The sequence below is a fragment of the Balaenoptera acutorostrata genome, chromosome 1 (genome assembly GCF_949987535.1).
Source record: "Balaenoptera acutorostrata chromosome 1, mBalAcu1.1, whole genome shotgun sequence".
Lineage (NCBI taxonomy): Eukaryota > Metazoa > Chordata > Mammalia > Artiodactyla > Balaenopteridae > Balaenoptera > Balaenoptera acutorostrata.
This window is the reverse complement of record NC_080064.1, coordinates 39304306-39419747: the sequence shown is the minus strand read 5'-3', so window position 1 is coordinate 39419747 and position 115442 is coordinate 39304306. Positions and strand designations below refer to the sequence as shown.

General features: G+C 44.2%; 3 protein-coding genes and 1 long non-coding RNA gene across 17 annotated transcripts in view; 3 read left to right on the top strand and 1 right to left on the bottom strand.

Moving 5' to 3' along the window:
- Positions 1-9212: 9212 nt before the first annotated feature.
- On the top strand, positions 9213-64219 carry STIL (STIL centriolar assembly protein). 4 transcript variants are annotated; one of them, XM_057531408.1, is made up of 17 exons: positions 9219-9459; positions 11543-11629; positions 15407-15514; positions 17511-17623; positions 17943-18130; positions 19085-19332; positions 21889-21972; positions 23663-23749; positions 29770-29920; positions 32790-32899; positions 38568-38682; positions 39826-40794; positions 46368-46533; positions 47769-48000; positions 52350-52563; positions 54164-54414; positions 62714-64219. In XM_057531408.1, the coding sequence occupies exons 2-17, from the start codon at positions 11586-11588 to the stop codon at positions 63501-63503; spliced, it is 3870 nt and encodes a 1289-aa protein (XP_057387391.1). In that variant the 5' UTR covers positions 9219-9459; positions 11543-11585; the 3' UTR covers positions 63504-64219. The 4 variants fall into 4 exon arrangements, with proteins under 4 accessions (XP_057387401.1, XP_057387404.1, XP_057387391.1 ...); XM_007164497.2 differs by having other exon boundaries at positions 9220-9459; positions 52353-52563; XM_057531418.1 differs by lacking the exons at positions 38568-38682; positions 39826-40794; positions 46368-46533; ... (2 more) ...; positions 54164-54414; positions 62714-64219 and adding an exon at positions 36015-36125 and having other exon boundaries at positions 9213-9459.
- A 15761-nt stretch (positions 64220-79980) lies between these two features.
- On the top strand, positions 79981-95324 carry TAL1 (TAL bHLH transcription factor 1, erythroid differentiation factor). 10 transcript variants are annotated; one of them, XR_009006241.1, is made up of 7 exons: positions 79981-80791; positions 82054-82232; positions 82515-82677; positions 86117-86554; positions 87875-87969; positions 91682-92356; positions 94918-95324. XR_009006241.1 is itself a non-coding variant. In XM_057535443.1 (6 exons), exons 4-6 carry the CDS (start codon positions 86118-86120, stop codon positions 92134-92136), a joined length of 987 nt encoding a protein of 328 aa, XP_057391426.1. In that variant the 5' UTR covers positions 79981-80791; positions 82054-82224; positions 82515-82677; position 86117; the 3' UTR covers positions 92137-95324. The 10 variants fall into 10 exon arrangements, 5 of the variants coding, with proteins under 5 accessions (XP_057391426.1, XP_057391403.1, XP_057391421.1 ...); XR_009006240.1 differs by having other exon boundaries at positions 94727-95324; XR_009006236.1 differs by having other exon boundaries at positions 92653-95324.
- A 13247-nt stretch (positions 95325-108571) lies between these two features.
- LOC103000104 (uncharacterized) overlaps positions 108572-115442 on the bottom strand; it is a 12876-nt gene continuing 6005 nt past the window's right edge. The window contains exons 2-3 of the long non-coding RNA XR_449508.1: positions 111827-112156; positions 108572-108755 (exon numbers count right to left, since the gene is read on the bottom strand). This is a non-coding gene — a long non-coding RNA (uncharacterized LOC103000104). The remainder of the gene's footprint in view (positions 108756-111826; positions 112157-115442) is intronic.
- PDZK1IP1 (PDZK1 interacting protein 1) overlaps positions 112830-115442 on the top strand; it is a 6016-nt gene continuing 3403 nt past the window's right edge. Inside the window, exons 1-2 of one of the 2 annotated variants that reach the window (XM_007164498.2) lie at positions 112830-112937; positions 113142-113317. In XM_007164498.2, the coding sequence (XP_007164560.1) occupies positions 113251-113317 (67 nt within the window). In that variant the 5' untranslated portion in view covers positions 112830-112937; positions 113142-113250. Of the gene's footprint in view, positions 112938-113127; positions 113318-115442 lie in introns of both variants that reach the window. The other variant, XM_007164499.2, reaches the window with a different exon arrangement.

The following is a 115442-nucleotide window of genomic DNA, read 5'->3' as shown; positions in this document are numbered from 1 at the left end:
GCAGTGGAGTACTTGAGCACGTGAGCAGGCAGGCAGTACAGATGCTGGTGGTCTGAGTTGGATATATATTTTTTTAATTTATTTATTTTTGTTTATTTATGGCTATGTTGGGTCTTCGTTTCTGTGCGAGGGCCCTCCCCAGTTGCGGCAAGCGGGGGCCACTCTTCATCACGGTGCGCGGGCCTCTCACTATCGTGGCCTCTCCCGTTGCGGAGCACAGGCTCCAGACGCGCAGGCTCAGTAATTGTGGCTCACGGGCCCAGTCGCTCCGCGGCATGTGGGATCCTCCCAGAGCAAGGCTCGAACCCACGTCCCCTGCATTGGCAGGCAGACTCCCAACTACTGCGCCACCAGGGAAGCCCCCTGAGTTGGATATTTGGAACTGAGGTATCAGAGCTTGTGAGTTTCTGCTGATGCTGAGATCCAGGGTGAGCCCATGGGAGTGGAAGAGTGAAGCAGACGCACACCCTGTTATTAGAACTGAGAGGCCAGGGTGTTCAATTTATTATCCAAGTAGAAGTTTAAGTGAGATAGTATTGGCGTGAAGAGAGAGACTACAAGAGAGAAACTAAGTTGTTGAGGGCAGAGTGCCAGGAAGGGATACAAACAGGAGAGGAGGATAGTGGTACAGCCTTCTGTCTGGCTACCACCACTCTCCTTTTCCCTGTACTACCCCTTTCCTCTTCCCTCACAGTATTTTCAGCCTCTTCCCCATCTTTTCCCCCAACTCCTCCACTCTTTTTTTTTTTTAATTTATTTAATTTATTTATTTTTGGCTGTGTTGGGTCTTCTTTGCTGTGCGCAGGCTTTCTCTAGTTGCGGTGAGCGGGGGCTACTCTTCGTTGTGGTGCGTCGGCTTCTCATTGCGGTGGCTTCTCTTGTTGCGGAGCACGGGCTCTAGGCGTGTGGGTTTCAGCAGCTGCGGCTCGCGGGCTCTAGAGCGCAGGCTCGGTAGCTGTTGCGCATGGGCTTAGTTGCTCTGCGGCACGTGGGATCTTCCCAGACCAGAGCTCGAACCCGTGCCCCCTGCATTGGCAGGCAGATTCTTAACCACTGCGCCACCAGGGAAGCCCTCCACTCTTTTTTATTTTACTTATTTCCATTCCCCCTCCCCTTCTTTTCCCATTTCTAACTTCCTCCCCTTCTCCCCATCTACTTCTCTTTTCCTTTTCTCCTCCCCACCCTCTTTCTTTGCCCCTCTAATCCCTTCTCCCTTCAGTTCCTGCTTTCTTCCTTTCCACACTTCTACCTTTCCCTTCCCATCATGGAAGAAGGAGTGGAATATCTCTGATTATCATAGCTAGATAAGTCTTATTATTAATAACTTATTATTCATATAACTTGAAAATAGTCCCTTTTTTGCTTGTTTATGACACCTGTCATAGCTACTATCTTATCAATTTAGTGACATAGGTGTTACTATTATACTCATTTTGCAGATGAAGCCAAAGCCAAAAGTTGTCTGAAGACAGCCAGCCAGTAAGCAGCAGGAGCTGGAATTCAGCTTGTTGTTGTTGTTGCTATAGAGTTGGCATTATCTCGTTTAAAAAGCAGAGCACATCAAGGTTGAAAGGAACTGTAGAGTTCATAAGTCCAAAGTCTTCATGTTACCAAAGGGTAACAGGTAAGAAAGTTAAGTTCCTGATCCAAGATCTCTTCCCACTTAGTACGACAAATAATTAGAACTCAGGGAGGATTAACAGGCAGGGGCATCTGACTAAGAGCAGGGAGACCTATGTTTAAGTCCCTATGCTACCAATAAGTCGCTGTAACCTTAAGAAACTCCTGTGAATCTCGGAACTTCAGTTTTTCATCTTTCAACTAGGAAATGGAGAGAAGGGTAAAATGAAAGCCTTGGTGTAGATGACCTCAAACCATCCTACTGTGTTTAGTTTTTTGATGAGAAGAGGGACAGTTATCCAATTGCTGCTACTATGCCTCTTGAGGGCATGTCCGTGGTAGCTAGCATAGGGATCTGCAAATTTTTTCTGAAAAGAGCCAGATAATAAATATTTTACGTTTTGTGGGCCATACCATCTCTGTTCAGCTACACAACTTTGCCATTATAGTAAAAAGCAGCTTCAGACAATACATAAACAAATGAACGTGATAATGTTCCAAAAAACTTTTTTTTATGGACACTGAAATTTGAATTTCATATAATTTGCACATGTCTCAAAATGTCATTCTTTCTTTCATTTTTTTCATCCATTTAAAAATGCAAAACCCATTGTTAGCTTGTAAATCTATACCAAAACACGTGCCCACAGGCGATAGTTGCTGCCCCCTGGCCTAGCAGAATGCCTGGTGTTAGAAGTCCAATCCAAGCTCAGAGGAACGCTCCAAATCCTCCACCTACCAGGGAGGAGGACCTAGGACATGTCAGCTGAAAGTAAGAATGACTGGTCATATTATAAAGAGGTAGTAGGAGTACAAAAAAAAGGCCATATTGAAGCAAATGTGCCTCTTTTCCATTGTGCATGTTCTCTTAAGTGACTTTTCTGTATCTCTTATGGCATAATTGCCAGAGTTGAAAGATGTTAAGGGGATGGGGGTCTGTGGAAAAGGGTCTAGGAAGCTATTCTTTGGCTTTTAGTGAAAGCCTTGTGCCCTTTTCACATGAGTTAGGAGAGAAACAAAAAGATAGTCTTTCTGGCTCCCATGATAGAGTCCACCAGTATTATTGATTGCACATAGGAGTCTGGGTTCAAAACTTCATTGTATACTTAGAGCAATGTGTAGTGACTTTTCTCTCTTTGACTCCCTGGAGAACTTGACTACAGTAGGCTAAGTCCTAAGTATCCTGCACCTTGCCCATCTCCTGCCAACCATGCTAGGCAACTGAGGAAAATACTAAAGAAGAAAGATATAAAAAAAAGTGAAACCTAGATACCCACATCCGCCAAGGGTTTTCCAGGAAGTCATTTCCAGGAAGAACAAGACTAGGCCAAAAGGACAGTTTATTATTTGTTGGCTCTTTGGGCCTATTCTGGTTATCTGTTCCTACGCAGCAAACCTTAGCGGATTAAAACAACAAGGAATGCTTGGCATGGGAACACCACCCCCAGCCCAAACGGCACACACATTTGGTGACCAGAGGTGTTCAGTATGAGTAGTGCTGTGGGTAGAGAGAGGAGACACATGGAAGTCTTTTTCCAAGACACCTGTTTACCACACCAGGCAGTCCCATGGAGCCAAGCCAAGGAGGCTAGGATCCGTAAACGACACGGTGCTACTCTGATGCTCGAACATTTAACCCGCCTGCTGGTCTAGAGTGAAAGGTCTAACTCTTAGCACCTTGGTCCTCATTTGTCCCCAAAGAATTCATTTTGCCTTAGCCTTATATCAGGGCTCCTACTCCTTGGAGGTGGCAGAGAAGCAATGAGTTCCACCTAGATGCAAACAATCAGACCCTCAATAAGAAAATGTCTCAATAAGAATATATTGAGTAAATGGCTGTCACCTGTAAATGGTAGAGGGCCATTTCCTACCTAAATCCATAGATTGAATCCATAGATTACATAAATTTGATTAATATCTATTGAATATCCACTATGTGCCAAGGATTTCACTTATATTACTTAGTTTTTGGATGATATTCAAACTTTTAAATAATCAGTACAGTCAGAATATTTATAGAGATTTCTGTGCTGGGGATTTGCTGTGCCAGGCATCAATCCTCTAATTGTGGGGTCTTGAGGAGGTCCTAGGTATCCCAGGAGAGGGGAAGAGGGCATTCAGAGTTCTCAGGGGAGAAGCTATATCCAACTCATATGGAAATAATTCACTTTTAACCACCAACACAATATTACCAGTTGTCTGTTGGCTAAACATCAAGCCTGCCTTATAAAATGCTCGTAATGCTATGAAGTTAGTACTGTCATTTTGCAGATTGAAAAAGAGAGCCAGGAAGTGGAAGTACTTTGTTCAAGGCCACAGAGGCAGTAGATAGCAAAGTCAAACTCAAACTTAGCATGTATAGCTTCAAAATATGCATTCTTTCTATACATTACTGACCCTTTATGAGATAAAAAGTTCCATACTCACAAAATCCCTTCAAAGTAAGTTCTGTTACAGATGAGAAGACTGATCTCAGAAAGATGTATAACAAGAGCTATCCTCAAAACCCACTCCTACCCATATGAGTTTATTTATCAAGTACGTTAGGTCTTTGGGGCATATATTCAGTGTATGCATACTGTTCCCAGAGTATAGCTATGTTCCTAGTGAACTCTTGAGGGTCTTGAGAAGTAGGGCCTTGTCACCATTTATGTCCTATTTATCATAATTGTCCTTTAGATATCTGTTCCCATACTTTCATTTTCCCACTCTTGACCACACCTGTTTGCTGGTATGTGCTGTTCATTTTTCAGGATTCAGCTCAGATTTTACTTCCTCCAGGAAGCTCTCTCTAAATTCCCAAGACTGGGTTAGGTGCCCCTCTTTTGTGTTTCTACACCCACTACCACCACCACCACACTTACTCTGTTCCTTGTTTACTTCTGGCCTCACACTGTGGTGTATTGTGTATCTCCATACTAGATTTAGAGCTCCTTGAAGGAAGAGACTATGTCTGATTACTCTTTGTACAACATAATGTGTTACTGTTACAACGTGATTTGCTCTCTTAAGGGAACTCCTGGGTTCTTGGAAGATTCAGAATATATAACTTGGTTGCTGCCACTCAAGTTCTATCTACAATGGTCTTTGGCAAGTACTTCCTTGTAATTCCAGAAATACCTTTCTTGAGTATACCTAGGAACTGGTTTCTAGGATCAGTCTGGGCGATGGAGCAAAGATAGGGCATGTGGGTGGCACAAGTGGGTGGGTGGCAGGCCATATGCTTTGCGTTCAGGACTTCATAGCCATCTGTTATATTGTGATCTATTTCCTGGAGGGATGCTTGGCCCATTACACAGCCTGATGCTTAATGGAGGTTCTAAGATGAAGATTCACGTTATTCAGATTTGCACGGTTATTGCTGTAATGCTTTATCAAAGGAGCTTTTATCAAAGATTCCGAGAGCATTGGTTAAAAGAAACATGGTCTTTTAAAAGCTGATGTGCCAAATCTGGCAACAGACAATATGCCTACCCTCCCGGCAGTGACTGTCAGCTGAGCTCAGTCCATACTGCAGAATGGCAGCCTGACCAGTGAAGGGAGATTGTCTTTGGCAGGTCTTACAGTGTTTTTGCCTGTTAACTTTGCAAGCCTAGGTAGTTTGGTTATGCCTACAGTGTCTTTGTCTGCAAAATCAGGATGATGGTAAAAAAAAAAATCAGTGTGGCCAATACTTACAGAGAATTTACCGATGTGTGTTATTTGCTCATTCTAGGCTTTATTCCAAACAATCCAAGCTCAAAAAATAAGTAAAATAAGTCAACATGACTTGACACATAAATTGTTATTATTACCTCTCCCAAGAGGTTTGAGTCTCAAAGGAATTGTGCATAAATTAACAGATTAACAGTCCCCCTTAAAAATATGATGTTCCTTAAAAGCAAAGCTGTAGTTGTTTTGGAAAAGCAGCAGTCCAGCTTAGCTCAGAAGTGTAAATAGAGAAAGGGAAAGTTGGGTGTTTGGAGAAATTTAGTAAATAAGGGCAGAACCGGTAGCTGATTCCAACTTCCCTGTTCCTGGTGAAAACAATAGCACTTGAATTCCCACGACTAGCCTATTAGCAGGCACATCAGGGTTTATAACACTGAACATTTACCAGTTCTAATCATAAAGAGCATGTCACGTGGTCAGGGACTGAAAGGGAATAAGGAAAAATGAAAACAATTGATATGTTAGAATGTAGAATTTTGGATTAATTTTTCCCTTTACATTTTTTTTCTTTGTAGCATCGTTTATGCGACAAATTCATACATTTTTTTAGAAGTATGACATACTGGAAATGGTTCTCTGTGAAGCAAATTAAAGTGCTTAGAAATTTGAAAAATAATACCGGTAGCTTTTCTCTGTAGGGGCCAATAGCCATAGCAATTCCATGGTGTCCTGAAATGACATAAATATATATAAGCAAGGATCAAAGAATAGCACAGTATATATTCAGTCTATTTAAACTGGACTATAATCTAACAATAATTCATATTTGCTTTGGATAATTACCTCTTATTACCCGCCCCCCCCATAAAATTGTGCCTTCCTTGTTCTTTGCTTGTCATGTCCTTCCAATTCCCCATGCCATCTAGCACAAAGTTTAATGTGTGGTAGATCCTTGGTAGAACATTTGTAGATTTTATTTCACTAAGCTTATTCTCTAATTTAACAAATCATTCCCTTAATCTCTATGTATATACAGCAATGTGTTGCTCATTTATTAACACTGTCAGTTGTCAGTATACCTGGACTAATAATATATGGGCAGCCTTTTAATTGACTTTCACACTTACTATGAATTAACTCTTTTATGATAATGTACAATATACAAACGAGGAAAATCAATCTTAGAGAGTTTAAATGGCAGAATTGGGGCCAGATGCCCAAAGCCAATGCTTGTTACATCATACCATATTTCAAAACAAAATTTTTAATACCTAAGGAATAAGCCCTTTGGACTCCTCCAGGTTGTCCTAAATATGAGGCTGAGTCATTCCAATCCAAAAATGAAGTCAGTAATTACTTTTCATTCAATTCAAAAAATATCTACTCCATCCATAGCATTTAATGTATATCCTGCTTAGAAGTCCAGTGGTAACAAAATGGTTAACTGAAGTCTTTTTGAGTTATTATTAAGCAAAAAAGAAGGCATTTATCTTATTTTATTGCTGTTCAAAAAATTAGCATATACTTCAACTCTCCTCTTGCCCCCTCCTTTCTTTTTTTTTAAACAGAGTTTATTTTTAAGAACAGTTTTAGACTAACAGGAAAATTGAGAATATAGTAGAGTCTCCTCATACCCACCCCCCCGCCACCCAGTTTCCCCTATTATTAACATCTTATATTTAGTATGGTACATTGTTACAATTAACTATCCAATATTGGTCACTGTTATTAAGATCCATAGTTTATTTACATTTTCTTAGTTTTTAACCCAGTCTTATTTTTCTGTTCCATGATACCCCATTACATTTAGTTATCTCTTTAGGCTCCTCTTAGCTAGTTTCTCAGACTCTCCTTGTTTTGATAACCTTTACAGTTTTGAGAAGTACAGTTCAGATACTTAATAGGATTCACCACTGTTGGAATTTGTCTGATGTTTTTCTCAGGATAAGTCTGGGTTTATAGATTATTTGGAAGGAAGACCACAGAGGTAAAGTGCCATTTTCATCACAGCATATCAAGTATACATACTATTGGCCTTGATCACCTGGCTGAAATACTGATGGTCAGGTTTCTCCACTGTAAAGTTACTCTTTTCCCCACTCCTTTACATACTGTACACCTTGGAAAGATGTCAACATGCCCAGCCTACACCTAAGGAGTAGAGAGTTGTGTGTTATGCTTGCCCCTTCCTTTTTGTCTAATTCATATCATCTTACATTTCTCTTTCAGATATTTTAAAGTAGTTCTTAGAAGAAAACATAAATCATGAGGGGCCCACACAAAGTTTTTTTCTTTTACATCCTAAATTCACTCTGTAATCAAATTCTATTGAGTTTACCTTCAAAATATACACAGAATCTAACAACCTCTCACCACCTCCATTGTGGTTCAAGCCATCAATCTCTCCCTTACGTTATTGCAGCAACCTTCTAACTGGTCTCCTTGCTCTGCCTTTGCTCCCTACAGTTTATTCTCTATGTGGCAATCATAGTAATACTTTTAAAACCTAAAATCAGATCTTGTCATTCTCCTATTTAAAATCTTCCATTGGCTTCCAGTCTAACTGAAGAGTGCAGGTGAGTCCTTATAATGCCTTATTTGATCTACCAACACCTCCTCCCTCTTCAGCTGTTGATATTCTTCTAACCCACTTTGCTCAGCACATGCTGGCCTCCTGCTCTTCCTTGAAGATGCCAGGAAACTCTCACCCCAGGGCCTTTGCACTTAATGTAAAGCATTGCAGCCATCAAAGTCTGCCACCTGTATCTCTAGAAAGGACATGACAATTAGCTGCGCAGAGTACACTTGGCTGACAGCCTCTTCTTATGGTCTTCTGGATCTGCCTTAATTTTGTGCTTGCTCTTTATGGGAAGCTCCAGGCAATGACTGAGCACAGCAAGGGTTCTAGTCATTTCTGCCTAATGTGGGACTCCTCCAATGGGCAATCTTTGCTCCAGAGTTCCCCACTGGGTCAGCCAACTTTGTCAGACGTGCATCACTGGCTGAGGCTCTTCCTGTTCTCACACCGGAGCTGAGGAACTCACCAGCATTTCTCTTAAAATGTGTGCCCTAGATTCTAGGAATTTTTCCAGGAAAGCAGAGAATGACACTCTATGGAGCATATATTTCTTGGCTAGTTTGATACATTTTTCAGGATAGTGTTTTCACTCTGTCAAAAGGGTGGATGCATATTCAGAACCAGACAGCCTACAAATGCAGCGCAGACTTCAAGACACTCCCATATTGCTCAAGAAACTAACAAAAGTCTAGAGAAACGTAAGTGACATTTGACATTTCGAATCTGGACTCTGCACTAACTAGCTGTGTGATCCCTTGTTGAATAGGGATAGTAATACCTACGTTGACTGTTAGGACAATCGAATATGATAATGGAGGAGAAGGCTCAATTACCAACAATACTTGTGGAGATAACTATAAATCATCACACTAATACTAATAACATATGCTATATATATATAATACCAATACTATATATAATACCAATACCATACATAATACCAGTTTTCGTTGTGGAGATAAGTATAAATGGCTTATAAATTTGTCACGTTCTTTTCTGCTCAAACAAGAAGGAATTAAATTTTTTTTATGTTATTGAGAGGAGAGGCCGATTCTTAGGAAAGAAACTGGAAGAAATCTAACTTCCCCTCTCTTTTTGTCCAATCAAGGGATTTGGTACGCTTCTAGTCGCCGAGTGAGAACCAGGGCAACGAGCACTTCCGGTTTCCTCTGCTGTCCTCTCATCCGCCAGGCTAGGCTTTCCACTGCGCGTGCGCAAAGCCCGCCCCACCCCGGAACTTAACCGTTGACGAAATTGAAGTGTTTAAATCCTCCGGAACCTAATCCTGGAGCGCGGGTGGCGCCCTCGTTTCTGCACGGAGGCTTGGGATTGGTCGGTATGGCACCGGTGCGGGGCGCTGATTGGCTGGAGCGCCAAGGTGTCGCGGCGACCGTGCGTGACGCCTTCGGCACCTCCCTTGCTCCCTGACGGGTTGGGCTTCTGACCAGTTAGCAGGCGTGGCGCGGACTTCGGTTTCGCGAGCTTCTGTTTGCCGCCCTGGTTCCCGCGACCTCAACGTCCCAGAGGCGGGGCGGAGTCGGCGGAGGCGCTTTTTGGGGCCGACCTCTGTTCCGGCCCAACAAACAAACCTGGACTCGGCGGAGGTTGCGGTGAGTGGGGCTATGTGCTTCGGTTCCCCTGAGGAGCGGCAGCAGGACGGGGGAAAGGAGGGTGGGCAACACTCAGGGCCCAGTGGTGGGTTCAGGCCTCCAGGAGCCTGGACTAATGAAGTGAAGGGAAGCTAGTAGGAGAAATAAATTAAGCGGACCATGAATTCCTTGGGAATCGTTTGTACGTAGGTGTGTGAACGAGGTTTGCAATCGATAACGTGCCGTTTCAAGTTTTTACTGTGAAAATTTATTGACTAAAGCCATGTGTGCTCGGACAGCTACATAGTAAGGAATCAGTTAACGTTTGAAGTTCGTGGTCTACTGGAAGTAATGTATAAACAGCAAAGCGTGAAAATGCTGTGTATGTGAACACAGGCGTTAGTAACACCACCATGGTGCCTAGGAAATGGTTTCACAGAGGAGTTGACATTCGGATTGGATTGTGAAGGATGATGGGGGTTTACCAGGGCTTTCCAAGTAAAGGGGACAGCCGGTGTGCAAAGATACTAGGAAACTGCAAGTAGTTCACTTTGATTGTGTTGTTGGAGGAGTAAATAGGGGTTAAGTTTGGAATAATAGGGTGGGGCCAGATTTTGAAGGTCCTTTTTTCTGTACATAGAGAAGAGCCATCAACTCTTCAAGCAGAATAACTTGATCAGATTTATATAGAAATAATCCTTCTAGCAGCACTGTGGGGACATTTCAGTAAATCTGGTGAGAGCTGATGAAGTCAGGAACTGAGGTAGCAGAGATGGAAAGACAGAATTTACATCGGGGAAGAGAGAGGAAGGAAGAGGTAAGGATGACTTGATGGTTTCTATTATCCAGGGAGAATATGTTTTGCTAGGTATAGGTGTTATGTTTCACTAGCTTTAATTGCTTGTGTGTTACTGTCAGAATAAACTGTCTCGTGTGTTTTTCTAAAATGAGAAGTAGGTCAACATTATCTTTTTACCCTAATGCATAAAGGAAGAGCAGACAGATACGGAGTTTTAAGACTCTTTTGTTTAATGAAGAAAAACGGCACTTTATTACTTCCTAGAGTTACAACTATCAATCTGAATATTGTTATCCATGACAACCAAGTAGCATAGAAGGACTTTAGAGTTTAAAACATGCGTTGCCTGGAAGCTGCGTGAAGTCCAGATACCTCTAACAGGGACTTTTTATCAACCTTACAAGGGCACTTTCAATAGGATTTTGTTCTTATAAATATTTCCAGCTTCTGACTTTAACTGAAAAATTCTTCTAAATGACTTCTGCACCAGCATGAATAACTCTCTCCTTCCTTATCTTGCTTTACACAATTCATTTTTGCTAGAATTGAAGTAGAAGGTACAGGGCCTAAAGATTAACTCTAAGATTTAGTAAAAAGACATAGCAAATAATGAACTGTAAAGAAAGGACTTTGAGGTTTGTATTTTGCTTAGGTAATATTTAGATTTAGATATCCAGTGGGCAGTTAGAAATATGGGCTTGAAACTCAAAAGAGAGGTGGAAGCTGAAAGTTTGTTATATACAGATAGGTGTGGAAACAATTGAGAGTGGATGAGATTACCCAGAGAGGGTATGTGGAGCCAAAGAAACACCGCTGACTTGGCACTGATACAAGTTAGTTTGTGGGTATGCAGCATTTGCCTCCCATCTCCACAAGACTGAAGATTCGTTGACTTTATTATAGACCTGATAAACATCTGGCCCAAATTGTTCCTATTTGCTTCTTTGTGGTTTTCTGAATATTATGAGGCTTTTGGTCAAAACCTCATGCCCAAAATACTGCTGCCCTACCCAGCTCACTAAATTCATACAAGGATCTTGGGGCAGTATCTGTACTTTCCTTAATGAATAGATATATTGGTGGGTTTTGCTGCCTAGAATAAATATTAACATTAATTATACTGAATACTGTAAAGTATGAAAATGATCAGAATCCACAAGCACTTTATCTTATTAATTATGGATGAAGACACTTCACATAAGTAACCTAACTTTGTCTATTATTTTGTTAATATGTGGTTAAATCATGTTTCCTTTTATTTTTTGTTTTTGTCACTCATTAATAACATTCTTTTTACTTCTTTAGGATCCTGAGCATGTGAAATTGAGTAAATCATTCACTAACTATCATGGAGCCTACGTATCCTCTCACAGGGACCCAGATGAGTACCAGGTATAGAAATATTTTTACAAAATGTTTTTTTTCACAGCTGCTCATATAACTTGGGTTGGAATAGAGGGGAAAAAGTAATCTTTAGAACCAGGAAAATCTGGGTCAATATCCCAGCTCTACCACTTATTAAGTGGGTGACTGTGATCAAGTTATTTAACTTCTCTAAGCTTCAGTTTCCTCATCTGTAAATTGGGGACAGTAATCTCTAACAGAAGATAATTGTGAAGGGTTAAATAAGGTTACTAAACTAAAGGGTCTGGGACATAGTAGGCAGTCAGTAAATATTAGTCTCATTTCCTCCTTCCCTTATTTTAGTTTCACAGAGGGTCTTTTTATTGATGAAAAATAGTACCTGAACTTTTGAGGCTAAAGATCACATACATATTTATTTACATCCTAGACAAATGGGAAAGTGGTTGAGTTCCTTCCTTCTTCTAAACCCTAATTCCTTGATGGGAAAAATTTCACATTGGATGTATCAAGTTTCCTACATGTCCCTAAGCCTTTGCCCACTCAAGTGGTGTAGGAAGGAGGGGCTTGCCACCTGTCTCCTGATTTTCTCAATCTGTCACTACTGTGAGGACCAGGCAAATTGGCTTGTGTTATTTGGCTCTTTGGATCATTTATTGTTCTTTTTTCCCCCAGAGAAGAACAATTAATGCTGACGTGTGAATTTTTTTCTTCTAAACTAGAGTTGCATCCATGAGTTACCTTTATTTTCTGTATTATTTTTCTTTGTGCCAGATGTTCTTGATGAAGACAATGGGAAACATGACCCAAAGAGGCTGTCATATTCCTTTTGCTTAATTTTGGCCCTTCTGTTCTGTCCTGTTGCTACCTCTTATTCTTTGAAAATTCGTCAACCTCTGTTCTTCTCTTTAATTTTATTATTGGGTCAAATCCATTCCTTACATTCTAGGGAAGATAATATACTCGTGTGATTTAAACTGATTATTCCTGGTATATTCAACTCTAGTTTTTTAATTCATTTATTGAACTCTGGTTTTCAGTAATCTGTGGGCTTCAGGGCAGCAGTTTTGAATTATTTTAGGTTACAGACCCCTTTGAATATCTGATAGCCATGAATCTCATTCCCTATAAGGAAAAATACTTTTATGCATACATGCAACATTTTGCACCCAATTTCAGGGCGTTTGTGTCTCTCTTGCCTCTAAAGTCTACCTGTATACCTTAGATTAAGAAAAAGACTAATAACGGCATTTATTGAAATCTTGCTCTGCCAGGTTTTGTGCTGAGCACTTTGCATACATTATTTTTATTTAATCCTCACAACAAACCCATGAGGAGTAGGTACTATTATTATCCCCCTCTTTTTTTTTTTAAATGAGGAAGCTAGCATAGAGAGATTAACCAATCCAAAATTATATAGTTGGTAAATGGTATAGCCAGTATTTAAACCTGGAATGATTTCTACTCTGTACTGCAAGGAAGTAAACCTGAAGTAGTGTAGGTTGGGCTTTAAAGGTACAATGGACTACTTAGAGCAAAAAGAAATAGCTAACATTGAGCACTTACAATAAGCCAGGAATTTTTCTAAGCATTTTACGTATATTGACTCATATTCAATATAACTCTACCAGGAGATACTGATGTTATTCTGTTTAACAGCTGAGGAAACTGAGGCACGGAGACATTAAATAACTTGATCAAGGTCACACAGCCAGCAAATTTTGAAGCCAGGTTTCAGACCTAGGCAGTTGATTTCCAGGCTTTGCTTTTAACCCTTATGTCATAGTGCCTCTCACCAATTGGTAAATAATAAATATATTAGATATAGAGACACAGATAACTTGACAGTTGGTCACTTACTACCTTTGTGACCTTGAACAAATTTCTTAATTTCAGACTGTGTCCTCATTTCAAAAAAGGGAGATTAAAAATCCTTATAGATATTATGAGCTCAAATTATATTATGAGACAAAGATTTGAAAGCAAATAGCTAAGAATGTGGTGGATAAAGCACTACATCATTCAGTTTCTAGTAGTATAAGCTTTGAAATCAGCCACAGTTAGATTCAAATTCCAGCTCTGCCTCTTAGTTGCTGTATCAAGTTATAAAAGTTACAGTTTGTTATCTATAAAGTGGACAATAAAGTGTTTCTGGAACAGTTTTAGTGAGAAATATTGTATATGTAAAGTGCCCAGTAGGATGCCTGGTACATAGTAAGTGATCAGTAAATGGACTAATATATATATATTTTTTTACTGCAATTGACTTTTAAAAAAAAAATATTTATTTATTTATTTATTTGGCTGTGCCGGGTCTGAGTTGCAGCACGCGGGATCCTCCGCTGCAGTGCATGGGCTTCTGTCTAGTTGTGGCCCGAGCGCTCATTAGTTGAGGGTACGGGAGCTTAGTTGCCCCGAGGCATGTGAGATCCCCGACCCAGAGATCGAACCTGCATCCCCTGCATCAGAAGGCGGATTCTTAACCACTAGACCACTTGGAAAGTCCCTGGTGCTAATATTTTAGTTGAGAAGTTTTATCAGATGAAACATGAAAGTAAGATCTAGAACAAGATATTCTTAGTGCATGATATGATAAATATTTTTTCAGTTCAACTATTTCATAATCTACTACCATGCAAATGCACTTCTGTAAGTAGCTCACTGTCAGAGCTTTCTTGCTTTAGTTACATGTGATTAAAAACTCTGTGATGATATCCTATATGATTTAACATTGAAACCTTACTTTACATTGCTTGTGTGATCTTTGTGGAGGAATTATTAATGATGTCCTTTTGATGCTTCATTAATTAAATTTATGTGTGGGACTTCCCTGTCCATCCAGTGGTTGAGACTCCACACTTCCACTGCAGGGGGCACAGGTTCGATCCCTTGTGCCTGATGCCACGTGGCACTGCCAAAAAAACCCAAAAAATACACAGAACAATAACATAAAAAACTTACGTGATAGGGCCCAAGATACCAAATTTGAAAACCCTGAGAAGTTTTTGTGCTTTTCATAATTTTTTAAGTATTATCTAGAAATCATGTAGAAATCAGTTCAGGGCTTCCCTGGTGGCGCAGTGGGTGAGAATCCGCCTGCCAGTGCAGGGGATGTGGGTTCGAACCCTGGGCCGGGAAGATCCCACATGCCACGGAGCAACAAAGCCCGTGCACCACAACTACTGAGCCTGCGCTCTAGAGCCTACGAGCCACAGCGACTGAGCCCACATGCCACAACTACTGAAGCCCGCGTGCCTAGAGCCCGTGTTCCGCAACAAGAGAAGCCACCGCAATGAGAAGCCCGTGCACTGCAACAAAGAGCAGCCCCTGCTCGCTGCAACTAGAGAAAGCCTGCGCACAGCAACGAAGACCCAACACAGCCAAAAATAAATAAATAAATAAATAAAATTTTTTTAAAAACAGTCTTTAGAAATCAGTTCAGAAGGATGGATATTATTTTAAATTTAAATGTAAATTCATGGTTTATATTCATTTTTCAGTTACTTAAAGAAGATTTTATAGAATTGATATTCCCAGTTCTTTTTAAAAAGACTCACATGTATATAAATATATATATGGATAGGATAAAAGGACAGAAAGTCATACCTAAATTTTGAGTGCTTATTCTCTTGATAGTAGAGTTACAAGCGATTTTTCTTTCCTTTTTACTTTTTAAAAATATTTTTCAAGTCTTCTAAAATTACAAAAGTAATCTGAAAACCCTATCATTTACAGTTAAACTGTTTCTTATAAAATTTCTACTGTTTTTCATTGTGCTTTGATTTTTAAAAAAAAATTTTTTTTAAGGTTTTCTTCAAGCAGGATGGTGCCTTTCTATTTTCCTCCATCAAAATGTGCGCTTTGGAACCCAGTGCCAATTGGAGATTATATCTACTTACATCTCAATTACCACAGGTATAAAACGTTTCTCTTTCCAAATCAAACCAGTTTAAACAGGAGTCAAAAGAATATGTAAGGCAATGATTACAGTGATCCATTTTTCTTTTTTAAACTTTTCCATTCAGGAGCTCCCCTCATACAAAGTATTCTTTCTGCTGCTTCTTAAATCTGTTCCTTGTGCTTTTGAGAAGTAATCTTAATTTCACAGTTAAAATATTCTGCAAATCTAAAGTTCTAAGTATTATAGGAATTCAAAAGAGACAAAATATAATAAAAACTGAATTTTTCGTCATGCTTCCGCATGGTGTCTTTGAAGAACACTGAGAAGATTGATTTTGAGTTGAATAGCCCATTTTAGAAGGAACATAAAATATTTCGGTATGGCCAGGATCGTGAAAGACATAGAAGCTTAGTCTTCAAGTAATAGAAAATAGAGATCCACTGAGATTTTATATATAAGAGAGTTACTTGCTAAAAGCAGAGTTCTAAGAAGGATAGATCATAGTGGGGAGACCCTAGAGTCAGCCTAATGCGAAATGATTTTCTATAATCCAAGGAATGTAGATTTATTCTGTAGTGGTTTAAGGTGGTATAACTGGAGTCAGACTTCCTGGAGGGTCAAATCCTGATTTTACCCTTTCTTATTTAAGTGACCTCAGTAAAGTAGCCAAGGATCAGTTTCCTTATTTATAAAATGGGGATATGACACTTATTTCATAGCACTCTTGTAAGGATTAAATGAGACAGGCTGTAAAGCAGCAGTTGGCACAGTGCCTGGGCATAGGAGGTAGTCAATAAATGCTAGCTCTTATAAGGGTTTAGAGCAGTGTAGCAGTGTGGAGACCAAGAGGAAAGAATGAAACAAGGTGTTTTGAAGAAATGTATAGCATTTGATGATCAACTGAATAGAGGAACTAAAGGAAAATTACAAGTCAAAAAGTATTTAAGGGCCTCCCTCATGGTGCAGTGGTTAAGAATCTGCCTGCCAATGCAGGGGACACAGGTTCAAGCCCTGGTCCAGGAAGATCCCACATGCCACGGAGCAGCTACGCCCGTGTGCCACAACTACTGAGCCTTCGTGCCACATCTACTGAGCCTGTGTGCCTAGAGCCCGTGCTCGGCAACAAGAGAGGGCACCGCAACGAGAAGCCCACACTCCTCAACGAAGAGTAGCCCCCGCTCACCACAACTAGAGAAAGCCCACGTGCAGCAACGAAGACCCAATATAGCCAAAAATAAATTAAAAAAAAAAAAAGTATTTAAGTTCTCAGAGAAGGATGGTATCATTGACAAAAACAGAGAGTGTCTTGTGGAAGTTTAAATATTTGTCAGACTTGTTCATTCTTTTCTATGTGTCTGTTAACCGATATTTTCTATTGCCATCTTTCTCTGCTGCATTTTGAGTAATTTCTTTTATTCTTCAGCTCTTCTAATTTTCTCTTGAGTTGTGCTTAGTTGCCATCTAATCTGTTCATTTAGGTTTGTAAATGTGGGAGTATACTATATATGTGAAAGATTATTTATAATATATACACACAGTTTATGGAATAATAAATTTGTCTGGTCTTTTTTGATAGTATCTTGTTCCTTACTCATATTTTAGAGTCCCTTTTATATTTCTTTAAACATGTGAATTGTATTTATATTCTGTATTCAATAATGCTAGTATCTGAAGTCCATAGATCATATGTAAACAAACGGATGTGACTATTTCAATCAAACTTTGTTTACAAAAACAGGAGGGCTCATAGGTTCTTGATCCTAAAATTCATAAAATTAAGAATTTTATGAATGCCTGGAGAACAACTATAACTTCAGTGTCTGCTTATTGCAATTCTGCTTTCCAGGCAGTCCTCCTTACCCGCTGCCTTTGACCCTAGGATTTCCCAACAGTGATCTTTCTATACATTTTAAAAGATGTGTATTATATTTTAGGCAACATTTCATGGCAGGAAGGTTTTTTAGGCTATCAGATCCACCACATTTGTAAAAGACTTTTGTTATTTTTTAGAAATCCAAAGCTTGTGGTAACTGAAAAGACCATCCGACTTGCTTGTCGTCATGCTAAGCAGAATAAAGAAAACTTGCCATGCTTTTTACTTGGTTCTCTCACAGTAGATGAAGGTAATATACTTTGAAAAATTATTTTTATGAGTATAATAGATTTTATGTTTACTGTTTCAGTCAATTACTGTAATGTACTTTGGCTAATTTTCTTTACTGTATACCAACGTTATGAAGATGAGTAAAAGTTGACACTACTCATCATAGACTTTACAGTTTGGTCAGGTGGATAAATATATATGTAAGTCATTCTTTTTAAATGAAAGTTTAGTGTACTCTTAGTATGAACAAAATGCTTTCCTGTAATCTAGGCTTGCTTGGTTAATTTCACATTTCATAATTGGCGTGCTATATAATAACTGCTATTTTTGTTCTTCAGATGAAGAAAGTGTGACATTGACAATAGATCGTTTTGATCCTGGTCGAGAGGTACCTGAATGCTTAGAAAGAACCCCTACTGCTTCTCTTCCTGGGGACTTTGTGATCCCATGCAAAATTCATACTCAAGGACTTTGTTCAAGAGAAATAATAGTGCACAATGCAGATGACTTCAATTTAGCTTTTAAGGTGAGATTTGTTGATAATATGATTATTCCTTATTCAACACAAGAATCAAACTATGTGTACTGTGTTATATTTTAATAAACCCATATTTAATAGGTATTCATTTAATTTCTGACTAAATGATGTTGACCTAAAATGCAATTAGATATGGCTTCTGAGGACAGAAATCCTAGGTAGGTAATATGGGTAGCATTCCAGAAGAGGAAGCAACATGACCAAGATAGCAAAGTGCAAGATGTGCTCAGGGTAACATTGAGGGTGGAGATTTTTGCTGGATTTGTGGGCAGTCAGACTTGAGTATTAGTTTGTTTAGATCATAGAGAGCCTTGTCTGCCAGGCTACGGAATTTGAACTTTATCTAATGGGCCATGTTTTTCATTGAAAATTTCTGAAAAGAGGAAATACTGTTAAATCAGGGATGGTTAATGTGATAGGGAGGGCTGACCGAAGTCAGAATAGTTAGGCCATTGCAGTAGTCAGATGTGTATTAGAGGGGGGTGTATTAGCCTATAGCAGAGTGGTGGCAGTGAGACCGGAAAGGACACAGTCTGCATGAGCAACTACAGAGGAAGAACTAACTTGACAATCTGGGGTAATAAGAAAAGAATCAGAGAGGAATGGACCTTAGATTCTCTGAGACTGAGTCAAAGTTAATTTATGCCCATTTTTAGCCACATAATACATATTTATTGAAAGCGACATTCTCCAGTAAGAGTTTAAAATGCTGCTGAGACATATAGGTTGGAAATATGTGATGGAGCTTGGTTTAGTAAATCTTTTTTGCTTTAATATAATTATTCATGTAACCTTTTGGTCACATGGAAGAAATAAGAGAATTGAAATGTTGCAAATCAGAAATTGTTTAATTTTGTTAATGTAAGATATATGAAACAAAACCTTCAGAGATAAGGACAAATTTCAAAGCTTTAAAATAATTGTATAATATTGATTCCTCAGGCTCTGCAGCATCATGTGTGTAGCAAAGATTCCTTGGATTGTGGTAAACTGCTTTCCCTAAGAGCTCATATCACTTCCAGGGAGAGTTTGGACACTGTGGATTTTGACTTGGATTGGGCAGCAGTAACTCTAGCAAATACCTTTAAATGCACACCTGTGAAGCCCATCCCCATTATTCCAACAGCTCTGGCAAGAAACTTGAGCAGTAATCTGAATATTTCTCAAGTTCAAGGTACCTATAAATATGGGTAAGTAAAAGAGCTATTCATCCAAAATTTTAAATATTTGTCACATTAGTATATTTTCATGTTATTCACATAATATGAAATAATTGTTTGGTCAGTTTACATGCCTGAGATCTGTGGCAGCTAGATAAATAACCAAGGAAGGTAAAAAAATTGTTAATTTTTGCTGAATATAGTTTTCTGATAATGAGCCTAATGGAGGCTGGAGAATTATTTATAATATGCAGGGGTTTTAAAAAAATTAACTTATTTATTAATTAATTTATTTTTTGGCTGTGTTGGGACTTCGTTGCTGTGCGCGGGCTTTCTCTAGTTGCGGTGAGCGGGGGCTACTCTTCATTGCGGTGCGCGGGCTTCACATTGTCGTGGCTTCTCTTGTTGCGGAGCACAGGCTCTAGGCACACAGGCTTCAGTAGTTGTGGCACGTGGGCTCAGTAGTTGTGGCTTGCGGGCTCTAGAGCTCAGGCTCAGTAGTTGTGGTGCACGGGCTTAGTTACTCCGCGGCATGTGGGATCTTCCCGGGCCAGAGCTCGAACCCGTGTCCCTTGCATTGACGGGCAGATTCTTAACCACTGCACCACCAGGGAAGCCCCATAATATGCAGTTTTAATTGTGAATAATGAGCACTGCAGATAAAGGAGATTATTAAATTATAATGTATAATACTCTTGCTTACCAAATTGTCAACCACTTGAGGGTGGAGTTTCCTCACATAGCTGAAGCAGCATCCTCTCTAGCTTCCTATTAACGCTCTTAGATTCTTAGGAAATGTAAGCCAAATTGCTTGCTTTCTGATCCTCAGCAGGGCTGCTTCCCTGAATCCTCATCCACTTTCTTTATCCATTGTCTACTGAGCTAAGTCAGACAATGTAAGCACCAACTGCTTTAAAGTCTAAGCAATTCACTTCTGGCTTCCTTTCCCACTGACTCCACCCTAGTTCCTGTTAGGTCTCTAGAGCTGAAAATGTTTGGCAAGGTAAACTCAACTTCAAGTCTTGTCTACCAAAAATGCCTCTTCAAAAGAGGATAAGAAAAAGGATTTTCTTTTCAGAGGGTCCCTGGAACAGCAAGAAAAGTTCCCACATGCTGATCAGAGCACCTTTCTGGTTGGGGTGGCACAAAAGAAAAAGCGTTGCTATATTCCAAAATCATGGAATGGTCAAAGGTGATAGTGATTAAAAAGTGTTTGAATTAAATTGAACATTTAATTCTCTTGGAGTAATAAAATACTTCTCAATTGGTACATAGAAATTTGTGTTAAAATTAACCAAAAAATTAATTTATTTTCCTTAGTACCTGTGTCCATCCAATGAAGCCTGAATTTACCTTTCTTTGAATTATTCCTTTGTGACCCCTTGGCATGCCAGTAGTAACCCTGGATGTTCAATATTCTATCTAATCACTTATTCCTCTTGCCCCTTTCTACCTAGAATTATTTAATTTATGACGTTTGCCTTTTTCTTTGACCACATTCACTTGTTTACCCTAATATTTATTAGGATCCATTGTGGAATAGTATTGTGTTATACACTGGCATTAAATAGATAAAAAAACCATACTTACTGTCCACTAAGTATATTATCATGTAAACATGATGTGGATAAACGTAATAGGGGTTTATATATAGTGCAGGGAAAGCAGGAAGGTGTGTCCAAATTGCCTGGGAAAATCATGGAAAGCCTAAGCTGGTTTATCAGGTTGTCAAGGCAGAAGAGCTCTCAAAGCAGGTGTAAGGGTCATTGTTGATACATAAATCTTGTGCCAACTCAGGCTTAATCATCTTGTCACATGGCTTGATAAATTCATCATCTTTGTGTTTTAGGGTTATTATAGCAATAAAATGTATCCTCAGTGATACTATTAAGACTTTATATCACAGATGGCATTGTTTTTACTTTTGTGTTTTAAAGCCATAACAGTAAACTCTTGACAGTTGTACTTATCATATTCTTAAAACTTATTGTCAGTAATAAGTATATTATATTAACAAAGTATAAATGTAGTATAATGTCCTTTTAGGGAAAAGTGAGCTTTGGGGTTCTATCACGATGGTTGCAAAATTCTTTGATAGCGGTTGGAGGAATATAGTACATGGAAGATTGAATGTCCCTCACCTAATTCAGCCTCCTTCAGTGAGAAGTCACATCTGTTGCAATCTTGTCAAGTCACCTGCATGCTTGAATACTTCCAGCAACAGGAAATTCATTTCTCCCAGGGAAACCTGTTTGGTTCTGAAATTGTTAGCCTTGATTTTAATACTTTTGATTTTAAAAAGTTGATACTTTTAGAGCATACTTTTTCAAAAGGTATGTAATCTTCAATGACCATTTTAATATATAGAAATTTTAAGATATTAAATCTCTTCCATGTCATCCTCATAATTACTAGAATCTTTTTCTACACTTTGAACTGTTTTCTTTGTGTGCACATGTATGTAAGAGAAATTATTCATTTGAATCCTCTCCTCTGCTTGAAATATACTTCTTCAGCACTCAGATTATCTCTTTTAGGTAAAAGTGCATATTTCCAATTGTTTTTACATGAATGTCTTCTGTTTAGATATCTTACCATGGATGAGACACGCAAATTGTTACTTTTGCTGGAATCTGATCCCAAGGTTTATTCTCTACCATTAGTGGGAATGTAAGTGTTGCATTACTTACGAAAACCTTTTCAGCCATATATGTATTCAAATGTATATTATAAGCATGTGAATCATTTGTACTATGAATATGTCATTAATACTTGGATCACCTTATAAAACCATAAATGCCAATGATGCTTAAGCTTTCTTATTTTAACAGCTGAATCAGTTAAAACAAGATTTTTTTCCAATCTTAGGAAGAATTCCAGTATATAAAACAAAGCTGAATTCTTCTGGTTGAAGTTGAAGCCTTACAGCCCTGTTTCTTTAACCTTATTCACTACCCCTGTCTTTAAGGCACCTTGAAGAACTCAGGAGTCAGGATAACACTGTTTAAAATTCACTGCCAGGCAATTTTGCAGAAATTCTCTTTAGTGTTTATGGCAATCTCTTTTCGAGTTGGTGGTTAATGACATTTAGATAGATTATTCAATCAGAAATTTATATTAATTCAGTATTTATTGAGTGCTTACCCTATACATAGTATTATGTTTTATACTGTGTTGGGATTTAAAGCTCCTCAAGGAATTAATAATTAAAGGTGAGGTGATAAAATATTCAAATATTCCCACATAGAAAGATAAATAATAAGAAAGTATATGATTTACTATGAAATAAACAATTTAGACAGTGAGCACTATTACTGTTTGCAAGAGAGATGATAGGGGACGTTTTCTTAGAGAAGGCAAACTTGAGCTGGACCTTTAAGTGTGTAGATAATAGAAGGGAGGATTGATTGGGAAGGGAACCCATATGTGGGAATGGTATGCGCAGACTTAAAAAATGAGAGTAATGGGAGGGACGGAGATGCAAGAGGGAAGAGATATGGGAACATATGTATATGTATAACTGATTCACTTTGTTATAAAGCAGAAACTAACACACCATTGTAAAGCAATTATACTCCAATAAAGATGTTTAAAAAAAAAAAATGAGAGTACAGAAATGTTCTGTGGACCATGAAATCTCCTTACAGTCCTTTTGCTCTGGTCCTGGTAGTGGCTGTGTGTTATTGCTGCTAAGTGAATATCTATTAAGAGTTTTCTGAGACTTCCCTGGCGGTCCAGTGGGTAAGACCCCGTGCTCCCAATGCAGGGGGCCGGGGTTTGATCCCTGGTCGGGAAGCTAGATTCTGCATGCATGCCACGACTAAGAGTTTGCATGCTGCAACTAAGAGCCAGTGCAGCCAAAATAAATAAATAAATAAATACTTAAAAAAATAATAAAAAAATATTTTAAAAGAAGAGTTTTCTGTTTTTCAGCCTACCTGTATATTTATAGACTTAAATCCTCTCAATAACTTTATGGTTTTAGGCTGTTAACTTCTTTCTCCCCTAATTCAGCCTATTCTTTCTAATGCAGGCTAATTGATTCTAATTGATTTCTGCTTTCACCTCTATTGTTAACCATTTTCTTTCCCACAGTTTTACCATCATTTCAGGTGGAAGAGGACAGAAAGTAGTGCTCTCTCTCTGTATCTGTCTGTGGTTATAGGTATATCTATAGTCTCCCTCTTAATTATCAGCATGGTTTAATGTTCATAGATTTCTTATTTATGAGCCCTTTAATCTGTTCCTGGTGAATGCCAAGAATTTCTGCCACATTACCTTGAGAAGAACATAATCTAAAGGATGTTAAGTACTATTTTGTAAAATGACTATAGTTTTTAATTTCTATTTTTTGTTTTAGCTGGCTGTCTGGAATTATACATATCTATAGTCCTCAGGTGTGGACTTGCTGCTTGCGCTACGTGTTCAGTTCTTCTATTCAAGAAAGGTAAGTGATATTTTTTTCTGTAGGGTTTTATTTTGATCTTTACCTCCATTCATGTTTTACTGGTGTTATTTAAAGTTCATGCAATGCCTTAACCTTTTATAATACTTACAAACCAGAAGGACACACTAAGGAAGTCAAACATTATATTAAACGGGAATAAAACCAGACAAAAAAGGTGACATTGTGCTATACGTGGAAATATGAAGGAATTCACTTGCCTAACGACAGTACTGTAACACAAAAGACATACTTTTTATGAGTGGAAAAAAGACCCTAGGGATCATCTACTCTAGAGTCCTATTTTATAAAAAAGATTAATTTTCATTGAAGTGGCTGAAAATGAGTTTGAATTTGTTTCAAGTGTTTTATTGTTACCCTGTGCTACTGATAGTACCTTAAGAAACACTTGAGATGAAGTTTAATGTTCTTGGAACTAAAGCACAAGCATTGGAACTAATAGGGAAACTTTATTTCTAACCTCAACTCCTCATTTAATTTTGTTTTTTTGTACATGGTACCATTATTTGCCTCTTACTTTCTTCATCTATTAAATGAAAATTCCAGAGTCTGTTTCTGTCTGCTTTGGTGGCTATAATACACTTTTTAAAAAAAACTTTAATCAAAAGGCAGTATAAGTACATGGCAATAAATCAGACATATATAAAGATACATAATTAAGATGTCTCTTCCACCCCATTTCCCCAGACTCTGTCCCCAGAGACAATCACTGTTAAAAGAGTATCTTGTGCTTCCTTCTTGAAATACCAATGCATAGACAAATAACACCCTTCCCTGGTCTGTAAAAGTTAAATCACAAATGGGATCAAACCATTCTCCCTTTTCTCTGTTGCTTTTTTCTTTATATCATTATACCTTGGAAATCATTACTAAATCTTGGCACGTACAGATTTAATACACATATTTTACAACTGAATAGTAAATAATATATACTATATTTTAAAAACTACTCCTTTTGCTTGCGGACAACTTTGTGTATACAACTTTGTGTGTATATACTAGTATATTTGTGGAATAAATTCCTAAAAGTGGTTTTTCTGGGTCAAATAGTATATAATTTTAAATTTTGGTAGATATTGCCAATTTGTGCTTCAAAGACTATCAGTTTATAATCTTTCCAACAGTGTTTGAGAGTGCCTGTTTTCTCTGTCCCCTCACTAACACTGTGGAACAAGTATTTGTTGAGCACCTACTATGTACCAAGCACTATTCGTGATATTGGCAATAAGCAGTAAACAAAATAAAGACCCTGCAGAGATAGGCAGTAAACAGAAAAAATAAGTAAAATAAATAGTATTTTACAAGGTAATGAGTGCTGTGGAGAAAAATAAGCAGGGGAGGTGGATGTTGTGTCTATGGTAGTGGCAGGTAGGGTTGCAGTTTTAAATAGGGCAGTCAGGCAGGCAAAGACTTGAGATAGGGGAGTAAGCCATGTGGCTGTCTGGGGCAGTATCACAGGATGATGGGTACAAAGCTGTGGGTGAAAGATCACCTTGCATCTTCAAGGAACAGCAAGGAAGTAGCGTGGCTGGAGTGGAATGAGGGAAGGGAAAAACAACAGGACCTCAGAGAGGTAACTGGAAGGCCATTATTAGACTTTTTTTTTTTTGGCTGCGTTGGGTCTTTGTTGGGGCGTGTGGGCTTTTTCTAGTTGCGGGGAGCTGGGGCTACTCTTCATTGTGGTGCGTAGGCTTCTCATTGCAGTGGCTTCTCTTGTTGCAGAGCACAGGCTCTAGGTGCGCAGGCTTCAGTAGTTGTGGCTCGCAGGCTCTAGAGTGCAGGCTCAGTAGTTGTAGCGCACGGGCTTAGTTGCTCCACTGCATGTGGGATCTCCCCAGACCAGGGATCGAACCCGTGTCCCCTGCATTGGCAGGCGGATCCTTAACCACTGTGCCACCAGGGATGCCCCCATTATTAGATTTTTGATCTTTGCAAATCTGATGTTTTATAATCTCACCTTCTGGGAATCTCCTAATCATGTCTCTTGCCATTATTCTATTGGGTTGTGTATCTTTTTCACATTGCTTTGTAAGAGCTCTCTTATTCTTTCTCACTCTCTGTATATATACATTTATATAATATGTAAAGTATACAGAGAAGTATATATTTATTAAAATATATGTGTTATATGCTGCAAAGATTTTATATATGTGTATATAAATATGTTATAAAAATGTGCGTGTGTACATATGTATATGTATTTGTATTGGTATAGATATGTGGCAAAATTTTATTTCCCCCAGATTGTCATTTCATTTCACTTTGGTTAATATTTTTTCCCAGACATTTTTTAAAGTCAGATTTATCCATCTTTTTTTTTTCTATTTTGCTTAGAAAGGATTTTTATTGAAATGAAAATCTCTTGTTCTTTCTCTAGAAGCTACAGTTCTACTTTTTACATTTTATTTTAATTATATAATATAGTTAGTTTTATTTGCAATAAAAGAGAAATTAAATATTCATTTTAGCTTATTAGTAAAATTAAGTTTTATTATCAGTGACTGGTCTTGCTTTAATTATTTATTGTTAGTAAATGCTTGGTGAAGTTAGTTTTGAAGTTCTCTCTGTTAATCTGAAGCATTAGGGAATTTCTTTGATACCTGGACTCTTTAATTACTGCCAGCCTTTAACCAGGGAGGCATCAGCACTGCTTGGCATAGCTTAGGTTAGTACTTTACAGCATTCTGATCAGTGGTCTTGTCTGACCCTAGAGAGAGGAATTGAGCAGAATAGACATTCTGCCTCCTAAACCCTCGCTGCTTTGTTTTGTTAATAGTGTAATGTATCCCCAAATTATCTTTCTTTTTTTTTTTTAATAAATTTATTTATTTATTTGTTTGTTTTTATTTTTGGCTGTGTTGGGTCGTCGTTTCTGTGCGCTAGCTTTCTCTAGTTGCGGTGAGCAGGGGTTACTCCTCGTTGCGGTGCGTGGGCTTCTCACTGTGGTCGCTTCTCTTGTTGTGGAACACGGGCTCTAGGCACACAGGCTTCAGTAGTTGTGGCTTGCAGGCTCCAGAACACAGGCTCAGCAGTCGTGGCGCACGGGCTTAGTTGCTCCACGGCATGTGGGATCTTCCCGGGCCAGGGCTCGAACCCATGTCCCTTGCATTGGCAGGCAGACTCCCAACCACTGCGCCACCAGGGAAGCCCCCCAAATTATCTTTCATTCAACATTTTACAAAGTAGAGACAACTACTAGAAGTATTTTTATTTTTTAATTTATTTTTATTATTTTTTATTTTTTTTAAGTATTTTTAAATAGTGGGTTTTGGTGTGTATTTTAAGGACTCTTGATTACTTTACAGATATTTGTTGAGTCATGTAGTGAATAAGAAAATGAATGTTCATTTTATCAGTGTTTATAGTAGTGAAATATTGTGAATAATTTAAATATCCAGTTTTAGAAGTCTAGGTGAATCAATAATAGCACATCTATAAATTGTAATACTGGATAGTCACTAAAAAAGAATAAGGAGGTCTAAGGTATAATATAGAATAGTGACATGGAAAGAAATCCAAGATTGTCAAATAATAAATAGCAAATGCAATTAAGGAAGCAATCCCATTTACCATTGCAACAAAAAGAATAAAATACCTAGGAATAAACCTACCTAAGGAGGTAAAAAACCTGTACTCAGAAAACTGTAAGATACTGATGAAAGAAATCAAAGATGAAACAGATGGAGAGATATATACCATGTTCTTGGACTGGAAGAATCAATATTGTGAAGATGGCTATACTACCCACAGCAATCTACAGATTCAGTACAGTCCCTATCAAATTACCAATGGCATTTTTCACAGAATTAGAACAAAATATTGTACAATTGGTATGGAAACACAAAAGACCCCGAATAGCCAAGGCAATCTTGAGAAAGAAAAACAGAGCTGGAGAAATCAGGCTCCCTGACTTCAGACTATACTACAAAGCTACAGTAATCAAGATAGTATGGTACTGGCACAAAAACAGAAATATAGATCAATGGAACAGGATAGAAAGCCCAGAGATAAACCCACGCACCTATGGTCACTTAATCAATGACAAAGAAGGCAAGAATATATAATGGAGAAAAGACAGTCTTTTCAATAAGTTGTGCTGGGAAAACTGGACAGCTACATGTAAAGGAATGAAATTAGAACACTCCCTAACACCATACACAAAAACAAACTCAAAATGGTTTAAAGACCTAAATGTAAGGACAGACACTATTAAACTGTTAGAGGAAAAAACATAAGCAGAACACTCCTTGACATAAATTGCAGCAAGATCTTTTTTGACCCACCTCCTAGAGTGATGAAAATAAAAACAAAAATAAACAAATGGGACCTAATGAAACTTTAAAGCTTTTGCACAGCAAAGGAAACCGTAAACAAGTTGAAAAGACAACCCTCAGAATGGGAGAAAATATTTGCAAATGAAGCAACTGACAAGGGATTAATCTCCAAAATATACAAACAGCTCATGCAGCTCAGTAACAAAAAAACCCCAAACAATCAGAAAATGGGCAGAAGACCTAAGTAGACCATCTCTCCAAAGAAGACATACAGATGGCCAGGAGGCACATGAATAGATGCTCAACATCACTAGTTATTAGAGAAATGCAAATCACAACTACCATGAGATATCACCTCACACCAGTCAGAATGGCCATCATCAAAAAATCTACAAACAATAAATGCTGGAGACGGTGTGGAGAAAAGGGAACCCTCCTACACTATTGGTGAAAATGTAAATTGGTACAGCCACTGTGGAGAACAGTATGGAGGTTCCTTAAAAAACTAAAAATAGAACTACCATATGACCCAGCAATCCCACTCCTGGGCATATACCTGAAGAAAGCCATAATTCAAAAAGATACATGCACCGCAGTGTTCATTGCAGCAGTATTTACAATAGCCAGGACATGGAAGGAACCTAAATGTCCATCAACAGAGGAATGAATAAAGAAGATATGGTACATATATACAATGGACTATTACTCAGCCATAAAAAGGAACGAAATAGTGCCATTTGCAGAGATGTGGATGGACCTGGAAACTGTTATACAGAGTGAAGTAAGTCAGAAAGAGAAAAACAAATATTGTATAATATCGCTTATATGTGGAATCTAGAAAAATGGTACAGATGAACTTATTCGCAAAGCAGAAATAGAGACACAGTTGTAGAGAACAAACTTGCAGATATCAACGGGGGAAGGAGAGGGTGGGATGAATTGGGAGTTTGGGATTGACATGTGTAAAATAGATAACTAATGAGAACCTACTGTAGAGCACAGGGAATTCTACTCAGTGCTCTGTGGTGACCTAAATGGGTAGGAAATCTAAAAAAGAGGGGATATATGTATATGTATAACTGATTCACTCTGCTGTACAGCAGAAACTAACACAACATTGTAAAGCAACTATACTCCAATAAAAAATAATTTTAAAAAAAAACTATATCACAGACCTGTTGAATATGTGGTTTAGAAACACCAGTAATCACGTTGTGTGCTTTTAATTAAATGTTATTTCTCTTTTCCCTCAAAAAAAAAAAGGAACAAATGCAAATATTGTGTATAGTACCTTGTTTTTGTTAAATTGTACAAAATGTTTGCATATGCCTAGGGGAAAATTCTGGAAGTAAATACGGTAAACTGGAGAGTGGAGTGGGATGGTTTTCATTTTCTATTTTATACATTCCTGTTTTTGTTTGAAGTATTTACAAGGAATATGTATTCCATAATAAATGTATTTTAAAAATTAAAAATTAGTAACATTAAAAAGTAAGCATAGCGAATTCCCTGGTGGTCCAGTGGTTAGGCTCCACACTTCCATTGCAGGGAGCATGGGTTCGATACCTGGTCAGGGAAAAGTAAGCATAAATTTGCCCCTCAATTTTCTTCCAAAAATTGGACTGTTTAGTTAGTCTATTAACTAGATTGAGAGACTCACATAGAATTCTTTGAGTGTACTCTTGTTATTCTCAGTAAATTTTAATTAAATGCCATTTTTTTATCCAGGGTTTTTTCAGAATCTGGAAGTTTCATTATAGTTCTCTATTCTGTGACACATAAGGATCCTGAGTTTTATGAATGCCTCCCTTGTGATGGCAGGTCACCTGACCTTCGATTCCAGCTACTAACTAGTAAGGAAACATTACATCTTTTCAAAGTAAGTGATTTGATTACCTAGCACACTAATGACTATTCAGGGTTGTACTCAAATTATTAGGCTTTATTTATAATCAATCTTACTGAATATTAACTTTATTCATTTATGGTTAATTTTTTTTTGTAAATTTTAGGCCATGCCTCCAGAACCAAATTCTAATGCAGGATCAAACGTTATCTACAGAGTAACTTTCCCATGTTTTCCTAAAACCTTTGAAGACTATATCAAGAATTTAATGTATATGTTGTATCATTTTATGATATTGAGAGTTAATTTGTGATCTTAGTGTTTTCTTTGTCCTGACTGTTAATTTCTAAATGTATGGGTATAACAAATGGTTTCTCATACTTAAAAGTCAGTGTCTATAATATATAACCCAAGGAATCAGGATAGATTAATATGACTGGCAAAAAAATTCATTCGGGTTTTTCTGTAAGATCTTATGGGAAAACCTGAAAGAACTTTTTGGCCAACCCAATACATTTAGGTGATGGTCACAGAAAAAGTAGATCTTTGAAACCATAAGTGTTGTTACGTAAAAACATTCTAAGGCCAAAAATGAACAATAATTCTGCCTTTTTTTTTTTTTTTTTTTTTTTTAACAAAAATATTGACTATCCCGGGCTTCCCTGGTGGCTCATTGGTTAAGAATCCACCTGCCGGGGCTTCCCTGGTGGCGCAGTGGTTGAGAATCTGCCTGCTAATGCAGGAGACACGGGTTCGAGCCCTGGTCTGGGAAGATCCCACATGCCACGGAGCAGCTGGGCCCGTGAGCCACAGCTGCTGAGCCTGCGCGTCTGGAGCCTGTGCCCCGCAACGGGAGGGGCCGCGATAGTGAAAGGCCCGCGCACTGCGATGAAGAGCGGTCCCTGCACCGCGATGAAGAGTGGCCCCCACTTGCCGCAACTAGAGAAAGCCCTCGCACGAACCGAAGACCCAGCACAGCCAAAAATAAATAAATAAATAAATAAATAAATAAATAAAATTAAAAAAAAAAAAAAAAAAAAAAGAATCCACCTGCCAATGCAGGGGACATGGGTTCAAGCCCTGGTCCCAGAAGATCGCACATGCTGCCGAGCAACTAAGCCCGTGTGCCACAACTACTGAGCCTGCACTCTAGACACCGTGAGCCACAACTACTGAGCCCACGTGCCAGAACTACTGAAGCCCACGTGCCTAGAGCTCATGCTCCGCAACAAGAGAAGCCATCGCAACGAGAAGCCTGTGCACTGCAACAAAGAGTAGCCCCCGCTCGCTGCAACTAGAGAAAGCCCATGCGCAGCAATGAAGACCCAACGCAGCCAAAAATAAATAAATTAATTAAAAAAAATTTTTTTTACTATCCCTAAATAACTGTGTGTTTCCACTTAGATCTTATTTTGTGCCTTTAATTTCATTTATAGGTTGTATTGATTCATGAATCAAGTTTTTGTATTTTAATTATAAACATAATCATCTTAAATGAGGTCTATTTATTTCCATTTTAGAGACATATATCATTCACTCATTTTATTCTTCAGATTGTATGCTCAGTTTAAAGTTACTATTTTAACTGAATCCCTGGTTATTGAGTAAGTTACATAGTAAAGGTAATTAAGTTTTTACTTTCATTTATGTAGTAGGGAGACGGATAGTTTTTTTAAAAGGTTGCATAAAAATAGAACCATATGATTCAGCAATTCCACTTCTGGGTATTTATCCAAAGGAAACAAAAACACTAATTCAAAAAGATATCTGTACCACCATGTTAATTGCAGCATTATTTACAATAGCCAAGGTATTAAAGCAACCTAAGTGTCCATGGATGGGTGAATGGATAAAGAAAATGTAATTTATATTATATGATATTACATTGTATCATATTATATTAATATAATGGTAAAATATTCAGCTGTAAAAAAAGGAAGGAAATCCTGCCATTTGTGACAACATAGATGGACCTTGAGGGCATTGTGCTAAGTGAAATAAATAAAACAGAGAAAGACAAATACCGTATGTCACTTATATGTGGAATATTTAAACAACAAAAAAAAAACATTTAATTGAACTCACACAGAGAACAGATTGGTGGTTTGCAAGAGGTGGGGGGGTGGGGGGGTTTGAGGGTGGCCGAAATGGCCAAAGGTGGTCAAAAGGTACAAACTTCCAGTAATAAGTAATGGGGATGTAATATACAGCATGGTGAGTATAGTTAATAATACTATATTGTATTTTGAAAGTTTTTTTTTTAAATTTATTTATTTACTTTTTGGATGCGTTGGGTCTTCGTTGCTGTGCGCAGGCTCTAGTTGAGGCGAGCGGGGGCCACTCCTCGTTGCGGTGCGCAGGCCTCTCATTGTGGTGGGCTCTCCTGTTGCAGAGCTCAGGCTCCAGGCGCACGGGCTCCAGCAGTTGTGGCACGCGGGCCCAGAAGCTGTGGCTCGTGGGCTCCAGAGCACAGGCTCAGTAGCTGTGGCGCATGGGCCCAGTTGCTCCACAGCATGTGGGATAACCCCGGGACCAGGGGTCGAACCCGTGTCCCCTGCATTGGCAGACGAATTCCCAACTACTGCGCCACCAGGGAAGTCCTTGAAAGTTCTTATAAGAAAAAATTTATCATTCTGCATGGTGATGGATGGTTAACTAGATTTATTGTAGTGTGTGTTTCACAGTATATTCAAATATTGAGTCATTATGTTGTTCACCTGAAAGTATTATGTCATATGTCAATTATATCTCAGTTAAAAGAATGATTTTTTTAAAAAAAGATTATAGTTACAGAAGTCAGAAGTCGTGTTCCCCCCAGTGTTTCAGAGCTACTTGTCATCTAAATAGAATTCTCTGGTATTTATGTAAGTCACATCTCAAAGTATGACCTACTTTATTTCAGAATGTTGAACCTTCTGACAAAAACCCAGCCTGTTTTGAACTGAGTGCTGAAGGCCAGAATGCAGAAAGAGAGTTTTTTAACAAAGTTTCCAAGAATCTTTCAATTAAGAGGTAAAAGATATTTTATTGTCATGTGTACTTTTTTTATTACTTTTATTAGTTTTTTGGTGAGTAATTAAAGTAACTCCCTAATTATTTCTGAGGAAACTCTTTGTAAATCTTGTACCATAGGTATCCTTGCTTTAAATGCATTCCTTCATACTCAGAGGTTGGATGATAATTTTAATGAAGTGACAACTCTAATATGGTTCTCATTTGAGTTGATTTATTACATAGGGGAACAAAAGTATTTGTCGAGACATTATCTTGTTTAAGAAGAAGCATCCTGTTTTTGTTTAGTTTGCCTTCTGTTCTTCCCTTCTTTGTAGTATTAAACCTAGGCCTATCAGATAAACTACTATAAAAAATAACTACCTAAAAAAGAAAACTTTTAAAGCAAATGCACTTGGAGGATATTAAATAATGGTTGTGAATTTTTGGGTCCATATATACCTTTTATGGTAAAGTAGATATTCCCTTTGTATTAGGGTTCTCCACAGAAACAGAAGCGACAGAATATATATACATAGAGATTTGTTTTAAGGAATTGATTTGTGCAGTTGGGGAGGCTTGTCAGGGCCAAAATCTGCAGGGTAGGCTGGCAGCCTGAGAAAAGTTGCAGTTAGAGTCCAAAGGTGGTCTGCTGGCAGAATTCCCTCCTCTTGGGGAGGTCAGTCTTTGTTCTATTAAAGCATTCAGCTGATTGGATAAGACCCACCACATTATGGAGGATTACATGCTTTACTCAGAGTCTACTGATTTAAATGTTAATCTCATCTTAAAAACACCTTCACAGAAACATCTAGAATAATGTATGACCAAAAATCTGGCTACTGTGGCCTAGCCAAGTTGACACATAAAATTAACCCTTCATATCCCTATTCCAGCTTTCTCATTTATTTTACTATGTGCCAGATAATGTGCTAAGAGCTGGGGATATAGTGGTATTAAAAACAGATGCAGACACGATCCCTTTCCTCATGGAATTTATAGTTCAGTAATGGAGTGTTGAATTCTCTGTATTATTTGAGAGGTCCATTAATTTAAGTTAATATTTGCCAAGTATTTAATAACCTCATTTAAAAGTTACTTTGGAATGCTGGTTTATTCTTTGATTCTGTAGCTCAGAAACTATTGTTATTTTTAACTTGCACTTACAACTGATTTGTCCTTTTCTCAACTTTTTGATTATAACCTTAACCTATCTTTGGGCCTCTTTAATACTATCTGTTTAGTATCTTGCATGAGAAACAAGCAGGTATAAGGTTCATTATAGATTATTGCAATTATTGAGAAAATAGCTCGACTTTTTTTTGGCCACGCTGCCTGGCACGCGAGATCTTAATTCCCCAAACAGCGATTAGACCCATGCCCCCTGCATTGGGAGCACTGAGTCTTAACCACTGGACCACCAGCGAAGTCCCTAGCTTGACCTTTTTTTAATAGCATTCATTCATCTGTCCTTAACACTTGATTCTGTAGGTGGAAGTTAACTATGATACAGTTTTAAAATAAATGCCAGCTATGCCAACTATTTATGGAGGCTACATAACATAATAGTTGTGAGTTCAGGTTATGGTATAAGACATATATGTGTTCAAGTCTTGGTTGTAAACATCACTATCCCATCTGTAAAATGGGAATTATGACTATATCCGTATTGGTTTCTTATTGCTATTCTAACAAAGTACCACAAACTTAAGTGACTTCAAACAATACAAAGTTATTATCTTCTTGTTCTGGGGGTCAGGAGTCCAAAATGGATCTTTGGGGCTAAAATCAAAGTGATGGTAGGGCTGCGTTCCTTTTGGAAGCTTTAGTGGTGAATCCGTATTCCCTTTTCCAGCTTCTAGAGGCCACCTGCATTCCTTGTCTTACTCCATCTTCAAAGCTAGCAGCATAGCATCTTCAAATCTCTCTCTGACTTCTTCTGTCCTCCTCATATCTCCTTCTCTGCCTGACCATCTTGCCTCCATCTTATAAGGACGATTGTGATTACATTGAGCCTCCACATCTCAAGATACTTAATCACATCTGCAAACTCCCTTTTTTCTTTTACACTAACATATTCACAGGTTCTGGGGATTAGAAAGATGTCTGAGGTATACTCTATCTTTGGGCATTTTAAGTTATCCTTGAAACAGGTTAGATCAGCAGAAAACTATATTCTTATAGACTTGCAGGACCACCTTCATTGTCTTAAGGTTTAAGGTTTTATTCAAGATTTTATTGAATGTTTATGGAAGAAAAAGCCCAATTAAGGGGACACTTGCAGTTTCTTTAACATTGTTGAAAAACCGTGTCTATTTTCTTTTTTTTAATCAATTTATTTATTTACTTATTTATGTTTGGCTGCATTGGGTCTTTGTTGCTGCGCATGGGCTTTCTCTAGTTGCAGTGAGCGGGGGGTACTCTTCATTGCGATGGCTTCTGTTGTGGCCGAGCACGGGCTCTAGGCCCACGGGCTTCAGTAGTTGTAGCACGTGGACTCATTAGCTGTGGCTCTTGGACTCTAGTGTGCAGGCTTAGTAGTTGTGGCGCACGGGCTTAGTTGCTCCGCGGCATGTGGGATCTTCTGGGACCAGGGCTCGAACCCGTGTCCCCTGCATTGGCAGGCGGATTCTTAACCACTGCGCCACCAGGGAAGTCCGGCCGTGTCTCTTTTCAACTCTGACCAAAGTTTTGATAAGGATCAGTCATTTTTAGATTTTAATTTTAGTAAAATGTTTATCTCACCTAGATAACTGGTATTAAAATTATACAACATTAAGTTTTTTCTTTTTGTCTTGGGTGCTAAAAAAGCTCAGAAATGGATATTTTTTGTTTTTTGTGTTTTTTTGGCTGTGGCACGCAGCATGTGGGATCTTAGTTCCCTGACCAGGGATTGAACCTGCACCCCCTGTAGTGGAAGCACAGAGTCTTAACCACTGGACGGCCAGGGAAGTCCCTCAGAAATGGATTTTATTGCTCAGTGTGGGGAAATTTTATATGTGTGTATCTATGTGTATATTTGTATATGTTTATCATAAGTAAGTATGTAGCAAATATTAATTCCTTGCCACAAACTCAGGTGTACCAAAAATGTAACTCTTTTTGTTTTTATTCTTTTCTCTTTTTTTTGGTGCAGCATGTGGGATCTTAGTTCCCCAACCAGGGATCGAGCCCGATTCCCCTGCATTGGAAGTGCAGAGTTTTAACCACTCGACCGCCAGAGAAGTCCCTTACTTTTTTTTCTTTTTAAAAGTAATTGAGGGGCTTCCCTGGTGGCGCAGTGGTTGAGAATCCGCCTGCCAATGCAGGGGACACGGGTTCGAGCCCTGGTCTGGGAAGATCCCACATGCCGCGGAGCGGCTGGGCCCGTGAGCCACAATTGCTGAGCCTGCGCGTCTGGAGCCTGTGCTCCGCAACAAGAGAGGCCGCGATAGCGAGAGGCCCGCGCACCGCGATGAAGAGTGGCCCCCGCTTGCCACAACTGGAGAGAGCCCTCGCACAGAAACGAAAACCCAACACAGCCATAAATAAAATAAATTAAAAAAAAAAAAAATTTGAAAAAAAAAAAAAAAAAAAAGTAATTGAGGGAATTCCCTGGTGGTCCAGTGGTTAGGACAACGTGCGTTCACGGCCGGGGCCTGGGTTTGATCCCTGGTTGGGGAACTAAGATCCCACAAGCTGCGCGGTGCCACAGCCAAAAAAAAAAAGTAATTGAAGTTAATTTCTATTTTGAGCCCCTATTCATTTTGCTCAGTTATAGAAGCCAAATTTCAGTTAATTCAAGGTCTGTTTATCCTGTTTCTTCTGAGGTTATATGTAATTTAGAGGGGACTAATGCTCTGCCACTACTGGTGATGTGGGGTGACATGATTATCATCCATCCACACCACTCAGCCATCTGCTGAGGTGTTTTCTTTCTTTCTTTCTTTTTTTCTTTCTTTCTTTCTTTAGTTGCACCAGGTCTTAGTTGCAGCAGGCAGACTCCTTAGTTCTGGCTTGCGGGCTCTTTAGTTGCTGCTCGCTGGCTCCTTAGTTGAGGCATACATGTGGGATCTAGTTCCCTGACCAGGGATCGAACCCAGGCCCCCTGCATTGGGAGTGTGGAGTCTTACCACTGCGCCACCAGGGAAGTCCCTGAGGTGTTTTCATTTGCATCTGGTTTTTGGCAGTTGGTTTGTGCAGGATCCTGCTGCGAACTCCTTACCCTATTCAGGTCACTGGCTCTCTGAGTCATGTCCATGCTGCACTGAGGCATATGGAATATCATTCTGTATTCTCCATGTCCTTCTTGAGTGTGGGTGGAGAGCTTTGTGAGATTGTTTCATTGCAGCACCTTGGCACAGAAAGAACTCTGTGTTTGCCTCTACAGACTATTAGGGTTTGGGACTAAGGTCTATTCTGCTGTCAAATCTTCCATATCTACCTGGGGGTTTCTGTTGTTCTCCAGCTAAGGAGACAGGACCCTTTCTTAGGAATTCCGTTAATGTCTAAGCTCTCTTAGCTTCCTTCTGGCTTTTCTTTTGTCTTCCCTACCTCATCTTATTGAGATTTTATTTAGTTTAGGATGGAAAAAAACTGGATGCATATAGTCTTTCAAATTTTAGTCTTAAACTCTAATTTCAGCTTTTGAAACTCAGTACCAGCACTCAAAATTTTTCTGTGTTCTATTGGGACATGGCACCTGTGACACAATAACTTCAACTGACTAAATGGAAGGAGGTATTTCAATTAACGTCTCAGAGTATTTTACCATCACAGATATAAGTACATAGGAAAATGTAATTCCTTACTTGATTTTTCTTTCCAACATAATGAGTGTTTAATGCAGTATGTTTAATACAGTGAGAATACATCTCTCTTATCAGATGGTAAATTTTTGATGGCAAGCTCTGTATCTTATTAATTTCTATACTCCCCTAAGTGGTGAATCAGAAAATGCTCAGTAACTATTGCTTTATTATGACATTAAGAATAACTGGGTTATGGATGCAACTAGAGATTATCATACTAAGTGAAGTAAATCAGAAAGAGAAAGACAAATACCATATGATGCCACTTATATGTGGAATCTAAAATACGACACAAATGAACCTATCTGTGAAACAGAAACAGAATCAGGGACATAGAGAACTGACTTCTTGTTGCCAAGGGGGAGGGGGGTGGGAGAAGGTTGGGTTGGGAGTTTGGGATTATCAGTGCAAACTGGTATATATAGAATGGATAAACAAGATCCTACTGTATATAGCACAGGGAAATACGTTCAGTATCCTGTGATAAACTATAATGGAAAAGAATATGGAAAAGAATGTATGTGTGCGCACGTGTGCGTGTGTGTGTGTGTGTGTGTATGGATAACTGAGTCACTTTGATGTAGAGCAGTAATTAGCACAACATTGTAATTCATCTATGCTTCAATTAAAAATAAATTAAAAAAAAAAAAGAAAAACTGGGTTAAACTTGCCATGATCAGAAGAGGGTAGATTATTAAGCATCAATCTGACTGGCTCAGCTTTCCTGATCATCTGGCACTGACCTGAAAAAAATAAAATAATTTGTGGTTGTCAGATACGAAATTAAATGATCCAGATACTATTGTGGCTTATTAAAGGACTTTATTCAGCTTCAGAAAGAAAGAACAAATGAAAACTAAATTACTGAAGACTTACATTTTCTCCCCTCTGTTCTTTAGGTCTTCTCAAAAGTTACCTCCAGGGAAAATGCCAATAAGTGATCATGACTCTGGTGTTGAAGATGAAGATGTTTCTCCAAGACCAATTCCTAGTCCTCATCCAGTGAGTCAGAAGGTATCACTGATCTTAGAACTCACCTTTGTGATTAGAAACCTAAAAATCTCTTCGTGTTAAAGCACTCAATAATATTACCTAAAACTTCCTTAAGTTCATTCTAAGATATATATAGCTATCTATATGTATATGGCTTTGACTATATATAAAGATATGTATATATTCCTCACAGGTACATATAATTATTATATGTAATAATATATATGAATATATATATATATTGTAATAAGTACATATAATTATTATTCCCAGAGAAAACTGAGGAACAGATTGGTTAAGTTACCTGCCTAGGATTACATAACTATTAAGTAGTAAAGCTGGAATTCAGGAAGTTTGGGATTTGGTAAACCTCGTGATTTAGGAGGTTTAGTTTCAGAATCTGGTGCTTTTAACCCATTTAGACTCAACATTCTGTACATTAACCAGAGCTCAACATTGTTTCTTATTACCATATTCCGAGAAAACATTCTACTTCCTTTTAGAGATTGCTAATAACCTGTCATAATTTTTTATTGAGGCCAACTAGTGGGTTATTTTAGAATTGTTGTGTCTTAATTACTTATTAGAAGAAAAAGGAATGAGAAAGCCTTTTTTAAATTAATATTAAATTATAACCAAATTCACCACAGTGAGTATTTTGTTTATTCTTTTTGGCTCTCTTCCAACTCTTTTAGTTGGTATCAGTAAAAAGAATAGCAGTGAATAATTTCTCTTAGTAGAATATTCTGAATACTTATTGGAAGACCCTTATTTAAAATGCAGAAACATTATTCTTTACTAGATGTGTTGAAGCATCAGGTCTGATAATTTTTTTTGCAGGGAGGGTAAAAAAAGTCTGTTATAACGTAGTTTCCCATATTGTGTTCTGTGATCTAAGCAACATTAAGCAGTGTTCCAACGAAAGGAGTTTCATTGTTAAATAAGTTTGTGAGGGCAAGGACCTTATTTATTTTGTTCACAATTGCATTTCTAGTACTAGCACATAGATGCCCAGAAAATATTTGTTAACTGTCTAAATAAAGAATAAACACTTTTTAATAAATAATTGGATGTAATTTGGAAAATACTAATCAAAGGAAAATGAAGCATATATCATTATCTTAAAAAGTACTTTTTCCTCTTTCATTTCTTTCCCACTTACAGGTTTCTAAGATCCAGCCATCAGTTCCTGAACTTTCACTTGTATTGGATGGCAACTTCATAGAATCAAACCCTGTGCCTAACCCACTGGAAATGGTGAATAATGAAAACCCTCCTTTGTTGATTAACCATTCTGAACACTTTGAGCCATTGCAACCCCAGCTTTATGATGAGAAACACAGCCCAGAAGCTGAAGCTGGAGAGCCTTCCTTGAGAGGGCTACCAAATCAAGTAAACCAGGACACTGCTCTTTTGAGACACTGCAAAGTAAGACGGCCATCTACCTGTAAGAAAGGGAACCCCCATATCAGGAACAGTGTTAAACCGTCTTCTTTTAATGGACCATCTCCTGAGGCATCTGAAAAGCTTCAAACAGTTTCTGCTGGAAATGTACACAAAGAAGAGTATCCTGTAAGATCCTCCACATTTAATTCCAGGCAGTCTTCCCTTGCCCCACAGTCCCACCCACACAATTTTGTTTTTTCACCCCATAATTCAGGAAGACCTATGGAATTTCAGATACCTACTCCCCCCCCACCATCTTACTATTCCACAAATGTTTGCAGTTGTTTTCAGCATCATGGCCGTATTCAATATAGTCCAATAAATTCTTTGCAAGGAATGAATACAGTAGGATCCATTCAAGACCTCCAGTCTGAAGCCCTTCAGAAACATTCATTATTTCATCCAAGTGGATGTCCAGCTCAGTATCATAATGCATTCTGTTCCTCAAGTAGTCCTGTAGCCTTGAGACCTCAGGGAAACATGGGGGGTTGTTCTTCCCACAGCAATGTAGAACCATCGCCTGTGGCAAGACTACCTCCACACGTGGACTCATGTAACCCATGGCCTTGTGCAGTATGCGTGCACACACCCAAGACTGGGTCAGATAATGGAATGATGGGACTATCTCCAGATGCGTATAGGTTCGTCACAGAGCAAGACAGACAGCTGCGACTACTTCAGGCACAGGTTTGCTAGCTTTCTTCTGTTAAATTCTTGGTATTAATAGGGTTTTTAAAAAATAACTGGCAACTCTTCAGTAATTATAGTTTATGGAGTAGAATTGTAGAATGTCAGAACTAGAAGAGACCTTGAAACTGAATTCTAGTCCCTGTTGTTTTACAGGTAAGTAAAATGAGGATTAGAGAGAAAAAATAATTTACCCAATGACACATTGCTAGTTAGGAGTAGAACTAGGCCTAGAAAGCAAGTCCTCTCTTCTCTGTCTTGTGCATATCCTAACCTACAACATAATTGTATTTTTCTTTCACTTTTTGCCTCTAATGAGAAGTCTGTATAATTTACTAAACTTTATATACAACTAAATATAAAGCCTGCACAATAGGTTCTGATACTCTCTAGTTTGTCAACCCTATAGTGTGTAAACTAACCTTTAGCCAGTGTACCTTTACAGAATACATGTAGTGCCTCCTCTGTGTATCTATACTAGACTTGTTCTACTCATTTTATTCTGAAATGCTTCCTTTCTTCAGGCCTTTATGACAGAGTTCTTAGTCTTTTAATTATATCCTTGCACAGTTTAGTCTTTATTGTATTGTGTCTTTTTCTTTCTTTGCTAACTGACACCCTTCTTCCACATACCTACCACAAACCCCCCACTCCTTCCTTTCCCCCTAGTACCAATGGAAACAACCTGAAATAGATTCTCTCATAGTTTTTTCCATGACCCTATAACTATACAAATATATGTAAAATGGACATATATACATGTGTGATTTTTTTTAAAAAAATCTTTTATAAAATTGGGGTCATAGTGTTCACATTTTGCAAAAACAAGACAGTGACATTTTTCAAATTCTGCTTTAAAATGCTTTAGATAAGACACCCAAGAAAAATTCAGCTTTGCTGTTTATTTAAACCCAGGTATATCCTCTGAAATTGTAAAATGTAACTTGGATTTTAACAAATGATTATAAACATTTGGCAGAATTTTTAATGTGGCTAAATATTTCACATTGAAAAGAAATTTTTCTTTCTTTCTTTCTGGTCTTGTTTGTTTTTTTTTTTTTAATTTATTTTTGGCTGTGTTGGGTCTTCGTTGCTGTGCGCTGGCTCTCTCTAGTTGAGGCGAGCAGGGACCACTCCTCGTTGTGGTGCGTGGGCTTCTCATTGTGGTGGCTTCTCTCGTTGCAGAGCACGTGCTCTAGGCGCGTGGGCTTCAATAGTTGTGGCACGTGGGCTCAGTAGTTGTGGCTCACAGGCTCTAGAGCACAGGCTCAGTAGTTGTGGCACATGGGCTTAGTTGCTCTGTGGCATGTGGGATCTTCCCGGACCAGGGCTCGAACCCGTGTCCCCTGCATTGGCAGGCGGATTCTTAACCACTGCGCCACCAGGGAAGCCCTTTGGTCTTGTTTTTTAAAAAAAGATATAGCGGCTAAAAAGGTCTTCTAAGCTTTTAGAAATCTTAGTACTTGGGATTTATATACTTAAAATGTAAATTACAGACTACTGGCTCTGGTGTAGATTATGAGTCATTATACTTGGAGAACACAAAAGATGATGTAGAAAATGCTTCTATGATAAATTCACATAGTATTTTGCTAATGTATTTTTAAAAACTTTTTTAAGGTAACATATTATTTAAATTTTTTTTAACTTTTTTTTTTAAGCTGTTTTTGATGTGGACAATTTTTAAAGTCTTTATTGAATTTGTTACAGTATTGCTTCTGTTTTATGTTTTGGTTTTTTGGCCACGAGGCATGTGGGATCTTAGCTCCCCGACCAGGGATTGAACCAGGCATGTGGGATCTTAGCTCCCCGACCAGGGATCGAACCTGCACCCCCTGCATTGGAAGGCAAAGTCTTAACCACTGGACTGCCAGGGAAGTCCCTATTTAAATTTTTTAAGAGTATCATAACATTTTCTATATACGTTTCTATAGAACTATCTTATTCTGCATAGGATTCCCTTGTTATGTACAAGAAATCGTCTAATTGGTCTCTTATCAATTATTTCAGCAGTTTGAAGTTTCTGCTTTTGCAAACAGTGCAGCAGTGAACACCCTTATACTTGTATCTTCCTGTATATATGCATGTACCACTGTGGCATAGATCTCTAGAAGTAAAATTTTGAAGTCAAAGAGAACACACATTTAAATGTTAGAAGATACCCGAACTTTCTCCTCTTCTAATATTCAAAGTCTTATTTTGGTGTAGTGGTTAAGAGAGCGGGCTCCTTGGGTTCTCATCCAATTTTGGTGTGACATAAGTTATACAATCTTGGGCAAGTTACTTTATGTGTCTGACTTAAGTTTTCTCATCCACAAAAGAGGAATATACATAAGTGTATGGAGTTCTAAGGACTGAATGAGTTACTAGGTAGGGTCCAAGAATAGTGCCTGGCATATAGTGCTCAGTAAATGTTAACTATTACTATTATTTTCATTATTGTTATTATCTCAGTTAATGACATCACTTCTCATCCTGCTGCTCAGGCCAAAATCCTATGCATAAAAACCCAGGCTTTTACTTTTCTAGCTGTATCGTGAACTGAACTATTCTTTACCATCTTTCCTGCTACCACCCTAATTCAAACCATCATTTTCTCTTCTCCGTACATGCTGCTTCCAGTACTGTTCCCTCATGTTTTCCTGCAGTTGGAAACATGAGAGCCATCATTTTAAAGCCCAAGTCAGATCATAGGGATCCTGCTTAAAACACAATGGTTTTCCACTGCAATTAAAATAAAATCAAAATTTCTTACCTTGACCCTCAAAACCCTTTGGGTTCAGCTTCTGTCTCCCTCTCCTCGCTCATCTCTTGCCACTGTCTTTCATGTTGACTACACTTCAGCTGCAGTGGTATGCTTTTTGTTCTTCAAAAACACAAGCATCTTTCCACTTTATGTGCTTAAGCTTCTAGTCCCCTTTGCCTGAGACATTCTTCTAATTCTACTAATGGCTAGCTCTTTCTCTTCGTTCAGTCAGGCCTTAATTACATGTTTTAGTTTTTTGTCTCCAGGGAGCTCTAGGCAGGGAGCTTACAAGATTCATCACTGTATTCTTTAGCACCTTGAATAGTACTTCACTTAAAACAGTTGTTTAATACATATTTTGTAACTTGAATGAGTGAAAAAGGCCACCAGAAAGGCTATACCAATTTAATACTTCAAAAGTTTTCCCACGTCTCCAATACTGGAATATCTACTCTTAAATTATTATCAGTCTTTATTAATAGAAACTGTTTTGATTTGCATTGTATTATTATAAGTGAGTGATCATTTTATTGTTTATTGGCCATTTGTATTTTCTTTCTATAAAGTCTCTGTGTTATTTACCCATTTTTCTATTAAGTCCTTTTCTAATCAATTTATAAGAGCTTATTGTATATTAAGGAAATTGGTTCTTTATCATCTGTATGTGGTATTTCTTACAGTTTGCCTTAAGTGTTTTGTGTTTTAATCATTTGTACAGAATATTCCAGCTTAGACATAATTAGATTTATCAGTCATTTTCATTTTGGGTTTTGTATTATGTTTAGAAGAGCCTCTTCCCTTTAAGATCATAAAAAATTTAGTCTTCATTACCACCACGCCCCCAGGATTATATTTGTTGCTTTATTTTGGTATATGAGATAAAAGATTTTTTTATTTTTAATCCTTAGATGACTGACTCCATATATTTACTGAATAATATATCTTTTTGTTAATGATTTAGAAATGCATTTTTTATTGTATAATGAAAGTATCATGTGTTTGTATCTGTTTCTGTACTGTGTTCCCCATTGATCTGCCTGTCTATTCCAGCACTACTACCATTCAGTTTAATCTGTATAGCTTTATAATAAATCTCTTATCGAGTACTTCCTAGGCAGTCTCTCTAAACTTCACTTTTCTCAACTGTAAATTGGGAGCAGTGATTGGTATTATACGTAGATTTGATGGTTAAATGAATTTATATGTGTATGTATATATATTCACACACACACCTGTCTGTCTAGATAAAGTGCTTACTGTAGGATGAGGCTATAGTAAACACTCAACAAATTACAATGATTTTGTTTATCTCTTAGTCCTCACAACTACCTTAATTTTAGGTAATGTTGAAGCTCATAGTAGCTAAATAGCTTTTCCAAAAGGTAGCAGAGTAGGATTTAAACTTACGTCCTCATGACACTAAAGCCCATGCTCCAAACCACTATAAGTACATATGCCACTTTGTATTATTAATGCAGGTCGTATTTCTACTGATCTCAACAATTATTGGTAATACTTATTTTCCTATATTAATAAAGTTAATCTGCTAAAGTTAATGAGTTGAACACAACAGTATAACTTATAGGGAAATAGAAAATTACAGTGTTTAAAAAGGGAGGCTTTTCCACTCCTAGGTGTATATCCAGGAGAAATGAAAAAATATGTTCACACAAAAACTTGTATACACATGTTCATAGCAACATTATTTTTAATAGCCAAAGATGAAATAATCCAAAGTCCATCAACTGATGAATAGATGAACACAATGTGACATTATCTATACAATGGAATATTTTAGTCATCAAAAGGAATGAAGTACTGATAGGTACTGTAGCACAGATGAACTTTGAAAACGTTATGCTAAGTGAAAGAAGCGAGATATAAGGCCACATATTGTTTGGTTTCATTTATATCAAATGTCCAGAATAGGCAAATCTACACAGACAGAAAGTAGATTAGTTGCTGCCAAAGGCTAGGTTCTGGGGCCATGGAGAGTGACAGCTAGTGGGTACAGAGATTTTTCGGGGGTTGATGAAAATATTGTAGAGTTAGATGGTGGTGATGGATGCAGACTTTGTGAATATCCTAAAAACCATGGAATTGTATACTTTAAAGGGATAAGTTTTATGGTATGTGAACTACATCTCAATTTTGAAAGGAGGAGGGGAAGCTTTTGATGTTTGAACTTCAGCTTTGCTACTTGTTAGTTATGTGACCTGGGCAAGTAACTTTATTTTTAGTGCCTCAAGTTTTTTTCTCTGTAAAGTGTGCTTAATAGTAGTACATTCTTCATGGGGTCATTGTAAAAATCATACATAAGAGCTCTTATTATAGTGTCTTGTAAACAGGAAGCACTCAGTGTTAGAGACTGTTATTAATATTTCCAGTTTCAGCATGACCAAATGCGGGCAATTCTGGTTAACTTTTATAAGATGAATCTTGTGTAAAAAATTGTTCAAATTTGGTATATGGAGTTAGAGTATGCCTCCTATCTTACTTTTGGTTTGTAAGTGAAATAGGAATAAAATGTTTGTTTGAAGTGTTAACATTAAGGCTTTTCTACGAGAGTGTCAATTTATGAATGCTAATCTAAACACCTTTATGTTTTTACTTTTAAATTTATAGGTAGCCCACTTAAGTGCTTAATAACTAATGAATGATTTTCGACATTGAGTAAGTTTTTGTATAATCTAGTTGAAATGTGAGAAAATATAGTTAAAAGTCAGTTATTTATAACGGGGGCACTTTGTAATTCATTTTTAAACTCTTATGCCAATTTGGTTGATTACTTCACTGTCAGTGTAAAGTATGTTTTTAATTGATACAGATTCAGCGTTTGTTGGAAGCACAGTCTCTGCAACCCTGTTCCCCTAAGACAACCACTGTTGAAGACACAGTGCAAGCTGCCAGACAAATGGAGTTGGTTTCCATGGAAGCACAGTCTCCCCCTGCTTTGCACATGAGAAAAAGTGTAAGCATTGCTGTGAGCACAGGTAATTTCATTTTTTTAATTTGTACATGGTACACATAATATCAAAACCAAGGTGATGAGAGTATAACTTAAGTCTTTGTGTAATTTTACTCTTTCTGAAAACCATACCTGAAAACAGATTGGAAACCATATAACATAATATATTGTTTGTTCTTGCTGCTTTCTCAAGATGAACCCCCAGTTCTAATGAGAGAAGTCATCTGTGGTTTGAGGGATCAGGGAAGGTTTCATCTATGCAGTGTTATTGATTCTGGGCTTTGAAGGGAATGTAGAATCTTAGTTGGTGGAATTGAGAGATGGCAGAACAGATGGTAGAGAAAATAGGGCTCAGTGGGAAAACACAGGGTTCTGAGTTGTCTAGTACTCTACACATTACTGTGTCATGGAGAGCCTTTACTGCATATTTCACAAAGCCATGTCTACTTCATTTGGTAAGCAAAATAGAAGACCTTTTTTTTTAATTTTATTTTTTATTTATTTATTTTTGGCTGTGTTGGGTCTTTGTTGCAGCACGCGGGCTTTCTCTAGCTTCGGCGAGCGGGGGCTACTCTTCATTGTTGTGTGCAGGCTTCTCATTGTGGTGGCTTCTCTTGTTGTGGAGCACGGGCTCTAGGCATGCGGGCTTCAGTAGTTGTGGCTCACAGGCTCTAGAGCGCGGGCTCAGTAGTTGTGGCGCACAGTCTTAGTTGCTCCGCGGCATGTGGGATCTTCCCAGACCAGGGCTTAAACCCGTGTCCCCTACATTGGCAGGTGGATTCTTAACCACTGCGCCACCAGGAAAGTCCCGATATTTGATTTTTAAATACTTGCCTGATATTATGTATGTCTGATACATCTCTAATATAGTATCATAAATATTGTATTTAAGAATCAAAATCAGAGAGCCTAGGGATTTGCATTTTATATATTTTCTCCTGTTTTTCAGAACAGTTTTCAAAACACATATACACCCCAAATCATATTCAGAACCTTGATAGGTAAAACACATCATTTGAGAGCCACACCTCTTGAAGAGGTAGGGCCCAGAATGTCCTCTTTCCCTTTGTACCCCAGTTTTCTCTCTTTTCACCTTTCACTTACCTCTTCATGGCATTTCTGAGAAAATATAATCTGAAAACAGTTCTGGGTAATTGTGTTAAACTAATATAGCTAGTGTTACTTAACAAAGGTTTGTCAGAGAATTATTTTTATAAGTGAATGTTTGTTTCAGTATCTGTTAAATCATCTAACATCTAGGTGCCAGCTTGTTTTGGAATGCGGCAGGTGATGATCAAGAGCCTGAATCTCAGCTGAGACAAGATGATACCAAGATTTCCAGTGAGGACATGAATTTTTCTGTTGATATTAATAATGAAGTCACAAGTACTCCTGGTAGTGCATCTTCATTAAAAGCTGTTGATATTCCCAGTTTTGAAGAGAGCAACATTGCTGTGGAAGAAGAATTTAATCAGCAACTTTCTATATCCAAGTAAGATCTCTTTGATTCAGTATTCATCTTACCTCTTTTTTTCTTTTTAAATTCTAATATTCTTCTGGTATTCTAACTCAGAAACTGTTTTCTAAAAGTATTTTCATTGGTGTCTTTCCTAATGTGATTCCTATGTAACAGACAGTTCTTTTCTTTTTTTTTTGAATTTTCTTTTTTGGCCACATTGCGTGGCATGCGGGATCTTAGTTCCCTGACCAGGGATTGAACCTGTGCCCCCTGCAGTGGAATCGAGGAGTCCTAACCACTGGACCATCAGGGAATTCCCTGTAACATAATTCTGAGCCTACTAGAACCATTCCCAGATGTCAGTCATTGGATGTGTAAAACAGTCTGGCTGAATCAGAACATTTGAAGAAAATTTCAAAAATATGTATGCTCAGGCCTCACTGTAGAGATTCTAATAACACTTGATCCCAGTTGGAACTGGGGTCCTGAATTTTGTAAATTTTTAAAGATTTACCATATTGCAATTATATATGTATAACTAAGTCTTTATTTCTGAGAGATACAACCTGTTACCTGAGATATACTTCAGAATAAGCTGGTGGGGATGAAATGGCTAGGGGTATAGTTGAAGTAAGATAGAGTAGGTAATTTTAAAAAGTGATGGTACATAGTGATTTGTTAAACTATTCTCTCTTGTGTCTGAAATTTTTCATTTTGAAATTTTCATTAAAAAAAAATAAGGATTGTGAAGTAATTTAGATCCTTAGCAAATTTGGAAATAAATTCAACAAATATTCTTTGAGTTTCTGGTATGTGCTGCCACAGAACTAGGCCCTAGAGATTGAGCAGTAGGTCAGGCAAAGCTCCTGACATCATGGAATTTCCATGAGTTGTAGAGACAAGCAGTAACCACATCAGCAGGAAATCATATAATTTCATATAATGACAACTGCCTGAAGAAAATAAAGCAGGGTGACCAAGTGGAGTGTAACTGGGATACTGGCATGGGAGTGAGGGGCATTATTAGGTAGGGTGGTGAAAGAAGCCTTCCCTCAGGGGGTAACATTTGAGCAGTGGCTTGAATGATAAGAAGCCAGCCATGACAATACCTGGCGAAGAGTGTTCCAGGTGGAGGAAATGGCAAGTATAGACCCTGAGGTGTGCCTGAGCTTGAGAGTTTCAGAAACAAGCAGGAAAGCCATTGTGGCTGAACTTAGTGACTGAGAGAGCACAGGAAATATGGTCAGAGATATAGGCAGGAACCAAATTATGTAGGGCTTTGTAGGTTGTAGAAAGGAGTTCTGAATTTATTTTGTGTTCATTAGAACCAGGGAGGATTTTAAATGATGGAGTGGTATGATCTGATTTTCATTTTTTAAAGGCCATTCTAGCTGTTTTGTGGCAAGTGAACTGATGAGGGTTAAGAGTGGAAGTAGGGAGACTGGTTAATAGACTAAAGACCAAGTGAGGTGAAGGTGCCTTGGAATTGACTGTGGTGGAAGGGATCAGGTGTAGAATAAATGTTAAAGGTAGAGGAATAATGTAGGCTAAAACGCTACAGGGTAATATCACATGAAACAGTTTTAAAAGAGGTGAATTCATTGGTGGGGGTGGCATGTGGCAGGCAGTTGATTACTTTTTAAAATTATTAGCCTTTTGATAATATTTGACATTTTAAATTATTCTGATTACAATAATGATTAAAACAATAAATACACCCCTCCAGAAAACTAGAAATGTTTATCTTCTTTGCTCAGTAGAGTATATGTCTTAACCTTACAATTCAATTAAGTACTCATAGTATGTACCACAAGTGTATTAAAAAGATCTGTATATGTGTCTCCCCGACTAGACTGAATTCCTACAGGATAGGGATCCTACTCATTTCTGTATCTTTAGGACTTGACCCAGTGTCTGTTTCCCCATGTTAGCTCCTTCATAAACGTTCAGTGATAGGAAGAGCAATTTGGGGTGAGCCCCAAAATAAGTCCACATTTTATTTGGAATAATTATAGAAACTGAGAACAAAGAGGCATGAACTGTGGTTATCCTTGTTTATTCTCCCTAACTTCTGTAAACTGTAGACTATCAGGAATTAGGAGGTTTTACCCCTGAAATAGTTTTAAGTCAGAACTTTAAAAAATCTCCAATCCAGGGACTTCCCTGACGGTCCACTTGTTAATAAGAGTTTGCCTTCCAATATAGGGAGTGTGGGTTTGATCCCTGGTTGGGGAGCTAAGATCCCACATGCCTTGTGGACAAAAAAACAAAACATAAAACAGAAGCAATGTTGTAACAAATTCAACAAAGACTTTAAAAATGATCCACATCAAAAAAAAAAAATCTCCAAGCCATTGTGGTTTTTAACTTCAGAAACAGATCTGAGTTCATTGATAGAATGCAGTTAATTGCTTTTTCAGGGCAATTAACTAACTCTGTTGATTCCAACATATAACAGATGTAAATCTGATCTTTGTTCAGCATAATATATGACTTGGATTAATAGTATCTCCAGTGTTGTATATGGTGGTTTTGGTGCTTCTTTAGGAGATTCTTCCCAAACATCTGGTCTGATTCATGCTGTGGTTCCCAGTGCTAAGTATTCATACATGGCACCTGTCCACCTGGGTTCCCTGCCCCCTTTGGGTGTCTTGCTGAATCAGTCTAATGTTAAAACAGTTTGTGAAAGATAAATTTTTTGGCTTGCAGCATATATGGTAATTGGTTGCTTCTTCCCAGGGAAGAGTGGTAGATGATATTTCTTTTGACACAAGCTTGCTTTTTTTTTTTAAGAAGTCGTGCTTTGGACATACCTACTAATACTTGCCATATTAGAATCATCTTTAAACAATTTTTTAAATTTGAAATCTTTAATGTTTTGGTTCTTTTCTTCTTTTTTAGCTTTTATTTTTGTTTGGTAGGTTAGACACCAAGACACGTATTTTTAAATTCTGGAAAATGCAATATAGTAGAGTGATTAAGAGCATGGTGCCAAACTGCCTGGATTTGAATCACAGCAGTGTGACCATGGGCAGGTCTCATAATGTCTGGATGACTCTGTTTCCCTGTCTATAAATGGAGACAGTGAAAGTAGTACCTATCTCAGCATTGTTGTAAAGACTAGATGAGTTAATGTATTTAAGGCACATAGAATAGTACCAGAATTAGTACCTAATTATTGTCATCATTTAGCTAAAGGTAGAATAAGGCAAACTCAGTAACTGACATGGACTCTCCTTAAAAATAAAGTACTTTTGCAAATGTTTGCGTGATAAAAATCCTGCTCAGTACAAGTACTTTCCCAAAAAGCCATAAAATCTCTACAGGCTGGATTTCTGCTTCTACATTTGAGTTTTGGTATTTTCACTACAGTGAAATTAGTTAACATGGTTGAAGATAAAAGTTCAATGCGATATTTAGGAAGCAAGGGGATAGCAGCAGGAGATGAAGAGAACTAGCAATTACAGACCACCCACTATGTTTATCTGGTACTATGCTAGGTACTTTGTATCTCCTTTAATCCTGTCTCATGTTTTTCAACCCAGGGAGGTGGATATCATTTTTCCCATTTGATGAATGAGGAAACTGAGGCGCAGAGAGATTAAGAAATTTGCCCCAGACACGATGAACAAACTGTATTATAAATGAGAATATATGTGACCTAAGAGATAAAAGGAAGTGCTAATGGGAGTTGAAAGAAGCAAGAGGACATACCCAGTTAAGGTTTTAGAACATCATAGAGGAAGCAAAGTTTTAAAATGTCCCTCGAACAGTAGATAGGATTTTGATGAGAGTGTGCCAATTTAAAGGCATTAGAACAGTAAGTCTTGGCTCCATGGCACTTGAAAATACAGGTAAATTTGGGCCCTTCACCAATTCAGACTCTCTGAAGGGAGAAGTCCAAACAGTTGTATTTTTTAAAACTTTACAAGTGATATTGATGTGTAGCCAAGATTGAGAACTGTTCTGTTGTAGACAAAATATATGGGCAGAATTCAGAGTTCTGTTAGTAATCCAGTTTGTTCAGAATATAAAATAAAACAGGAGGCATTGAAAGAGATTGGCTGAAAAGCCAAGTTGACTACCAAATTTCAGAGAGCTTTGATTGACAGTATAAGGAATTGTGTTTGTTTTAATAAAACTTTTAAGGTTTTTGCTTGTTTTTTTGTTGTTGTTGTAAAACAAAATAACATAGAATTTACCATCTTAACCATTTATATACAGCCTATCAAGATGAAATGCTTATCTAGTATCACTAGGAGCTGACGGTACAAACCAGAATGCTGCCGAGTCTTACCCCGTTCTCCCAAAGTTACTGCACTTCAAATATACTTTAAAGATACCTTGATAACTAACACTTACTTTATATATGTCCTTTCAAGCAGCTCTTCTCCACTTGTGGGAAAAGAACCTGATGTGCCTGTATTCTTTCCAAATCCTCTGCTGGCAGAGAGTGTAAGCATGTGCTTCCAAAGTGGACCAACAGAGGGTGCCACTAATAGCTCTGTAACATCAGGGGAACCCAAAACTGAGCAAGTAATGCAACCCTTGCCTCATCAACCATCAGATAACCAGAAACTATTCCAGGATGTGTTGGTAAGAAAATGTAAAGCATTTCGTCTTTTGTGAGATGGTTATTTAGTCTAGGGTATGCTAGTTAAGCCTTTCCTATCCTTAAACTGATTGGGACCTTGATATAAAAAGATTTTCCCCAAATTAATGATATATCACTTATTTCTTTTAGCTTTTCATAAATTATGATAACCTAAATTCAATAACTCATTGTAAGCATGCCAGTCACCAGATACTTAGATAGCCAGGAAAAAAATGTCTTACTTTAAAAATATGTTGACATTATGCCAAATTCAAACTAAAGTTAGTACCAGAAAAATAAGCGAGAGTTTGCAGGAAGCTTGAAAATTGGAAAGTAGTAGAATATTTATGATAATACTTACTGACTTTAGTTCACATAAGCAGATTTTTATTGAATACTTAGCTTAGTCTAAGAAAATGAACTAAGTGGATAATATACAGATGAATATGACCGTCTCTGCCTTTGAAAACCTGGGGGAAATAGCCCATGGATACCAGTAATAAATAACTATAGGACAGGCTGAGAAGTGCTGTAAGCAAAGGCAGCACACAATAAAAAGGGGTAATTCTGGTTGGAGGACATAGTCATCTTGGAAAAGCTAGAATGTAAACTGGGACTTGAAGTTCGAATGACCGTGGCTGTCACTTACCAATTGTAGACTTTGGAACATTTGATTTCTCCATTTATAATTGAAGGCTAATTAAACATACTTCATAGGGCCCTAAGTATTCATGAGTTAACACATATTTGTTATTTGCCTGCTAGGTCCTAGACTGGTGCTAGCAGCCGTGTGCTCAAGGGAATGAAATATGATTTAAGGTCAGGAAGGCAGAGATAGGATCACAGGTCATTCTCATTCAAAGCGAGAAAAGAGAGGAGTCAAATTCTCAAAGTAACATAAAGATCAAACTTATAACTCTGAAACATTATCATTTTTCAAATGAAGGCATGATTTTAAACTTTTGTTTATAAAGAATTTACTATAGGGCTTCCCTGGTGGCGCAGTGGTTGAGAATCCGCCTGCCAGTGCAGGGGACACGGGTTCGAGCCCTGGTCTGGGAAGATCCCACATGCCGCGGAGCAACTACGCCCGTGAGCCACAATTACTGAGCCTGCGCGTCTGGAGCCTGTGCTCCGCAACAAGAGAGGCCGCAACAGTGAAAGGCCCGCGCATCGCGATGAAGAGTGGCCCCCACTTGCCACAACTAGAGAAAGCCCTCGCACAGAAACGAAGACCCAACACAGCCAAAAATAAATAAATAAATAAATAAATTAAAAAAAAAAAAAAGAATTTACTATAAATCCTTAAAAACACTTGAAATATTACTCAAATGATTTTAAATCTTTTGGTTTTAAAATGAACAAGTTCTGAACAAACATTCTAAGTTTTCTCTAGGATCTGATGAAATCATTCATTCATTAGGATGGACTTCTTTTATAAAAACTCCATAAAACTTGGCAAATGTATTTGATATTTTGTAGAATTTAGCAAGATAATATTTTGCTCTTCTCTGGCATTACTTACCACTATTATTTGCATTTTTGTTTCCTAAGACTGTTAATAGTGATTTTTCAAATATGTCCTTTTTCTTTTTTCATCAGGGTCAAGGGAACCACCTATTGAATAACTCCCACAAGGAAACTGAGCAGCCATCTACCAAAGCAGTAATTATCAGTCACGAATGCACCAGAATGCAGAATGTTTACCATACTAAAAAAAAAAAACATGATTCAGGACCGGTGGACAAAGATTGTGTTCTTAATGCAACCCTTAAGCAACTAAGAAGCCTTGGAGTAAAAATTGATTCTCCTACTAAAGTGAAGAAAAATGTACATAAAGTGGATCATGCCAGGTAAGTTTAAAATTTGTTTTAAAAGATAAAGAAAAATTTAAATGTATTGCAGCTGTCTCATGAAAAAAGGTATAAGCTTGCCACTCAATTCTATTGGCTTATCCTTTTTTCAGGGTCTACTATATAATGAATATAAGAGATCGTTTCTACCCTTTAGATTTTTCTAGTAGAGGAGAAGGTTATAGACCTAAGTAATTTGAGGGTTATTGGGGAATATCTCCTGGGTAAAGATGCCAACAAAATGCTCTGGGAGTCTTACAGAAAGAGAAATGAGCTTTTGCTCATTTTTGGTGTCTGGAAAAGTTTTCCTGGAGGTGATGAGGTCTGCGCCAGCTACTGGATGTACAGTTAATGCAGTTGTGCCATCTAAAAGGCAAAAACATTCCTTTTTGTGGGACTCCCCTGGTGGCGCAGTGGTTAAGAATCCACCTGCCAATGCAGGGGACACAGGTTTGAGCCCTGGTCCAGGAAGATCCCACATGCCGCGGAGCAGCTAAGCCCGTGCACCACAATTACTGAGCCTGCGCTCTAGATCCCGCGAGCCACAACTACTGAGCCTGTGTGCTACAACTACTGAAGCCCGCACGCCTAGAGCCCATGCTCTGCAACAAGAGAAGCCACTGCAATGAGAAGCCCACGCACCACAATGAAGAGTAGCCCCCGCTCGCCGCAACTAGAGAGAAAGACTGCGCGCAGCAACGAAGACCCAACGCAGCCAAAAATAAATAAATTTTAAAAAACGATTATTTCCTTTAAAAAAAAAATTCCTTTTTGTAGAAATGTGTTTTGAAGAATATAGTTATATGAACCTTACTTATTGCTCACCAGTTCCAACTGGCCATGTTCTGTTTAGATTCCTCTTCATCAAAGATCACCTCAACACATACTTGTTTTTAAAGAGGATAAAATCTGGAAATTATGTTATTAAGGCTAGTGTGCTTTCTATTAATTATTTTTGATGTCATTTTCTAGTTACAAAAGTAATACAATTTCATGATTTAAAAAAATATCAGGGGCTTCCCTGGTGGCGCAGTGGTTGAGAATCCGCCTGCCGGTGCAGGGGACACGGGTTCGAGCCCTGGTCTGGGAGGGTCCCACATGCCGCGGAGCAGCTGGGCCCGTGAGCCACAACTGCTGAGCCTGCGCGTCTGGAGCCTGTGCTCCGCAACAAGAGAGGCCACGATAGTGAGAGGCCTGTGCACCACGATGAAGAGTGGCCCCTGCTTGCTGCAACTAGAGAAAGCCCTCGCACAGAAACAAAGACCCAACACAGCCATAAATAAATAAATAAATAAATACATACATGCATACATACATACATAAAAAAAATTTTTAAATCAAATAACATGCAAGAATATCAGATAGAATGCAAAAGCCCCCACTTCCCAAACTCCTCAGTCTGACTCCTCCTAGGTTATTTCTCTTAACTGTTTCTTTGGTATTCTTCTAGAAATGCTCTAGGCATGTTCAAGTATGTATCTGTGTGATAAGTGTTGCAATTTGGGTTTTTTGCTTAACGTTATATCTTAGGTACTTTTCTTTATAGGTATATGCAATTCTTTCTCATGCATTTAAACAGCTGCATAATATTCTCTTGTGCTCATGTACTATAATATAGTGAACCCGAGTTCTCTATTAATGGACTTTTAGGCTGAATCTCTTATTTCTTATCTCAAACAATGCTAAGTGAACATCATTCTACATGTACTTGTACAAGTGTCTTTGTAGGATAAATTCCTGGAAGTAGGCAGGATCAAAGGATATGTGCATCTGAAGTTTTGGTAGATGTTGCCATTGCCCACCAAAATAGTTTTACTAGTTTATATGCCTCCCACCAGTGTAGGAATGAGTCTAGCATTTTTGAAGGTTTTATTTCAATACTCTTGGGATAGAGGCTATATACATCTGTTAGAATGCATAAATCACCCTGCTATCTGTGTGGAACCCTTACGTTTTGGTATGGCTGTCTGTAGGGAATAGTTTTTAAGTAATGTATTTCTTCATAGTGGCCACCCTGTTTTTTGGTTTTTTTTTTTAATGTTAAATTTACAAAGACTCTACTGAGTCAGTTTTTTTTCTTTTTTTTTTTTAAATTTATTTATGGCTGTGTTGGGTCTTCGTTTCTGTGCAAGGGCTTTCTCTAGTTGCGGCAAGTGGGGGCCACTCTTCATTGCGGTGCGCAGGCCTCTCATTATCATGGCCTCCCTTGTTGCGGAGCACAGGCTCCAGACGCGCAGGCTCAGTAATTGTGGCTCACGGGCCTAGTTGCTCCGTTGCATGTGGGATCTTCCCAGACCAGGGCTCGAACCCGTGTCCCCTGCATTGGCAGGCAGATTCTCAACCACTGCGCCACCAGGGAAGCCCCCGCCACCCTGTTTTAATGTCTTAAGTGTGAAACATTGAAATGAATAAATTTTCAGTATATAATGAACTTGATTCTGTTTTTAAATGCCTATAATGAAATGGAAAGTAAAGCCTTTTTGATGTATCAGTGTGGAGTAGTCAGATTCTTCTGCTCTCTATTTAAATGACAGTTTATATTATAAATTTATACTATAAAAATAATACATGCTCAGGGTTGGAATTTTACAAAATGAAGAAAATGTCATCTGAACTAATAACACCCAAAGAAAACTATGTTTCCTCATAGTTGCTGTTTTACTATATATATAATTTTGTTTATTTTTCTTTACTTACCATTACAAAATAGACATTTTCATTTAATATTATGGGCTGTTCCCATTTTTAAAATTCAGTTACCTATATGAGTTGAAAAATACATAGATATACATTCATAGATAGGATTTTAGTTTCATGTAAGATGATTTTCTCAAGGAAGTAAAAGCTGATGTGAAAAAAATTGTTTTCAGTTCAAAACAATATGTTAAATTAATCATTTCCATAGAGGGGTAAGCTGGCTAAAATTTTACAATAACATAGCTATATCTTCACATGAAAACTTTTTTTAAAAAAGCTTTATTTTATGTTATAAATTGTGTAAAATATTGTAGAGCTTTGGAAATAGAGTTTGATATTTGTTTTGTTTCCATTGTCAAAGTAATATGTTTATTTTGGAAACCTTGGAAAATTTAGAAAAGTAGACAAGGAAAACCCATATTCAGGGGAATTCCCTGGCGGTCCAGTGGTTAATACTATGTGCTTTCACTGCTGAGGGCCTGGGTTCGATCCCTGGTCGGGGAACTAAGATCCCACAAGCCGCGAGGCCAAAAAACCCAAAACAAAGCATATTCATACCAACCAACTTCATTTATTATTAAAAATTTTGCTTTTGTATTTCCTTTTATTTTTCTAAAATAATTTTAACAGCAACCATTTATTGAGTGCTCATAATGTATGAGGAACTGTGCTGAAGTTTTATGCAACATTATTTCAGTTAATCCTTGCAATAATCTATGTGATAGATACTATTATTATACATGTGTTATAGATGAGGCAATTAAGTACCAATTTACTCAAGGCTCCACACCTGTAATTTTAAACCTGCTCTTCTAACTCCAAAGTCCATAGTTTTTTTGTTTTGTTTTGTTTTTTTACTATTTTGCTCTATGCTTATTGCTTGTTTAATTTTTTGGTGGGGTCTTAACGGTGATGTATATTTTGCTGCTTTGTGTTTTTTTTTTTTAATTTATTTATTTATTCATTTATTTAATTTTTGGTTGCATTGGGTCTTTGCTGCTGCACGTGGGCTTTCTCTAGTTGCAGTGAGCGGGGGCCACTCTTTGTTGTGGGGCGCAGGCTTCTCATTGCGGTGGCTTCTCTTGTTGCGGAGCACGGGCTCTAGGCGCGCAGGCTTCAGTAGTTGTGGCACACGGGCTTCAGTAGTTGTGGCTCGCGGGCTCTAGAGCACAGGCTCAGTAGTTGTGGCACGCGGGCTTAGCTGCTCCGCGGCATGTAGGATCTTCCCGGACCAGGGCTCGAACCCGTGTCGCCTGCATTGGCAGGCGGATTCTTAACCACTGCGCCACCAGGGAAGCCCTGCTTTGTGTTTTGACCATACTGTATATACCCTCCCAAAAAAATGTTTTTGGTTTTACACTGGAAAATAATCATGTTTTCAAAGTTGTTGTAATGTTTTCTAAGCATCATCTTTAATGGGGAACTAATAAACCAGTAAGTAGGACATAGTATTTGTTTACTTAACCCTTCCCCTCTTGTCAGAACTGAGTCAAATTGTTTTCAATGTCTTACTATTTTAAATATTGCTATGATAAACATCCTTTTGCAAAGATTGCATTTTTTAGGTTTAGGGTTATTTCCTTAGAATAGAGTCTCAAGTGGAAAGACTAAGTCAAATGGTAGGAAAATTTTAAGGCCGTCACTACATTGCTTTCTGAAAGAGTAAGATTTTTACCTTCCTGCCAGCTATATGTATTAGTAGTTCACCAATACTTTTACTCATTTTACTTCAATAAATATGTAATGAGCTGCTACTGTGAGCCAGCTATGAGAAATATCATGGTATACAAGATAACCTAGGAAAGACATCTTTCCCCTCATAGATCTTATAGTTCAGTGGAAGAGATGCACAAATAAAGTCAATTATAAAATACTCTGATACCAGCTGTGAAAAGGAAGGATATAGTATATCATGGAAGCACATAGGAGAGGTACCTAGCATATTTTCATACTGTATTATAATTACCCTCTATTAAAATTGACCATTTTAAGGATCTGTGCTAATTTAGACCAAAAATTCTTAAATTATCTTTAATTTATATTTTATGCATTATTAATGGGTTCTATATATTATTGTGATTAAAAATGAAACTGCCCTGAAACTATTTCTCTAACACATATAAGTCATATTTTGTTGTCAATAGTCTTAGGCTGAGAGGAGATTCCAAGCATAAGACTATCTAAAGCCTACCTAATTAATTCACGTTGTTTCACAGTTTGTCTTGAGCTTAATTTTTTTAGTATAATCTCCTACCACTCTCTACCAAATTCCAGTTTACCCATATTTGGCATTTGCAAAGTTCCTTGCTGTTAGTTTTACCTGGGATGCTCTTTTTTATCTTTCTGCTTGCCAGAATCCTTATCCTTCAAAGCTGAACTCAGACATCACCTCCTTTGTCAATGTTTCTGGGACCCCTCACCAGAATATTGACGTTATGTACTCTCAGAGTACCTCATTTCTAATAAATTATATAGCATGTTCTTGTGATAGCCTTTCCAGCAAGATTGTGAGTTTTATCTATCTGTGAATCCTTATTGCCTCTACCACACTTGGTGGGTCTTCATGGATTGATAAAGGAAGGAAATCCAAACTACTCAGGTCATCACTGAAGTTTACAATGAATGCCTTATTTTTATAAGTACCTCTGTAATACTTTTTGTCAGTATTTATGGCCTTGTGTTGTTATCTTTTAACACATATTGGTATAATATAGCTGGTGTGCTAAAAGTTCATAAGGCAATTGTTTAGAATTTAAGACACATTTTTCCTATAGAAATAGTGCATAAATTGTAGTTTGGTATTCCAGAAAAGTAATCTTTATAGTTCTTGTAATGCCTGTTGTTGTTCTAGTTCTATAAACCAGCTACCTTTGTCATTGTACCTATGGAAAACTTATTTCACGTTCCAGTTCTGGACTGCAGGAGCATATCTTCCAGCCAGAAGAGTAGCTGAGACAGGGCAAGGAAGATTTCCTTTCTGCTTTCCTGTTCCATAACACTGCAGATTAAGAAGGTCCAAAAACAGGAAAACAATGAAAGAAGGACCCAGACATACCTAGAAATTGTAGGGAAGGTGGAGGACTGGCAGCAGCCTCTACAGGCATATTCCCAATTGGAGTGACCTTTTGAATTCAGAACAGATCCTTAGCAGTCTCTCTAGTTATTTCCTTGCTCTCTGCTTGAAAATGGTATGTTTTCTCTAGTTGAAAACCCTATGTAGGATAAGTAGGGGGTAACTAATCGGGATTCAAGCAGGACAATAGTCAGGGTTGGTTTTCATCTTTAAGTAAGTTGGAATAATTCCCTTAATTATTGGCATGTGACTCTCATATTTAAACATAAATGGACTCTCATCATCCTTTTGTGACTGCATATCTAATGAGATTCTAATATAGTATATCTGTGATCAAGGCTTTTAGGATTTGATCAGTGGAATGGCCTACTTTTGCTTTTCATCTTAATTACGCTAGTGTTGTTTATATGCGTTTGTTCTGAGTATTATTGATTTGTTTTGTTTTCAAAGTAATGGTGTTTCCTCCAGACCCCAAATCGAAACTAGCTAGCTGTGTTAGACAATGAAACTTGAAGAACCTTCTAAACTGATATTGATTGTTTTCATGGATTTATATAGATCTTTTAACCATTCTATAAAAGATCTATTATTACTCAGCCATAAAAAAAGAATGAAATAATGCCATTTGTAGCAACATGGATGGACCTAGAGGTTATCATATTAAGTGAAGTAAGACAGAGAAAAACAAATATTGTATGATATCACCTACATGTGGAATCTAAAAAAATGATAGAAATAAACTTACTTACAAAACAGAAATAGACTCACAGACATAGAAAATAAACTTATGGTTACCAAAGGGGATGGCGGGAGGAGATAAATTAGGAGTTTAGGAGTTTGGTATTAATGTATACATATTACTGCATATAAAATAGATAAACAACAAGGACCTACTGTACAGCTCAGGGAACTATATTCAATATCTTATGATAACCTATAATGGAAAAGACTCTGAAAAAGAATATATATATATAAATAACTGAATCACTTTGCTTTACACCTGAAACTAACACAACATTGTAAATTAGCTATACTTCAATTTTTAAAAATGGTTTAAAAAAAAAGATCTAATTCAAATTAGATCTACTTTTTCTCAATATTTAACCTTTTGAATTAGAAGTTTTTATTTGCCTTTTCATATTATTTACATTAATATTATCTATAGATATTATATATTTTTAATATGTACAAGTCTTCTGATTTAATATGCAAATTGCTTATGATTTTGAGGAAATAGGCAAAGAAAGTAGAAAAATAACTTTATATTCAGAAGATATTAGCACTATGAATATATCGTAAAAGAATAATATCTAGATAGATTGGTACTATCTCTTCCATCTTTTTTTTTTTTTTTCTTCCATCTTATTAAGACAGTCTCCAAAGCAGTAAATACCAAGAAGGTTGAGGAAGAATTCCAAGGTAGTTATAAAGAACAGCATTATTAAGCACGTTCTTCCATTGTTTGGTAATGACATCACTGGTTTTAGGGGATATTGATGGTTGAAAATAGTTTCTTCAAAATTTCAGGTACTTGTGAGAATAAAAATACCTGATAGTTATTTGGGTTTTGTGAGGGTAGGGATGCAGGCAGTGGCTGGCATGTATAAAACAGCTGAATTTCTTCATTGGATGGTATGGAAAGTCATAGCATATTCTTTGACTAGAATATAATAATAATATAATATATTGTATATTATATATATATTATATATATAAAATATAATAGTACACAGAGGACTCTGATTTTTAGGGAATAGAAAAACTCTGATAGCAAAATACAAATTGTTGAATACAGTATAGTGAAACAGTGGTTATAGAGCCCCAGAGAGTAAGGCAGACCTGGGCTTAGCTTGCCAGTTACTAGCTGTTCAACTTAGGGAAATTAGTTAAAATCTCTAGTCCTTAGTTTTCTCAACTGTAAAATAAAGATAATAATACCTATTTTATTCATTCAGTAAATATTTATTGAATGCCTACCCTGTGCCAGGCACTGTTCCAGGCACCAAGGATACTGCAGTGGTGGGGGAAAGAGACAAAAAATTCCTTGCCCTCATGGATTTTCATGAGGGAGCTAGACAATAAATAAGAAATGTGAGGTAAATATATAGGTAGCCATAAGTGCCGAGGAGAAAACAGAAAAGTAGGGGAAGGGAAATGTGAATTGTTGTAATGGAGAATAAGGTTGAAATACATGATAGGGACAACCTCCCAGAGAAAGGTTTCTGCAAGGATTAAATGAGGCACTGAATGTTTAGCAGAGTGCCTGGCACATAATAAGGCATCAATAAAAATTAGCAGCTATTATTGTATATGTGATATACAGGAAAAGGCAAGTCAATTGATTACTGTTAATGAGATAAACCAACCAAAGTGAGTGAGACTTAGATGTCTGAGCTCTCAGATAAAAAGCACCATCAAGCTTAAAGCTGAAGACTTACTGTTACCTTCATAGAATGGAACATATTTACAGTAACACTGTTTAGTACCCAGAATAAGATAAATGATGGCCTGCTCTGTTCTGTCTTTCAGTGTGTTGGCATGCATCAGCCCTGAAGCAGTGATCTCTGGATTAAACTGCATGTCATTTGCTAATGTTGGCATGAGTGGCTTAAGCCCCAACGGTGTGGATTTGAGCATGGAGGCAAATGCTATAGCTCTGAAATATTTAAATGAAAATCAGCTGTCACAACTGTCTCTCACTCGATCAAACCAAAATAACTGTGACTCATCTTTTAGCCTTCTACATATTAATACAGACAGAAACACAGTGGGCCTTAGTTTAATTTCACCAAACAACATGTCATTTGCAACTAAAAAATACATGAAGAGGTATGGACTGATTCAAAGCAGTGACAATAGTGAGGATGAAGAGGAGCCTCCAGACAATACAGATACCAAGAGTGAACATTTAGTGAATCAAAACCTTACGTGCATAGCTGAACAACTTGATTGTCAGAAAGAGCCTTCTAAGAATGCTTGTGAGATAACTACTCGTTATAACTATGACTCCACAGGCACCCACACAGATATGCCAGTACTGAGAAATATTACAAACGAAGTTGTTCGGCCAAAAGCAACACCACAGTTGAATGAAAACCCAGATTTCTTATTAAAGAACCTTAAATCAAGTCCTGCAGTGAACCTCCGAACTGGAAAAGCAGAGTTCACCCAACATCCTGAGAAAGAAAATGTAAGGGACACTCCGATTTTTCCTGAAAGTTTGAAACCTTCTGATACTTTAAAGCAAATGAATAGTATGAATTCAGTAGGCACCTTCTTAGATGTGAAGCGTCTCAGACAGTTGCCAAAATTATTTTAAACTTTTAACTCCCCTGCCCTCCTGATATGAGGATGGGATGTCTCCTGAAGATACTTATGGAAGCCAGAGCCTTTTGATAGTTTGGGAATTCCTAGTCATTCTAGGGATCTCTCTGTTTCTTGGTAGCAGCTGATGGCAAAGAGCTGAACAAGTGACCTGATTGTCTATGACATGGCTGGCTATTAGGAGGGCTAAGTGCTCTTTGTTCAGATAGTGGCGTTCAGCATCACTGGATTTTTTTTTTTTTTAAACAAATCCTGAGATCAGTTATTTCAACAAATTTAGATAAGCAGATGCTATCCAACTATGAATCTGAATTGCTCTTTTATACTGTACACTTTGAAAAGTAAGTCTGTTTTCCTAGCATTTTGCATCTACCCAGTATCACCAAAAGAATATAAAGTTATCATGACCCTGAGTAAATTAGCTAAATCAACCCTTATTGAATTTAAGGGGAAAGTTTTATTTTTAAAAGTAACTTAACATCTTTTATACAAGGAGTATAGATGTTGTCTTAAGATGCATATTTGTTAAATACTGTGGAAGTAAAACTTTTGCACTCTTGTGGGTTGATGTTAATGTAACATTTTCAACATATAGCACTAGCTATCACATAATAAGAAAATTATTGAGTATGAGTGTGTTTTATAAACTTTGTGAGTTTTTCAGATGTTTTAGTATTTTTTAATGGAACTTAATAAAAATGTCTAGATTGACTGCTTTCCTTTGTCCTCTGCTGTAGCATATCCTTCTCCACTTCTTAAAAAAAAACTTTTTAGACTCCCCCAAAATTACAAAATGATATAGAGAGTTCAGGTGTACCCTTTATCCAGCAAACCCCAATGATAATATCTTATATAACCATAGTAAATGATCAAAACCAAGCAATTGACATTGGGTGCAATATTAGTAACTAAACCACAGACTTTTCAGGTTTCACAAGTTGCTGCACTCATTTATTTACTTTTTGGTATATAACTATGAAATTTTATCACTTATAGATTTGCATAACCACCACCACAATCAGCATACAGAACTGTCCCATCATCACAAAGAAACTCCCTAGTTCTACTCTTTTAAAATACAGCCTCCCTCCAACATTAACTCCTGACAACCAATGATCTGTTCTCTATCACTGGAGTTTTGTCATTTTGAGAATGCTAATATAAATAGAATCATAGTATGTAATTTCTTGAAATTGGTTTTCACTCAGCATAATATCCTTGAGATCCATCCAACTTGTTGAGTGCATCAGTAGTTGCTTCCTTTCCTCACTTTCTTAAAAAATAAATTTTAAATTGTTTTTTCTGAATGTAAATGAAAAAGTCCTCATTCACTTGAGAGAGAAAGCTCTTCTGCTGAAGTTAGATTAAGATGTCATTGCCTTATATCAAATTTGATATGTAAATTGGAAAGAAGTGGACTTTGGGTCTCTAAATACCCAACTGGGGCCTTCTAAGGTAATAATCTGATGAACCAATTTATACTTAGCCAGCCAAAGTATGGCAACATGGTGCTCTCTGCTGTTCCCCACTGGAGCCAGGCACCAGTTAGTGTACATTTCCCTGTTACATTGCTCTTTCAGGTTAAAATCAAGATATAGAAATGTCACTGATGGTGATTCTCTGTGTTTACCTTTGTTCCCATAGGCAATGTCTGGGGCTTCGGTTATTTTAATAAATATTTTTAAAATCCACTTATAGGTTTCATTGGAGTAAATTTTTAAGTAATGGAATTGTCATCGCCACTTCAAGTGTGTTCTGTTTAACTTTAGCCCTCAGTGTTTCACCCAAGAAGTGAGTGTAAGTACAATTTATATTGCATATTATTTAAAAAACTGAGAGAATTCTGATTCACTGAAAGCCTCATTAACTATACCATTATCTCTGGGAATCCTGTAATTTTCACACCAAACAAGAAGCTCTCTATCTGAGCAATGAAAACTGAACCCGAGGCTTTTTAGGCAGAATCTAATTCCATCACTGCTATTAGCACATCTAATTCAAGGCCTCTGATAAGACACTTAAGCAGTTTTGGAGACTGAGTTTAGACTGTAGATTAATTCAACAAAACATGTCTCCTACTAACATCCAGAGAAGAGGGACCATCACTGAAGCCTCTCTAGAAGTTCTCTAAGAAGAGAACTCACTCTGGAAGTTATTTGACAAATTAGTATCTACGATAGCTTTTCAGCATCTTTGGATAAAGCATTAATAAGGGAAAAGTTGGATTAAAAGACTTTGGAGATGACTGCCTCTCAAGTGACATTTGTCTGAATTTCTTTCTTCCATCCAGTCCCACAGAATACTGTTTATAGATATGTGGGCGCTACGTCAAATGGAATAAGGAAAAGATGGAGCTTCTGTTACCTGGGAAAGAAACCTATTAGTCTAGGTCCTGGCCAGTCGGCACCTCCACCCCCTTCATCAAATGTCCCTTCACTCAACCTCTGAGCCCCTTGATGGTTAATTACTCTATGCTCACTTGTCCTCTGCCTTTCCCTGCCTGTGCTAAATAAGCTCCAGAGAAGTGGATGTAGACATGTTAGACATAAGTCTTGCTTTTGCCAGCTGTAAAGGCTCTAGGGAAAACAGATACACACTGGAAACAGCGGCACAACAGTATGAGACAGTGTATGATGGAAAGCCAAAACGAGTGATTCAGACTGTGAGGAGCCACAACAGTGTAATCACGATAGCTTCCATCTTTTAAGACTTAACTGCATGCTCACAGTGCTCTGTGCAGAGCACTTCACATGCCTTAGTTCATTTAAGCCTCCTGGCTGACCCCAGCTGGTGATTGTCATCCTCATAGTTGAGGGGCTGACCTTAGGGAAGTAACTTACACAAGTAAGTTGTTACCAGAGATTCAAGCTCAAGCTCCTGCTAAGCCACTGAGAAATGCAACTTATCTGAGGCCTGAGGAATTCAGGAAGAGCTTCCTACGAGACACAGATCTTGAGCTGAATGAATGATTTTGAATACTACAGTCGGTGCTACTTCAGGTATGTGCTGTCCTCCAAGCTGCCGGCCTTAATTTCTGCCAAGAAGTCCCCCTGCCCTTTAACCAAGACCAGAAACTACTGGTTTTTTAGTCAACAGTCCTGAAGAAGGGAACCCCAGCTCTGTTAATATTAAAGAGTTCACGTCAAAAAAAAAAAAAAAAAGAGTTCACGTCAATGATTTTACATCGTGGTAACCTCTATTGAGTACTGTAACGGCTCCAGGAAATTAGAGGAGCAAAAGAGTTTTCTGTGCCCTTGTTTTCTAGACATTGCTCGTCTTTTTTTTTTTTTTTTTTAGATTTATTTTATTTATTTATTTATTGGCTGCGTTGGGTCTTCGTTGCTGTGAGCAGGCTTTCTCTAGTTGCGGTGAGCAGGGGCTACTCTTTGTTGTGGTGCGTGGGCTTCTCATTGCGGTGGCTTCTCTTGTGGAGTACAGGCTCTAGGCGCACAGGCTTCAGTAGTTGTGGCATGCGGGCTTCAGTAGTTGTGGCTCGCGGGCTCTAGAGCGCAGGCTCAGTAGTTGTGGCGCACGGGCTTAGTTGCTCCGCAGCATGTGGGATCTTCCTGGACCAGGGCTCGAACCCGTGTCCACTGCATTGGCAGGCGGATTCTTAACCACTGCACCACCAGGGAAGCCCCTAGACATTACTCTTTTTTTTTTAAATTTTATTTATTTATTTATTTATTTATTTATTTATTTATGGCTGTGTTGGGTCTTTGTTTCTGTGCGAGGGCTTTCTCTAGTTGTGGCAAGTGGGGGCCACTCTTCATCGTGGTGCACGGACCTCTCATTATCGCGGCCTCTCCTGTTGCGGAGCACAGGCTCCAGACGCGCAGGCTCAGTAATTGTGGCTCACGGGCCTAGCTGCTCCGCGGCATGTGGGATCCTCCCAGACCAGGACTCGAACCCATGTCCCCTGCATTAGCAGGCAGATTCTCAACCACTGCGCCACCAGGGAAGCCCCCTAGACATTACCTTTGAGGGCAGAACCTTTCCTAGCTCCTAGATTAACAGAGACCTTTATGCCTGCAAAATAAATTTAATGATAATGTCTTAGATTTGCAGACTGCTTCACACTCTTCAAAGTGCTTTCCCACACATTTCCTCATATAATCCTCACAACCAAAACCCAACTGAAGTATGTATGGCAGACATCATCAACCTCTTTCTACAGATGATGAGACAGACACAAATAAGTTATAAGTGGGCCAAGGTCACACATTTATAATTAACAACCTAGTCCTTCATAGCATCCAGCCCAGCAGCAGCCATTCCCTCCATTCTTCCTCTCCCCACCGGCACCTTTTATACCCCTAGTCAATCAGCAGGTGTCTAATGTTGATTCTGCTGGGATGCTGAGCATACCGTGATGAGCAAGACAACTTGTCCTGTAGGATCTCGATCTAATGGGGGAGACACATGCAAACATTAGCAATACAGTGAGGTCAGGGCTTATAATAAAACTATATGACATGAGGATATATTAAGAGGACGGTTATTTTGAGAATGCTCCAGGTTTTTCCAAAATCTTACAGGAGCAATATGGAAGAGAAGGGGAAGATGTGATATTTCTGATAGAGGGAACAGCTTGTTGGAAAGCATGGAGATCTGAATAGGTATAGCATTGGAGGAGGGGGTTGGGGGCAGGAAACCAAAGATAGGAAGGGAAAAAATATACATCTAGAAAGAACACTGAGTTAGGAGTCAGCAACATTTGGGTTCCTCTTGTCCCTCTGCTCAAAATTCCGTAACATTGGGCAAGTCACCTCATATCACTAGGTTTAGTTTCCCAATTTTTTAGGTGAAGGGGTTAGCCATGTATCTCTAACATTCTGTGATTGTATGAAATGTTAATGCAGAAATAGGCTGTGAGGAGTGGTTTATAAGTCCAGAGGAGGGAAAGGCTTCTGCAAGAGATAGCATTGGAATTGGGCCTTGAAGCATTTTGAAGGATTTCCACAGTCATCGGTGAGGAAAAGGAGATTTCCTTACTTTTAATAATACCTAATTATTTAACACTTTAAAAAGAAAAAGAATTCCGTTTTCACCACCAAAATTGTTGAGTAATAATATCTGTTCGAAGAGGTACCAACATGTCTTTCTCCAGCTCTGAGTTAATACATTCCCTGACTTGAAGGAGCTCAAACTCCAGTGTGGAAGAAAACATCAAACCCACAGAAAGGGGCTTAAGGGTTTGGAGGCCTGGGTGATGTTCCCTATCTCCTCTCCGCTCCCCAAACGGGAACTGTTTGGATCACAGAAAACATCCTCACAGGAAATCCTGCTTTCCCACCTCCTGGTAAGAGGCTGAACTCCAGGAAAAGGACGGATTTGGGGAGAGCCCTGTGTCCTGCCTCTTCACGGGAGGTCTGGGACCAGGAGGACAAGAGGAACTAATTAAAAACACAATGGAAAAGGTGATGTCAGGTATTCAGAGCTGCAGGGCCCTCAGAAATCACTTGGTCCTCATTGTACAAATGAGGACATCGGGGCCCCAAGAAAAGGGACTTGCTCAAATTCACACAGCTCAGTAAGCACAGAGCTCAGGCTGGAACTCAGGACTCCAGGCCCCCAGAGCATGCTGTCATATGCCATGGTATTTGAGTCAGTAAATCAGGTACCAAGCATCAAACCTAGCCTTGCCTCCCCCGCCCCCCATTTCCCTTTCTACCATAAAGGAATGAAAAGGCTGTGTGTGCACGCGGGCACGTACACACACACACACACACACACACACACACACTCCAATTGCTCCCTTTGCCTCCACACCCTCCATGGGCTCAAAGCCCTATTAACTCTTCAAAACGCAGCTTAGATGCTCCCCCGCTCCACGACTCCTCCCCACCCTGCAGGAAACCTTCCCAGAATCTTCTTGTGAGAATGATTTTTTTCCTCTCTCTTTTTTTTTTTTAACATCTTTATTGGAGTATAATTGCTTTACAATGGTGTGTTAGTTTCTGCTTTATAACAAAGTGAATCAGTTATACATATACATATGTTCCCATATCTCTTCCCTCTTGCGTCTCCCTCCCTCCCACCCTCCCTGTCCCACCCCTCTAGGTGGTCACAAAGCACCGAGCTGATCTCCCTGTGCCAATCCCACTACTAGGCATATACCCTGAGAAAACCATAATTCAAAAAGAGTCCTGTACCAAAATGTTCATTGCAGCTCTATTTACAATAGCCAGGACATGGAAGCAACCTAAGTGTCCATCGACAGATGAATGGATAAAGAAGATGTGGCACATATATACAATGGAATATTACTCAGCCACAAAAAGAAACGAAATTGAGTTTTTTCCTCTCTTGACTTCTCATTACCCTCTCTCTGGTGCTCTTTTTGTCCTCTTCCAGATGATTATAGCCAGCTTGTATGTTGGTTTGTAAGTCCCCACGGCTGGGAGCTTCTTGAGGGCAGGGACCATGTATGATCGCCTTGTCCAATGAAGAGTCACAGGGACAAGGTCTGTTGAATGGCCCCACTATGTCTGGGACCTTGTGCTAGACCCTTGGGAGCAAAACCAAGAAAGAGAAGGTTTCTGGTAGACCCTGCCACTGTAAAGATGTATCTATGCATGCACGGACATATGTGCAGAATCCCACTCATCGAGCATTTATCTTAGTCCTACTCAGTCTTGTTAGACCTCACCCAGCCCTGCGAGGTAACAGCAGCAAATGTGCAGTTTCTCATGCAGTCACAGAGGTACTCACGACCACAGAAAACTGGGACAAAAGCAGAGGAAAAGACCTGCAGCGAGAGACAAGATCCGGGTTCAGCGCTGTGGTAGGAGCATGTGATGGGGGAAAGGAAGATGAGATTATTCTTAGAGATCTTTCTGAAGATCAGAAACTGCCTGTTACAGAGTCAGTACAGTTTGCTTATTGCCTTGCGGATCATTCAGGTCACAGAGGAAAGCACGATTACATTTGTTTTCTCATCTAATCACCATAACAACTCAGTGACTTAAGAACAATAGTTAACATTTACTGACTACATCTGCTATGTACTAAACCCTTTACATTGTTAGCTTATTCCTCACAACAACAGTATGAGGTAGATACTTTTATTATCCCCCATTTTAGGGAGTAGGAAATAGGAACAGGGGGGTTAAGTAATTTTCCCCAAGGTCACACAGCCAATGTGAAGAACCAGGTTTCAAACCCTGGCAATCTCGCTCCAGAGCCCTCGCTCTTCACTCGAGCATTCTATCGGGACTATCCCTGAGAAGAAATGGACACTCAGTGCTAAAGTGCTGTGCCCAAGGGGCACACGGTGGAAGCCAGGATTTGAATATAGGTCTGTCTGGCTTCTCATCTCCTTTTTCTCCTCCTCCCTCAGAGCAGAGGGTTGAGGGAAGCATGTGTTTCCGTTCCCTAAAGATCCTGTTCCTACCTTGATAAGGTGATACCAGGTCATAGATGCTGGCTGCACCACAGCTGAGTCACTCCTGGTGAGTAACTTGCTCCAAACGCCCAGAATCACCCCCAGGGGGTGCGCTGTGACTCTCCCCTCCTTCCCCTCCCCCACCCCCAGCACGGAGAGTACCACCGAGCCAGGGAGAGTCCAGTGCCCCACCCCCATCAAGGCCTGCATTCCCGGGGCCACCCAGGAAGGGGCTGCAACTCACAGCCTGTGTAATCGCGGAACCATTTCTCTCTCCTACAAGGGCCATACAGGACGCACTTGCACGTTTTCTGGGTCTGTTTTCTAGAAACCGGAGGGCTGACCAGTTCTGTTTCCTCTAAGTTCATGGCCCAGGTTCCTGCTGGGTGGTGTCGCTCTCCCTCAGTTTCTTTCTCCAGTTCTGTCTCTGTCGCTCTTATTTCTTCAACATACATTTGTGGTGCTCCTGCTCTGTCTCTGTGATAGGCTGGGGCGCGGACAAACCAGACACGGGCCCTGTTTCCGAGGCCCCCATTGGGGTACACAGAAGCGCATCACGTGTGGTCGGCACCACAATGGAAGGAGGTTTAAGGGCCGCAGGAGAAGGAGCTGGAGGCAGGAACTTCTGCTCTGCTGGAAGTCCCAGGCCAACCAGAGTCCCTGGCTCCCTCTGTCTTCCTCCAGGAGATTCACTTGGTGTTCACCCTTGTCCCCGCCTCCTCCTGCCACCCCTGTGCAGCAGGGCCCCAGTGCACAGTCCTGGGAAAACAAGACAGTGATGGGACTAATCCAGGAGAAGCAAGGTACCCAACTGTGTGCTGCCAAAGGCCCTAGATCATGGACATGATTTCATTCCACTCCTCTCTGTTCTCCTAAAGGTGAGCCTTGGCTCCTTGAGGGCAGCCCAGCTGGGCTCTGCGTCCTCTCCCATCCCCCGCAGCCAGCGTGGGGTCCAGAACTACCGCTCCAAAAGTGTTTGCTTAAAATGGACAAACAAGCAGGGGCTGTGCCCACTGTGCAGATGAGGAAACTGAATTCCAGACAGGACAGGAGATTGCTCCCCCACCACGGCTTTTAGTAACAGAATGAGAAGGAGCCCAGGTTTCTTACCCTAGTGCAGGGCATGCTGTCCAAGAAAGGGGAGCATATCTTATTTGTCTCTGTCACCCAGGCACCTAAGATGTTGTCTGGCACGAACCAGATGCTTAGCAAATGTGGAATAAAATGAACGAATGGAGCTGGGTGGCATGCGATGTGGAGAGCCCTGGCCCCCCATTCTCGCTGCATCTACCACGGAGTCCCTGTGGATCACTTGAGCCACGGTCACACTGAGCTGCTTGCTGTCCCCATCCGTGCCCTTCACTTCCCACCACTGGGCCTTTTTGTACTTGCTATTACTCTTCCCTGTCATCTGCCCCTGTTCCTCACAGTGCAAGACAGATGACACCAGTTCTGTAAAGTCTAGAAAGTCTAGTCTGATCCTTCTTGGCAGAATAAACATACACACACGTGCGCACACACACACAGTCTCTCCTGGGTTCCCAGCACACTTTGCACACTCCACCCTAGTTGCATACTGATTAAGCTGCACTATAATTCTTTGCTTGTGTGTCTGTCTCCTCCATCTTAGGATCCCTAGGCCTAAACACAGAGCAGGTGCAAAGTAGAGGCTTCTCATAAAAAATATGAGCTTCTATGTATCAGATGGTGCTAGGCTCTGTGCTAAGTTCTTTCTATATGTCTCATAATCTTTCCAACAATCCTGTGAATCATATGTTATTTTTACCCCCACTTTAGAGATGAGGAAACCGAGTCACAGAAAAGTGATGTAACTTGCATAGGGACACCACCTACTGAGTAGCCAAGGAGGAACTCTAGCCTAGGTTGGCCTAACAATCAGTAACATATGCTTAACCACACCATTAGGCTCTGTCCTGTGGGAGGGTTCTGGGCTAGACGCACAGGACCCAGGCCATGTGGACAAGAGGGCTCCTGCCACAGTGTTTTCCTGGTGACTCAGAGCTGGTGACAGAGTCCAGTAGGCCCATGTGTGTCTTTAAATGGTGACTTTATAAACTCTCCCCTTCCCTTTCCACCTTCCTTTCCATCACCCACCCCCTCACCCTGGCCCAGAACAGCTGACAGACCAGCTTATAACTCTCTATCAGGTCTGACTTGTTAGAAATATGACAAGGGAACCGAGATGTCTGTTGGTATGGGTACCTGTGGGGGAACTGGAGTTCTCAGTGAGAGCCAGAGCAGAGACCCAAAAAGAGGAAGGAGGCAAAGATGAGAAGTAGATTAAGACAGAGACAGAGAGTGAGGACCAGAGGCAGGAAAAAGAGCAGATCCAGGGAGAGAAACAGAGACAGAGACAGAGAGCGCAAGCTTGAGATAGAGGTGGCAGAGATGAGAGGCAGAGTGAAAGAAATGATAAGAGATAAAAGGGAGAGAGGGATCCTGTGGTCCTCTCACCCCATTACATTCCCTATTACAGATGGGGAAACTGAGGATCAGAAGAAATGACACTACTTCCTGGCAGATGTCTCTGTCACTTTTCTAAACACCATTCATTTAGTTCCTCTCGTGTCCCCAGATACGTACGAATGCCTCCTTTGCTGGCCCTGAGCAGCACGAGTTGGACTGTAGTGGAGGGTTCGGGGGCATGCTCATCAGAAGAGCAAGAGGTGAGAGGAAATATCCACGCAGGATTGACCAGGGAAGGCTCCCTGGACAAGATACGATTGAAACTGGGCCACAAAAAAAGGTTTATAAACGACTTATTGAGGCATGATTTATGTACAATAAAACACGTCCAGTTTGAGTGTACAGTTTCTTGAGTTTTGACATGCATACACTCATATAATCACCACCACAATCAAGATATAGAATATTTTCATTACCCAGAAAGTTCCCTTGTGCATTTTGCTGTCATCTTCCCTCTCCCACCACCCTGATCTGAACTCTGTCATATTATAGATTAGCTTTGCCTTTTCCAGAGTTCCCTATAAGTGGAATCAGACACTAATATGCTCTTTTGTGTCCGGCCTCTTTCACCGAGCATAATGTTTTTGAGATTCCATATTCTTGCATGTATCGTAGTTTGGTTCTTTTTTTATTGCTGTGTGGTATTCTATTGCATGAATGTACCACAGTTTATCCATTCACCTGTTGCTGGGCATTTGGATTGTTTCCAGATTTTAGCTATTATGCATAAGGCTGCTATGAAGATTTATGTACAAGAGGTCCTTTGGATATATATTTTTCAATTCTCCCAAGTCAGTGTATGTTTATAAACTGCATGTTTATAAGGAACTGCTAAAGATCAACCAAAGTGGTTGAGTCATTTCTGCACTCCCTTCAACAACGTATGAGAATTCCAGTTGCTCCACATCCTCACCAGTACTTGGGATTGTCAGCCTTTTAAATTTTAACCATTTTAGTGAATGTATCACGGTATCTCATTGTAGTTTTAATTTGCATTTCCCAAATGCAAGTTTGCGCATCTTCCCATGACATTTTGGCTATTTGTTCATCTTCTTTAGGGTCACAAGGGATTTAAACCAGGACATACCACAAGATTTTTAAGTAGTTCTCCCAATGTAGCAAATATTTCCTTATAGCCAGCAGGAATGGAAAGGACATTGGGTCCAAGCTGACATGGGTGCGACTGGCTGAATCACCTTGGGTAAGATGTTTCCTCACCTGTTAAGTTGGGGTCACATTAACAGCCCAGCAGGGTTATTGTGGAGGATGAAGTAACCAACAGAGGCAGAAGCAAGGAGCAATGCAGGCACACACAGCAGGTGCTCAGCACATATAGTCCCCCTCATCGATCCAAGGATCCCACCCACAAGTATTTACATTACACAAGGGCCAGGGCCCCATCTGGGTGACCAGTAACAACTATTTGCTGGCCAGAGGGCTGGTGTCTGCATACATGTTCTTCTGTCCTTTTCTGACAGTTCTGGGAGCAAAATCATTGATGGCAGAGCTGTGTGGGGTTCTCGCCTTGTGAGGACAGACCCACGTAGGTACTATTGGCTCTATAAGTCTGGGGAGCAGCTCTGGTCTTCTGGATGCTCCTGTACAAAGCATGGGTTAGGGAAAGGGAAATGGCTTCAAAACATTGGGAAGCACAGTGCTTTCTAAATACATTCAATTCTTTTACATTGGTCTTCGTGACACGAGGGCTGTAAACCAGAGCAGTGGTTCTCACGATTTTGTGCTCATCAGAAATCACCTGGTTGTCCTGTTAGAACACAGATTTCTGGGCCTCACTCCCAGAGTTTCTGATTTAGCAGGCTTGCGGTGAGGCCTGAGAATTTGCTTTTCTAACAAGTTCCCAGGTGATGGTGATGGTCCCCTTTGAGAACAACTGAATTAGAGTGAAGTCCTTTCCATCCCTGAGCGTTGTGATGGCAGCGCTGCGTTTGGCAGCAGAGATGAGTCTCCCCACATCTCAAGCTTGGAATTCTGGGCTCAGATGTGCTTACTGAGGGGGCAAGGTTCTTCCAGGGCAAGGAATGGAGACAATGGTCATATGGAGGTAGAAGGGGGAAACAATGACATCTCAAATCGGAGTTTTTACTGTTAAAAATAATCCTAAGATCAGTATGATGTATAGACAATTATCATCTCCCTTCTACAGATGAGGAAAGTGAAACTCAGAGATTAAGTAACTTTCCTGGAAACATACAGCAGGCAAGTTGGGGAGCAGGGTGGGAACTCAGGACTGCCTGACTATTGTACTCATTCTGCCGCCCTAGGTGTGCAATCTGACTCCACCACCTACCAGCTGGGTGTTCTCTGCAAGTTGCTCAACCTCTCTGTGCCTCAACTGGCTACCTACAATAATGGAGGTAATGGTAGTCCCTAGTCACTGGGTTGTTGTGAGGATTAACTGAAATTAATGTTTATGAGGTGTTTAGGACAGCACCTGGCACATAGTACCACCATATACATGTACTGAAAACAAACCTGGCTGACCACAAGAGTGCACACACACTGCATCCCTCCAGGGGACAAGCTCTGGGGAGAAAGCTCAGAGACTGCCTAGGACGCAGAGACAGGGTAGGCAGAAACACTTGAAAAAAATTTAAAGCCTCGAATCTGGGGGAGAATCCAGCCTTTGGTGGGGGTAAGGGACAGGTCGGAGAGTGGCGACGACGCCCTCAGGCCCAAAGCCCCAAAGCCGGGCTAGGCTGTTCTCTCCAGGCTGCTCCCTCCAGGACCAGACTCCAGACGCACAAGTCCCCACGTCCCCTCCCCCTCGACATCCCCAGCCCAGGAGCTCCGGGTTTCCTGCCCGTCCGAGGCCCCTGCTTGGGGCGGGCGGAGGAGGGGTGGCATTTCCTGGCGGGGCCGTGGGCAGCGTCACTCGCTCCCGGACACTCGGACAGCTCGCTGATCGACAGGCACCAGACGCTATTTCGGGCGGCTCTCGGCTCAACGCGCAGTTTCCGTTTTTCCATCGACCATCGGAAATGGGGAAGGGGGCGAGGGTGTAGACGTCACGAGCCCCCAACCCCAGGCGGGGAGTTGGGGGACAGGTCGGGATGGCTGCCAGACTGTCAGAATCTGGAGCTTCGAGAATAGAGGGGGATGGGGAACATCACCTCCCCTCGCGTCTCTCTCTCCCAGCTCGGCAGGGCTGACAAAAGCCTTGCCTGTCCAACAGCCTGTAGGTGCCTCGAAGTCACCTAAACTCAAGAAATTTAAAACCAAATGCAGAATCCCTCTCCGTTTCCCTTGGCTTCCAAGCCCCCGTCACCTGGAATAACACTCCCATCTAGGCAAATACAGCCAGAAACCCAGAGGGTTCCTGGATTTCTCCTTCCCCCTCATCCCTCAAACCCAATTCTTATAAACCCGATTTTGTATCCTAAATACATGTCATCTGCATCTGCCTCTTGCCATGTCTCCTGGCAACACCCTAGTCCATGCTCCAATCCCCTTTATTTGGACCACTGCATCAGCCTCGGAACTGGTATCCCCACATCATTCCACCCCCACATACCCCTTCTCCACCGTGCAGCCAAAGAGCTTTCTAGAAATGCAAATCTGATCTTTTATAGGACGTTACGCACCCCCCCCCAACCAAATGAACAAAATGGTGCCCCCCCCAAATTCTTTGAATTGTCCACAGCCTTGCTCCAGCCAGTACTGGACTCTTCTCTATGCCTTTCATGAACCTCAAGCCCTTCAGTTGCAGCCCTTGGCTTACCTGGAAGGTTCTCAATGCTCACTCCTCTACCTACCCTCAGAACCCACTTTCCCATCTCAGTCCAGGCATCAGTTCTCAGAGAAGCATTCCCTGGCTGGGCTCTCCTTTTTTGGAGGGGCTCAGAGATGTGAAATGACTGGCCCAGTGGTGCCACAGCCCAAGGGTGGCAGCGCTGGGCTTTGAACTCAGAATTATATTTAGTGATGCAACCAAGCAAAGACAACAGGGACCAGAGGAGGGAGAGATGAAAACCAACCCCCGTTGCAGAGAGGCTTCAAGAAGGAAGGAGCAGAAAGACTGAGTCTTGAAGGATGGATGTGAGAGGAGAGAGTGCGGTAAAGCAGAGGCTGACACATAATGGAAGGTGAGTTGAATTTGATAGCAGTGGGTGAGGTGTGGCTAGAGCCGCGGGGAGAGAGTGTGAGATGGGGCTGAGCAAACCACAGAGGTCGGTCCCCTGAGTCCCTGCTGAGCAGTTGGTGTGGCTGGGCCAGGGGAGGCCTTGTGGCAAGTCCAGGAATTAGACTCTTTTCCTCAGGACATGGGTAGCCCTTCTCCCATGGGATTCTGTAAAAGTTACCTGTATCCACATGGCATCCTGACTTCCACCAGAGAGCACGAGAGGAACAGAGGGAACAGGCTGCACTGGATTAACTGTATCTTCACGGAGAGTTGCCTGATGGCCAAGCAGGGGCCAGACTCAGACTGCAGCCACACTCTGGGCTCAGTCCTCGACTGGGATTCAGTCTGTGAATTCTCAGGCGCCAAAAGGAGCTCTAAACCAGAGATGCTAGAAGGACAAAGCAGCCTAGCATGGTGGGTAGAGTTGTGGACTGGGAACTGGATAACTGAGTTTGGGTCTTGGCTTTTCCTCTAGGTCACTGTAAGCTTTGGTCAAGTCACATCTCCTCATGACCTAATTTCCTTCTCTATAAGGATAGACCAGAACTCCTGTGTGCAAGTGCACATGATGTCATGCTGGGTTCCAGGCTGGTAAGTTTCCACAGATTATTGCCCTCACCACCTTTTAAAGATCATCTTATGTAATCCTCATAACAGCTCTCTGAGGTGAAACTGAGGTTTGGAACTAAGTGACTTCTATTTATTTATTTATTTATTTTTGGCTGCGTTGGGTCTTTGTTGCTGCACGGGGGCTTTCTCTAGCTGTGGCGCGCAGCACGGGCTTCTCGCGGTGGCTTGTCTTGTTGCGGAGCATGGGCTCTAGGCACGTGGGCTTCAGTAGTTGTGGCTCGCCAGCTCTAGAGCATAGGCTCAGTAGTTGTGGCGCACGGGCTTAGTTGCTCCGTGGCATGTGGGATCTTCCCAGACCAGGGATTGAACCCGTGTCCTCTGCATTGGCAGGCGGATTCTTAACCACTGTGCCACCAGGGAAGTCCCTAAGTGACTTTGGGACTCCACCCTAAAAGAATGAACCCAGATACCCTCCATGGGCTGAGCCCATTGCCTACCCCTCACTGAACCCAGATTTCTAGGACACAGTACAGATCTCAGCTCCTGCAGTGAGTTGAGCCCAGATCCCTCCTCCAAGCCTAGGCTCTAGCTGGGGTCGAGAGGACTCTGGTGCCAGATTTGCTTCAAACCCAGGTTCTACCGCTCACTAGATGTGTGACACTGCGGAAGTTACTTTCACTCTGCCTCCGTTTCCTCATCTGTAAACTGAATAATTGCACCAACCTCTTAGGATTGTTTATGAGAACTAAATGAGTTAATATTTGTACAGTGCTCAGAAGACTGCTTCAGTAGCGAGATTAAAATGTTAAATTATGAGGGGAGGGATGTTTCCCAGCTCTGGGCTCAGCCTGAAACTCAGTAGAATGGGTATTTTAAACTCTTCGTTGACACCAGTTCTGCCTCCATAGAACCTCTTGGGTGTGACCTCAGTCCCAGCATTCAGGCAAGCAGTCTCCATTTTAGAACAGAAAAGAGCCAGGGTTGAAGGGGGTGAGAGTCGGGGGGAGCTGGGGAGCTTTCTGGGATAAGAGGAACTGCCCATTGAAATCCGGGTATCCAGGACACTGGTATGAATGAATGTCAGGGAAGGAAGGGTTGGATGTGATCATTTTGGTGTTGTGGTCTTGCTGGGGTGCGAGTCGTTGGAGAAATGTGTCTGGAAGGCCGAGGGACTGAGGTTGTGGGGAGCCCGGGTTCCCGAGAGGCCTCGGGATCAGTAATGAGGCTGGACCCACCGGGTCCTAGACAGAGTGCCCGCCCAACTCTCTTCGTGGCGCATTACGGAGACGGTCCCAGAGCCGCGCAACCAGTCCCCACTCCCTCCGGTGAAATTGCCAAATTAAAATGAATCATTTGGCCCGTAATGGCCGAGGCGCTTATCGGGGGCGAGCGGACCCGCGGCAGTGCCTTATCTCCGCGGCACACACGGCCCCCGCGCGCCTCGGCCCATGCTAACGAGGCCTAGAACGTGAGCGGGATTAGAGCGCGGCGGTGGAGGAGCCGGGCGCGCCGCGGCGCGGAAGGGGGAGACTGGAGGTGGGGGGGGCTGGGGGAGGGCTCGGCACTAAGGACCAGGCCTCAAAATGGCCACACGCGTACCCCCTTAGCGGCAAAACGTGAGCATTCTGGCCTTTTTCTAGGGGCAGGCAACCTACAATCTCCCACGGAATCCCCCATCCAGTTCCTCCCTCTTTTGCCCGCTCGCAGAAGAGGTTTCGCTCCTTTTCCCTCGGTTTCTTTCGATGGGGGGCATTTTCCACCGACGCCCTTGAGCTCGCCGCCGCCGCCGCCGCCCCTCCCGCCTCGGAGACTCTCTTCCTTCCTTCCCCTTTTCCTTACGCAATATACAGAAATGCGCGAGGCGGTGGTTGGTTTTCATTTCTCCTTGGTGGTTGTGTGCATGCGGTGGGATTGTGAGAGTGAGTGTGTGAGCTGTGGGCAGTGTTGACTTCTTCTGAGTGTGGTCTTCTAGGCGATAGGTTGTGTGTCCAAGTGTGATGGTGTTTGCCCTCTTTGGGGTGTAGATTTGAGTTCTCCGAGGTCCTTTTGCGTTTTCATCGTTGTATATAATTATGCTCGTTTGCCTTCTCGACATGTGTGTTGGGTTGCTTGTCCTTTGCGATTGTGTTTGGATGGTCTCGTTGTTGTGTCGGGCGTGTGTGATCCTGAGTACGTTGGGTTGTGCGTCCCTGAGCGATTGCGTTTGATCGATTTCGTTGTGTCGTGCTGGACAATGTTTGGGCCTGACCGAGTCGGCTTGTGGGGCAGTGTTGGGTTGTGCTTACTTTGCTTCCCTTCTATGGGGTTGGACCGCGTGTGGCCCTGTCCGCTCCGGGTTGTGTGCCTGTGTGCTGGTGTCCTTTGGAAGTGCGTTTGTAAATCGCTGGGGGGTGGAGGGGAGGGCGAGCGAGCGAGAGATGGATGCGCAAGTTGAGGAGGCGGCATGGGGGCGGGGAGAGGGATTTCACGTTTTATTCCAAATTATGATGTATTCGGAAGCCAGTGTTGGCTTGGATGAGCAGCCCGATCAGCGGCTGTTCTGTCCGGAGGCCACTCTGTGCCTCGGTGTTGGAGGGGTTGTTAGTGAGTGGGAGGCTCTTCCAGGCTGGAAGCTGAGCAGCGCTCGCGGAGGCCAGCGCCTTCAGGCCGGTAGCCGCCGGCTTCGGTTCCCGCCGCATTCAGGCTTCGTCCATTTCTGGTCAGTTTCGCGGGTACGGCCGCCGGGGTCTGCGGGAGAGGCCCGGAAAAGACAATGGGCGCATTCTCCAGGCCTCGCGCCTCGGGTGGGGACCTTCGGGATCATCTCCAAGGAACATTTTTCTACCCCCTCCCCGGGTGAGCGACATTCCCGCGTGGGTCAGGTACCCGTCACATCGATGACCGGGACCGGGCTTCATGGAGGGACGGGGTCAGTGCTGCCCTAGCTCCGAAAGAAAGGATTTTGTTTTGCCAGTTATTGTGGTTGCTAATGTCATCATCATCACCACCACCACCACCACTACCACCACCACCATCACCATCATCATCATCATCATCATATTTTAATTAAAATAATCGTCCAGGAGCGAAGCGGCTTGTCCCTTTTAGCTTCTTCGGGGCGATAACAAAGCAGCGCGGGTTTCCTCCCACCAGCGCTGTTTTTTAAATTGCTGGGTTTGTGGTAGGGAGAGAAAATGGAGAGAGGGACGAACACAGAGACTCCGTCCTAAAGCAAAAATTAACCCCGACCTCAGACACCGGGCATGACTGGATTCCTCCTTTTTCCCACACCTCCCCCCTCATTTGGATTAGAAGAGGAGAAAGAAAATCTCCCGCATTGAACTGAAACCGCAGGGAATAATTATTACTGTATTTCCACTAAAGCCGGAGCAAAAAGGAGGTGGCCTTAGCAATTAATCCAAGACTTCGATGTGTGACCATAAACTGGACAATTTAGGCAAAACAAATTAAACAAACCTTCCGGAGGGAGGGGAAAAAAGGTGAACTAAATTTCACTACCGCTACACCCTGGGAAGCAGTACTGGATTTATTTTTACCCTCCCTCCTTTCCTTGTTTATTGCTGAAAAGAATTACTAAAATTCTCCCCTTCTCTGACGATCTGAATACCGATAAATCGAAAATCTTGTGTAGGAATCGTTGAGGGAAAGGCGAGGGCCTTTCTTTCTTTTTCCCTTTCTTTTCTTTTCCTTTCTTTCTTTCTTTTCTTTCTTTTCTTTCTTTTCCTCCTCTCCCTCTTCTTTTTTTCCCCCCTCCCTTAATCTATAGGAAGAAAAAAAGGGACCGGGATACATCAGATATCCCCCCACCCACCCCTTTCTCTCAGATCTGCGCCGTTCAGACTGCATCCCTTCGGGAAAGCAGCCTTTGGAATTGGGTTCTGGTTTCGCTTTGGGTTGGAGGTGGGCAGGTGAGAGTCATGAAGAGAATGGGGTCCTCAGAGGTTCTGTCCCACCGACCAGGGTCTGAAGATTGGATCCCCCTTTCCGGACACACACCCCGCAACCCACCCATGCCAGGCTGCGGACGACTCCGCGCTGTGGCCACAGCTCCGGCCTGACTTCGGTTCCCGAGCCAACGGCGTAGACGAGTCTGCTTAGAAAACAAACGGCCACACTGAACCAGACATCCCGGTTGGAGGGTCCGATAACGTTCCGGGCAGTCTGCAGCGGGGTTGTTGTTGTTGGACTAGATAGTTATTCCTGATTGGTCAGGTGTAGGGTTCTTTTTTATGGGGGTGCGGGGGAGGCTTCAAACACCTGCAGGTTGGGGGCGGAAAGCTGCTGGCGATTCCCGGGGCGGGTTGGCGAGGACATGAGGTAATTCCCAGCCATTGACCCCCATTTGTCTCTCTCCCTCCCTCTCGCCCTCCCTCTTTCTCTCCACCCCCATCTTTCCTGGAAACTCGCTTTGGGCGCGGCAGACCGCCCAGGACCACACCGCGGCCTAACTGCTGGTCTCTCAGTGAGAGAGGGGGAAAGCAAAGACCCCTTTCCACAACCTGGACCTCGGCTCCTGCCCCTCTCCCGCCGGAGGAGGAGTGGAGATCCTATTCAGAGGGGCCGCTCTCTCTAAATATGCCCCAGGTGAGTTTTTGGGGAATAGTACTGGTGGAAACAGTCACCAGGAAGGCCTTGGGATCTGGCCTGAGGTGGGGAAAGCTTGGGACAGAGGACAGTCCAGTTTCAGATTGGGGAGGAGTAGGGGAGGACGAACCCAGAGCTGGGAATCCGGGATCTGACTCTGCCATTGACTGTGGCCTCTGTGCCACTGTGGCTTCCAGCAGGGCCCTTTCCTGACCCTGGGTGAAAACAGCTAGTTGGACTTAGTCCCCCCACCCCCACCCCAAAGTCCCCCTCTGTCCTGGTTCTGTGGACGTTTCACAAGGCTCATAACTTTGGGACGGCTATATCCGGATAGCGCAAGCTGTGTGCGCCCGGGGCTCTGGCAGGAAGAAGGCCGCAGCCATCCTGGCTAACGCAGTCCCAACTCGGGTGGGCCCAGGCTGGGGCCTAAAGCCTAGGGTGGGGCCGCGTTCAAACACCCCTCCACTCCAGTAGCAGCGGGAAAGTGGTTCTGTTCATGGGCGATTTTGGTTTGCGTGCAGGCTTGGGGCTCCCCCAGGGGGTCATGCGGGTGTGGATGTAGTATCAGGGACCAGAGGCTGTGTTTAAGGCGGTGGCTCTAGCCGGGGCATGGCGGAGGCTGTTTTCACATAAGAAATTTTCCTTGCTGGGAATTGGGAGCTGCGGGAGACCAGGTGCCTGCCCCCCCAGGAGCTCTCGGGTTCCCCTGTCTTGTTCAGACACACATGGAAGTGATCGGGCTGGCTGTCTGGCAACAGGAGATGAGCCGGTGTAGGGGGCTTCGAGCTGGGTCTTGGTTGCACAAAGAGGAGTTGTAATGGTCCAATAGTCTAGTGCTGTTCGGTTCGAAATCTGAAATCTTCTCACCTCCTTCTTCATTTTCCCTAATAAAAACAAATAAACGTCACTCAGGCTTTCCTTTTAATAATCTTAACCAAAGCCAAGTGATGGGGTTTAGTCACCGACCACCGAAAGTGCTTGTGAGTTCTCTGGCAGCTTCCTCGAGAGCCTGGACCTCTGGCCTGGGTGATCCTGGTTGCAGACGAACTGACAGGGTTTTCCTGAGGTCCTGGGAGGGGCGGGGAGAGGCTGACCACAGACCCCTGGGGACCAATCATAGGTTTTGGGGGGGGGGCTCAGAGATATAGATATTTATAGGCGTCTGGAGAGGGCATTTGGGGCCAGAGTCAACTCATCTGAAATACGTGCTCCCCTTGCCCCTCTGGGATCTGCTCCTACTCAGAGTCTCGGAATTAATCAGAAGGTACAAATGTGTCATATGGAGAGCTTGAGCTCATTCTGGCAATTGCTGAGTGAACCGTTTGTCACTCGGTTAGAAGCTGGGACTTAAGCACGTGTCACTGGGTGCACAACGGTGCCTGGGGACAGTAAGGTAGGGAGCCAGCTCCCTGGGGCTTGTATGTTTTGCCAGAGGACAGTATATTTCTAATGCATTTCACTGTTGCAGGGGAGCCAGGAAGTCTCCAATGGTATACCTCTGGTGCATTTCTAGTGGCTGCAGTGTCTTGATGGTCGGTCCCATTCTGTGGATACAGACCTATTGTTTCCACCATGATCATAAACTTGTTTCCAGTGAATTGTTGCGGACCTACTGCCTTTGCAGCCAGGGTACATCAGGTCTGGGGGAATTTTGTCGTTTTGGGGCGCTGCCCATGGGGCTGGCAGAGCTAGGGCCGTAGCTTAATCTGAATGGTGATTCTCCATCAGCTGTGTGTCCGGTGGCAATTGAGCTGAGCTCCTGAGGAGGTTTCAGAAGGTCTGGTCTCTCTTCTGGGGTGGGAGGATGGTTCCCAGGCCGACTCCAGTCCAGAGTGGTGCAGTGGCAGAATGGCTGCCAGGAATGATCAGATGGACTCTGCTTGGTGCTGAGTTGGATTTTTGTGTATTTGTTTTCTGCTACAAAATACCCCAATTATATAATTCCGACAGCAGAAACCTTATTTTGAACATCTTATGAAGCCTGTTGAGTTGGTTATATTTTTATTGTTGTATTAAAACTCACAAGCATTTCCACACTCTGGACCCAGAGTCTCATAGTTTTTCTGTTTTCATTCTTGCGGGGGTGGGGTGTGTGTGTGTGGCGGGTTATGGAAGAACTGGAGGGAGCAGTAGTGGGGAGTGGAGCCTCGGCCTGCGGTCACCCAGGAGTATGGTTGAGGAGGAGAGGACTGTCCTTGGCTGGAGGGGGGCAGGATATATGAGAGGGTGTATATGGGAGGATAACACAGACAGAGCGAGACTGGAGTGCTAGTCCTGCTCTGTGGCAAACAGGCGAGTGTGACCTTGGGCAAGGTAGTCTCCTTGCGGGCCCAGTCTCCCAGTCCATAATAATGTTTACTTGAGCATTTGCACAGTGCTTTTAAATGCATATATGAGGTACTCCTCCCATTTCCCAGAGGACAACACCGAGGTAGGAGAGGGGGATGGGGGAGTGCTGGAGGAGTTCAGCAGCCATCATGACACCCCTTCGCCCCACACTCCTGGATGGGAGCCCAGACCCCAGTGGCCTCAGGAGCACCCTTTGAACGTCGGGGCTTCACACTGCCTTAGGCAGGCTTCCCTTCTAGACCCCACCTCACTTTTGAGTCCAGCTGATCAGAAGGGGGTATAGTGTGCGAGAAGGTATGGCCGGGATCATCTTCTTCCCTTCCTTATGTCCCATCTCCAGTCCGGGAGGAGTAAAAGTAAAGGGCCACTGGGGTTTCCGGCGGCTACACAGAATACAGGTGGATTCGCTGAGTGTAGGCGGACGCCCCCGCAGGGGTGAATATGTGTTGAAAGGGAGAGCTGGCTCCTCCGGATAATTCTCTGCCAGCTCTGATCCCTCTTGCACCCCCCCCCCCCACCACGCGCACCAGGTTTCTGGGTGTATGTGTGTGGCGGTAGGCTGGGGGCAGGTATTGCTGAAAGGCAAGGGAGGTTCGAAAAGCACCCCACCTCCGCGCGACAGGTTCCCCGCCAAAACCAAAAGGGGGGCGGGAAGAACACGGTCGGGGATTTGTTCCCTCCTCTTCCCTTGCGGCCTGAGAAGGGGCACGGGGTGATATTTCTTTCTCGCCTCTTTCTACATTTCCTTCCTCCTTTTCCCCCCTCTGTTTTTCTTTCGCTGGCTGTATTCCTTTTCATCCAATGTCTTTGTCGTCCTTCTCCACCTCTGTCCTTTTGGCCCTCAGTCTCTGTCTCCCGGGCACCCTCCTCTCTTCTCCCAAACCAGAGGCCCCCTTTCCCTCCCGCCCCAGCACTGCGGGCGGGTGTGTGTCCACGTGGCGCTAAGTTTGTCCGCCTTTTCTCACGTTTCGGTGCGTGAGTTTCTCTCTGCCTTTCACCCCCTCCCCCACCCCCCGCTCCGATCCCACCCCACGTGGATGGGCTGGGGGCGGTGGTCAGAGCGGGTGTCCGCTTGTCTGTCTGCCCGCAGGATGACGGAGCGGCCGCCGAGCGAGGCGGCACGCAGTGACCCCGCGCTAGAGGGACGGGACGCGGCCGAGGCCCGCATGGCCCCCCCGCACCTGGTCCTGCTGAACGGCGTCGCCAAGGAGACGAGCCGCGCGGCCCCGGCGGAGCCCCCGGTCATCGAGCTGGGCGCGCGCGGCGGCGGCCCGGGGGGCGGCCCCGCCGGTGGGGGCGGCGCCGCGCGAGACTTAAAGGGCCGCGACGCGGCGGCTGCCGAAGCGCGCCATCGGGTACCCACCACCGAGCTGTGCAGACCTCCTGGGCCCGCGCCCGCCTCGGCCCCCGCAGAGCTGCCCGGTGACGGCCGCATGGTGCAGTTGAGCCCGCCCGCGCTGGCGGCCCCCGCCGCCCCCGGCCGCGCGCTGCTCTACAGCCTCAGCCAGCCGCTGGCTTCTCTCGGCAGGTCAGGGCCGGCGGGAGGGGCGGGTGGGCAGGAGGCATGGGCGCCGGGGCTCCCCTTCCGCACGTCGGGAGCCGGCTGCCCTCCTCCCGGCGGGGCAGTGCGGCTGAGCGCGCGGAGAGAGGGGGAGAGGGGGACGTTTTACACCCGGGGTCGGAAAAGTCTGGCTGGAGACCCCGTGCAAGTGAGGAACGAGCCCTCTGCTAGTGTGTGTGTGTATGTGTGCGCACGCGGGGGGCAATGTGCAGGTGCCTTGTTAACGCGGCGTGCTGGGAGCTTGGAAGCCGAAGAGGGGGAGTACCGGCACGCGGCTGGCTGTGAGCAGAAGCGCGGGCCGCTGCCTGGTGGTGGTGGTGGTGGTGGTGGTGGTGGTGGGGTGGACAGGAGGAGTCTGAGTGTGAGTACCAGGAAGGAGTGTGTCTGAATGCGCTCCGCTGTGAAATTCTTCTGGAAGCTGTAGCCCTCGGTGGACAGGTAAGAGATGTGCATCTGAGGGTGCTTGCAAGAGGGCTCCCTCCTCTGAATCTCCCCGCCAGGGCCCGCCTGGGGAATGGATCCTTCCCTCCTCTCCGGAGCTCCTCTGCCCCTAGCTGCGATCTCTGGCCAGGACCTGTGCTCCCTTTGGTGTGAGGGTATCCATTTCCCTGCTGGGGACACTGAGGTGGTGGAGAGCAGGAGGCACGGTTGGGGTGGGGACAGGAAGATGAGGCAGGGAGAGACAGTGGGGGGCAGTCGGTGAGTCTGTGGGACACTGGAGGAAGAAGCTATGGAGAGTCGAGTGGGTGATGGGGGGGCATGTCAGTGGGGCTGAGTCAGGGTTTCCTGTCTGTTGTCTGTCCATGGGCCCCATGGGGCTGGAGTGAAGGTGGGGTGAAGTTGGGGGTAAGGGACAGAGTGTCCTGTGGTGCAGGAATTGCACACTCCCAGGTGTGAAGGCCGTGTCTGCCTGTGTGAGCACCTGTTTGGGAGCGGAGGTGTCTATGGATTGTGCACTTGTATGTGGGGGGTGTATGTTCATTTTTGTGTTTGCTCCCTGTGTTCATCATTAATTCTGTGTGTGTGTGTTTGTGTGTGTCTGAGTGCATGTGTGTAGGGGTGTGTGGCCACCCTCCCCTTGTTTGTCTCACCACAGAGAGAGGCTGTGGGTGTTGTGTGTGTGTGTGTGTTTCATGCTCCTTCTATCCCCAGTTCCGATGTGAAGGGACCAGGATTGCCCTTGTTTTTTGGGGCGGGGCTCAAGAACATGTGGGGAGGATCTGTGTGGAGCCTCTCTCTCCCCTCCACCCACATGTGATCTTGTGATCTGCCTGCTCCCTCCCACAGTGGGTTCTTTGGGGAGCCAGATGCCTTCCCTATGTTTGCCACCAACAACCGAGTGAAGAGGAGACCCTCCCCTTATGAGATGGAGATTACTGATGGTGAGTCTACCCCCCGCCCCACTTGTGTACTCACTCCCTCAAGCTGTTAGAACCCTGAAGGAGGGATCATCGGGGACTACTCCCTAGGTGTCTCACATAGATGGGCAGCTCTCTTGGAGACAAGAGAAGCTGTCAAAGTCCTCGCCCTATTGACCTGGGACTAGGGGAGGTCATGGGTGGGGCTGGGGATTGCCACACTCATAGTCCTGGGAAGAGAGTGCATGGGAGTGAGGACACGCTGTGGCGCTTAGCCCAAACCTCCACGTCAATTGTAGTCCCCACTCTAGCTCCATTCCTACAGTTGGTAAGGATCCCCCGGGAGGGCAGAAACACACAGTGTTTCTAAGCACCAGCTTCCAGGGATTCTCTGTATCTCCTCCCAAGTCCTCTTTGGAGTCTGAAGTCTTCTCCCTGCCTGGAATTGCACCTTTTAGGGTCTTGTCCCAGGTCCCTGCAAAGTGGGGCCCTCTTGTCCCCTTTTCCACACTTTGAGCTCAGACTCGGAGTTCCCTTCCTGACATCATAGATTCTACCCTGCTCCCTCCCTCCCCCCCCAACCCCAAAGGCCTCAGCACTTTTAATGTGAACTACCTGAGTAGTCTTTGGTCCCGAACTTGGGGGAAGGAGTTGGATGAGTGGGAAATTTGGAGGACCCCCTCCCTCTTCCCAAGGTTGACTAGATGTAGTAGATGGGGCCCAGCACCAGGGGGCAGGAGAACAGGCTCTTCAGAGCCGAGGGACTTCCTGGAGCTCCTGGTGCACACTGGAGGCCTTGGAGCCAGACTGGGATTTCTGCAAGTTGCTGGTGGGAGGGATGTATATTGAGCTGGGGCTTCTGGAGGGGATCCCTCTGTGGTGTTCTGGAGAGGAGGCAAGCTAGCATCTGGACAAGGAACAGATCTCAAAAGACCCAGCCAGCCTGGGGCACAGGGGTGTAGGGCCAGGAGGGAAGGGTGTTGGAGTGTCGGTGCTGCTAGGTTAGAGACAGGAGGTGGGTGTACCAAACAGGAAGTAGGCAAGACCAGCCCTGAAGTTCCCCAGGGAAGAGGCATTTTCTACAAAGGTCAGAGACAACAGAAATCAGGCACAGAGGAAGGGGCAAGGGTGAGGGTTTGGGGGGAGTGCAGGAGTGTAGAGAGGCGATTACCCATAAATGATGCCAATATTTACCAAGCGCCTACTCTGTGCCCTGCCAGCATGAGACAGAGGACCTGGTGGGAGGTACAGACTCAGGAAAGAGGAAGGTATGGAGAGGTGGGTGGTTCTCTGGAAAAGACCAGAGAGGAATAGACAGAAATAGAGGTGAAGGGAAGGGTGGAGGGGTGCAGGATATGTCCACAGGATTTTGAAATCAGAGATTTAACCGAAAGGAGTCCATAAAAGTGGAGCTAACACAAGGTCTAAAGCCAGGACTTGATGTGCATTTCTGTTGCTGAACTTTTCTGGGCCTCGGTTTTCTCATTTGTAACGTAGGGAGAATAATAGCTTCCTCACAGGTTGTTGAAGGAGCACAGTGGGGTAAAGTGCTTTTAGGGCCTGGCTTGGGGTAGGCGCGGCTTCTGGAGTCTGTGTAGCTCTAGCTGTGACAGCAGCCATAATGCCTCTCTCCCCACCTAGGAGCTCCCTCAAGATCAGCCAGCTTCAGCCACAGAGCAGTGGTCCTCCTGATGGCACAGCTGAGGGACTCCCCTCTGTCTGTCCTGGAGGCCGGAGAACAGCAAGTTATTTCCTTTGAGGCGCCCAGGGTAGGACTGCCCAGCAGGTGTGCTGTGTTTTTCCCAGCCTGGGTCTGGCCTTTGGCAAAGAGTCAGCTGGGCTGGGGCCTGCTGGGGTTTGGAAAGATAGCCTCTGAGGCACTGTGGGCAGAGGATGAGTGATTCTCCCTGGGGGAAACATGGTGTGTGTGTGTGTGTGTGTGTGTGTGTGTGTGTGTAAGACTGGTGTGTGTATGTGTAAGACAGAGATGATCAAGCGGGAAGTGTCGGCACAGATGAGCTGGGTTGCAGAGGCAAGGTCTGCCTCCGTCCTGGCCGCAGTCTCCCTAGCTGTGAAATGAGCAATGGGTCTTAGGTGATGTCTTCTCTCCTACCCAGCTTTCCACGTTCTGAGATCCGGTTCCAGGGTCATCAGAAGAGGGCAAGCAACCATCCCAGTACTGGCAGTTCCTTCAGTGCTCAGAGCTTCCTGAGGACTGCCAGGAGCTGGCTCTGTGCCTCAGGGTTGCTGAAGGAAGCGGCCGCCTCAGCCCAGGAGCCTGGGAGCGCTAGCGGGGCGCTCCTCTGCCTTTCCTGGCTTTGGGAATCCCAGGTCACGCTTGGACATTTAGTGCAGTGCTTTGTATACTGTAGGTGCTTGATACATGCACGCTGGTTTCTGCCCCTGCTCTGCAAGTCTTAGTACACGAGCGCTAGTGAATACTGTTCTAGTCTGTGATCAGTGCACTGTAGACACGGGGAGACGGAGGCAGCCCTCAGACGCCTGCCTAGAGCCTCAGGCCATGCCTGTGTGTGGCTGTCTCTCCACTCCTCTCCTGGGGGAGAGAGCCCGCAGGGTAGGTCATTTCCCCACCACTCTCTGCTCTCTCCTCCATTCCTACCTGCCAGCGTGATCAGTTAGTCAGCAAATATTTATTAAGCTCCTACCTACTCTGTGCTTCCATCACCCTTAGAATAAAATCCCCACATCTTACCGCAGGGCCCTATGGGATCTGGACTCAGGCTACTCTGATCTTACCCACACTAATCTAGCCGGGCTGGCTTCAGCCATTTTCCAGCTCAGGGCATGTGCACATGCCCTTCCAACTTCCCTTCCTGTGTCTGGCTGGCTCTTCTTTAGCCTTAAGTTCTTCCCTTATAGATGTCACCTCCTCCGAAAGGCTGTCCCCAACCACCTCAGGTAAACATGGCAGCTCCTTTTCATCTTTCATTTACATTCAGCTTCCTGTTTGTTTGTTATTTGTTTGCTGATTGTTCATCATCTGTCATCCCCATTAACATGTAAGCTCCACGAGGGCAGGGACTCTGTGTACCCTTATTCCTTAATGCCTAGCACAGTGCCGGTTGTCAGTAAATAATTGATGAATGGATAATAATAGCTAACATTTATTGAATGTTTCATCAGAGCCAGGTATTATCTTAAGTACTTTAATTGTATTAGTTGTTAGATCCACAAGACAATCTTATGACTTGAGTTACTAGTATTATCTCCATTTTACAGGTGATGAAGCTAAGGCACAGAGAGTTCAGGTAATTTGCCCAGAGTTACTATCTAGGGAGTAATAGTCAGGAATTGAACCCAGAAAGTCTGGCTCCAGAGTTTAATCTTTTTAACTAGTGCCATATGGCCTCTTAGCACAAGTGAATGAATGAATGAATGAATAATATATGGTTCCTGTCCTCAAATGTCTCACAGCTCAGAGAGGGGGGCAAACATGGAAACATACAGTGATGATCAAGAGTGATGGAGATTACAGGATTATAGGGCCATGGTGGTTGGTTAGATCTGTCTGGAGGGGTTGAGGGAAGTTCTCAGAGAGGAGGAAACAGATAAACAGGGTTTTGAAGGACAAGTAAAGAGTTTTCTGAGTAAAAGGAAAGAGGGCATTCTGGGTTTTCCAAATTTCCAGGTGGATGGCTTCTCTGCTTCCCCACAGGAGAAGACGCCCTGGGGGATCCCTGACCCACTGTCCTAACCCTTGTCCTCCTACCTCCAGGTCCCCACACCAAAGTCGTGCGGCGCATCTTCACCAACAGCCGGGAGCGATGGCGGCAGCAGAATGTGAACGGGGCCTTCGCTGAGCTCCGCAAGCTGATCCCCACGCATCCCCCAGACAAGAAGCTCAGCAAGAATGAGATCCTCCGCCTGGCCATGAAGTACATCAACTTCCTGGCCAAGCTGCTCAATGACCAGGAGGAGGAGGGCAGCCAGCGGGCCAAACCTGGCAAGGACCCTGCGGTGGGGGCTGGTGGAGGGGGTGGTGGCGGAGGGGGCGCTGCACCTCCAGATGACCTCCTGCAGGACGTGCTGTCCCCGAACTCCAGCTGTGGCAGCTCCCTGGATGGGGCAGCCAGCCCGGACAGCTACACCGAAGAGCCGGCACCCAAGCACACGGCCCGCAGCCTCCATCCTGCCATGCTGCCCGCCGCGGATGGAGCCGGCCCTCGGTGATGGGTCTGGGGCCACCCAGGACCAGCCAGGAGCGTGCCCTCAGGCCACGGGCACCATGGGCTTTAGGGCAGGTGGGGTGAGGATTGGGCAGCTCTGAAGCAGGGCATGGACTTTTGATGAGCTTTCCTTGATGTCTGAACTGTGGGAAGTCCCAGCTGCCTCTGGGGCTGGCTTTCCTGTTTCCTGCCTCAGTAGGAGAACAGAAAAATGGAGCAAAGTGGTAGGTACTTTTTATGAAGATGGCACGGTCTTCCCCCTTTTCCAAATCCCTAAGACTTCTCAAGTAAGAGGCTGGAGTGGCATTGCTTTTGGCCTGGCGCATGGGAGCCCTGTCTTGGCTGAGACCTGGGGTTGTCAGCTCTCTCCTGAGGCGTCCGGCAGCCTCTGCCTTGCCTTTAGCCCCTCCCAAGCTGGCTGGGGTGGCTTTTGTGGCCACACTGTCCAAATATATAGGTACCCAATAGCTGCCCATTTCTTGAGCCCCATCTTCACCCAGGCCCCTGTTGGTCCATCCAGCTTGCCAGTGCTGCAGAGAGTCACAAGCCTCGAGGTGCCTTCTTCAGGGCCTGGTTGAAGAAGACAGCCAGTGGACAGCCTGCTCTCGACTAGCTGGGCCAGAGGGTCAGAAACCCAGAAGCCCTTACTTCTTGCCCTGGGGATCGAAGCTCTGCTTTCTCCCCACTGAGACTTGCCTTCCTCATCCTTGTGGCTGTGGGGACTGAGTCTGCGGCTGTGAGTGTGCCCTGTGAGCTTTGTTTGAAGGCAGACAAAGGAGAAATGATGAGAGTGAAATTGAGCAAGAGCTATTTGGGGCACGTGGGCTTCAAATCGTGGTGGTGTCTCAGAGCTACCTGCCTGCGTCCTCAGCGACACGTCGCGGTTCATGCAGGGAGCAGATGCCAGTGTGCTGATCGGTGTGTGTGGGTGCTGAGAGTAGACGTGCGGCCCCGTCTCGCGTTCTCCTAGCTCCTCAGAGGGGCCTCCCTGCTGCAGGATGTCTGTTTGCTGACGGTCTGGTCTGTGTCCTGAAACTGAATCGACAACAAACTCTGTCCTATGAATTCCTGGCATTTGGGATTTTGCTTGACTTCAGGTATTTGTGGGGTCTCTAGGTCTCGATATGACCCAGGATCTAGCCCCACTTCTAGGGCCCGGGGAGCCCAGTGAGAGACCAGGCCCTGGCGGAGACCCAAACACATTGACATTCACTTAGCAGAACCTTCGGCATCCCTGAGTGCACAAATTTTGGTCCTCAAGGGTGTGTATGGGAGGCTGGCGTGACGCGGTAGGAGTGCTCCCCGCCAAAAGTTGTACATGACATTTTTGTAAATCAAATCCTTATCTTCACCTTTTAAAGAAATACTGCCACAAGTCCCTTGGTAAAGTGGAGAATCCTTTTGTAGAGTGGACTGCTGCCCCCTCATTGACCTCCCGTGTCAATCCAGATGGTGGGACATGGTTTTCTTAAGGCAAGGCCTGCCTGTGACCCACATCCCAAGCCCCTGGAACAAACTGCACACAAGTCCTACATACCTGTCATTGTGCCCTCACGTCACCCCAGCCGGCTCTGACCAGGCTCTGCCTTTGAGGTCAGAGGGAAAACAATGCTCTGACTTTGCCCCGTCCATAGCAATGTGGAAGAACCAGCGCTGCCGCTGTCGGGAAAGACCCTCACACCTTATGGGCTCCAGCCTGGGGGCTCGCCCTCACCATGGCAGGACCTTGGGGACAGCCACATGCCCATGGGGAATGATCCCTGCTCTCCTCCCCTTCCTTTTAAGTTGTGAGAGGTCCAGTTTGTGGGGGTGGGAGCAACATGGTTAACCCTTGTAGCACTCTCTCTGTCCCATTTCAGCGCCGCCCCCCCCCCCCCAGTCATATTTTGATGAACATTAGGATTCATTCCTTTCTGATATTTGGAAGCTCCTGTGAAAAATCCCATCTGTCTAAAGATGGAGCACCTATTCTAGGTCCTAAGGCTGTGTTTGCTTCCGGTGGATTAATTTGACCTGGGAGTGAAAAGTGGCCACGGTGAGCATAGGTGGATGGGTTTTAGGAGATGGATCACACATTCTATGAGGAACTCCAGCTTCTGGCTTCCTCTTCTCTCAGACTTGCAGTGTGACCTGGAAAAGTTCTCTCTCTGAAGGTCAATTTCTCGTAAATACCCTGGCTTGGCCGGTGTCCTAGGGCGGTGGTGTGGACTGAATGGAATCATGAAAGTAGAAGCATTTTGAGGCCGTACGGAACTCTGTCCCCCTCACTATCATTCCTGCAGTGGGGTTTTCCACCCTGAGTCTGGGACCTAGGCAGTGGGCCAGTCTGCCTGTCTCCATAGCATTTAGGTAATTTAGGTTCTAAACCACTTTAGCCTGAGTTATCTAGGTTATCCTTATCTCTCCAGATTGACCTCATTTCAGTCTCATTCCAAAGCAAGGCACAGGAGAGAGCCTAGAAAAGGGATGGGAACAGAGGCAGAATATGTAAAAAGTACAACAGCTACCCAAGACAGGCCTGGGTAGGGGTGGGCAAAGCTTCGTGTCTTTGTTAAGAACTAGAAAAGATCCATAATTTTCACTTTCCTTTCCAGCACCTCCCCCCACCATACTCTTCTCCTTCCTCTGCCTCCTCTTCACCCATGAACATTCTCCATCCAAGAATAATATCTGTACAAAAAGGAAAAAATGTAAAGGTAAAAAAACAGGAGGAGGACAAAGATGATTGTTAATGACTGGAGGGAATCACGTCTTTTAAGACAAATTCGTATTCTTTTATTTGTAGTGGCAAACGACAAGATGGTACAACCTTTATCCTTTTCCGAAAGCAAAACAAAGGGCACAGCATCGGTAGTCAGCCGACACCTGTCTCGGCCTTTGGGGGTGGTCGTGTCGTACTTGTGATGTCAATGGTACGTGGCCCCCGCCGAAGGCTTGCCCCCCAGCCCATGTACATAGCGCATCGTTCCTGCGGGCGGGCCCAGCACTTTCCGTCAATGTTGTACTGTACGTGATGCATTGCGTTGGTCTCTGCATTTTTCTGCAGAAGAGGAGTAACCGCTCCAGGTACCTTGACCTTTGTACAGCCCAGAGGCCAACACTGTGGGCGTGTGACTCTTTAGCGACAAAACCCATGTGGTGATGATGTGTGTATATATATAAGGATATATTGGGAAGATTTCTAAATAAAAATTTTACAAAGGGGCCTAGACTCTGTGCTTGCATGTTGCACCCCTAGGACTGAGAGTTGGGACTTTAAAGGAAAGGCGTGGCACGAACCTGTCTCCCCTGATATGGGTTCTCCCGGGGTGGGCTCCCACCTTCTACCCTGAGGCTCCCCCCTTAGGGTTTCCATTCTTTTCCCTCTGCCAGGCCTCACGGAGGGGGGCCTCTTTTCAGTGCTGTGCACGCACACTTTGGGCACGGGGCCTCAGGCCGGAGAGTCTTCTCTGCGTGTCAGGTTCAGCTCCGTGGCTGGGGCAGTGGCTTTTATTATAGGTTCAGGACAGATTAAGTTCTCACCAGAGGATGGTCCCAGGCTCCCCAGTGACTCAATGGAGGCTGCTCTTGAGGATTGGGGGTACGGGTCTTACGTGGGGCTCAGCGACAGAGGCTGAGGCTTTGGGAGCAGTGAGTGGAGGCTCAGGCAGAGAGCCGCCGTTCAGAGGCAGGGACTCTGGATGCCGGTGAGGCCTCTGCGTGCAGACTGTTGGATCTTCGGGAACCTCAGTAGGTCAGGTAGGCGCTTCCAACGAAGTACCAATCCTTCTTTCTTTCGTTCATTTAGCAAATATTTATTGAGCCCCTATTGGGCCAGGTATTGTTCTAGGTACTAGGATCTAGCAGTGAAGAAAACCAAGATCCCTGTTTTTGTGTCACTTAAATTCTAGGAGGGAGACGGTAACCCACAGACACTCACAGCCATATGAATATGTTGATTGTATAGTAGGTTAGAAGGTGGTTAGTATTAAGGGAAAAAGATGTGCCAAGGGGGGAGCTCAAGGGGCCCACAGATAACTTCGGCTCTTTTGGGGTGAGCCTTGCTCATCCTGCCAGGCTCTGATCTTGGCCGCCCCTGTTCCGGGGGTGCTTCCGACTGTTGCTAAGAGGGCAAAGGCACAACAGGGCATGGGGATACTGCTCTGGCCTGTAGGGAAGCTCCTTGGCTTTTGAAAGACGCCAAGTGTGCCTCTCGCCAGCCCAGAGCAAGGAGGTCCCTGGGCAGAGAGATGGTGAAACTCAGTCATGGGATGGGGAGACCAGTGGGAGTGGGCTGCAGGTCTTGGCGCTGGTGGTGGGAGCAGCATGGTGAAGGGACATGAGAGACAGGGCAGAGCAGTCAGAGGAGTAGGAGAACTCCTGGGAGTGTGAGTGTGGTGTGTCAGAGGCTAAGGCCAAAGGGTGTTTGGGGAAGTGGTTAGCCAAGCCCAAGGCAGCCGAGAGGGCAAGCAAGAAAAGGTCTGAGAGTGCTGACTGGATTTGGCAACGTGGAAGTCGCTGGTGGCATTGGTGAGAACAGCAGCAGGGGAGGGGTGGAGGCAACAGTCTGAATGTCGTGGACACAGAATCGGAAGGAAGGAGCACCCATTTCCAGAAGGACCTTTCTCAGGAGAGAGCGAGGCAGTCCATGTCCAGAGAGCTCAGGAAGAGCCCGTCAGCTCTGTGGCCACCAGGCAGAGACTACGAGGCTATCAACTGCCCAGGCTGGCTGGTGCCCCATCTCCAGATGCGGAGACTGAGGCCAGAGAGGAGAGGGATCTTCCCAGGGCCACACATCCCATGGACAGTGGCAGGCAGGGCAGGGCCGGGCCTCCTGCCCCCCCAGGACAGGCTGTGCCTGTGAGGGGGAAGGGCGGCCACGGGGCCTCTCCCAAATGGTCTCTCCGGCCTCATTTCTCACCACCCCACCTTTCGTTCTCTCTGCTCCTATTACACTAGCCTTTCTGCTCCTGCTACAATTTTTTTTAACTGTCCAGTTTTTGCACTTTTGGTTTCTATCCATCCTCTGTTCCCACCCTCCTTTCATCTAGTTCAGTTGTCTTCAGCATCAGGAGACTGTCCTGACTCACTGGGGTCAGCTGCCTCCTTTGTGTCCCCACAGGCCTTCCTTCACTCTCTGTCTGCTTGTCCACTTACCTGCTTTCCCACTAAAACACGAGCTCCTTGAAGGTGAGGCCGTGCCTGATTTGTCTCCTCGCCTCCAGCGCCCTGTGTCAGACCCGGTATGGGGCCCTTTCAACATTTGCTGAATGAAGAGTTTCCCCTGCATGGAATCTCTCAGCTCGGTGTTGAGGCCAGTGTGGAATGAAAGGGTAGAGGGATGGATGGGTGGGAGGCTGGGTCATTCCTGCAAAGATGCCCTCTGCCTAAAACCATGGTCCTGGGCTGGTCAGGGGCAGACGGACAGCTCTGCCCCCTTGGGCTGGCAGAGGACCTTGGGCTGCTTTGGTTGGTGGATAGGGAGGTGGGGTATGTGTTTTCTTGGGTTGGGCCCCCCTAGCCTGGTTCTCGTACTGGATCCGGGTTGGGGTGAGGTGGGGATAATGAAGATCAGGAGGCTGATGATCTGGTCCGCTCATAGCAGCCTTACCTCCCCATGCTGCCCACTCCCCTTTCCCCAGCTTGCAAAACAACTAACTGTTATCCAGCAACCAGCTCTCCCCCTCTGGCTGTGTGACCAGACTGCTGGGGACGGGCCATGGTGCTGGGCGCAGTGTCCAGCAGTAGAGGCGCAGCCATCATGACTGTAAGGACAGGAGTCAGTCAAGATAACCCAGGCACCCTCTCTATCGTCCAGAGGAGGAAATGAGGCCCAGAGAGGGTATGGACTTCACTAAGGTTACACAGGATTTGAATTCAGGTCTGATCCAGAGCCAGTGCTCAGGGCCCCTCATGAGAGGAAGAAGAAATAGCCAATAGGTAGTTAGTGCTCTTAGAGCAGGTGGGCCTGTGCCAGGCTGGGGGCAGATAGCAGCTCGGTTTGTCCAGCAATCTGCCCAGGACCATGAGCAATCAGTGTGGACCCTGGAGAGCTTGCCGATAGCTACACGCTCGGCTTGAGGACAGGCTCGCGGGCAGTGAGGACAGTTGATGTGGTGTCAGCTCAGGGAGGGAGAGGCCAGGACATGAATGGGACTGAGCAGGAAAGGCAGCAGGGCCACAGAAAGAGCCTGGCCTTTGGGGTTAAGTTCCAGGGCTGCCGCTTCTTGTGCCTGCTGTGTGACTTAGGGGAAATCACTTAATCTCTCTTAGTCTCAGTTTCCTCATCTGTTAAATGAAGTTATTAACACGTATCTTACAGAACTGTCATGGGACTTCAATAATATATGTAAGTGCTTGTGTTTTGTAGAAAGAACTATTACTATCGCTGGAAATGGGTTTGGGATAGGGCTGTATTTGGAATGGCAGAAGAGAGAAAGAGGGCACAGGGGAAGTGGGAACATTAATCATTCACAGCAGCAGGAATTCCTCTGGACCTGCCCCATGCTGGGCAATGCTGGGGAGCCAGCAAGGGATCTTCCTTGTCCCTGTCCTCAGGGGGCTTGCAGGCTGGGTGGAAGTGGGATGCAGCGGAAGAGACCCAGAGCATGACAACCCTGGAGGCAAGCGCTGTGAGGGAGAGGCCCAGTGGGTGTGGGAGACCTGGCTCTGGCAGTGGAGGCCCAGAGTAAATGTTTGCTGAATTGAAGGAGCCTGGGAGGAGGCTGGGGAAGGCTTCCTAGAGACGGTGTCATTTCCACCCTTCTAGGTGCCTTTGCAGGTTTGCACAGCCTGTCCCGAGCCCCAACATCTTCTCTCAGTGGCAATTGCAAGCTGTTCCAGGGATGCTGGTCCTCCGTCCTGGAGGCCCTGCTCTTGTCCAGACCACCTGGGGCAGGGCTGGGCTGCTGGAGCTACCCATGCCCACCAGGATATTCCCTCTGGCTCCTCCTTTCTCTCCCCATTCGCTTGGTCCGAGCCCTGCCTCCCTCCCCAGCTCCTGGCCTTCTCTGTCCACACAATAACAGGATGTGATCCGTTCGAAGAGAGGAAGTGGGGAGGACGGGCAGTGCTGATAGCAAGGTTCTGACTCTCCGCTCTCCATGCCTCCCCTCCCCTCCCCTTTGGACCAGCCCCTGAGGCCGCCTCCTGTCCAAGGCCCTGCCTGCCTGGGCCTCTCTCTGCGTTGGGAGGGATGAGTTTGGGGTCTTCAGGCTTGACTCAGGCCTGTGTAAGCCCACGGAGAGATACACACTGGCCCTCTGCATGGCCTGCCTCCTGGCTCTGGCTTTGCTGGCCTGGAGACAACTGTCTGAGACGCTGAGACTCAGGGAGACTGACCTGACAAGCTCGGGACTCCAGGGTGTTTTCTGGAGTCTCCAGAGCCTGTGGGTGGGCAGGTGGTTCCCTCAGCATCCACATGAGCAGGGCTTCACCCACCGCCTATTTCCACGTGGGCCTGAACCAAGGCAGCAGGGTGATAGGATCAACCAAGAGGTCCTCATCAAGCACTGACTCTGCTCTGCCTTGCACAGAGTGTGGGATAGGCTGCCATATGGGGAAACTGAGGCTCCGAGAGGCAAAGGGAATGTCTAAACTCAGCATGAACTAGGAGCTAAGCTGGAGCTAGAACCTAGCTGTCCTGACCCCCAACCTGGAACTGTCTCACCCCCTTAGGCCAGTGCGGTCCAGCAGAACTCCGTGGTGGTGGGCATGTTCTATTTGCCCTGTCCAGTACAGAAGCCGCTCGATCAGAGCGTGCAGCTCTCCGGCACTTGAAATGTGGCTAGTGCAACTGCATAACTGAATTTTTAATTTTGTTTAATTTGAATTAAACTTAACGTAGACCTGTTAAATTGCCATCTCCTCAGGGAAGAGCCGGTTTTGGTAGAGCGAGGCCAAGGGTCCCCTGACCCCAGTCCTGGGGAGCTTGGGAAGAAGATGTTGGTCGCCAAGGTTAGCCTCACCTGTGCTCAGTGTCTGCAGTTTATACCGAAGGGCTGTGCTTTCAGCTCTGCCGTCTCACTGACTCCTCCCAAGAACCCGGTGTGAGAGGACAGTCACTCCCATTTCCCAGATGAGGAAATTCCGAGGTCAGAGAGGTTAAGCGATTTGGCCAAGGTCGAGTGGCTGAGAGAGAAGCGCAGCTGGGATTCTGACCCGGGCTGTTTGGGGAACCCGTTCCCTCACCCCAATGCAGATGAGCCCCTGAATACTGCCGGGATTACTGAGAGGGGCACCCCCCAGTCCCTGGCTGTTAGTGTAAGGCTACTCAGAGGAGCAATCAGAGGAGGGCTGCCCCCCCCATACATTGTTGGGGGGAGGTTTTATTATATGTTATTTTGTGAGTCCCTGTTACGGGGGAGACACAATCCCTCCTGACTCAGTCTCAGTTCTGCAGATGGTGATCTGAAGATAACACCCCCTCCCCCAATTGGCCCCCACCCCCTTCTTATCCCATAACTGCCACCACCCCCTGCCCCCTGCAAGACCCTTGCGTTTCTGAGACCCAGTGGAGCTACGGGACCAGGGTAGAAAACCCTTTCCCACCCCATGCCTGGTGACAGCCCAGCCAGCTGAGACCCGGGAGCCCAGGGTCCTCAGCCCTCCCCAGCTCACCCCCAGCAGCCTGGGACCTGTGGTGCTCCTGGGTCCCAGGCTCTGCAGGATCTCGGCGGGGGGAGGGGGGCGGGGGCCAGGCCTTCTGCCCTCTGGCCGTTCCCACACCGGCAGCCCCCAGTTCCTTCTCTCGGGCGCTCCGCCCCTTCTCCATCAGTCCCCCGCGAGCTGCCGCCTTCAATGGGCTATCAGGCTTCCTCATCACTCTCACGCCCCCTCCCCACTGCCCCTGAATAGGTGGGATCCAGACAGACACTGGCACTCCCAGCCCCAAGCCCCCAGGCAATCTCTCCCAGGACCTCCTGGGACCTCACAGCTATGATGCCTGCTACCTGCCTTCCACGCTCAAGACTCTAGGTCCTGAGGCTGCAATTCTGTTGTTGAGCAATGACGCATTCTAGAGCAGCGGTCCAAACAAGGGGCGACATGATGTGATGGCCCTGAACTGAGCTAAGATTCGACTCCGTGAGTCTAATGACGTGTAGCAGTTGATGTCTCTACGATCCTCAGGTTCCATCGCCCTAGGAGTTGTCATTCAGGGATCATACGCTTACTGGACTCCCTTTGGCTTTTTGGTGGCCGCAGCAGGTTCCGTGGGGCAATGCAAGGAGAGGCTTATGGGGTGGGCAGAGCCGGGTGGGGATTGCCTGGCTTGGTTATTTTTTGAGGAGGGGGGCCAGGGTTGGCCACAGGCCCCTTCAGGGTTCACATCTGCTCGGTTGGGGCTCGGCCAAAGCTGGGCTGCCGGTCCAGTTGCCCGGCTATGGCTGAGCGGGGAGCCTGGCTGGCAGGCTTTCTGTCTGATGCTAATGAAGGCGGTGGCAGGCGAGGAGGGGGAGGCACCGCTTTTGTCTTGCACTTGTCCATGCTGGGGTCCTCAGAGAGAGACAAGGGACCCTCCTCACACCCAAGTGGCCGTGATTAGCCTGCCGTCACTCACTTTGATGGCTCCCCGTGCTCTGGGGGTGTGGACAGAGTTTCGGGGAGGGAAGAGGGAGCAAGTATGGTCCTGTGCCCACCCCGCTCCCCGTGTTTTCCAGGGAGTATCCTAAAAAATAGGCTAGTTTAAGATCCGAGCAAAAAATGTGGCCCCATTCTCTCTCCTCCAACCTCTCTTAAGGGCCTGTTGAGCTCCCCAAGTGTTCCACATCCATCCTTACTTTCCCTCCCCTAAGCCTTTGTATAAACCCGAGATGCCCTCCCTGTAGACTCCCACCACCAGTAACACTTCTGTGTGTTAAACTTTATCTGAGGCTGCATCTGCTGGTCCACCGCCTGGCCCACCCCGGACTGGGGTCTCTCCTATTTCTGAACTCACAGAGCCCCTTGAACCATATCTGGGTGCTGCCTGCCATCTGCCCATGTTTGAATCCTGGCCTCATCTCCCTATTTGTCTGTGAGCCGGTCATTGCTGGGACAGTGTGTCACTGGTGCCTCCGTCAGACCCCTGTGTGTGTGGGGTACACAGGTGCTCAGTAAATGTTTACTGAGTTATTTCATAAGATCCTTGGGGTGAGTGGGCACAAATGGATCATTACCATCATTTTATTGTGGGCATTTTCAAATATACATGAAAATAGAGAGGATCATATAATAAATGACAGGAATCCATCACCAACTTCAACAGTTGTTGACATGGGTAATCTTTTTTTTTTTTAATTAATTAATTTATTATTTATTTATTTATTTTTGGCTGTGTTGGGTCTTCGTTTCTGTGCGAGGGCTTTCTCTAGTTGCGGCAAGTGGGGGCCACTCTTCATCGCGGTGCGCAGGCCTCTCACTATCGTGGCCTCTCTTGTTGAGGAGCACAGGCTCCAGATGCTCAGGCTCAGTAGTTGTGGCTCACAGGCCTAGTTGTTCCGTGGCATGTGGGATCTTCCCAGACCAGGGCTCGAACCCGTGTCCCCTGCATTAGCAGGCAGATTCTCAACCACTGTGCCACCAGGGAAGCCCCCACGTGGGTAATCTTGTCTCATTTATACCTTCATCCCTCCCCACACTCCCTGTCCTTGAAAAGGATTATTATGAAGCAAATCCCAGACATCATGTTATTTCATCTGTAAATTCAGTTAAAATCTCTGTTAGTTGATTAAATTAATATCTACTGAACATCCATTCTGTCTGGTTGTGTGCTACGTCATTCTGGTAAATTCCTATTCATCTTTCAAAGCCCAACTCAAATGTCACCTCTTCTTGGAAGTCTTCCCTGATTCTTCCTTTCCCCAGGGGTGTTTAATGGCTCCTTCTGTGGGGTTCTAATTGTATACCTCCTTCACAGAACTCATTGCTTTTTAGTATTGTTTGGTTTTGTTTTGTTTATGTGAGGAGGCATTGTAATGTATACTTAAGAGCTTTAGAATCAAATAGATGTGGATTCAAGTTCTGGATCCATTTACTTAACGAGTTTAACTTCTCTGAACCTCAGTGTTCTTGTCAGTAAAATAGGGATATAGCACTCACCTCATACTGTTGTGAGGATTGGATGAGCAATGGATCTGAGGCGCCTGGTACAGTGCCTGGCCCACAGTAAGCATTCCTTCCAGAAGTGGCAGCATCACTGATGGGACATGCCTCTCTGTCACCATGGACTGAGCTGGAGGGCAGGACCCAGGTGCTTGCTGTGTGTGTCCTGGCACCTGAGAGACCTCTGTAGAAGATTATGGTGGGGGAAGCCCCCCGTTAGCCAGATAATAGACAGACTGGGCTCTTCCACAGAGCCCTAGTGGCCCTGCCTGGCCAGGGATGGATTCTTTGGTAAAGAAAGGCTCTGGGTTAACTTTTGGGCTATTTAAGGGCATCAGTAAAAATTTGGAAAAGTAACTTGATTTTGCCTTTTTAATGCACATTTTATTTTATTTTTAAACTACAAGGTCTCTCCCCACTGCCCCCTACCCTCCACCCCAAACAAACATTCCTTGTTATAGAAAATCTGGAAAGAACAGAAAGAGAAGAAAAAAAAAAAAAAATCACAAACTCAGCCCAGGTCACCAATGAATGCTTTGATGTATTTCCTCCCTTAAACCACCCCCCGCAAAAAAAACCCATGTTTTTCTTTTCCCAACTGTGAAATTGCAATTGCATTTTGTTTAACTTTTGTGTGCAGCCTTTGAAAGTTATTTTCATATTGAAGGTCAAAGTCTGACCTTTCAGATAAAAGCTCCAAGCCTGAAATGGCCCGATGGTTTGGGTGTGGCTCCTTCTAGACCGAGTTAGAGGTGGTGAACATGTGGCCAGCAGAACATACCCCTCTCCACCCTGCTGGTGCTTCCGTTCTGAAAAAGGAGCAGTTTGGGACAGGGCAGTACAGCTCAAACACTTGACACCTTGTTCAGATCTGGGAGCTCGTAACACTTATCAAGTATCTAAAGCTACAAGGTATTCAGATGCTTTATGCTCCAACCAATCTGGTGCAGCATTACTGGGAGACGAAGGCTCAGAGAAATGAAGATACTTGTTCAGATCACAAAACTACTGGCGGGTGATCATCTTGACCCTCAGCTCACACTTCCTAGTCCCCAGGAACTAGGCATTGAGTCTATTCATCCCTCCCCTGCCCCTTGCTGTGCTCTACCTCCCCCCTGCAAGCTCATAGCTCCTGCTTGCACACCTCTAGTGACGGGGAGCTGAGCACCTTTCAGAGTCATCTCTGCTATCACTAGACTGCTCTTTTAGACAAGCCTTTCTCTCACTGAACCAAACCCAGCCTCTGTGTGTCTCCTCTCATCATCCCCAGCTCGGCGCTCAGAGGGCACAGAGCACAGTTTCGCTCTCTGATCTGGAGACAGAGCCCTCTGAGGCTGCTCCTTTTCAGGCTGAAAGCTCAGCTTCTCCAAATATTTAATAGACCAATGGCAAAATTAGTAACAAGGGAAGAAAACAGCTTCAGTTAGGATGAAATAAAATCAGTTACATGACTCCAAAGGCCCTGAAATGTGAGGCATGCCTGATGCTTGTAGATCGTAAGGTTATAAAGGCCGTATGTGCTGCTTCTTTATCGTCCCTTCAGTTCAGATGGGGACCCACTCTCCATCCATGTAGTTAGGGCATTTCTTTTTTTTTTTTAAATTAATTAATTAATTTGTTTGTTTAATAGATCTTTATTGGAGTATAATTGCTTCACAATACCGTGTTAGTTTCTGTTGCACAACAAAGCGAATCAGCCATATGCATACACATGACCCCATATTAATTAGGGCATTTCTTAAGGCTGGGTCCCAGCCCAATGTCTCATCCTTCCCTATCATGGCCATATCATCTCTGCCTAAGGCCTCAGCCACCACACATGAGCTGCTAAATTGTAAGCCTGTAAGTCCAGCTCAGATCTCTCTCAGGAACGCCAGACCGACACCCCTAGCTGCATCCTGAGATGTCCCCCAGGCCCTGCGAACTCAGCCTGTCTGCACTAGAAGCCCAGATATGTTTCATTGCTCATTGCTTGTCTTACCCACTAACATGTGAGTTCCCCCAGGGCAGGGCTGCGTAGCTGTAGTGCCTAGAACAGTGCTTGGCACAGAACAGACACTTTGAACGTTTTGTTAAATGAAGGAATACATGCTCTCTCCTCACTCCTAAACTGCTGCTCTTCTAGTATTCTCTGGTTTAAAAAACAGCACCAACATCCAAGCATTGTCCAGGGTGGGGACACGGGTGCCGCCTTGACTCTTCTCTTTGGAGGCCCTTCCTCCCTGCATCCATGCGGTCACTGCAGCCTGCCAATTGTACCCCTTAAATTGATCTTTAATCCTCCCACTTTTCTCCATGCACTGCTCTAAGCCTTGCCACACCATCTCTCTCCTGGATTCCTGCCCCCCTACTCCCCTACCCCCATACACAGCCTGCTTACAGCTTCCTGCCTTATCTAACCCATTCTTCAAGCTGTGGTTGGAGAGATCTTGCTGAAATGCAAGACTGCCTATGGCACTTCCTCGCCTAAAACCCCATAATGGCTCAGTATCCTCTGTAAGGTAAAGACCAAACCTCTTAACGGGTCCTGCAAGGCCCTCAAGACCCCTTTCCCAACTACCCTCTTCTCTCCGGCCAAGCCCGTCTCCGATCAGTTCCTCCTGCTGGGGCTCCTTCCCATAGGCTTTTACCCAGCCTGGAAGGGCTCCTCCCTACCACTGCCCAAGCCCAGCACTTCAGATCTTCTCTCCCTGGGACCCAGGGGAGCCTTGCATCGCTGCCCCACATCTCCCAAATGTACATCTCCAGCCTGGACCTTGCCTCTTAACTCCAGATTCACGTACCCGTCTCCAAACCAAACTCACAAATCCTGCCCCTTCTGAGCAAGAATGGCCCAGTGCTCCTGAACCTTCCCTCAGCCTAGTGCGCTGAGCAGACTCAAAACCTTGATGCCATCCTCTTTCCCTCACATTCCAAGTCGTGTCACTTTACCCTCAAAAGACACCTAGATTCAGATCGAGTATCCCCAGTTCATGGCTGCTACCTTGACCTAAGCCACTGACATCTCTTTTTTTTTTTTTTTAATTTTTATTTTATTTATTTGTGGCTGTGTTGGGTCTTCGTTTCTGTGCGAGGGCTTTCTCTAGTTGCGGCGAGTGGGGGCCACTCTTCATCGCAGTGCGCGGGCCTCTCACTGTCGTGGCCTCTCTTGTTGCGGAGCACAGGCTCCAGACGTGCAGGCTCAGTAGTTGTGGCTCACGGGCCTAGTTGCTCCACGGCATGTGGGATCTTCCCAGACCAGGGCTCGAACCCGTGTCCCCTGCATTGGCAGGCAGACTCTCAACCACTGCGCCACCAGGGAAGCCCCACTGACATCTCTTGCCTGGAGTGTTCAGTAGCCTCCTAACTGGCCTCCCTGCTTCTGGTCCTCTTGCTCCCTGTGGCCTTTTCTCAACACAGCAGCCAGATCACTCCTTCTGTCCTCAGAGTCCTCGAAGAGCTTCTTGTCTCAGTCTGACTAAAAGCCGAAGTCCTTATGGCGCCCACAGGCCCCAGAGGAGTGGCCTCTTGCAGCCTTTCAAACCTCCTCTCCTGCCCTCTCCCTGCACTCACTTCCCTCAGCCACAGTGACACCTCCCTCCGTGCTCCTTCCCAGGGCCTTTGTACGTGCTATTTGTTCTCCTTGCCTGCAATCCTCTCCCCTCTGACAGCTGAATATCTTGTTTCCCCACTTTCAGCTCTCCTCAAATGTCACCTCTAGAGGAGCCTTCCCTGAAGTGTCTGTGTAAAACAGCACAGCCCTCCCTGCCAGGACCGCATCTTCCTGATCTTCCTGATCCTATCTGATCTTTCCCCTACTGCCATGTGACCTATTTTATCTGTTTATTTGTTTGCTTCCTGGCTAACCTCTCTAGAATATAAGCTCTGTGAGGGCAGGAACTTTGTTTTGTTCACTGCTTTATCCCTGGCATCTCGAAGAGTGCCTGGTCCACAGAAGGCATTCAATAAACATTTGCAGAATGAATGAAGAAGTTTAGAATTTAGAATTTTAGACTTAATACTACCTTTTCTTGATTTCGTAAACTAGAGGGTATACCCATGTATATACTCTTCGTGACCTTCCATCTCCTTTGAAATATTTGGTGCAATGGTAACTAGATAATAGTATAACGTAAGCTCTACCTTGTTCACTCCTGTGTCTCCAGTCCCATGGGAGACAGTACATGTGTGCTGAGTGAATGAATGAAAGGAAGCCGATTGCTGTTTGGGAAACTGACCAACAGGTAGGTGCTTCACAGTGGGACTGGGCTAGACATAGGAATGCTTGGGGTTTAGCCCTATCTTGCCTACTATTGATAACTTACAGTGTGACCTCCAGTTAGTGACTGTCTCTTTCTGGGTCACAATTTCCCCAGCTGAAAAATGAGGCACAAGATCACACTACTCAGGATGAGCCTTTAGGCCAGGAGAGACCGTGATTCTAGAAATCAGCACCCACCATGGGATTCCACTGCTGACCTACAGCCTGGGGCAGGGGAGCAGGGCTGTGCTGGAACCACTGGGCAAAAATTAGGTCTTGGGACCTCTGCTGGCAGGCTGGGTTCTTGGCCCAGGGCCAGCCCTTTAGTTTCTTGGCAGAGTGAGTGGGCAGCAGGAGGTGATTGATCTTCCCCCACTGGGGAGTCCTGGCCATAAATCTCACCAGCCCAGTGGGGTCCCCTAGGACCCAGGAGTCCAGCCAGTACATTCCTTTCAGCTTTCTGCTTCTTGCAGCCCCCCGGGCACTGGGGCCCTCAGTGGGCAATCTGACCGTAGCCCCCAGCTCTGAGCCCCAGAAAGCCTCTGTCCAGAGAGTGCCAATCTTTCTCCAGGTCTGACCTTGAGATCACGTGGCTTTGCTTTGAGCAGACCTGCCCCAGGCTCCCTGTGTCAGGGCTTCCTAACTCTTTGTGCCATGGAAACCTTGGGCAGTCTATGGACCCCTTCTCAGAGTAATGCTTTTATTTATTCATTTATTTAGTTTTGAATAGATTTTATTTATTTATTTATTTTTGCCTGCGTTGGGTCTTCGTTGCTGTGCACGGGCTTTCTCTAGTTGTGGTGAGCGGGGGCTACACTTCGTTGTGGTGCATGGGCTTCTCATTTCCGTGGCTTCTCTTGTTGCGGAGCACGGGCTCTAGGCATGAGGGCTTCAGTAGTTGTGGCACACGGGCTTAGTTGCTCCGAGGCATGTGGGATCTTCCCGGACCAGGGCTTGAACCTGTGTCCCTAGCATTGGCAGGCGGACTCTTAACCACTGTGCCACCAGGGAAGTCCCTGGCAGGTGGATTCTTAACCACTGAGCAACCAGGGGAGCCCAGTAATGTTTTTACATGCATAAAATAAAATGCGTGGCATTGCAAGGAAACCAATTACATTGAAATACAGTTATTAAAATATTAAAAATACAACTTTGCAATATAGTAACTATATGTACTTTATGATAAGATCTAGTGGAAGTCTAGTCCCAATGACTGTTATATTTCCATAGTGATGAGCAGAAATAATCCATCCAGATATCTGCAACAATTGTATGGTGACAGGTAAAGGTCACAGAGGGACTGTGGTTTGATGCCTTCATTCCTAATGGCAGAATATGGTGAATTTCAGTTAGAGGTTAGTGAGATACAGATGTAATGTTTTTCCCATGCAAGTTCATGAACCCAAGTACTGCCCATGGGCTCCTGTGGAGGGATTGCTAAGTGAAGTGAGCTGGGTGAACCAAATGCTGAGTCTGAGAGGAGAGAGACTCACCCCTAACCAGCCCACTTCCTCAGAACCTGATTAAAATACAAAAATCTACCATAGTCTTTTAACGGAGTCACAGAATGACAGGCTTCCAGAGATGGAAGGGCCAGAACCCCTTCTGTAGTTGCCCTCACTGAGGGACCTGGTTCCCAGCCTTGGCTTGTGCACCTCTAGGGATGGGAACTCATGCTCATCCCGAGCTGGCCAGGTCCAGCTTCTCTGAACAGCCGTGACCCTGTCTCCTCTCACCCAGAGATGAAGCAGATCCACGCTCTGCGCCCACAGCTAGAGGACAGAGAAAGATAAGGCCCTGACTAAAGCTAAAATACCTTACTCATTCAACAATCATTCCCTGAGCTGCTCTCTGCCAGGCCAGAGGTAGGCGCTGGATACGCTGAGACTTACATTTGTTGCACGTGTGCTCAGTACTAGTGTGCTGGGGCTGAAATGGACATGATGCCTTCTCTCCAGGGAGACAGACACTAATGAGTAAACACACATATCAACATGTCATTGCAATTTGTGATAACGGCTGTGAAGAGATGAGCAGGGGACTCACAGAAGGAGTGACTTTAGACGGGGGAGAAGGGAGATCAAAGAAAGCCCTTTGGAGAAAGTGACACCTAATGCAAGACTTGGAGGATTGGTTAGAATCCGCCAGGCAAACAGAGGGGAAGAGCAAGTGTGGTGGAGGCCCTGATGCAGGAGAGAGCTTGGCTGCTGTTAGGAAGTGACAAAGGCCCTGGGGCCAATTGAAGCTGGAGAGGAGGGTAAGGGCAGGTGGTGGGGTCTTCAAGCCGATGCTAAGAAGTCTGCGTATTATCTGAAGAGTAACTGGCAGCCCTGAAGGGATGTAAGTAGGATCTGTTTGAATGAATAAAACGAAGTCTCCAGGAGCTCTCAGGCTTGCAGCAAAGACATTAGCAAGATGAAATATAAGAATGAGTTAACAAACATTTTACTTCTGTGCTCTAAGTCCCAATGAGAATGTGCCTCTGTGCTTTTCCTCAGGCTGAGCTCTCTGCCTGGATGCCTTCCCCCAAGCTGTCTCTCTGCTAGGTCCAACAATTCAGCTAAACTTTTCCTAGCATCAGCCCTGCCAGGACGCCATCCCTAACGATTTAGCTGTTAGTGCTTTCCTAGAGCATAGCCCTGAGCATGCCAGGTGCGCTGTTCACAGCATCACTGACTGTTTATTTGTCAGCGTCCACCCTCCCTTCCTTCAAACTACCCCTGGAAGGGGTCGGAAGTGGGGGGCTGGAGAGAGGAAGTTGCAGAACCTTCAGCTGCAAACTGGCTCCCCTCTATGCCCTCCCCCAACTAGTCGGGGATCGGGGCTAGACTCTGCCACCTGCTGGCAGCAAGTGGAATGGCAGGCTGGATGGGGCGTGGAGAAAGGGGACTCCTAGAAGCAGTGAGGGCCGCTTTGGCTTTTCTGAAGGGTAATCACACAAGACCTAGCTGTGTGGAGGGCCTAAGGGGGCCTGATGACACGGGGTGGCAGAGCTGGGCTGGGAACAGGAGGGAGGAACTGAGCGTTGATGGAACAGTGGTTCAGAGATGAGGACACAGGGTCCAGCCCCGTGGGGCTGCTGAGGCCTGAGTCCAGATCTTGGACCCAAGCCAGACCAGCAGGGGCTCCAACTTGTTACCATGGGGACCCAGGGCTGTGTCCATATAGCTGGGGAGATGACCGCTCCCCTCAGCTGGATGAGGACACCTAGAGAGAAGGGACCAGCCTCAAAGCCAAGTGTCCACCCACACCCCCCCTTTTCTGGAACAACTTGTTTTGCTCTAAAGCTTGGGACTTTGACCTGGGAGGTGTGTTTTCCTCCTCTTGGTCACCTGATGTCCTTCCTGCTCACCCCCCTCACGCAGGGTCCCCAAAGCATGGCCCAGGGAGTTCTTGTCCTTCCCCAGGTTCTATAGGGAAGGGGGTGGTGCTTGGATGAGAGAGGCAGGCACTGGGACTTGGGGACTGATGGGAGAGGCTGGGCTGCTCTGGGGGGGGCACTGGCTGGAGGGCGGTCCCTGCCTGTCGTCTCTTCTTGGATCTCACCTTCCACACTTTCTGGGACACCGACTCTCTTGGAGTTTCCCCTCCTGCTCCACACTGATTCCTCTTCCTTTGAAAGACCCTATGCGTTTGGCTGTGTCCCGGTCCCTCACTGCTTCCCTCCTTGCCCTGGCTCTCTCCTTGCCACGTGCACGTGCGCACACCCACACAGACACACCCTGGGGAGACCATGTGTGCCCTGCCTCAGCTACCAACGCCATGCAGGCGGCTCCCAAAATGCGCCTCTCTACTCCAGACCCAGGGATCCCACTGCCTTCTGGATGCTTCCCTCTGGAGCGTCCACAAGCACACTACATCTAAACCTGTAGCTCATCATCCCGCCCTACCTCCTGAAACTTGGTCTGGCCCCTCCGGAGGCACCACCAAGCCTGCAACTGGGAGTGACCCTCAGCTCCTCCCTGTCCCTCACGCCCCACGCCCAGCCAGTCAGTGTTCTAGTGACCATGTCCCGTCCATTTAATCCTCCTAAATATGGCTCAAACCCATTCCCTGTGCCCTGCCCTGCTGCATCCCGCGTCCCCAGCTGTTACAGCAGCTTCCCCGTGACCTCCCTTTCTCCGGTCTTTGTGCTCCCCTTTCATTCTCCACGCTGTCCAGAGGTGTTTTCTTGAATGCAAATCTGACCCTGTGACTCCCCTGCTTAGAAGAAGGCGTCAGTGGTTGTTTGTTACACTCAACCCAGTTCCCTGCATTCTAATCAGTGATTCCCTGGCTGTTCATTAACACACAGGGTGCCTACTCTAGCCAAACTTTGTGCCAGCACACTCTGAAGACACCAAGTTGGGGTAGGACAGACAACAACTGTCTAGGTACAGGAGGCATCACTCACCTCCAAGCCACGTTCCCCTACATCATCTTGAGACCCCATCGTTGCACGGCTGTGTGTACCACCCATGGTAGTGGGCACACACATACACACACAGGAAGCAGGGACGAGGCGTGATGTCTGGGTGCTACCACTGGCAATCGAAAGGGCCTCCCAGGAGGTCTTGTGAGCAGCCGTCTGGTGGCTTCTGGGCGGGGACGCTGTGGAGGGGCTTCCAGCTCACGCCCTGGCTTCTGGGGACCCTCTTCCTCTGAGACTATGCCCCAGTCTTCTGGCTCTTTCTTTCTTGACATCTGTGGAGCCAAACTCCAGCATCCCTGGCTTCCTGTACTCCTGGGGGAGGGTAGGGGGTGGGGAGAAAGGAAACCCAGTATGGCCCTTGGCCCCGGGGCCTCAACAGGTACTTGGGTCATTCTCAGTTCCTGAGCTGGAGGGTCTCATGGACTCCATGGGATCTTGGGAGTTGAGGGCCCAGGGGTTCAGGGCCCCAGACTTGGACCTTCCACCTGGGGTGTTGTTCTTTTGTCCTCTAGAGCAGGGCTGTGTTCACTTACTTCTCTCCCTGTGATGGGTGGAGAGGGATCAGAAGGTGTGTGCAGAGGCCTCTGACCAAGCCCAGATCCTGTCCCAGCTTCCAGGGACCACCTCTGGGGCCAAGAGGGGGAGCTGAACTGGGTCAGGTCAGCTGGGCTGGGTGGGGAAGACTGGGACTGGGACGCTCAGGCCCTCTGTTGTGATCCCCATGGGAGAGGATGCATTTAGAGAGTTACTGAGCTGGGCAGGGAGTGCAGGGACAGAAGCCAGGGCTGTGCCCCAGGACTGGGGCTCCAGGGTCTGGCTTGGCTGCGTGGGGACAGGTGAGGGGAAGGACAGGAAATAGGCCAGGCTCTCGGGGAGGGGGCAGCTTTGACCTTTCCCTAGCCTCCGGGATTTTCCCCGTGTCCCCGAGCCAGCCAGCAAATTTATTAATCCCACCTTCAGCCTTCCCAGAGGCCCCGCCCACTGGGCTCATTCAAGGCAGGAGCAAGAATGTGTCAATCCTTTCCCTAGAGCCCAGCCCCACTGCCAGGAAGGGGGAGCTGACGCAAGACTCCAGGAGGCCTGAGGCTTGGAGGTGAGGCCCCGATTCTCCCCACATCTCCCAGGACCTCAGACCCATGGTCTCTGGAAGATGACATCGAAAGCCAGCCTGAGTGGGCTGGGCTCCAGCCAGGGGAGGCCAGGCCTGGCACATTACCATGGGAGGGAGGGCAGGTTCCCTCCACCTTCCCTCCTCCGTCCTCCCTCTCCTCCTTCCTTATTAGCACCTCTCCTCCAGGGTCAGACGGAGACCAGGCTGATCTCAACAGACACCGACAGGCCCCACGGCAGCTCCAGGAGCCCAGATTCCAGCGGCCGGAGAGAAGGCCCAGGAGCCGCCTGCAGCCATGTCTGCCCTCGGCCTGGTCATCCTGGGCCTGCTCACGGCAGTGCCACCCGCCAGCGGTCAACAAGGTAGCGCAGGCCTGGGCCAGCCTGGGGTGGGGAGAGGGGCTGCAGTACGGAGAGGGCCGGCCTGGGTTCTGGGAGCCCCGGGGTGGAAGGGGTGGCCTTCTGGCCCCTCTCATCACCCTTGGCACCTATACTTTGAAGGGGGAGCAGGGACAGGCTTAGCCAGAGGAACCTCCAAAGGCAGACACAGGCTTCTCTCTGTGACTTGTTTCCCACGAGTGAGAAATGGGGGTAGCAGGGGAAATATTGGATCTAGGGTCTAGGGTCGGGGAGGGGAGTTGAGACCCACGTTCCAGGAGCAGGAATTGCCCTAGAGGTGGCTGGTTGCTGAGGACAGAGCGTCGGGGGCTATAAGGAGGGTGGGAGTAGTGTGTGAGCCACCCCTCAACGGCAGGATTGTTTCAGGGGCGGGCAGTGCTGTCAGGCGTTTGCCCATGGCTTTGGCCTAAGTTGTTTCAGCTTCCTACCCAGAAGACAGTGTCCCCGTGTGGCCCCCACCATGTGACTGAGCTCTTTGTCCAGCTCTGCCTCTGTCTTGCTGTGTGGCCTTGAGCAAATCACTGTCCCTCTCTGAGACTCAGTTTTCTCATCCATAAAATGAGGACAATAAACCTGTCCCACCCACCTCCCTGGGCAGCTACCACTCAGGGGTGGGAAAGGGCTTCACATTGGTAAAGCACCACACCCACCATCCGGTGTCAGCCCTGTGCTGTGAGGCTGCATTTGCAGCCAAAGTCTGGGGACTCTGCAGGTGGGATTTGGGTCCAGAGCGGGTTGGCAGAGATGCTCCCAATGCACCCCTCCTTTGCAGATGCCCTGAGTTCTCATGCATGTCTGCTTCAACTCTGTCTCTCAGGTCTTAGAAGCCCTCTTTGGGAACCGAAGATCAGAGGGGTGGAGTAACTTGTGTGGGTCACACAGCAGAGCAAGAAGGGACAGGGCTCAGATCACCTCTCTCCTGCCCCAGACTCTGCCCCTTATGCTATATGTTCATCCCAGAGCCACCTGGAAGGAGGAGCAGTGTCCCTGGTGTGTCTGGAAGGAATTGGCTGCAGGGTCTGGAAGAAGCAAGGACAAGCCTCCCAGGGCTTGAGCCCTAACTCCCAGTCCTTGAGTAACCACTGACCTGAGGAGACAATGGGTCTGAACCATTGTTTTTTGGGGAAACAATGAGTCCAAAATACAGCTTTTTGGCAAGTATGGAACTTACAGTAACCATACTGCGTATCTTCTGTTACCCAAGGAGATAAGCAAGGGCTGACCTGGCCACAGGACAGAGTTCCCAGAGCCCTCCCTCCTTCCCAACACCTGCCAGGCTCAGAGAGCACTTGCAGAAGAGGCAGGGCCTCCCTGCAGCAGGAGAGCTTTCAGGTAGACTCAAGGAAGGACTTCTGAGCGGGAGTGAGGCAGAATGAGATTTTTGATGTTCAGCCTGGGCCCCTCAAGATACAGGATGGCACTAGGAATGCAGGTGTTTTGGCCTGGAGGCAGGACTCTTCAAAAGTCTCCTGTTGGCCTCTGTCCCCTCCTGACACCTCTAACTGCTACTGTGTGTCTGTCCTCTGCAGGGCCGGGCCCCCTCGGGCTCACAGAGCACAGTGATATCTGGGGAGAGGAGAGCCCTTTGGGGCTGCCAGTGGCTGAGGGCAGAGACTTCTGGGAAACCTGAGGGTTAGAGGTGGTGTCAAGGGTCAAGGGGCAAAAGGCAGAGAAGGTGCCTGGAAGGGACCTCAAACTGGTCTCTGGCCCAGTCCCTGGGGCACTGAGCCAGAGAAGGCAAAAGGGGCTCAGGTTTGAAGCTCCCCTCCCGGCCCCCAAGACCCAGAGGAGAGCTTGCCCCTCTGTCTTGACTTTCCAAAGACGTTCTGTCCCACCCCTTTCTCTGGGCACTCCTGGCACCCTGAGCCAAGCAGCCCGGTCCACCTCGCACTCCCACGCCTACCCAACCCCACAGAAACCTCTGTTACAGAACAGGATCTTCCAGATGCCAGCCTAGTCCTATTAGTTCTGGGCTGCCTCAGCCTGGGAGCCGGGGAGGAGGGGAACCACCCTCACTGGAAAGGCCTAGGCCTTCTGTTCAGGGGGCTGCCCTTTGGCCCCTGGGGCCTAGGCACTCCCTGGGGGCCCT

Excerpts from the sequence above, each read along its gene's own strand:
- STIL (XM_057531408.1), top strand. The coding sequence starts at position 11,586 with ATGGAGCCTACGTATCCTCTCACAGGGACCCAGATGAGTACCAG. Across the intron at positions 40,795-46,367 it reads TGCGACTACTTCAGGCACAG|ATTCAGCGTTTGTTGGAAGC; the intron begins GTTTGCTAGCTT and ends TAATTGATACAG. Across the intron at positions 46,534-47,768 it reads AAGCATTGCTGTGAGCACAG|GTGCCAGCTTGTTTTGGAAT; the intron begins GTAATTTCATTT and ends TCTAACATCTAG.
- TAL1 (XM_057535443.1), top strand. The coding sequence starts at position 86,118 with ATGACGGAGCGGCCGCCGAGCGAGGCGGCACGCAGTGACCCCGCGCTA. Across the intron at positions 86,555-87,874 it reads CCGCTGGCTTCTCTCGGCAG|TGGGTTCTTTGGGGAGCCAG; the intron begins GTCAGGGCCGGC and ends TCCCTCCCACAG. Across the intron at positions 87,970-91,681 it reads TGAGATGGAGATTACTGATG|GTCCCCACACCAAAGTCGTG; the intron begins GTGAGTCTACCC and ends TCCTACCTCCAG.